Source organism: Parasteatoda tepidariorum, chromosome 8, assembly GCF_982258835.1.
Source record: "Parasteatoda tepidariorum strain Cologne lab strain chromosome 8, Ptep-v5.0, whole genome shotgun sequence".
In the NCBI taxonomy this organism is placed as follows: Eukaryota; Metazoa; Arthropoda; class Arachnida; order Araneae; family Theridiidae; genus Parasteatoda; species Parasteatoda tepidariorum.
In genome coordinates this window covers 98,421,903-98,566,081 of record NC_141762.1, presented here as the reverse complement: position 1 = coordinate 98,566,081, position 144,179 = coordinate 98,421,903, and the positions used below count along the sequence as shown (strand labels likewise).

At 31.2% G+C, this 144,179-nt stretch overlaps 1 protein-coding gene and 1 long non-coding RNA gene across 10 annotated transcripts; one reads left to right on the top strand and one right to left on the bottom strand.

Annotated features, from left to right (window-relative positions):
* The first annotated feature begins 65,069 nt into the window (after positions 1-65,069).
* On the top strand, positions 65,070-102,925 carry LOC107453831 (uncharacterized). 9 transcript variants are annotated; one of them, XR_011636306.2, is made up of 7 exons: positions 65,070-65,233; positions 68,467-68,560; positions 70,883-71,088; positions 76,445-76,577; positions 95,048-95,126; positions 96,697-96,778; positions 101,551-102,925. It is a non-coding gene; the product is annotated as an uncharacterized LOC107453831 (long non-coding RNA). The 9 variants fall into 9 exon arrangements; XR_011636308.2 differs by lacking the exon at positions 96,697-96,778 and having other exon boundaries at positions 65,071-65,233; XR_015435976.1 differs by lacking the exons at positions 95,048-95,126; positions 96,697-96,778 and having other exon boundaries at positions 65,071-65,233.
* An 8,250-nt stretch (positions 102,926-111,175) lies between these two features.
* LOC107442318 (uncharacterized) lies at positions 111,176-143,755 on the bottom strand. Its single transcript, XM_016055853.4, has 4 exons — positions 143,501-143,755; positions 133,870-134,054; positions 126,608-126,996; positions 111,176-113,202 (listed from the first exon to the last, which is right to left on the bottom strand). The coding sequence occupies exons 1-4, from the start codon at positions 143,725-143,727 to the stop codon at positions 112,405-112,407; spliced, it is 1,599 nt and encodes a 532-aa protein (XP_015911339.1). The 5' UTR covers positions 143,728-143,755; the 3' UTR covers positions 111,176-112,404.
* Between the last annotated feature and the right edge of the window lie 424 nt (positions 143,756-144,179).

Sequence of the window (144,179 nt, the reverse complement as noted above, 5' to 3'; positions counted from 1 at the left end):
TGACCACCATACCACTCAAATACGAAAAGCCCGCCACAATTTCGCTTCAAAAGTCCTCTCATTGTCAGTTATGCAATAGATCTTTGAGAGCCCCCCTGCACCCCCTAATTCAGGTATAAAAATTTAATCCAGCCATTATGTTTGGACTATAGACACCTACTTAGGGTCCGAGTTTGAAAATTATAACTTAATATTAAAGGGAGTTAGACGGCGTCGAAAATCGAACCCCAACCCGCCATTTTATTTATTTTTTATTTTTTTATTATTATTCCTTTATGTGTTCCTTAACAAAGAAAGATGCACTATTCTACTCATAGAAAACCTCACACATGATAAACTGTCGAATATATTGTAAAAATAATTTAAAACAGTGGAAATAAATCAATTTTCCTGGAATTTTCCAGTTTTTCCCCATTATTCGCTATTTTCCCAAATTAAGAAAAATTATTACCTATATGTAGGATCCTCTAAAATATAGAAAAACACATTGAAAAAATAATATAATGCAAAATAAGCGTGAGAGAAAAAAAAGAAATTTTTTAGAAAAGTCGCTGAGGCTGGGATTCGAACCTGCCAAACCCTCGCCACAGACGTCAGTTACCTCTCCGGTGTCTTGACCACCATACCACTCAATTACGAAAAGCCCGCCACAATTTCGCTTCAAAAGTCCTCTCATGGTCAGTTATGCAATAGATCTTTGAGAGCCCCCATGCACCCCCTAATTCACCTATAAAAATTTAATCCAGCCATTATGTTTGGACTATAGACACCTACTTAGGGTCCGAGTTTGAAAATTATAACTTAATATTAAAGGGAGTTAGACGGCGTCGAAAATCGAACCCCAACCCGCCATTTTATTTATTTTTTATTTTTTTATTATTATTCCTTTATGCGTTCCTTAACAAAGAAAGATGCTCTATTCTACTCATAGAAAACCTTACACATGATAAATTGTCGAATATATTGTAAAAATAATTTAAAACAGTGGAAATAAATAAATTTTCCTGGATTTTCCAGTATTTCCCCATTATTCGCTATTTTCCCAAATTAAGAAAAATTATTTCCTATATGTAGGATCCTCTAACATATAGAAAAACACATTGAAAATATAATATAATGCGAAATAAGCGGAAGAGAAAATAAAAGAAATTTTTTAGAAAAGTTGCTGAGGCTGGGATTCGAACCTGCGAACATCTCGCGATAGACGTCAGTTACTTGTCCGGTGTCTTGACCACCATACCACTCAACTACGAAAAGCCCGCCACAATTTCGCTTCAAAAGTCCTCTCATGGTCAGTTATGCAATAGATCTTTGAGAGCCCCCCTGCACCCCCTAATTCACCTATAAAAATTTAATCCAGCCATTATGTTTGGACCATAGACACCTACTTAGGGTCCGAGTTTGAAAATTTTAAATTAATATTAAAGGAAGTTAGACGGCGTCGAAAATCGTACCCCAACCCGCAATTTTATTTATTTTTTATTTTTTTATTATTATTCCTTTATGCGTTCTTTAACAAAGAAAGATGCACTATTCTACTCATAGAAAACCTTACACATGATAAACTGTCGAATATATTGTAAAAATAATTTAAAACAGTGGAAATAAACCAATTTTCCTCGATTTTTCCAGTATTTCCCCATTATTCGCAATTTTCCCAAATTAAGAAAAATTATTACCTATATGTAGGATCCTCTAAAATATAGAAAAACACATTGAAAAAATAATATAATGCAAAATAAGCGTGAGAAAAAAGAAGAAATTTTTTAGAAAAGTCGCTGAGGCTGGGATTCGAACCTGCCAAACCCTTGCCACAGACGTCAGTTACCTCTCCGGTGACTTGACCACCATACCACTCAAATACGAAAAGCCCGCCACAATTTCGCTTCAAAAGTCCTCTCATGGTCAGTTATGCAATAGATCTTTGAGAGCCCCCATGCACCCCCTAATTCACCTATAAAAATTTAATCCAGCCATTATGTTTGGACTATAGACACCTACTTAGGGTCCGAGTTTGAAAATTATAACTTAATATTAAAGGGAGTTAGACGGCGTCGAAAATCGAACCCCAACCCGCCATTTTATTTATTTTTTATTTTTTTATTATTATTCCTTTATGCGTTCCTTAACAAAGAAAGATGCACTATTCTACTCATAGAAAACCTTACACATGATAAATTGTCGAATATATTGTAAAAATAATTTAAAACAGTGGAAATAAATCAATTTTCCTGGATTTTCCAGTATTTCCCCATTATTCGCTATTTTCCCAAATTAAGAAAAATTATTTCCTATATGTAGGATCCTCTAACATATAGAAAAACACATTGAAAATATAATATAATGCGAAATAAGCGGAAGAGAAAATAAAAGAAATTTTTTAGAATAGTTGCTGAGGCTGGGATTCGAACCTGCGAACATCTCGCGATAGACATCAGTTACTTGTCCGGTGTCTTGACCACCATACCACTCAAATACGAAAATCCCGCCACAATTTCGCTTCAAAAGTCCTCTCATTGTCAGTTATGCAATAGATCTTTGAGAGCCCCCCTGCACCCCCTAATTCAGCTATAAAAATTTAATCCAGCCATTATGTTTGGACTATAGACACCTACTTAGGGTCCGAGTTTGAAAATTATAACTTAATATTAAAGGGAGTTAGACGGCGTCGAAAATCGAACCCCAACCTGCCATTTTATTTATTTTTTATTTTTTTATTATTATTCCTTTATGCGTTCCTTAACAAAGAAAGATGCACTATTCTACTCATAGAAAACCTCACACATGATAAACTGTCGAATATATTGTGAAAATAATTTAAAACAGTGGAAATAAATCAATTTTCCTGGAATTTTCCAGTTTTTCCCCATTATTCGCTATTTTCCCAAATTAAGAAAAATTATTACCTATATGTAGGATCCTCTAAAATATAGAAAACCCATTGAAAAAATAATATAATGCAAAATAAGCGTGAGAAAAAAAAAGAAATTTTTTAGAAAAGTCGCTGAGGCTGGGATTCGAACCTGCCAAACCCTCGCCACAGACGTCAGTTACCTCTCCGGTGACTTGACCACCATACCACTCAAATACGAAAAGCCCGCCACAATTTCGCTTCAAAAGTCCTCTCATGGTCAGTTATGCAATAGATCTTTGAGAGCCCCCATGCACCCCCTAATTCACCTATAAAAATTTAATCCAGCCATTATGTTTGGACTATAGACACCTACTTAGGGTCCGAGTTTGAAAATTATAACTTAATATTAAAGGGAGTTAGACGGCGTCGAAAATCGAACCCCAACCCGCCATTTTATTTATTTTTTATTTTTTTATTATTATTCCTTTATGCGTTCCTTAACAAAGAAAGATGCTCTATTCTACTCATAGAAAACCTTACACATGATAAATTGTCGAATATATTGTAAAAATAATTTAAAACAGTGGAAATAAATAAATTTTCCTGGATTTTCCAGTATTTCCCCATTATTCGCTATTTTCCCAAATTAAGAAAAATTATTTCCTATATGTAGGATCCTCTAACATATAGAAAAACACATTGAAAATATAATATAATGCGAAATAAGCGGAAGAGAAAATAAAAGAAATTTTTTAGAAAAGTTGCTGAGGCTGGGATTCGAACCTGCGAACATCTCGCGATAGACATCAGTTACTTGTCCGGTGTCTTGACCACCATACCACTCAAATACGAAAAGCCCGCCACAATTTCGCTTCAAAAGTCCTCTCATTGTCAGTTATGCAATAGATCTTTGAGAGCCCCCCTGCACCCCCTAATTCAGCTATAAAAATTTAATCCAGCCATTATGTTTGGACTATAGACACCTACTTAGGGTCCGAGTTTGAAAATTATAACTTAATATTAAAGGGAGTTAGACGGCGTCGAAAATCGAACCCCAACCTGCCATTTTATTTATTTTTTATTTTTTTATTATTATTCCTTTATGCTTTCCTTAACAAAGAAAGATGCACTATTCTACTTATAGAAAACCTCACACATGATAAACTGTCGAATATATTGTGAAAATAATTTAAAACAGTGGAAATAAATCAATTTTCCTGGAATTTTCCAGTTTTTCCCCATTATTCGCTATTTTCCCAAATTAAGAAAAATTATTACCTATATGTAGGATCCTCTAAAATATAGAAAACCCATTGAAAAAATAATATAATGCAAAATAAGCGTGAGAAAAAAAAAGAAACTTTTTAGAAAAGTCGCTGAGGCAGGGATTCGAACCTGCCAAACCCTCGCCACAGACGTCAGTTACCTCTCCGGTGACTTGACCACCATACCACTCAAATACGAAAAGCCCGCCACAATTTCGCTTCAAAAGTCCTCTCATGGTCAGTTATGCAATAGATCTTTGAGAGCCCCCATGCACCCCCTAATTCACCTATAAAAATTTAATCCAGCCATTATGTTTGGACTATAGACACCTACTTAGGGTCCGAGTTTGAAAATTATAACTTAATATTAAAGGGAGTTAGACGGCGTCGAAAATCGAACCCCAACCCGCCATTTTATTTATTTTTTATTTTTTTATTATTATTCCTTTATGCGTTCCTTAACAAAGAAAGATGCTCTATTCTACTCATAGAAAACCTTACACATGATAAATTGTCGAATATATTGTAAAAATAATTTAAAACAGTGGAAATAAATAAATTTTCCTGGATTTTCCAGTATTTCCCCATTATTCGCTATTTTCCCAAATTAAGAAAAATTATTTCCTATATGTAGGATCCTCTAACATATAGAAAAACACATTGAAAATATAATATAATGCGAAATAAGCGGAAGAGAAAATAAAAGAAATTTTTTAGAAAAGTTGCTGAGGCTGGGATTCGAACCTGCGAACATCTCGCGATAGACGTCAGTTACTTGTCCGGTGTCTTGACCACCATACCACTCAACTACGAAAAGCCCGCCACAATTTCGCTTCAAAAGTCCTCTCATGGTCAGTTATGCAATAGATCTTTGAGAGCCCCCCTGCACCCCCTAATTCACCTATAAAAATTTAATCCAGCCATTATGTTTGGACCATAGACACCTACTTAGGGTCCGAGTTTGAAAATTTTAAATTAATATTAAAGGAAGTTAGACGGCGTCGAAAATCGTACCCCAACCCGCAATTTTATTTATTTTTTATTTTTTTATTATTATTCCTTTATGCGTTCTTTAACAAAGAAAGATGCACTATTCTACTCATAGAAAACCTTACACATGATAAACTGTCGAATATATTGTAAAAATAATTTAAAACAGTGGAAATAAACCAATTTTCCTCGATTTTTCCAGTATTCCCCCATTATTCGCAATTTTCCCAAATTAAGAAAAATTATTACCTATATGTAGGATCCTCTAAAATATAAAAAAACACATTGAAAAAATAATATAATGCAAAATAAGCGTGAGAAAAAAGAAGAAATTTTTTAGAAAAGTCGCTGAGGCTGGGATTCGAACCTGCCAAACCCTTGCCACAGACGTCAGTTACCTCTCCGGTGACTTGACCACCATACCACTCAAATACGAAAAGCCCGCCACAATTTCGCTTCAAAAGTCCTCTCATGGTCAGTTATGCAATAGATCTTTGAGAGCCCCCATGCACCCCCTAATTCACCTATAAAAATTTAATCCAGCCATTATGTTTGGACTATAGACACCTACTTAGGGTCCGAGTTTGAAAATTATAACTTAATATTAAAGGGAGTTAGACGGCGTCGAAAATCGAACCCCAACCCGCCATTTTATTTATTTTTTATTTTTTTATTATTATTCCTTTATGCGTTCCTTAACAAAGAAAGATGCACTATTCTACTCATAGAAAACCTTACACATGATAAATTGTCGAACATATTGTAAAAATAATTTAAAACAGTGGAAATAAATAAATTTTCCTGGATTTTCCAGTATTTCCCCATTATTCGCTATTTTCCCAAATTAAGAAAAATTATTTCCTATATGTAGGATCCTCTAACATATAGAAAAACACATTGAAAATATAATATAATGCGAAATAAGCGGAAGAGAAAATAAAAGAAATTTTTTAGAAAAGTTGCTGAGGCTGGGATTCGAACCTGCGAACATCTCGCGATAGACATCAGTTACTTGTCCGGTGTCTTGACCACCATACCACTCAAATACGAAAAGCCCGCCACAATTTCGCTTCAAAAGTCCTCTCATTGTCAGTTATGCAATAGATCTTTGAGAGCCCCCCTGCACCCCCTAATTCAGCTATAAAAATTTAATCCAGCCATTATGTTTGGACTATAGACACCTACTTAGGGTCCGAGTTTGAAAATTATAACTTAATATTAAAGGGAGTTAGACGGCGTCGAAAATCGAACCCCAACCTGCAGTTTTATTTATTTTTTATTTTTTTATTATTATTCCTTTATGCGTTCCTTAACAAAGAAAGATGCACTATTCTACTCATAGAAAACCTCGCACATGATAAACTGTCGAATATATTGTGAAAATAATTTAAAACAGTGGAAATAAATCAATTTTCCTGGAATTTTCCAGTTTTTCCCCATTATTCGCTATTTTCCCAAATTAAGAAAAATTATTACCTATATGTAGGATCCTCTAAAATATAGAAAACCCATTGAAAAAATAATATAATGCAAAATAAGCGTGAGAAAAAAAAAGAAATTTTTTAGAAAAGTCGCTGAGGCTGGGATTCGAACCTGCCAAACCCTCGCCACAGACGTCAGTTACCTCTCCGGTGACTTGACCACCATACCACTCAAATACGAAAAGCCCGCCACAATTTCGCTTCAAAAGTCCTCTCATGGTCAGTTATGCAATAGATCTTTGAGAGCCCCCATGCACCCCCTAATTCACCTATAAAAATTTAATCCAGCCATTATGTTTGGACTATAGACACCTACTTAGGGTCCGAGTTTGAAAATTATAACTTAATATTAAAGGGAGTTAGACGGCGTCGAAAATCGAACCCCAACCCGCCATTTTATTTATTTTTTATTTTTTTATTATTATTCCTTTATGCGTTCCTTAACAAAGAAAGATGCTCTATTCTACTCATAGAAAACCTTACACATGATAAATTGTCGAATATATTGTAAAAATAATTTAAAACAGTGGAAATAAATAAATTTTCCTGGATTTTCCAGTATTTCCCCATTATTCGCTATTTTCCCAAATTAAGAAAAATTATTTCCTATATGTAGGATCCTCTAACATATAGAAAAACACATTGAAAATATAATATAATGCGAAATAAGCGGAAGAGAAAATAAAAGAAATTTTTTAGAAAAGTTGCTGAGGCTGGGATTCGAACCTGCGAACATCTCGCGATAGACGTCAGTTACTTGTCCGGTGTCTTGACCACCATACCACTCAACTACGAAAAGCCCGCCACAATTTCGCTTCAAAAGTCCTCTCATGGTCAGTTATGCAATAGATCTTTGAGTGCCCCCCTGCACCCCCTAATTCACCTATAAAAATTTTATCCTGCCATTATGTTTGGACCATAGACACCAACTTAGGGACCGAGTTTGAAAATTATAACTTAATATTAAAGGGAGTTAGACGGCTTCGAAATTCGAACCCCAACCCGCCATTTTATTTATTTTTTATTTTTTTATTATTATTCCTTTATGCGTTCTTTAACAAAGAAAGATGCACTATTCTACTCAAAGAAAACCTTCCACATGATAAACTGTCGAATATATTGTAAAAATAATTTGAAACAATGGAAATAAACCAATTTTCCTGTATTTTTCCAGTTTTTCCCCATTATTCGCTATTTTCCCAAATTAAGAAAAATTATTTCCTATATGTAGGATCCTCTAAAATAAAGAAAAACATATTGAAAATATAATATAATGCAAAATAAGCGGAAGAGAAAAAAAAAGAAATGTTTTGGAAAAGTTGCTGAGGCTGGGATTCGAACCTGCGAACCTCTCGCCATAGACGTCAGTTACTTGTTCGGTGTCTTGACCACCATACCACTCAAATACGAAAAGCCCGCCACAATTTCGCTTCAAAAGTCCTCTCGTGGTCAGTTATGCAATAGATCTTTGAGAACCCCCCTGCTCCCCCTAATTCGCCTATAAAAATTTAATCCAGCCATTATATTTGGACCATAGACACCTACTTAGGGTCCGAGTTTTAAAATTATAACTTAATATTAAAGGGAGTTAGACGACTTCGAAATTCGAACCCCGACCTGCCATTTTATTTATTTTTATTTTTTTTATTATTATTTCTTTATGCGTTCTTTAACAAAGAAAGATGCACTATTCTACTCAAAGAAAACCTTACTCATGATAAACTGTCGAATATATTGTAAAAATAATTTAAAACAGTGGAAATAAACCAATTTTCCTCGATTTTTCCAGTTTTTCCCCATTATTCGCTATTTTCCCAAATAAAGAAAAATTATTACCTATATGTAGGATCCTCTAAAATATAGAAAAACACATTGAAAAAATAATATAATGCAAAATAAGCGTGAGAAAAAAAAAGAAATTTTTTAGAAAAGTTGCTGATGCTGGGATTCGAACCTGCGAACCCCTCGCCACAGAAGTCAGTTACTAATCCGGTGTCTTGACCACCATACCACTCAAATACGAAAAACCCGCCACAATTTCGCTTCAAAAATCCTCTCATGGTCAGTTATGCAATAGATCTTTGAGTGCCCCCTGCACCCCCTAATTCACCTATAAAAATTTAATCCAGCTATTATGTTTGGACCATAGACACCTACTTAGGGTCCGAGTTTGAAAATTATAACTTAATATTAAAGGGAGTTAGACGGCGTTGAAATTCGAACCCTAACCCGCCATTTTATTTTATTTTTTATTTTCTTATTATTATTCCATTATGCGTTCTTTAACAAAGACAGATGCACTATTCCACTCATAGAAAACCTTAAACATGATAAACTGTCGAATATATTGTAAAAATAATTTAAAACAGTGGAAATAAACCAATTTTCCTGGATTTTTTCAGTTTTTCCCCATTATTCGCTATTTTCGCAAATTAAGAAAAATTATTTCCTATATGTAGGATCCTCTAAAATATAGAAAAACACATTGAAAAAATAATATAATGCAAAATAAGAGTGAGAAAAAAAAAAGAAATTTTTTAGAAAAGTTGCTGATGCTGGGATTCGAACCTGCGAACCCCTCGCCACAGACGTCAGTTACTAGTCCGGTGTCTTGACCACCATACCACTCAAATACGAAAAGCCCGCCACAATTTCGCTTCAAAAGTCCTCTCATGGTCAGTTATGCAATAGACCTTTGAGTGCCCCCCTGCTCCCCCTAATTCACCTATAAAAATTTAATCCAGCCATTATGTTTGGACCATAGACACCTACTTAGGGTCCGAGTTTGAAAATTATAACTTAATATTAAAGGGAGTTAGACGTTTCCGAAATTCGAACCCCAACCCGATATTTTATTTTATTTTTTATTTTTTTATTATTATTCCTTTATGCGTTCTTTAACAAAGAAAGATGCACTATTCTACTCAAAGAAAACCTTCCACATGATAAACTGTCGAATATATTGTAAAATTAATTTAAAACAGTGGAAATAAACCAATTTTCCTGGATTTTTCCAGTTTTTCCCCATTATTCGCTATTTTCCCAAATAAGAAAAATTATTTCCTATATGTAGGATCCTCTAAATTAAAGAAAAACTCATTGAAAATATAATATAATGCAAAATAAGCGGAAGATAAAAAAAAAAGAAATGTTTTGGAAAAGTTGCTGAGGCTAGGATTCGAACCTGCGAACCCCTCGCCACTTACGTCAGTTACTAGTCCGGTGTCTTGACCACCATACCACTCAAATACGAAAATCCCGCCACAATTTCGCTTCAAAAGTCCTCTGATGGTCAGTTATGCAATAGATCTTTGAGAGCCCCCCTGCACCCCCTAATTCACCTATAAAAATTTAATCCAGCCATTATGTTTGGACCATAGACACCTACTTAGGCTCCGAGTTTGAAAATTATAACTTAATATTAAAGGGAGTTAGACGGCGTCGAAAATCGAACCCCAACCCGCCATTTTATTTATTTTTTATTTTTTTATTATTATTCCTTTATGCGTTCCTTAACAAAGAAAGATGCACTATTCTACTCATAGAAAACCTTACACATGATAAACTGTCGAATATATTGTAAAAATAATTTAAAACAGTGGAAATAAACCAATTTTCCTCGATTTTTCCAGTTTTTCCCCATTATTCGCTATTTTCCTAAATTAAGAAAAATTATTACCTATATGTAGGATCCTCTAAAATATAGAAAAACACATTGAAAAAATAATATAATGCAAAATAAGCGTGAGAAAAAAAAAAGAAATTTTTTAGAAAAGTTGCTGATGCTGGGATTCGAACCTGCGAACCCCTCGCCACAGAAGTCAGTTACTAATCCGGTGTCTTGACCACCATACCCCTCAAATACGAAAAACCCGCCACAATTTCGCTTCAAAAATCCTCTCATGGTCAGTTATGCAATAGATCTTTGAGTGCCCCCTGCACCCCCTAATTCACCTATAAAAATTTAATCCAGCTATTATGTTTGGACCATAGACACCTACTTAGGGTCCGAGTTTGAAAATTATAACTTAATATTAAAGGGAGTTAGACGGCGTTGAAATTCGAACCCTAACCCGCCATTTTATTTTATTTTTTATTTTCTTATTATTATTCCATTATGCGTTCTTTAACAAAGACAGATGCACTATTCCACTCATAGAAAACCTTAAACATGATAAACTGTCGAATATATTGTAAAAATAATTTAAAACAGTGGAAATAAACCAATTTTCCTGGATTTTTTCAGTTTTTCCCCATTATTCGCTATTTTCGCAAATTAAGAAAAATTATTTCCTATATGTAGGATCCTCTGAAATATAGAAAAACACATTGAAAATATAATATAATGCGAAATAAGCGGAAGAGAAAAAAAAAAAGAAATTTTTTAGAAAAGTTGCTGAGGCTGGGATTTGAACCTGCGAACATCTCGCCATAGACGTCATTTACTTGTCCGGTGTCTTGACCACCATACCACTCAAATACGAAAAGCCCGCCACAATTTCGCTTCAAAAGCCCTCTCATGGGCAGTTATGCAATAGATCTTTGAGTGCCCCCCTGCACCCCCTAATTCACCTATAAAAATTTAATCCAGCCATTATGTTTGGACCATAGACACCTACTTAGGGTCCGAGTTTGAAAATTATAACTTAATATTAAAGGGAGTTCGACGGCTTCGAAATTCGAACCCCAACCCGCCATTTTATTTTATTTTTTATTTTTTCATTATTATTCCTTTATGCGTTCTTTAACAAAGAAAGATGCACTATTCTACTCATAGAAAACCTTACACAGGATAAACTGTCAAATATATTGTAAAATAATTTTAAACAGTGGAAATAAACCAATTTTCCTGGATTTTTCCAGTATTTCCCCATTATTCCCTATTTTCCCAAATTAAGAAAAATTATTTCCTATATGTAGGATCCTCTAAAATATAGAAAAACACATTGAAAAAATAATATAATGCAAAATAAGAGTGAGAAAAAAAAAAGAAATTTTTTAGAAAAGTTGCTGATGCTGGGATTCGAACCTGCGAACCCCTCGCCACAGACGTCAGTTACTAGTCCGGTGTCTTGACCACCATACCACTCAAATACGAAAAGCCCGCCACAATTTCGCTTCAAAAGTCCTCTGATGGTCAGTTATGCAATAGATCTTTGAGAGCCCCCCTGCACCCCCTAATTCACCTATAAAAATTTAATCCAGCCATTATGTTTGGACCATAGACACCTACTTAGGCTCCGAGTTTGAAAATTATAACTTAATATTAAAGGGAGTTAGACGGCGTCGAAAATCGAACCCCAACCCGCCATTTTATTTATTTTTTATTTTTTTATTATTATTCCTTTATGCGTTCCTTAACAAAGAAAGATGCACTATTCTACTCATAGAAAACCTTACACATGATAAACTGTCGAATATATTGTAAAAATAATTTAAAACAGTGGAAATAAACCAATTTTCCTCGATTTTTCCAGTTTTTCCCCATTATTCGCTATTTTCCCAAATTAAGAAAAATTATTACCTATATGTAGGATCCTCTAAAATATAGAAAAACACATTGAAAAAATAATATAATGCAAAATAAGCATGAGAAAAAAAAAAGCAATTTTTTAAAAAAGTTGCTGATGCTGGGATTCGAACCTGCGAATCCCTCGCCACAGACGTCAGTTACTAGTCCGGTGTCTTGACCACCATACCACTCAAATACGAAAAACCCGCCACAATTTCGCTTCAAAAGTCCTCTCATGATCAGTTATGCAATAGATCTTTGAGTGCCCCCTGCACCCCCTAATTCACCTATAAAAATTTAATCCAGCTATTATGTTTGGACCATAGACACCTACTTAGGGTCCGAGTTTGAAAATCATAACTTAATATTAAAGGGAGTTAGACGGCGTCGAAATTCGAAACCTAACCCGCCATTTTATTTTATTTTTTATTTTCTTATTATTATTCCATTATGCGTTCTTTAACAAGGACAGATGCACTATTCCACTCATAGAAAACCTTAAACATGATAAACTGTCGAATATATTGTAAAAATAATTTAAAACAGTGGAAATAAACCAATTTTCCTCGATTTTTCCAGTTTTTCCCCATTATTCGCTATTTTCCCAAATTAAGAAAAATTATTTCCTATATGTAGGATCCTCTAAAATATAGAAAAACACATTGAAAATATAATTTTATGCGAAATAAGCGGAAGAGAAAAAAAAAGAAATTTTTTAGAAAAGTTGCTGAGGCTGGGATTCGAACCTGCGAACATCTCGCCATAGACGTCACTTACTTGTCCGGTGTCTTGACCACCATACCACTCAAATACGAAAAGCCCGCCACAATTTCGCTTCAAAAGTCCTCTCATGGTCAGTTATGCAATTGATCTTTGAGTGCCCCCCTGCACCTCCTAATTCACCTATAAAAATTTCATCCAGCCATTATGTTTGGACCATAGACACCTACTTAGGGACCGAGTTTGAAAATTATAACTTATTATTAAAGGGAGTTAGACGGCTTTGAAATTCGAACCCCAACCCGCCATTTTATTTTATTTTTTATTTTTTATTATCATTCCTTTATGCGTTCTTTAACATGAAAGATGCACTATTCTACTCATAGAAAACCTTACTCATGATAAACTGTCGAATATATTGTAAAAATATTTTAAAACAGAGGAAATAAACCAATTTTCCTGGATTTTTCCAGTTTTTCCCCATAATTTGCTATTTTCCCAAATAAAGAAAAATTATTTCCTATATGCAGGATCCTCTAAAATATAGAAAAACACATTGAAAAAATAATATAATGCAAAATAAGCGGAAGAAGAAAAAAAAAGAAATTTTTTAAAAAAGTTGCTGAGGCTGTGATTCGAAAATGCGAACCCTTCGCCACAGACGTCAGTTACTAGTCCGGTGTCTTGACCACCATACCACTCAAATACGAAAAGTCCGCCACAATTTCGCTTCAAAAGTCCTCTTATGGTCAGTTATGTAATTGATCTTTGAGTGCCCCCCTGCACCCCCTAATTCACCTATAAAAATTTCATCCAGCCATTATGTTTGGACCATAGACACCTACTTAGGGACCGAATTTGAAAATTATAACTTAATATTAAAGGGAGTTAGACGGCTTCGAAGTTCGAAGTCCATCCCGCCATTTTATTTTATTTTTTATTTTTTTATTATTATTCCTTTATGCGTTCTTTAACAAAGAAAGATGCACTATTCTACTCATAGAAAGCCTTACACATGATAAACTGTCGAATATATTGTAAAAATAATTTAAAACAGTGGAAATAAACCAATTTTCCTCTATTTTTCCAGTTTTTCCCCATTATTCGCTATTTTCCCAAGTAAAGAAAAATTATTTCCTATATGTAGGAACCTCTAAAATATTGAAAAACACATTGAAAAAATAATATAATGCAAAATAAGCGGAAGAAGAAAAAAAGAAATTTTTCAGAAAATCTGCTGAGGCTGGGATTCGAACCTGCGAACCCTTCGCCACAGGCGTCAGTTACTAGTCCGGTGTCTTGACCACCATACCACTCAAATACGAAAAGCCCGCCACAATTTTGCTTCAAAAGTCCTCTCATGGTCAGTTATGCAATAGAGCTTTGAGTGCCCCCCTGCACCCCCTAATTCACCTATAAAAATTTAATCCAGCCATTATGTTTGGACCATAGACACCTACTTAGGGACCGAATTTGAAAATTATAACTTAATATTAAAGGGAGTTAGACGGCTTCGAAGTTCGAAGTCCAACCCGCCATTTTATTTTATTTTTTATTTTTTTATTATTTTTTTATTATTATTCCTTTATGCGTTCTTTAACAAAGAAAGATGCACTATTCTACTCATAGAAAGCCTTACACATGATAAACTGTCGAATATATTGTAAAAATAATTTAAAACAGTGGAAATAAACCAATTTTCCTGGATTTTTCCCGTTTTTCCCCATTATTCGCTATTTTCCCAAATTAAGAAAAATTATTTCCTATATGCAGGATCCTCTCAAATATGGGAAAACACATTGAAAAAATAATATAATGCAAAATAAGCGGAAGAAAAAAAAAATTTTTTTTAAAAAAGTTGCTGAGGCTGGGATTCGAACCTGCGAACCCCTCGCCTCAGACGTCAGTTACTAGTCCGGTGTCTTGATCACCATACCACTCAAATACGAAAAGCCCGCCACAATTTCGCTTCAAAAGTCCTCTTATGGTCAGTTATGCTATAGATCTTTGAGTGCCCCCCTGCACCCCCTAATTCACCTATAAAAATTTTATCCAGCCATTATGTTTGGACCATAGACACCTACTTAGGGACCGAGTTTGAAAATTATAACTTAATATTAAAGGGAGTTAGACGGCTTCGAAATTCGAACCCCAACAAGCCATTTTATTTTATTTTTTATTTTTTTATTATTATTCCTTTATGCGTTCTTTAACAAAGAAAGATGCACTATTCTACTCATAAAAAACCTTACACATGATAAACTGTCGAATATATTGTAAAAATAATTTAAAACAGTGGAAATAAACCAATTTTCCTGGATTTTTAAAGTTTTTCCCCATTATTCGCTATTTTCCCAAGTAAAGAAAAATTATTTCCTATATGTAGGAACCTCTAAAATATAGAAAAACACATTGAAAAAATAATATAATGCAAAATAAGCGAAAGAAGAAAAAATGAAATTTTTTAGAAAAGTTGCTGAGGCTGGGTTTCGAACCTGCGAACCCCTCGCCACAGACTTCAGTTACTAGTCCGGCGTCTTGACCACCATGCCACTCAAATACGAAAAGCCAGCCACAATTTCGCTTCAGAAGTCCTCTCATGGTCAGTTATGCAATAGATCTTTGAGTGTCCCCCTGCACCCCCTATCTCACCTATACAAATTTAATCCTGCCATTATGTTTGGACCATAGACACCTACTTAGGGTCCGAGTTTGAAAATTATAACTTAATATTAAAGGGAGTTAGACGGCTTCGAAATTCGAACCCCAACCCGCCATTTATTTTTATTTTTTATTTTTTATTATTATTCCTTTATGCGTTCTTTAACAAAGAAAGATGCACTATTCTACTCATAGAAAACCTTACACATGATAAACTGTCGAATATATTGTAAAAATAATTTAGAACAGTGGAAATAAACCAATTTTCCTCTATTTTTAAAGTTTTTCCCTATTATTCGCTATTTTCCCAAGTAAATAAAAATTATTTCCTATATGTAGGAACCTCTAAAATATAGAAAAACACATTGAAAAAATAATATAATTGAAAATAAGCGGAAGAAGAAAAAAAAAGAAATTTTTCAGAAAAGTTGCTGAGGCTGGGATTCGAACCTGCGAACCCTTCGCCACAGGCGTCAGTTACTAGTCCGGTGTCTTGACCACCATACCACTCAAATACGAAAAGCCCGCCACAATTTCGCTTCAAAAGTCCTCTTATGGTCAGTTATGCAATAGATCTTTGAGTGCCCCCTGCACCCCCTAATTCACCTATAAAAATTTGATCCAGCCATTATGTTTGGACCATAGACACCTACTTAGGGACCGAGTTCGAAAATTATAACTTAATATTAAAGGGAGTTAGTCGGCTTCGAAATTCGAACCCCAACCCGCCATTTTATTTTATTTTTTATTTTTTTATTATTATTCCTTTATGCGTTCTTTAACAAAGAAAGATGCACTATTCTACTCATAAAAAACCTTTCACATGATAAACTGTCGAATATATTGTAAAAATAATTTAAAACAGTGGAAATAAACCAATTTTCCTGGATTTTTCCAGTTTTTCCCCTTTATTCGCTATTTTCCCAAGTAAAGAAAAATTATTTCCTATATGTAGGAACCTCTAAAATATAGAAAAACACATTGAAAAAATAATATAAAGCAAAATAAGCGGAAGAAAAAAAAAAGAAATTTTTTAGAAAAGTTGCTGAGGCTGGGATTCGAACCTGCGAACCCCTCGCCACAGACGTCAGTTACTAGTCCGGTGTCTTGACCACCATACCACTCAAACACGAAAAGCCCGCCACAATTTCGCTTCAAAAGTCCTCTCATGGTCAGTTATGCAATAGATCTTTGAGTGCCCCCCTGCACCTCCTAATTCACCTATAAAAATTTCATCCAGCCATTATGTTTGGACCATAGACACCTACTTAGGGACCGAGTTTGAAAATTATAACTTATTATTAAAGGGAGTTAGACGGCTTTGAAATTCGAACCCCAATCCGCCATTTTATTTTATTTTTTATTTTTTATTATCATTCCTTTATGCGTTCTTTAACATGAAAGATGCACTATTCTACTCATAGAAAACCTTACTCATGATAAACTGTCGAATATATTGTAAAAATATTTTAAAACAGAGGAAATAAACCAATTTTCCTGGATTTTTCCAGTTTTTCCCCATTATTTGCTATTTTCCCAAATAAAGAAAAATTATTTCCTATATGCAGGATCCTCTAAAATATAGAAAAACACATTGAAAAAATAATATAATGCAAAATAAGCGGAAGAAGAAAAAAAAGAAATTTTTTAAAAAAGTTGCTGAGGCTGGGATTCGAAAATGCGAACCCTTCGCCACAGACGTCAGTTACTAGTCCGGTGTCTTGACCACCATACCACTCATATACGAAAAGTCCGCCACAATTTCGCTTCAAAAGTCCTCTTATGGTCAGTTATGTAATTGATCTTTGAGTGCCCCCCTGCACCCCCTAATTCACCTATAAAAATTTCATCCAGCCATTATGTTTGGACCATAGACACCTACTTAGGGACCGAATTTGAAAATTATAACTTAATATTAAAGGGAGATAGACGGCTTCGAAGTTCGAAGTCCAACCCGCCATTTTATTTTATTTTTTATTTTTTTATTATTATTCCTTTATGCGTTCTTTAACAAAGAAAGATGCACTATTCTACTCATAGAAAGCCTTACACATGATAAACTGTCGAATATATTGTAAAAATAATTTAAAACAGTGGAAATAAACCAATTTTCCTCTATTTTTCCAGTTTTTCCCCATTATTCGCTATTTTCCCAAGTAAAGAAAAATTATTTCCTATATGTAGGAATCTCTAAAATATTGAAAAACACATTGAAAAAATAATATAATGCAAAATAAGCGGAAGAAGAAAAAAAGAAATTTTTCAGAAAATCTGCTGAGGCTGGGATTCGAACCTGCGAACCCTTCGCCACATGCGTCAGTTACTAGTCCGGTGTCTTGACCACCATACCACTCAAATACGAAAAGCCCGCCACAATTTCGCTTCAAAAGTCCTCTCATGGTCAGTTATGCAATAGATCTTTGAGTGCCCCCCTGCACCTCCTAATTCACCTATAAAAATTTCATCCAGCCATTATGTTTGGACCATAGACACCTACTTAGGGACCGAGTTTGAAAATTATAACTTATTATTAAAGGGAGTTAGACGGCTTTGAAATTCGAGCCCCAACCCGCCATTTTATTTTATTTTTTATTTTTTATTATCATTCCTTTATGCGTTCTTTAACATGAAAGATGCACTATTCTACTCATAGAAAACCTTACTCATGATAAACTGTCGAATATATTGTAAAAATATTTTAAAACAGAGGAAATAAACCAATTTTCCTGGATTTTTCCAGTTTTTCCCCATTATTTGCTATTTTCCCAAATAAAGAAAAATTATTTCCTATATGCAGGATCCTCTCAAATATGGGAAAACACATTGAAAAAATAATATAATGCAAAATAAGCGGAAGAAAAAAAAAATTTTTTTTTAAAAAGTTGCTGAGGCTGGGATTCGAACCTGCGAACCCCTCGCCTCAGACGTCAGTTACTAGTCCGGTGTCTTGATCACCATACCACTCAAATACGAAAAGCCCGCCACAATTTCGCTTCAAAAGTCCTCTTATGGTCAGTTATGCAATAGATCTTTGAGTGCCCCCCTGCACCCCCTAATTCACCTATAAAAATTTTATCCAGCCATTATGTTTGGACCATAGACACCTACTTAGGGACCGAGTTTGAAAATTATAACTTAATATTAAAGGGAGTTAGACGGCTTCGACGTTCGAAGTCCAACGCGCCATTTTATTTTATTTTTTATTTTTTTATTATTATTCCTTTATGCGTTCTTTAACAAAGAAAGATGCACTATTCTACTCATAGAAAGCCTTACACATGATAAACTGTCGAATATATTGTAAAAATAATTTAAAACAGTGGAAATAAACCAATTTTCCTCTATTTTTCCAGTTTTTCCCCATTATTCGCTATTTTCCCAAGTAAAGAAAAATTATTTCCTATATGTAGGAACCTCTAAAATATTGAAAAACACATTGAAAAAATAATATAATGCAAAATAAGCGGAAGAAAAAGAAAAAAGAAATTTTTAAGAAAAGTTGCTGAGGCTGGGATTCGAACCTCCGAACCCCTCGCCACAGACGTCAGTTACTAGTCCGGTGTCTTGACCACCATACCACTCAAATACGAAAAGCCCGCCACAATTTCGCTTCAAAAGTCCTCTCATGGTCAGTTATGCAATAGATCTTTGAGTGCCCCCCTGCACCTCCTAATTCACCTATAAAAATTTCATCCAGCCATTATGTTTGGACCATAGACACCTACTTAGGGACCGAGTTTGAAAATTATAACTTATTATTAAAGGGAGTTAGACGGCTTTGAAATTCGAACCCCAACCCGCCATTTTATTTTATTTTTTATTATCATTCCTTTATGCGTTCTTTAACATGAAAGATGCACTATTCTACTCATAGAAAACCTTACTCATGATAAACTGTCGAATATATTGTAAAAATATTTTAAAACAGAAGAAATAAACCAATTTTCCTGGATTTTTCCAGTTTTTCCCCATTATTTGCTATTTTCCCAAATAAAGAAAAATTATTTCCGATATGCAGGATCCTCTAAAATATAGAAAAACACATTGAAAAAATAATATAATGCAAAATAAGCGGAAGAAGAAAAAAAAGAAATTTTTTAAAAAAGTTGCTGAGGCTGGGATTCGAAAATGCGAACCCTTCGCCACAGACGTCAGTTACTAGTCCGGTGTCTTGACCACCATACCACTCAAATACGAAAAGTCCGCCTCAATTTCGCTTCAAAAGTCCTCTTATGGTCAGTTATGTAATTGATCTTTGAGTGCCCCCCTGCACCCCCTAATTCACCTATAAAAATTTCATCCAGCCATTATGTTTGGACCATAGACACCTACTTAGGGACCGAATTTGAAAATTATAACTTAATATTAAAGGGAGTTAGAAGGCTTCGAAGTTCGAAGTCCAACCCGCCATTTTATTTTATTTTTTATTTTTTTATTATTATTCCTTTATGCGTTCTTTAACAAAGAAAGATGCACTATTCTACTCATAGAAAGCCTTACACATGATAAACTGTCGAATATATTGTAAAAATAATTTAAAACAGTGGAAATAAACCAATTTTCCTCTATTTTTCCAGTTTTTCCCCATTATTCGCTATTTTCCCAAGTAAAGAAAAATTATTTCCTATATGTAGGAACCTCTAAAATATTGAAAAACACATTGAAAAAATAATATAATGCAAAATAAGCGGAAGAAGAAAAAAAGAAATTTTTCAGAAAATCTGCTGAGACTGGGATTCGAACCTGCGAACCCTTCGCCACAGGCGTCAGTTACTAGTCCGGTGTCTTGACCACCATACCACTCAAATACGAAAAGCCCGCCACAATTTTGCTTCAAAAGTCCTCTCATGGTCAGTTATGCAATAGAGCTTTGAGTGCCCCCCTGCACCCCCTAATTCACCTATAAAAATTTAATCCAGCCATTATGTTTGGACCATAGACACCTACTTAGGGACCGAATTTGAAAATTATAACTTAATATTAAAGGGAGTTAGACGGCTTCGAAGTTCGAAGTCCAACCCGCCATTTTATTTTATTTTTTATTTTTTTATTATTATTCCTTTATGCGTTCTTTAACAAAGAAAGATGCACTATTCTACTCATAGAAAGCCTTACACATGATAAACTGTCGAATATATTGTAAAAATAATTTAAAACAGTGGAAATAAACCAATTTTCCTGGATTTTTCCCGTTTTTCCCCATTATTCGCTATTTTCCCAAATTAAGAAAAATTATTTCCTATATGCAGGATCCTCTCAAATATGGGAAAACACATTGAAAAAATAATATAATGCAAAATAAGCGGAAGAAAAAAAAAAAAAAATTTTAAAAAAGTTGCTGAGGCTGGGATTCGAACCTGCGAACCCCTCGCCTCAGACGTCAGTTACTAGTCCGGTGTCTTGATCACCATACCACTCAAATACGAAAAGCCCGCCACAATTTCGCTTCAAAAGTCCTCTTATGGTCAATTATGCAATAGATCTTTGAGTGCCCCCCTGCACCCCCTAATTCACCTATAAAAATTTAATCCAGCAATTATGTTTGGACCATAGACACCTACTTAGGGACCGAGTTTGAAAATTATAACTTAATATCAAAGGGAGTTAGACGGCTTCGAAATTCGAACCCCAACCCGCCATTTTATTTTATTTTTTATTTTTTTATTATTTTTCCTTTATGCGTTCTTTAACAAAGAAAGATGCACTATTCTACTCATAGAAAACCTTACACATGATAAACTGTCGAATATATTGTAAAAATAATTTAAAACAGTGGAAATAAACCAATTTTCCTGGATTTTTAAAGTTTTTCCCCATTATTCGCTATTTTCCCAAGTAAAGAAAAATTATTTCCTATATGTAGGAACCTCTAAAATATAGAAAAACACATTGAAAAAATAATATAATGCAAAATAAGCGGAAGAAAAAAAAAATTTTTTTAGAAAAGTTGCTGAAGCTGGGATTCGAACCTGCGAACCCCTTGCCACAGACATCAGCTACTAGTCCGGTGTCTTGACCACAATACCACTCAAATACGAAAAGCCCGCCACAATTTCGCTTCAAAAGTCCTCTTATGGTCAGTTATGCAATAGATCTTTGAGTGCCCCCCTGCACCCCCTAATTCACCTATAAAAATTTTATCCAGCCATTATGTTTGGACCATAGACACCTACTTAGGGTCCGAGTTTGAAAATTATAACTTAATATTAAAGGGAGTTAGACGGCTTCGAACTTCGAACCCCAACCCGCCATTTATTTTTATTTTTTATTTTTCATTATTATTCCTTTATGCGTTCTTTAACAAAGAAAGATGCACTATTCTACTCATAGAAAGCCTTACACATGATAAACTGTCGAATATATTGTAAAAATAATTTAAAACAGAGGAAATAAACCAATTTTCCTCTATTTTTCCAGTTTTTCCCCATTATTCGCTATTTTCCCAAGTAAAGAAAAATTATTTCCTATATGTAGGAACCTCTAGAATATAGAAAAACACATTGAAAAAATAATATAAAGCAAAATAAGCGGAAGAAAAAAAAAAGAAATTTTTTAGAAAAGTTGCTGAGGCTGGGATTCGAACCTGCGAACCCCTCGCCACAGACGTCAGTTACTAGTCCGGTGTCTTGACCACCATACCACTCAAACACGAAAAGCCCGCCACAATTTCGCTTCAAAAGTCCTCTCATGGTCAGTTATGCAATAGATCTTTGAGTGCCCCCCTGCACCTCCTAATTCACCTATAAAAATTTCATCCAGCCATTATGTTTGGACCATAGACACCTACTTAGGGACCGAGTTTGAAAATTATAACTTATTATTAAAGGGAGTTAGACGGCTTTGAAATTCGAACCCCAACCCGCCATTTTATTTTATTTTTTATTTTTTATTATCATTCCTTTATGCGTTCTTTAACATGAAAGATGCACTATTCTACTCATAGAAAACCTTACTCATGATAAACTGTCGAATATATTGTAAAAATATTTTAAAACAGAGGAAATAAACCAATTTTCCTGGATTTTTCCAGTTTTTCCCCATTATTTGCTATTTTCCCAAATAAAGAAAAATTATTTCCTATATGCAGGATCCTCTAAAATATAGAAAAACACATTGAAAAAATAATATAATGCAAAATAAGCGGAAGAAGAAAAAAAAGAAATTTTTTAAAAAAGTTGCTGAGGCTGGGATTCGAAAATGCGAACCCTTCGCCACAGACGTCAGTTACTAGTCCGGTGTCTTGACCACCATACCACTCAAATACGAAAAGTCCGCCACAATTTCGCTTCAAAAGTCCTCTTATAGTCAGTTATGTAATTGATCTTTGAGTGCCCCCCTGCACCCCCTAATTCACCTATAAAAATTTCATCCAGCCATTATGTTTGGACCATAGACACCTACTTAGGGACCGAATTTGAAAATTATAACTTAATATTAAAGGGAGTTAGACGGCTTCGAAGTTCGAAGTCCAACGCGCCATTTTATTTTATTTTTTATTTTTTTATTATTATTCCTTTATGCGTTCCTTAACAAAGAAAGATGCACTATTCTACTCATAGAAAGCCTTACACATGATAAACTGTCGAATATATTGTAAAAATAATTTAAAACAGTGGAAATAAACCAATTTTCCTCTATTTTTCCAGTTTTTCCCCATTATTCGCTATTTTCCCAAGTAAAGAAAAATTATTTCCTATATGTAGGAACCTCTAAAATATTGAAAAACACATTGAAAAAATAATATAATGCAAAATAAGCGGAAGAAAAAGAAAAAAGAAATTTTTAAGAAAAGTTGCTGAGGCTGGGATTCGAACCTCCGAACCCCTCGCCACAGACGTCAGTTACTAGTCCGGTGTCTTGACCACCATACCACTCAAATACGAAAAGCCCGCCACAATTTCGCTTCAAAAGTCCTCTCATGGTCAGTTATGCAATAGATCTTTGAGTGCCCCCCTGCACCTCCTAATTCACCTATAAAAATTTCATCCAGCCATTATGTTTGGACCATAGACACCTACTTAGGGACCGAGTTTGAAAATTATAACTTATTATTAAAGGGAGTTAGACGGCTTTGAAATTCGAACCCCAACCCGCCATTTTATTTTATTTTTTATTATCATTCCTTTATGCGTTCTTTAACATGAAAGATGCACTATTCTACTCATAGAAAACCTTACTCATGATAAACTGTCGAATATATTGTAAAAATATTTTAAAACAGAAGAAATAAACCAATTTTCCTGGATTTTTCCAGTTTTTCCCCATTATTTGCTATTTTCCCAAATAAAGAAAAATTATTTCCGATATGCAGGATCCTCTAAAATATAGAAAAACACATTGAAAAAATAATATAATGCAAAATAAGCGGAAGAAGAAAAAAAAGAAATTTTTTAAAAAAGTTGCTGAGGCTGGGATTCGAAAATGCGAACCCTTCGCCACAGACGTCAGTTACTAGTCCGGTGTCTTGACCACCATACCACTCAAATACGAAAAGTCCGCCTCAATTTCGCTTCAAAAGTCCTCTTATGGTCAGTTATGTAATTGATCTTTGAGTGCCCCCCTGCACCCCCTAATTCACCTATAAAAATTTCATCCAGCCATTATGTTTGGACCATAGACACCTACTTAGGGACCGAATTTGAAAATTATAACTTAATATTAAAGGGAGTTAGAAGGCTTCGAAGTTCGAAGTCCAACCCGCCATTTTATTTTATTTTTTATTTTTTTATTATTATTCCTTTATGCGTTCTTTAACAAAGAAAGATGCACTATTCTACTCATAGAAAGCCTTACACATGATAAACTGTCGAATATATTGTAAAAATAATTTAAAACAGTGGAAATAAACCAATTTTCCTCTATTTTTCCAGTTTTTCCCCATTATTCGCTATTTTCCCAAGTAAAGAAAAATTATTTCCTATATGTAGGAACCTCTAAAATATTGAAAAACACATTGAAAAAATAATATAATGCAAAATAAGCGGAAGAAGAAAAAAAGAAATTTTTCAGAAAATCTGCTGAGACTGGGATTCGAACCTGCGAACCCTTCGCCACAGGCGTCAGTTACTAGTCCGGTGTCTTGACCACCATACCACTCAAATACGAAAAGCCCGCCACAATTTTGCTTCAAAAGTCCTCTCATGGTCAGTTATGCAATAGAGCTTTGAGTGCCCCCCTGCACCCCCTAATTCACCTATAAAAATTTAATCCAGCCATTATGTTTGGACCATAGACACCTACTTAGGGACCGAATTTGAAAATTATAACTTAATATTAAAGGGAGTTAGACGGCTTCGAAGTTCGAAGTCCAACCCGCCATTTTATTTTATTTTTTATTTTTTTATTATTATTCCTTTATGCGTTCTTTAACAAAGAAAGATGCACTATTCTACTCATAGAAAGCCTTACACATGATAAACTGTCGAATATATTGTAAAAATAATTTAAAACAGTGGAAATAAACCAATTTTCCTGGATTTTTCCCGTTTTTCCCCATTATTCGCTATTTTCCCAAATTAAGAAAAATTATTTCCTATATGCAGGATCCTCTCAAATATGGGAAAACACATTGAAAAAATAATATAATGCAAAATAAGCGGAAGAAAAAAAAAAAAAATTTTAAAAAAGTTGCTGAGGCTGGGATTCGAACCTGCGAACCCCTCGCCTCAGACGTCAGTTACTAGTCCGGTGTCTTGATCACCATACCACTCAAATACGAAAAGCCCGCCACAATTTCGCTTCAAAAGTCCTCTTATGGTCAATTATGCAATAGATCTTTGAGTGCCCCCCTGCACCCCCTAATTCACCTATAAAAATTTAATCCAGCAATTATGTTTGGACCATAGACACCTACTTAGGGACCGAGTTTGAAAATTATAACTTAATATCAAAGGGAGTTAGACGGCTTCGAAATTCGAACCCCAACCCGCCATTTTATTTTATTTTTTATTTTTTTATTATTTTTCCTTTATGCGTTCTTTAACAAAGAAAGATGCACTATTCTACTCATAGAAAACCTTACACATGATAAACTGTCGAATATATTGTAAAAATAATTTAAAACAGTGGAAATAAACCAATTTTCCTGGATTTTTAAAGTTTTTCCCCATTATTCGCTATTTTCCCAAGTAAAGAAAAATTATTTCCTATATGTAGGAACCTCTAAAATATAGAAAAACACATTGAAAAAATAATATAATGCAAAATAAGCGGAAGAAAAAAAAAATTTTTTTAGAAAAGTTGCTGAAGCTGGGATTCGAACCTGCGAACCCCTTGCCACAGACATCAGCTACTAGTCCGGTGTCTTGACCACAATACCACTCAAATACGAAAAGCCCGCCACAATTTCGCTTCAAAAGTCCTCTTATGGTCAGTTATGCAATAGATCTTTGAGTGCCCCCCTGCACCCCCTAATTCACCTATAAAAATTTTATCCAGCCATTATGTTTGGACCATAGACACCTACTTAGGGTCCGAGTTTGAAAATTATAACTTAATATTAAAGGGAGTTAGACGGCTTCGAACTTCGAACCCCAACCCGCCATTTATTTTTATTTTTTATTTTTCATTATTATTCCTTTATGCGTTCTTTAACAAAGAAAGATGCACTATTCTACTCATAGAAAGCCTTACACATGATAAACTGTCGAATATATTGTAAAAATAATTTAAAACAGAGGAAATAAACCAATTTTCCTCTATTTTTCCAGTTTTTCCCCATTATTCGCTATTTTCCCAAGTAAAGAAAAATTATTTCCTATATGTAGGAACCTCTAGAATATAGAAAAACACATTGAAAAAATAATATAATGCAAAATAAGCGGAAGAAGCAAAAAAAGAAATTTTTTAGAAAAGTTGCTGAGGCTGGGATTTGAAAATGCGAACCCTTCGCCACAGACGTCAGTTACTAGTCCGGTGTCTTGACCACCATACCACTCAAACACAAAAAGCCCGCCACAATTTCGCTTCAAAAGTCCTCTTATGGTCAGTTATGCAATAGATCTTTGAGTGCCCCCCTGCACCCCCTAATTCACCTATAAAAATTTAATCCATCCATTATGTTTGGACTATAGACACCTACTTAGGGACCGAGTTTGAAAATTATAACTTAATATTAAAGGGAGTTAGACGGCTTCGAAATTCGAACCCCAACCCGCCATTTTATTTTATTTTTTATTTTTTTATTATTTTTCCTTTATGCGTTCTTTAACAAAGAAAGATGCACTATTCTACTCATAGAAAACCTTACACATGATAAACTGTCGAATATATTGTAAAAATAATTTAAAACAGTGGAAATAAACCAATTTTCCTGGATTTTTAAAGTTTTTCCCCATTATTCGCTATTTTCCCAAGTAAAGAAAAATTATTTCCTATATGTAGGAACCTCTAAAATATAGAAAAACACATTGAAAAAATAATATAATGCAAAATAAGCGGAAGAAGAAAAAAAATTTTTTTAGAAAAGTTGCTGAAGCTGGGATTCGAACCTGCGAACCCCTTGCCACAGACATCAGCTACTAGTCCGGTGTCTTGACCACAATACCACTCAAATACGAAAAGCCCGCCACAATTTCGCTTCAAAAGTCCTCTTATGGTCAGTTATGCTATAGATCTTTGAGTGCCCCCCTGCACCCCCTAATTCACCAATAAAAATTTTATCCAGCCATTATATTTTGACCATAGACACCTACTTAGGGACCGAGTTTGAAAATTATAACTTAATATTAAAGGGAGTTAGACGGCTTCGAAATTCGAACCCCAACAAGCCATTTTATTTTATTTTTTATTTTTTTATTATTATTCCTTTATGCGTTCTTTAACAAAGAAAGATGCACTATTCTACTCATAAAAAACCTTACACATGATAAACTGTCGAATATATTGTAAAAATAATTTAAAACAGTGGAAATAAACCAATTTTCCTCTATTTTTCCAGTTTTTCCCCATTATTCGCTATTTTCCCAAGTAAAGAAAAATTATTTCCTATATGTAGGAACCTCTAAAATATTGAAAAACACATTGAAAAAATAATATAATGCAAAATAAGCGGAAGAAGAAAAAAAGAAATTTTTCAGAAAATCTGCTGAGGCTGGGATTCGAACCTGCGAACCCTTCGCCACAGGCGTCAGTTACTAGTCCGGTGTCTTGACCACCATACCACTCAACTACGAAAAGCCCGTCACAATTTTGCTTCAAAAGTCCTCTCATGGTCAGTTATGCAATAGAGCTTTGAGTGCCCCCCTGCACCCCCTAATTCACCTATAAAAATTTAATCCAGCCATTATGTTTGGACCATAGACACCTACTTAGGGACCGAATTTGAAAATTATAACTTAATATTAAAGGGAGTTAGACGGCTTCGAAGTTCGAAGTCCAACCCGCCATTTTATTTTATTTTTTATTTTTTTATTATTATTCCTTTATGCGTTCTTTAACAAAGAAAGATGCACTATTCTACTCATAGAAAGCCTTACACATGATAAACTGTCGAATATATTGTAAAAATAATTTAAAACAGTGGAAATAAACCAATTTTCCTGGATTTTTCCCGTTTTTCCCCATTATTCGCTATTTTCCCAAATTAAGAAAAATTATTTCCTATATGCAGGATCCTCTCAAATATGGGAAAACACATTGAAAAAATAATATAATGCAAAATAAGCGGAAGAAAAAAAAAAATTTTTTTTTAAAAAGTTGCTGAGGCTGGGATTCGAACCTGCGAACCCCTCGCCTCAGACGTCAGTTACTAGTCCGGTGTCTTGATCACCATACCACTCAAATACGAAAAGCCCGCCACAATTTCGCTTCAAAAGTCCTCTTATGGTCAGTTATGCAATAGATCTTTGAGTGCCCCCCTGCACCCCCTAGATCACCTATAAAAATTTTATCCAGCCATTATGTTTGGACCATAGACACCTACTTAGGGACCGAGTTTGAAAATTATAACTTAATATCAAAGGGAGTTAGACGGCTTCGAAATTCGAACCCCAACCCGCCATTTTATTTTATTTTTTATTTTTTTATTATTTTTCCTTTATGCGTTCTTTAACAAAGAAAGATGCACTATTCTACTCATAGAAAACCTTACACATGATAAACTGTCGAATATATTGTAAAAATAATTTAAAACAGTGGAAATAAACCAATTTTCCTGGATTTTTAAAGTTTTTCCCCATTATTCGCTATTTTCCCAAGTAAAGAAAAATTATTTCCTATATGTAGGAACCTCTAAAATATAGAAAAACACATTGAAAAAATAATATAATGCAAAATAAGCGGAAGAAAAAAAAAATTTTTTTTAGAAAAGTTGCTGAAGCTGGGATTCGAACCTGCGAACCCCTTGCCACAGACATCAGCTACTAGTCCGGTGTCTTGACCACAATACCACTCAAATACGAAAAGCCCGCTACAATTTCGCTTCAAAAGTCCTCTTATGGTCAGTTATGCTATAGATCTTTGAGTGCCCCCCTGCACCCCCTAATTCACCTATAAAAATTTTATCCAGCCATTATGTTTGGACCATAGACACCTACTTAGGGACCGAGTTTGAAAATTATAACTTAATATTAAAGGGAGTTAGACGGCTTCGAAATTCGAACCCCAACAAGCCATTTTATTTTATTTTTTATTATTTTATTATTATTCCTTTATGCGTTCTTTAACAAAGAAAGATGCACTATTCTACTCATAAAAAACCTTACACATGATAAACTGTCGAATATATTGTAAAAATAATTTAAAACAGTGGAAATAAACCAATTTTCCTGGATTTTTCTAGTTTTTCCCCTTTATTCGCTATTTTCCCAAGTAAAGAAAAATTATTTCCTATATGTAGGAACCTCTAAAATATAGAAAAACACATAGAAAAAATAATATAATGCAAAATAAGCGGAAGAAAAAAAAAAGAAATTTTTTAGAAAAGTTGCTGAGGCTGGGATTCGAACCTGCGAACCACTCGCCACAGACGTCAGTTACTAGTCCGGTGTCTTGACCACCATACCACTCAACTACGAAAAGCCCGCCACAATTTCGCTTCAAAAGTCCTCTCATTGTCAGTTATGCAATAGATCTTTGAGTGCCCCCCTGCACCTCCTAATTCACCTATAAAAATTTCATCCAGCCATTATATTTGGACCATAGACACCTACTTAGGGACCGAGTTTGAAAATTATAACTTATTATTAAAGGGAGTTAGACGGCTTTGAAATTCGAACCCCAACCCGCCATTTTATTTTATTTTTTATTTTTTATTATCATTCCTTTATGCGTTCTTTAACATGAAAGATGCACTATTCTACTCATAGAAAACCTTACTCATGATAAACTGTCGAATATATTGTAAAAATAATTTAAAACAGAGGAAATAAACCAATTTTCCTGGATTTTTCCAGTTTTTCCCCATTATTTGCTATTTTCCCAAATAAAGAAAAATTATTTCCTATATGCAGGATCCTCTAAAATATAGAAAAACACATTGAAAAAATAATATAATGCAAAATAAGCGGAAGAAAAAAAAAAAGAAATTTTTTAAAAAAGGTGCTGAGGCTGGGATTCGAAAATGCGAACCCTTCGCCACAGACGTCAGTTACTAGTCCGGTGTCTTGACCACCATACCACTCAAATACGAAAAGTCCGCCACAATTTCGCTTCAAAAGTCCTCTTATGGTCAGTTATGTAATTGATCTTTGAGTGCCCCCCTGCACCCCCTAATTCACCTATAAAAATTTCATCCAGCCATTATGTTTGGACCATAGACACCTACTTAGGGACCGAATTTGAAAATTATAACTTAATATTAAAGGGAGTTAGACGGCTTTGAAATTCGAACCCCAACCCGCCATTTTATTTTATTTTTTATTATCATTCCTTTATGCGTTCTTTAACATGAAAGATGCACTATTCTACTCATAGAAAACCTTACTCATGATAAACTGTCGAATATATTGTAAAAATATTTTAAAACAGAAGAAATAAACCAATTTTCCTGGATTTTTCCAGTTTTTCCCCATTATTTGCTATTTTCCCAAATAAAGAAAAATTATTTCCGATATGCAGGATCCTCTAAAATATAGAAAAACACATTGAAAAAATAATATAATGCAAAATAAGCGGAAGAAGAAAAAAAAGAAATTTTTTAAAAAAGTTGCTGAGGCTGGGATTCGAAAATGCGAACCCTTCGCCACAGACGTCAGTTACTAGTCCGGTGTCTTGACCACCATACCACTCAAATACGAAAAGTCCGCCTCAATTTCGCTTCAAAAGTCCTCTTATGGTCAGTTATGTAATTGATCTTTGAGTGCCCCCCTGCACCCCCTAATTCACCTATAAAAATTTCATCCAGCCATTATGTTTGGACCATAGACACCTACTTAGGGACCGAATTTGAAAATTATAACTTAATATTAAAGGGAGTTAGAAGGCTTCGAAGTTCGAAGTCCAACCCGCCATTTTATTTTATTTTTTATTTTTTTATTATTATTCCTTTATGCGTTCTTTAACAAAGAAAGATGCACTATTCTACTCATAGAAAGCCTTACACATGATAAACTGTCGAATATATTGTAAAAATAATTTAAAACAGTGGAAATAAACCAATTTTCCTCTATTTTTCCAGTTTTTCCCCATTATTCGCTATTTTCCCAAGTAAAGAAAAATTATTTCCTATATGTAGGAACCTCTAAAATATTGAAAAACACATTGAAAAAATAATATAATGCAAAATAAGCGGAAGAAGAAAAAAAGAAATTTTTCAGAAAATCTGCTGAGACTGGGATTCGAACCTGCGAACCCTTCGCCACAGGCGTCAGTTACTAGTCCGGTGTCTTGACCACCATACCACTCAAATACGAAAAGCCCGCCACAATTTTGCTTCAAAAGTCCTCTCATGGTCAGTTATGCAATAGAGCTTTGAGTGCCCCCCTGCACCCCCTAATTCACCTATAAAAATTTAATCCAGCCATTATGTTTGGACCATAGACACCTACTTAGGGACCGAATTTGAAAATTATAACTTAATATTAAAGGGAGTTAGACGGCTTCGAAGTTCGAAGTCCAACCCGCCATTTTATTTTATTTTTTATTTTTTTATTATTATTCCTTTATGCGTTCTTTAACAAAGAAAGATGCACTATTCTACTCATAGAAAGCCTTACACATGATAAACTGTCGAATATATTGTAAAAATAATTTAAAACAGTGGAAATAAACCAATTTTCCTGGATTTTTCCCGTTTTTCCCCATTATTCGCTATTTTCCCAAATTAAGAAAAATTATTTCCTATATGCAGGATCCTCTCAAATATGGGAAAACACATTGAAAAAATAATATAATGCAAAATAAGCGGAAGAAAAAAAAAAAAAATTTTAAAAAAGTTGCTGAGGCTGGGATTCGAACCTGCGAACCCCTCGCCTCAGACGTCAGTTACTAGTCCGGTGTCTTGATCACCATACCACTCAAATACGAAAAGCCCGCCACAATTTCGCTTCAAAAGTCCTCTTATGGTCAATTATGCAATAGATCTTTGAGTGCCCCCCTGCACCCCCTAATTCACCTATAAAAATTTAATCCAGCAATTATGTTTGGACCATAGACACCTACTTAGGGACCGAGTTTGAAAATTATAACTTAATATCAAAGGGAGTTAGACGGCTTCGAAATTCGAACCCCAACCCGCCATTTTATTTTATTTTTTATTTTTTTATTATTTTTCCTTTATGCGTTCTTTAACAAAGAAAGATGCACTATTCTACTCATAGAAAACCTTACACATGATAAACTGTCGAATATATTGTAAAAATAATTTAAAACAGTGGAAATAAACCAATTTTCCTGGATTTTTAAAGTTTTTCCCCATTATTCGCTATTTTCCCAAGTAAAGAAAAATTATTTCCTATATGTAGGAACCTCTAAAATATAGAAAAACACATTGAAAAAATAATATAATGCAAAATAAGCGGAAGAAAAAAAAAATTTTTTTAGAAAAGTTGCTGAAGCTGGGATTCGAACCTGCGAACCCCTTGCCACAGACATCAGCTACTAGTCCGGTGTCTTGACCACAATACCACTCAAATACGAAAAGCCCGCCACAATTTCGCTTCAAAAGTCCTCTTATGGTCAGTTATGCAATAGATCTTTGAGTGCCCCCCTGCACCCCCTAATTCACCTATAAAAATTTTATCCAGCCATTATGTTTGGACCATAGACACCTACTTAGGGTCCGAGTTTGAAAATTATAACTTAATATTAAAGGGAGTTAGACGGCTTCGAAGTTCGAAGTCCAACCCGCCATTTTATTTTATTTTTTATTTTTTTATTATTATTCCTTTATGCGTTCTTTAACAAAGAAAGATGCACTATTCTACTCATAGAAAGCCTTACACATGATAAACTGTCGAATATATTGTAAAAATAATTTAAAACAGTGGAAATAAACCAATTTTCCTGGATTTTTCCCGTTTTTCCCCATTATTCGCTATTTTCCCAAATTAAGAAAAATTATTTCCTATATGCAGGATCCTCTCAAATATGGGAAAACACATTGAAAAAATAATATAATGCAAAATAAGCGGAAGAAAAAAAAAAATTTTTTTTTAAAAAGTTGCTGAGGCTGGGATTCGAACCTGCGAACCCCTCGCCTCAGACGTCAGTTACTAGTCCGGTGTCTTGATCACCATACCACTCAAATACGAAAAGCCCGCCACAATTTCGCTTCAAAAGTCCTCTTATGGTCAGTTATGCAATAGATCTTTGAGTGCCCCCCTGCACCCCCTAATTCACCTATAAAAATTTAATCCATCCATTATGTTTGGACTATAGACACCTACTTAGGGACCGAGTTTGAAAATTATAACTTAATATTAAAGGGAGTTAGACGGCTTCGAAATTCGAACCCCAACCCGCCATTTTATTTTATTTTTTATTTTTTTATTATTTTTCCTTTATGCGTTCTTTAACAAAGAAAGATGCACTATTCTACTCATAGAAAACCTTACACATGATAAACTGTCGAATATATTGTAAAAATAATTTAAAACAGTGGAAATAAACCAATTTTCCTGGATTTTTAAAGTTTTTCCCCATTATTCGCTATTTTCCCAAGTAAAGAAAAATTATTTCCTATATGTAGGAACCTCTAAAATATAGAAAAACACATTGAAAAAATAATATAATGCAAAATAAGCGGAAGAAGAAAAAAAATTTTTTTAGAAAAGTTGCTGAAGCTGGGATTCGAACCTGCGAACCCCTTGCCACAGACATCAGCTACTAGTCCGGTGTCTTGACCACAATACCACTCAAATACGAAAAGCCCGCCACAATTTCGCTTCAAAAGTCCTCTTATGGTCAGTTATGCTATAGATCTTTGAGTGCCCCCCTGCACCCCCTAATTCACCAATAAAAATTTTATCCAGCCATTATATTTTGACCATAGACACCTACTTAGGGACCGAGTTTGAAAATTATAACTTAATATTAAAGGGAGTTAGACGGCTTCGAAATTCGAACCCCAACAAGCCATTTTATTTTATTTTTTATTTTTTTATTATTATTCCTTTATGCGTTCTTTAACAAAGAAAGATGCACTATTCTACTCATAAAAAACCTTACACATGATAAACTGTCGAATATATTGTAAAAATAATTTAAAACAGTGGAAATAAACCAATTTTCCTGGATTTTTCTAGTTTTTCCCCTTTATTCGCTATTTTCCCAAGTAAAGAAAAATTATTTCCTATATGTAGGAACCTCTAAAATATAGAAAAACACATAGAAAAAATAATATAATGCAAAATAAGCGGAAGAAAAAAAAAAGAAATTTTTTAGAAAAGTTGCTGAGGCTGGGATTCGAACCTGCGAACCACTCGCCACAGACGTCAGTTACTAGTCCGGTGTCTTGACCACCATACCACTCAACTACGAAAAGCCCGCCACAATTTCGCTTCAAAAGTCCTCTCATTGTCAGTTATGCAATAGATCTTTGAGTGCCCCCCTGCACCTCCTAATTCACCTATAAAAATTTCATCCAGCCATTATATTTGGACCATAGACACCTACTTAGGGACCGAGTTTGAAAATTATAACTTATTATTAAAGGGAGTTAGACGGCTTTGAAATTCGAACCCCAACCCGCCATTTTATTTTATTTTTTATTTTTTATTATCATTCCTTTATGCGTTCTTTAACATGAAAGATGCACTATTCTACTCATAGAAAACCTTACTCATGATAAACTGTCGAATATATTGTAAAAATAATTTAAAACAGAGGAAATAAACCAATTTTCCTGGATTTTTCCAGTTTTTCCCCATTATTTGCTATTTTCCCAAATAAAGAAAAATTATTTCCTATATGCAGGATCCTCTAAAATATAGAAAAACACATTGAAAAAATAATATAATGCAAAATAAGCGGAAGAAAAAAAAAAAGAAATTTTTTAAAAAAATTGCTGAGGCTGGGATTCGAAAATGCGAACCCTTCGCCACAGACGTCAGTTACTAGTCCGGTGTCTTGACCACCATACCACTCAAATACGAAAAGTCCGCCACAATTTCGCTTCAAAAGTCCTCTTATGGTCAGTTATGTAATTGATCTTTGAGTGCCCCCCTGCACCCCCTAATTCACCTATAAAAATTTCATCCAGCCATTATGTTTGGACCATAGACACCTACTTAGGGACCGAATTTGAAAATTATAACTTAATATTAAAGGGAGTTAGACGGCTTCGAAGTTCGAAGTCCAACCCGCCATTTTATTTTATTTTTTATTTTTTTATTATTATTCCTTTATGCGTTCTTTAACAAAGAAAGATGCACTATTCTACTCATAGAAAGCCTTACACATGATAAACTGTCGAATATATTGTAAAAATAATTTAAAACAGTGGAAATAAACCAATTTTCCTCTATTTTTCCAGTTTTTCCCCATTATTCGCTATTTTCCCAAGTAAAGAAAAATTATTTCCTATATGTAGGAACCTCTAAAATATTGAAAAACACATTGAAAAAATAATATAATGCAAAATAAGCGGAAGAAAAAGAAAAAAGAAATTTTTAAGAAAAGTTGCTGAGGCTGGGATTCGAACCTGCGAACCCCTCGCCACAGACGTCAGTTACTAGTCCGGTGTCTTGACCACCATACCACTCAAATACGAAAAGCCCGCCACAATTTCGCTTCAAAAGTCCTCTCATGGTCAGTTATGCAATAGATCTTTGAGTGCCCCCCTGCACCTCCTAATTCACCTATAAAAATTTCATCCAGCCATTATGTTTGGACCATAGACACCTACTTAGGGACCGAGTTTGAAAATTATAACTTATTATTAAAGGGAGTTAGACGGCTTTGAAATTCGAACCCCAACCCGCCATTTTATTTTATTTTTTATTATCATTCCTTTATGCGTTCTTTAACATGAAAGATGCACTATTCTACTCATAGAAAACCTTACTCATGATAAACTGTCGAATATATTGTAAAAATATTTTAAAACAGAAGAAATAAACCAATTTTCCTGGATTTTTCCAGTTTTTCCCCATTATTTGCTATTTTCCCAAATAAAGAAAAATTATTTCCGATATGCAGGATCCTCTAAAATATAGAAAAACACATTGAAAAAATAATATAATGCAAAATAAGCGGAAGAAGAAAAAAAAGAAATTTTTTAAAAAAGTTGCTGAGGCTGGGATTCGAAAATGCGAACCCTTCGCCACAGACGTCAGTTACTAGTCCGGTGTCTTGACCACCATACCACTCAAATACGAAAAGTCCGCCTCAATTTCGCTTCAAAAGTCCTCTTATGGTCAGTTATGTAATTGATCTTTGAGTGCCCCCCTGCACCCCCTAATTCACCTATAAAAATTTCATCCAGCCATTATGTTTGGACCATAGACACCTACTTAGGGACCGAATTTGAAAATTATAACTTAATATTAAAGGGAGTTAGAAGGCTTCGAAGTTCGAAGTCCAACCCGCCATTTTATTTTATTTTTTATTTTTTTATTATTATTCCTTTATGCGTTCTTTAACAAAGAAAGATGCACTATTCTACTCATAGAAAGCCTTACACATGATAAACTGTCGAATATATTGTAAAAATAATTTAAAACAGTGGAAATAAACCAATTTTCCTCTATTTTTCCAGTTTTTCCCCATTATTCGCTATTTTCCCAAGTAAAGAAAAATTATTTCCTATATGTAGGAACCTCTAAAATATTGAAAAACACATTGAAAAAATAATATAATGCAAAATAAGCGGAAGAAGAAAAAAAGAAATTTTTCAGAAAATCTGCTGAGACTGGGATTCGAACCTGCGAACCCTTCGCCACAGGCGTCAGTTACTAGTCCGGTGTCTTGACCACCATACCACTCAAATACGAAAAGCCCGCCACAATTTTGCTTCAAAAGTCCTCTCATGGTCAGTTATGCAATAGAGCTTTGAGTGCCCCCCTGCACCCCCTAATTCACCTATAAAAATTTAATCCAGCCATTATGTTTGGACCATAGACACCTACTTAGGGACCGAATTTGAAAATTATAACTTAATATTAAAGGGAGTTAGACGGCTTCGAAGTTCGAAGTCCAACCCGCCATTTTATTTTATTTTTTATTTTTTTATTATTATTCCTTTATGCGTTCTTTAACAAAGAAAGATGCACTATTCTACTCATAGAAAGCCTTACACATGATAAACTGTCGAATATATTGTAAAAATAATTTAAAACAGTGGAAATAAACCAATTTTCCTGGATTTTTCCCGTTTTTCCCCATTATTCGCTATTTTCCCAAATTAAGAAAAATTATTTCCTATATGCAGGATCCTCTCAAATATGGGAAAACACATTGAAAAAATAATATAATGCAAAATAAGCGGAAGAAAAAAAAAAAAAAATTTTTAAAAAGTTGCTGAGGCTGGGATTCGAACCTGCGAACCCCTCGCCTCAGACGTCAGTTACTAGTCCGGTGTCTTGATCACCATACCACTCAAATACGAAAAGCCCGCCACAATTTCGCTTCAAAAGTCCTCTTATGGTCAGTTATGCAATAGATCTTTGAGTGCCCCCCTGCACCCCCTAATTCACCTATAAACATTTAATCCAGCAATTATGTTTGGACCATAGACACCTACTTAGGGACCGAGTTTGAAAATTATAACTTAATATCAAAGGGAGTTAGACGGCTTCGAAATTCGAACCCCAACCCGCCATTTTATTTTATTTTTTATTTTTTTATTATTTTTCCTTTATGCGTTCTTTAACAAAGAAAGATGCACTATTCTACTCATAGAAAGCCTTACACATGATAAACTGTCGAATATATTGTAAAAATAATTTAAAACAGTGGAAATAAACCAATTTTCCTGGATTTTTAAAGTTTTTCCCCATTATTCGCTATTTTCCCAAGTAAAGAAAAATTATTTCCTATATGTAGGAACCTCTAAAATATAGAAAAACACATTGAAAAAATAATATAATGCAAAATAAGCGGAAGAAAAAAAAAATTTTTTTTAGAAAAGTTGCTGAAGCTGGGATTCGAACCTGCGAACCCCTTGCCACAGACATCAGCTACTAGTCCGGTGTCTTGACCACAATACCACTCAAATACGAAAAGCCCGCCACAATTTCGCTTCAAAAGTCCTCTTATGGTCAGTTATGCAATAGATCTTTGAGTGCCCCCCTGCACCCCCTAATTCACCTATAAAAATTTAATCCATCCATTATGTTTGGACTATAGACACCTACTTAGGGACCGAGTTTGAAAATTATAACTTAATATTAAAGGGAGTTAGACGGCTTCGAAATTCGAACCCCAACCCGCCATTTTATTTTATTTTTTATTTTTTTATTATTATTCCTTTATGCGTTCTTTAACAAAGAAAGATGCACTATTCTACCCATAAAAAACCTTACACATGATAAACTGTCGAATATATTGAAAAAATAATTTAAAACTGTGGAAATAAACCAATTTTCCTGGATTTTTCCAGTTTTTCCACATTATTCGCTATTTTCCCAAATTAAGAAAAATTATTTCCTATATGCAGGATCCTCTAAAATATAGAAAATCCCATTGAAAAAATAATATAATGCAAAATAAGCGAAAGAAGAAAAAATTAAATTTTTTAGAAAAGTTGCTGAGGCTGGGTTTCGAACCTGCGAACCCCTCGCCACAGACCTCAGTTACTAGTCCGGCGTCTTGACCACCATGCCACTCAAATACGAAAAGCCAGCCACAATTTCGCTTCAGAAGTCCTCTCATGGTCAGTTATGCAATAGATCTTTGAGTGTCCCCCTGCACCCCCTAATTCACCTATACAAATTTAATCCAGCCATTATGTTTGGACCATAGACACCTACTTAGGGTCCGAGTTTGAAAATTATAACTTAATATTAAAGGGAGTTAGACGGCTTCGAAATTCGAACCCCAACCCGCCATTTATTTTTATTTTTTATTTTTTATTATTATTCCTTTATGCGTTCTTTAACAAAGAAAGATGCACTATTCTACTCATAGAAAACCTTACACATGATAAACTGTCGAATATATTGTAAAAATAATTTAAAACAGTGGAAATAAACCAATTTTCCTCTATTTTTCCAGTTTTTCCCTATTATTCGCTATTTTCCCAAGTAAAGAAAAATTATTTCCTATATGTAGGAACCTCTAAAATATAGAAAAACACATTGAAAAAATAATATAATTGAAAATAAGCGGAAGAAGAAAAAAAAAGAAATTTTTCAGAAAAGTTGCTGAGGCTGGGATTCGAACCTGCGAACCCTTCGCCACAGGCGTCAGTTACTAGTCCGGTGTCTTGACCACCATACCACTCAAATACGAAAAGCCCGCCACAATTTCGCTTCAAAAGTCCTCTTATGGTCAGTTATGCAATAGATCTTTGAGTGCCCCCTGCACCCCCTAATTCACCTATAAAAATTTGATCCAGCCATTATGTTTGGACCATAGACACCTACTTAGGGACCGAGTTTGAAAATTATAACTTAATATTAAAGGGAGTTAGTCGGCTTCGAAATTCGAACCCCAACCCGCCATTTTATTTTATTTTTTATTTTTTTATTATTATTCCTTTATGCGTTCTTTAACAAAGAAAGATGCACTATTCTACTCATAAAAAACCTTTCACATAATAAACTGTCGAATATATTGTAAAAATAATTTAAAACAGTGGAAATAAACCAATTTTCCTGGATTTTTCCAGTTTTTCCCCATTATTCGCTATTTTCCCAAGTAAAGAAAAATTATTTCCTATATGTAGGAACCTCTAGAATATAGAAAAACACATTGAAAAAATAATATAATGCAAAATAAGCGTAAGAAGCAAAAAAAGAAATTTTTTAGAAAAGTTGCTGAGGCTGGGATTTGAAAATGCGAACCCTTCGCCACAGACGTCAGTTACTAGTCCGGTGTCTTGACCACCATACCACTCAAATACGAAAAGCCCGCAACAATTTCGCTTCAAAAGTCCTCTTATGGTCAGTTATGCAATATATCTTTGAGTGCCCCCCTGCACCCCCTAATTCACCTATAAAAATTTAATCCATCCATTATGTTTGGACTATAGACACCTACTTAGGGACCGAGTTTGAAAATTATAACTTAATATTAAAGGGAGTTAGACGGCTTCGAAATTCGAACCCCAACCTGCCATTTTATTTTATTTTTTATTTTTTTATTATTATTCCTTTATGCGTTCTTTAACAACATTATTCGCTATTTTCCCAAATTAAGAAAAATTATTTCCTATATGTAGGAACCTCTAAAATATAGAAAAACACATTGAAAAAATAATATAATTGAAAATAAGCGGAAGAAGAAAAAAAAAGAAATTTTTCAGAAAAGTTGCTGAGGCTGGGATTTGAACCTGCGAACCCTTCGCCACAGGCGTCCGTTACTAGTCCGGTGTCTTGACCACCATACCAATCAAATACGAAAAGCCCGCCACAATTTCGCTTCAAAAGTCCTCTTATGGTCAGTTATGCAATAGATCTTTGAGTGCCCCCTGCACCCCCTAATTCACCTATAAAAATTTGATCCATCCATTATGTTTGGACCATAGACACCTACTTAGGGACCGAGTTTGAAAATTATAACTTAATATTAAAGGGAGTTAGTCGGCTTCGAAATTCGAACCCCAACCCGCCATTTTATTTTATTTTTTATTTTTTTATTATTATTCCTTTATGCGTTCTTTAACAAAGAAAGATGCACTATTCTACTCATAAAAAACCTTTCACATGATAAACTGTCGAATATATTGTAAAAATAATTTAAAACAGTGGAAATAAACCAATTTTCCTGGATTTTTCCAGTTTTTCCCCATTATTCGCTATTTTCCCAAGTAAAGAAAAATTATTTCCTATATGTAGGAACCTCTAGAATATAGAAAAACACATTGAAAAAATAATATAATGCAAAATAAGCGGAAGAAAAAAAAAAGAAATTTTTTAGAAAAGTTGCTGAGGCTGGGATTCGAACCTGCGTACCCCTCGCCACAGACGTCAGTTACTAGTCCGGTGTCTTGACCACCATACCACTCAAATACGAAAAGCCCGCCACAATTTCGCTTCAAAAGTCCTCATGGTCAGTTATGCAATAGATCTTTGAGTGCTCCCCTGCACCTCCTAATTCACCTATAAAAATTTCATCCAGCCATTATGTTTGGATCATAGACACCTACTTAGGGACCGAGTTTGAAAATTATAACTTAATATCAAAGGGAGTTAGACGGCTTCGAAATTCGAACCCCAACCCGCCATTTTATTTTATTTTTTATTTTTTTATTATTTTTCCTTTATGCGTTCTTTAACAAAGAAAGATGCACTATTCTACTCATAGAAAACCTTACACATGATAAACTGTCGAATATATTGTAAAAATAATTTAAAACAGTGGAAATAAACCAATTTTCCTGGATTTTTAAAGTTTTTCCCCATTATTCGCTATTTTCCCAAGTAAAGAAAAATTATTTCCTATATGTAGGAACCTCTAAAATATAGAAAAACACATTGAAAAAATAATATAATGCAAAATAAGCGGAAGAAAAAAAAAAATTTTTTTAGAAAAGTTGCTGAAGCTGGGATTCGAACCTGCGAACCCCTTGCCACAGACATCAGCTACTAGTCCGGTGTCTTGACCACAATACCACTCAAATACGAAAAGCCCGCCACAATTTCGCTTCAAAAGTCCTCTTATGGTCAGTTATGCAATAGATCTTTGAGTGCCCCCCTGCACCCCCTAATTCACCTATAAAAATTTTATCCAGCCATTATGTTTGGACCATAGACACCTACTTAGGGACCGAGTTTGAAAATTATAACTTAATATTAAAGGGAGTTAGACGTTTTCGAAATTCGAACCCCAACAAGCCATTTTATTTTATTTTTTATTTTTTTATTATTATTCCTTTATGCGTTCTTTAACAAAGAAAGATGCACTATTCTACTCATAAAAAACCTTACACATGATAAACTGTCGAATATATTGTAAAAATAATTTAAAACTGTGGAAATAAACCAATTTTCCTGGATTTTTCCAGTTTTTCCACATTATTCGCTATTTTCCCAAATTAAGAAAAATTATTTCCTATATGCAGGATCCTCTAAAATATAGAAAATCCCATTGAAAAAATAATATAATGCAAAATAAGCGAAAGAAGAAAAAATTAAATTTTTTAGAAAAGTTGCTGAGGCTGGGTTTCGAACCTGCGAACCCCTCGCCACAGACCTCAGTTACTAGTCCGGCGTCTTGACCACCATGCCACTCAAATACGAAAAGCCAGCCACAATTTCGCTTCAGAAGTCCTCTCATGGTCAGTTATGCAATAGATCTTTGAGTGTCCCCCTGCACCCCCTAATTCACCTATACAAATTTAATCCAGCCATTATGTTTGGACCATAGACACCTACTTAGGGTCCGAGTTTGAAAATTATAACTTAATATTAAAGGGAGTTAGACGGCTTCGAACTTCGAACCCCAACCCGCCATTTATTTTTATTTTTTATTTTTCATTATTATTCCTTTATGCGTTCTTTAACAAAGAAAGATGCACTATTCTACTCATAGAAAGCCTTACACATGATAAACTGTCGAATATATTGTAAAAATAATTTAAAACAGTGGAAATAAACCAATTTTCCTCTATTTTTCCAGTTTTTCCCCATTATTCGCTATTTTCCCAAGTAAAGAAAAATTATTTCCTATATGTAGGAACCTCTAGAATATAGAAAAACACATTGAAAAAATAATATAATGCAAAATAAGCGGAAGAAGCAAAAAAAGAAATTTTTTAGAAAAGTTGCTGAGGCTGGGATTTGAAAATGCGAACCCTTCGCCACAGACGTCAGTTACTAGTCCGGTGTCTTGACCACCATACCACTCAAACACGAAAAGCCCGCCACAATTTCGCTTCAAAAGTCCTCTTATGGTCAGTTATGCAATAGATCTTTGAGTGCCCCCCTGCACCCCCTAATTCACCTATAAAAATTTAATCCATCCATTATGTTTGGACTATAGACACCTACTTAGGGACCGAGTTTGAAAATTATAACTTAATATTAAAGGGAGTTAGACGGCTTCGAAATTCGAACCCCAACCCGCCATTTTATTTTATTTTTTATTTTTTTATTATTATTCCTTTATGCGTTCTTTAACAAAGAAAGATGCACTATTCTACCCATAAAAAACCTTACACATGATAAACTGTCGAATATATTGAAAAAATAATTTAAAACTGTGGAAATAAACCAATTTTCCTGGATTTTTCCAGTTTTTCCACATTATTCGCTATTTTCCCAAATTAAGAAAAATTATTTCCTATATGCAGGATCCTCTAAAATATAGAAAATCCCATTGAAAAAATAATATAATGCAAAATAAGCGAAAGAAGAAAAAATGAAATTTTTTAGAAAAGTTGCTGAGGCTGGGTTTCGAACCTGCGAACCCCTCGCCACAGACCTCAGTTACTAGTCCGGCGTCTTGACCACCATGCCACTCAAATACGAAAAGCCAGCCACAATTTCGCTTCAGAAGTCCTCTCATGGTCAGTTATGCAATAGATCTTTGAGTGTCCCCCTGCACCCCCTAATTCACCTATACAAATTTAATCCAGCCATTATGTTTGGACCATAGACACCTACTTAGGGTCCGAGTTTGAAAATTATAACTTAATATTAAAGGGAGTTAGACGGCTTCGAAATTCGAACCCCAACCCGCCATTTATTTTTATTTTTTATTTTTTATTATTATTCCTTTATGCGTTCTTTAACAAAGAAAGATGCACTATTCTACTCATAGAAAACCTTACACATGATAAACTGTCGAATATATTGTAAAAATAATTTAAAACAGTGGAAATAAACCAATTTTCCTCTATTTTTCCAGTTTTTCCCTATTATTCGCTATTTTCTCAAGTAAATAAAAATTATTTCCTATATGTAGGAACCTCTAAAATATAGAAAAACACATTGAAAAAATAATATAATTGAAAATAAGCGGAAGAAGAAAAAAAAAGAAATTTTTCAGAAAAGTTGCTGAGGCTGGGATTCGAACCTGCGAACCCTTCGCCACAGGCGTCAGTTACTAGTCCGGTGTCTTGACCACCATACCACTCAAACACGAAAAGCCCGCCACAATTTCGCTTCAAAAGTCCTCTTATGGTCAGTTATGCAATAGATCTTTGAGTGCCCCCTGCACCCCCTAATTCACCTATAAAAATTTGATCCAGCCATTATGTTTGGACCATAGACACCTACTTAGGGACCGAGTTTGAAAATTATAACTTAATATTAAAGGGAGTTAGTCGGCTTCGAAATTCGAACCCCAACCCGCCATTTTATTTTATTTTTTATTTTTTTATTATTATTCCTTTATGCGTTCTTTAACAAAGAAAGATGCACTATTCTACTCATAAAAAACCTTTCACATGATAAACTGTCGAATATATTGTAAAAATAATTTAAAACAGTGGAAATAAACCAATTTTCCTGGATTTTTCCAGTTTTTCCCCATTATTCGCTATTTTCCCAAGTAAAGAAAAATTATTTCCTATATGTAGGAACCTCTAGAATATAGAAAAACACATTGAAAAAATAATATAATGCAAAATAAGCGTAAGAAGCAAAAAAAGAAATTTTTTAGAAAAGTTGCTGAGGCTGGGATTTGAAAATGCGAACCCTTCGCCACAGACGTCAGTTACTAGTCCGGTGTCTTGACCACCATACCACTCAAATACGAAAAGCCCGCCACAATTTCGCTTCAAAAGTCCTCATGGTCAGTTATGCAATAGATCTTTGAGTGCTCCCCTGCACCTCCTAATTCACCTATAAAAATTTCATCCAGCCATTATGTTTGGATCATAGACACCTACTTAGGGACCGAGTTTGAAAATTATAACTTAATATTAAAGGGAGTTAGACGGCTTTGAAATTCGAACCCCTACCCGCCATTTTATTTTATTTTTTATTTTTTATTATCATTCCTTTATGCGTTCTTTAACATGAAAGATGCACTCTTCTACTCATAGAAAACCTTACTCATGATAAACTGTCGAATATATTGTAAAAATAATTTAAAACAGAGGAAATAAACCAATTTTCCTGGATTTTTCCAGTTTTTCCCCATTATTTGCTATTTTTCCAAATAAAGAAAAATTATTTCCTATATGCAGGATCCTCTAAAATATAGAAAAACACATTGAAAAAATAATATAATGCAAAATAAGCGGAAGAAGCAAAAAAAGAAATTTTTTAGAAAAGTTGCTGAGGCTGGGATTTTAAAATGCGAACCCTTCGCCACAGACGTCAGTTACTAGTCCGGTGTCTTAACCACCATACCACTCAAATACGAAAAGCCCGCCACAATTTCGCTTCAAAAGTCCTCTCATGGTCAGTTATGCAATAGATCTTTGAGTGTCCCCCTGCACCCCCTAATTCACCTATACAAATTTAATCCAGCCATTATGTTTGGACCATAGACACCTACTTAGGGTCCGAGTTTGAAAATTATAACTTAATATTAAAGTGAGTTAGACGGCTTTGAAATTCGAACCCCAACCCGCCATTTTATTTTATTTTTTATTATTATTCCTTTATGCGTTCTTTAACAAAGAAAGATGCACTATTCTACTCATAGAAAACCTTACACATGATAAACTGTCGAATATATTGTAAATATAATTTAAAACAGTGGAAATAAACCAATTTTCCTCTATTTTTCCAGTTTTTCCCCATTATTCGCTATTTTCCCAAGTAAAGAAAAATTATTTCCTATTTGTAGGAACCTCTAAAATATAGAAAAACACATTGAAAAAATAATATAATGCAAAATAAGCGGAAGAAGAAAAAAAAGAAATTTTTCAGAAAAGTTGCTGAGGCTGGGATTCGAACCTGCCAAACCCTCGCCACAGACGTCAGTTACCTCTCCGGTGACTTGACCACCATACCACTCAAATACGAAAAGCCCGCCACAATTTCGCTTCAAAAGTCCTCTCATGGTCAGTTATGCAATAGATCTTTGAGAGCCCCCATGCACCCCCTAATTCACCTATAAAAATTTAATCCAGCCATTATGTTTGGACTATAGACACCTACTTAGGGTCCGAGTTTGAAAATTATAACTTAATATTAAAGGGAGTTAGACGGCGTCGAAAATCGAACCCCAACCCGCCATTTTATTTATTTTTTATTTTTTTATTATTATTCCTTTATGCGTTCCTTAACAAAGAAAGATGCTCTATTCTACTCATAGAAAACCTTACACATGATAAATTGTCGAATATATTGTAAAAATAATTTAAAACAGTGGAAATAAATCAATTTTCCTGGATTTTCCAGTATTTCCCCATTATTCGCTATTTTCCCAAATTAAGAAAAATTATTTCCTATATGTAGGATCCTCTAACATATAGAAAAACACATTGAAAATATAATATAATGCGAAATAAGCGGAAGAGAAAATAAAAGAAATTTTTTAGAAAAGTTGCTGAGGCTGGGATTCGAACCTGCGAACATCTCGCGATAGACGTCAGTTACTTGTCCGGTGTCTTGACCACCATACCACTCAACTACGAAAAGCCCGCCACAATTTCGCTTCAAAAGTCCTCTCATGGTCAGTTATGCAATAGATCTTTGAGTGCCCCCCTGCACCCCCTAATTCACCTATAAAAATTTTATCCTGCCATTATGTTTGGACCATAGACACCAACTTAGGGACCGAGTTTGAAAATTATAACTTAATATTAAAGGGAGTTAGACGGCTTCGAAATTCTAACCCCAACCCGCCATTTTATTTATTTTTTATTTTTTTATTATTATTCCTTTATGCGTTCCTTAACAAAGAAAGATGCACTATTCTACTCATAGAAAACCTTACACATGATAAACTTTCGAATATATTGTAAAAATAATTTAAAACAGTGGAAATAAACCAATTTTCCTCGATTTTTCCAGTATTTCCCCATTATTCGCAATTTTCCCAAATTAAGAAAAATTATTACCTATATGTAGGATCCTCTAAAATATAGAAAAACACATTGAAAAAATAATATAATGCAAAATAAGCGTGAGGAAGAAAAAGAAATTTTTTAGAAAAGTCGCTGAGGCTGGGATTCGAACCTGCCAAACCCTCGCCACAGACGTCAGTTACCTCTCCGGTGTCTTGACCACCATACCACTCAAATACGAAAAGCCCGCCACAATTTCGCTTCAAAAGTCCTCTCATTGTCAGTTATGCAATAGATCTTTGAGAGCCCCCCTGCACCCCCTAATTCAGCTATAAAAATTTAATCCAGCCATTATGTTTGGACTATAGACACCTACTTAGGGTCCGAGTTTGAAAATTATAACTTAATATTAAAGGGAGTTAGACGGCGTCGAAAATCGAACCCCAACCCGCCATTTTATTTATTTTTTATTTTTTTATTATTATTCCTTTATGCGTTCCTTAACAAAGAAAGATGCACTATTCTACTCATAGAAAACCTTACACATGATAAATTGTCGAATATATTGTAAAAATAATTTAAAACAGTGGAAATAAATCAATTTTCCTGGATTTTCCAGTATTTCCCCATTATTCGCTATTTTCCCAAATTAAGAAAAATTATTTCCTATATGTAGGATCCTCTAACATATAGAAAAACACATTGAAAATATAATATAATGCGAAATAAGCGGAAGAGAAAATAAAAGAAATTTTTTAGAATAGTTGCTGAGGCTGGGATTCGAACCTGCGAACATCTCGCGATAGACATCAATTACTTGTCCGGTGTCTTGACCACCATACCACTCAAATACGAAAAGCCCGCCACAATTTCGCTTCAAAAGTCCTCTCATTGTCAGTTATGCAATAGATCTTTGAGAGCCCCCCTGCACCCCCTAATTCAGCTATAAAAATTTAATCCAGCCATTATGTTTGGACTATAGACACCTACTTAGGGTCCGAGTTTGAAAATTATAACTTAATATTAAAGGGAGTTAGACGGAGTCGAAAATCGAACCCCAACCTGCCATTTTATTTATTTTTTATTTTTTTATTATTATTCCTTTATGCGTTCCTTAACAAAGAAAGATGCACTATTCTACTCATAGAAAACCTCACACATGATAAACTGTCGAATATATTGTGAAAATAATTTAAAACAGTGGAAATAAATCAATTTTCCTGGAATTTTCCAGTTTTTCCCCATTATTCGCTATTTTCCCAAATTAAGAAAAATTATTACCTATATGTAGGATCCTCTAAAATATAGAAAACCCATTGAAAAAATAATATAATGCAAAATAAGCGTGAGAAAAAAAAAGAAATTTTTTAGAAAAGTCGCTGAGGCTGGGATTCGAACCTGCCAAACCCTCGCCACAGACGTCAGTTACCTCTCCGGTGACTTGACCACCATACCACTCAAATACGAAAAGCCCGCCACAATTTCGCTTCAAAAGTCCTCTCATGGTCAGTTATGCAATAGATCTTTGAGAGCCCCCATGCACCCCCTAATTCACCTATAAAAATTTAATCCAGCCATTATGTTTGGACTATAGACACCTACTTAGGGTCCGAGTTTGAAAATTATAACTTAATATTAAAGGGAGTTAGACGGCGTCGAAAATCGAACCCCAACCCGCCATTTTATTTATTTTTTATTTTTTTATTATTATTCCTTTATGCGTTCCTTAACAAAGAAAGATGCTCTATTGTACTCATAGAAAACCTTACACATGATAAATTGTCGAATATATTGTAAAAATAATTTAAAACAGTGGAAATAAATAAATTTTCCTGGATTTTCCAGTATTTCCCCATTATTCGCTATTTTCCCAAATTAAGAAAAATTATTTCCTATATGTAGGATCCTCTAACATATAGAAAAACACATTGAAAATATAATATAATGCGAAATAAGCGGAAGAGAAAATAAAAGAAGTTTTTTAGAAAAGTTGCTGAGGCTGGGATTCGAACCTGCGAACATCTCGCGATAGACATCAGTTACTTGTCCGGTGTCTTGACCACCATACCACTCAAATACGAAAAGCCCGCCACAATTTCGCTTCAAAAGTCCTCTCATTGTCAGTTATGCAATAGATCTTTGAGAGCCCCCCTGCACCCCCTAATTCAGCTATAAAAATTTAATCCAGCCATTATGTTTGGACTATAGACACCTACTTAGGGTCCGAGTTTGAAAATTATAACTTAATATTAAAGGGAGTTAGACGGCGTCGAAAATCGAACCCCAACCTGCCATTTTATTTATTTTTTATTTTTTTATTATTATTCCTTTATGCTTTCCTTAACAAAGAAAGATGCACTATTCTACTTATAGAAAACCTCACACATGATAAACTGTCGAATATATTGTGAAAATAATTTAAAACAGTGGAAATAAATCAATTTTCCTGGAATTTTCCAGTTTTTCCCCATTATTCGCTATTTTCCCAAATTAAGAAAAATTATTACCTATATGTAGGATCCTCTAAAATATAGAAAACCCATTGAAAAAATAATATAATGCAAAATAAGCGTGAGAAAAAAAAAGAAATTTTTTAGAAAAGTCGCTGAGGCAGGGATTCGAACCTGCCAAACCCTCGCCACAGACGTCAGTTACCTCTCCGGTGACTTGACCACCATACCACTCAAATACGAAAAGCCCGCCACAATTTCGCTTCAAAAGTCCTCTCATGGTCAGTTATGCAATAGATCTTTGAGAGCCCCCATGCACCCCCTAATTCACCTATAAAAATTTAATCCAGCCATTATGTTTGGACTATAGACACCTACTTAGGGTCCGAGTTTGAAAATTATAACTTAATATTAAAGGGAGTTAGACGGCGTCGAAAATCGAACCCCAACCCGCCATTTTATTTATTTTTTATTTTTTTATTATTATTCCTTTATGCGTTCCTTAACAAAGAAAGATGCTCTATTCTACTCATAGAAAACCTTACACATGATAAATTGTCGAATATATTGTAAAAATAATTTAAAACAGTGGAAATAAATAAATTTTCCTGGATTTTCCAGTATTTCCCCATTATTCGCTATTTTCCCAAATTAAGAAAAATTATTTCCTATATGTAGGATCCTCTAACATATAGAAAAACACATTGAAAATATAATATAATGCGAAATAAGCGGAAGAGAAAATAAAAGAAATTTTTTAGAAAAGTTGCTGAGGCTGGGATTCGAACCTGCGAACATCTCGCGATAGACGTCAGTTACTTGTCCGGTGTCTTGACCACCATACCACTCAACTACGAAAAGCCCGCCACAATTTCGCTTCAAAAGTCCTCTCATGGTCAGTTATGCAATAGATCTTTGAGAGCCCCCCTGCACCCCCTAATTCACCTATAAAAATTTAATCCAGCCATTATGTTTGGACCATAGACACCTACTTAGGGTCCGAGTTTGAAAATTTTAAATTAATATTAAAGGAAGTTAGACGGCGTCGAAAATCGTACCCCATCCCGCAATTTTATTTATTTTTTATTTTTTTATTATTATTCCTTTATGCGTTCTTTAACAAAGAAAGATGCACTATTCTACTCATAGAAAACCTTACACATGATAAACTGTCGAATATATTGTAAAAATAATTTAAAACAGTGGAAATAAACCAATTTTCCTCGATTTTTCCAGTATTCCCCCATTATTCGCAATTTTCCCAAATTAAGAAAAATTATTACCTATATGTAGGATCCTCTAAAATATAAAAAAACACATTGAAAAAATAATATAATGCAAAATAAGCGTGAGAAAAAAGAAGAAATTTTTTAGAAAAGTCGCTGAGGCTGGGATTCGAACCTGCCAAACCCTTGCCACAGACGTCAGTTACCTCTCCGGTGACTTGACCACCATACCACTCAAATACGAAAAGCCCGCCACAATTTCGCTTCAAAAGTCCTCTCATGGTCAGTTATGCAATAGATCTTTGAGAGCCCCCATGCACCCCCTAATTCACCTATAAAAATTTAATCCAGCCATTATGTTTGGACTATAGACACCTACTTAGGGTCCGAGTTTGAAAATTATAACTTAATATTAAAGGGAGTTAGACGGCGTCGAAAATCGAACCCCAACCCGCCATTTTATTTATTTTTTATTTTTTTATTATTATTCCTTTATGCGTTCCTTAACAAAGAAAGATGCTCTATTCTACTCATAGAAAACCTTACACATGATAAATTGTCGAATATATTGTAAAAATAATTTAAAACAGTGGAAATAAATAAATTTTCCTGGATTTTCCAGTATTTCCCCATTATTCGCTATTTTCCCAAATTAAGAAAAATTATTTCCTATATGTAGGATCCTCTAACATATAGAAAAACACATTGAAAATATAATATAATGCGAAATAAGCGGAAGAGAAAATAAAAGAAATTTTTTAGAAAAGTTGCTGAGGCTGGGATTCGAACCTGCGAACATCTCGCGATAGACGTCAGTTACTTGTCCGGTGTCTTGACCACCATACCACTCAACTACGAAAAGCCCGCCACAATTTCGCTTCAAAAGTCCTCTCATGGTCAGTTATGCAATAGATCTTTGAGAGCCCCCCTGCACCCCCTAATTCACCTATAAAAATTTAATCCAGCCATTATGTTTGGACCATAGACACCTACTTAGGGTCCGAGTTTGAAAATTTTAAATTAATATTAAAGGAAGTTAGACGGCGTCGAAAATCGTACCCCATCCCGCAATTTTATTTATTTTTTATTTTTTTATTATTATTCCTTTATGCGTTCTTTAACAAAGAAAGATGCACTATTCTACTCATAGAAAACCTTACACATGATAAACTGTCGAATATATTGTAAAAATAATTTAAAACAGTGGAAATAAACCAATTTTCCTCGATTTTTCCAGTATTCCCCCATTATTCGCAATTTTCCCAAATTAAGAAAAATTATTACCTATATGTAGGATCCTCTAAAATATAAAAAAACACATTGAAAAAATAATATAATGCAAAATAAGCGTGAGAAAAAAGAAGAAATTTTTTAGAAAAGTCGCTGAGGCTGGGATTCGAACCTGCCAAACCCTTGCCACAGACGTCAGTTACCTCTCCGGTGACTTGACCACCATACCACTCAAATACGAAAAGCCCGCCACAATTTCGCTTCAAAAGTCCTCTCATGGTCAGTTATGCAATAGATCTTTGAGAGCCCCCATGCACCCCCTAATTCACCTATAAAAATTTAATCCAGCCATTATGTTTGGACTATAGACACCTACTTAGGGTCCGAGTTTGAAAATTATAACTTAATATTAAAGGGAGTTAGACGGCGTCGAAAATCGAACCCCAACCCGCCATTTTATTTATTTTTTATTTTTTTATTATTATTCCTTTATGCGTTCCTTAACAAAGAAAGATGCACTATTCTACTCATAGAAAACCTTACACATGATAAATTGTCGAACATATTGTAAAAATAATTTAAAACAGTGGAAATAAATAAATTTTCCTGGATTTTCCAGTATTTCCCCATTATTCGCTATTTTCCCAAATTAAGAAAAATTATTTCCTATATGTAGGATCCTCTAACATATAGAAAAACACATTGAAAATATAATATAATGCGAAATAAGCGGAAGAGAAAATAAAAGAAATTTTTTAGAAAAGTTGCTGAGGCTGGGATTCGAACCTGCGAACATCTCGCGATAGACATCAGTTACTTGTCCGGTGTCTTGACCACCATACCACTCAAATACGAAAAGCCCGCCACAATTTCGCTTCAAAAGTCCTCTCATTGTCAGTTATGCAATAGATCTTTGAGAGCCCCCCTGCACCCCCTAATTCAGCTATAAAAATTTAATCCAGCCATTATGTTTGGACTATAGACACCTACTTAGGGTCCGAGTTTGAAAATTATAACTTAATATTAAAGGGAGTTAGACGGCGTCGAAAATCGAACCCCAACCTGCAGTTTTATTTATTTTTTATTTTTTTATTATTATTCCTTTATGCGTTCCTTAACAAAGAAAGATGCACTATTCTACTCATAGAAAACCTCGCACATGATAAACTGTCGAATATATTGTGAAAATAATTTAAAACAGTGGAAATAAATCAATTTTCCTGGAATTTTCCAGTTTTTCCCCATTATTCGCTATTTTCCCAAATTAAGAAAAATTATTACCTATATGTAGGATCCTCTAAAATATAGAAAACCCATTGAAAAAATAATATAATGCAAAATAAGCGTGAGAAAAAAAAAGAAATTTTTTAGAAAAGTCGCTGAGGCTGGGATTCGAACCTGCCAAACCCTCGCCACAGACGTCAGTTACCTCTCCGGTGACTTGACCACCATACCACTCAAATACGAAAAGCCCGCCACAATTTCGCTTCAAAAGTCCTCTCATGGTCAGTTATGCAATAGATCTTTGAGAGCCCCCATGCACCCCCTAATTCACCTATAAAAATTTAATCCAGCCATTATGTTTGGACTATAGACACCTACTTAGGGTCCGAGTTTGAAAATTATAACTTAATATTAAAGGGAGTTAGACGGCGTCGAAAATCGAACCCCAACCCGCCATTTTATTTATTTTTTATTTTTTTATTATTATTCCTTTATGCGTTCCTTAACAAAGAAAGATGCTCTATTCTACTCATAGAAAACCTTACACATGATAAATTGTCGAATATATTGTAAAAATAATTTAAAACAGTGGAAATAAATAAATTTTCCTGGATTTTCCAGTATTTCCCCATTATTCGCTATTTTCCCAAATTAAGAAAAATTATTTCCTATATGTAGGATCCTCTAACATATAGAAAAACACATTGAAAATATAATATAATGCGAAATAAGCGGAAGAGAAAATAAAAGAAATTTTTTAGAAAAGTTGCTGAGGCTGGGATTCGAACCTGCGAACATCTCGCGATAGACGTCAGTTACTTGTCCGGTGTCTTGACCACCATACCACTCAACTACGAAAAGCCCGCCACAATTTCGCTTCAAAAGTCCTCTCATGGTCAGTTATGCAATAGATCTTTGAGTGCCCCCCTGCACCCCCTAATTCACCTATAAAAATTTTATCCTGCCATTATGTTTGGACCATAGACACCAACTTAGGGACCGAGTTTGAAAATTATAACTTAATATTAAAGGGAGTTAAACGGCTTCGAAATTCGAACCCCAACCCGCCATTTTATTTATTTTTTATTTTTTTATTATTATTCCTTTATGCGTTCTTTAACAAAGAAAGATGCACTATTCTACTCAAAGAAAACCTTCCACATGATAAACTGTCGAATATATTGTAAAAATAATTTGAAACAATGGAAATAAACCAATTTTCCTGTATTTTTCCAGTTTTTCCCCATTATTCGCTATTTTCCCAAATTAAGAAAAATTATTTCCTATATGTAGGATCCTCTAAAATAAAGAAAAACATATTGAAAATATAATATAATGCAAAATAAGCGGAAGAGAAAAAAAAAGAAATGTTTTGGAAAAGTTGCTGAGGCTGGGATTCGAACCTGCGAACCTCTCGCCATAGACGTCAGTTACTTGTTCGGTGTCTTGACCACCATACCACTCAAATACGAAAAGCCCGCCACAATTTCGCTTCAAAAGTCCTCTCGTGGTCAGTTATGCAATAGATCTTTGAGAACCCCCCTGCTCCCCCTAATTCGCCTATAAAAATTTAATCCAGCCATTATATTTGGACCATAGACACCTACTTAGGGTCCGAGTTTTAAAATTATAACTTAATATTAAAGGGAGTTAGACGACTTCGAAATTCGAACCCCGACCTGCCATTTTATTTATTTTTATTTTTTTTATTATTATTTCTTTATGCGTTCTTTAACAAAGAAAGATGCACTATTCTACTCAAAGAAAACCTTACTCATGATAAACTGTCGAATATATTGTAAAAATAATTTAAAACAGTGGAAATAAACCAATTTTCCTCGATTTTTCCAGTTTTTCCCCATTATTCGCTATTTTCCCAAATAAAGAAAAATTATTACCTATATGTAGGATCCTCTAAAATATAGAAAAACACATTGAAAAAATAATATAATGCAAAATAAGCGTGAGAAAAAAAAAAGAAATTTTTTAGAAAAGTTGCTGATGCTGGGATTCGAACCTGCGAACCCCTCGCCACAGAAGTCAGTTACTAATCCGGTGTCTTGACCACCATACCACTCAAATACGAAAAACCCGCCACAATTTCGCTTCAAAAATCCTCTCATGGTCAGTTATGCAATAGATCTTTGAGTGCCCCCTGCACCCCCTAATTCACCTATAAAAATTTAATCCAGCTATTATGTTTGGACCATAGACACCTACTTAGGGTCCGAGTTTGAAAATTATAACTTAATATTAAAGGGAGTTAGACGGCGTTGAAATTCGAACCCTAACCCGCCATTTTATTTTATTTTTTATTTTCTTATTATTATTCCATTATGCGTTCTTTAACAAAGACAGATGCACTATTCCACTCATAGAAAACCTTAAACATGATAAACTGTCGAATATATTGTAAAAATAATTTAAAACAGTGGAAATAAACCAATTTTCCTGGATTTTTTCAGTTTTTCCCCATTATTCGCTATTTTCGCAAATTAAGAAAAATTATTTCCTATATGTAGGATCCTCTAAAATATAGAAAAACACATTGAAAAAATAATATAATGCAAAATAAGAGTGAGAAAAAAAAAAGAAATTTTTTAGAAAAGTTGCTGATGCTGGGATTCGAACCTGCGAACCCCTCGCCACAGACGTCAGTTACTAGTCCGGTGTCTTGACCACCATACCACTCAAATACGAAAAGCCCGCCACAATTTCGCTTCAAAAGTCCTCTCATGGTCAGTTATGCAATAGACCTTTGAGTGCCCCCCTGCTCCCCCTAATTCACCTATAAAAATTTAATCCAGCCATTATGTTTGGACCATAGACACCTACTTAGGGTCCGAGTTTGAAAATTATAACTTAATATTAAAGGGAGTTAGACGTTTCCGAAATTCGAACCCCAACCCGATATTTTATTTTATTTTTTATTTTTTTATTATTATTCCTTTATGCGTTCTTTAACAAAGAAAGATGCACTATTCTACTCAAAGAAAACCTTCCACATGATAAACTGTCGAATATATTGTAAAATTAATTTAAAACAGTGGAAATAAACCAATTTTCCTGGATTTTTCCAGTTTTTCCCCATTATTCGCTATTTTCCCAAATAAGAAAAATTATTTCCTATATGTAGGATCCTCTAAATTAAAGAAAAACTCATTGAAAATATAATATAATGCAAAATAAGCGGAAGATAAAAAAAAAAAGAAATGTTTTGGAAAAGTTGCTGAGGCTAGGACTCGAACCTGCGAACCCCTCGCCACTTACGTCAGTTACTAGTCCGGTGTCTTGACCACCATACCACTCAAATACGAAAAGCCCGCCACAATTTCGCTTCAAAAGTCCTCTGATGGTCAGTTATGCAATAGATCTTTGAGAGCCCCCCTGCACCCCCTAATTCACCTATAAAAATTTAATCCAGCCATTATGTTTGGACCATAGACACCTACTTAGGCTCCGAGTTTGAAAATTATAACTTAATATTAAAGGGAGTTAGACGGCGTCGAAAATCGAACCCCAACCCGCCATTTTATTTATTTTTTATTTTTTTATTATTATTCCTTTATGCGTTCCTTAACAAAGAAAGATGCACTATTCTACTCATAGAAAACCTTACACATGATAAACTGTCGAATATATTGTAAAAATAATTTAAAACAGTGGAAATAAACCAATTTTCCTCGATTTTTCCAGTTTTTCCCCATTATTCGCTATTTTCCCAAATTAAGAAAAATTATTACCTATATGTAGGATCCTCTAAAATATAGAAAAACACATTGAAAAAATAATATAATGCAAAATAAGCGTGAGAAAAAAAAAAGAAATTTTTTAAAAAAGTTGCTGATGCTGGGATTCGAACCTGCGAACCCCTCGCCACAGACGTCAGTTACTAGTCCGGTGTCTTGACCACCATACCACTCAAATACGAAAAACCCGCCACAATTTCGCTTCAAAAGTCCTCTCATGATCAGTTATGCAATAGATCTTTGAGTGCCCCCTGCACCCCCTAATTCACCTATAAAAATTTAATCCAGCTATTATGTTTGGACCATAGACACCTACTTAGGGTCCGAGTTTGAAAATCATAACTTAATATTAAAGGGAGTTAGACGGCGTCGAAATTCGAAACCTAACCCGCCTTTTTATTTTATTTTTTATTTTCTTATTATTATTCCATTATGCGTTCTTTAACAAGGACAGATGCACTATTCCACTCATAGAAAACCTTAAACATGATAAACTGTCGAATATATTGTAAAAATAATTTAAAACAGTGGAAATAAACCAATTTTCCTCGATTTTTCCAGTTTTTCCCCATTATTCGCTATTTTCCCAAATTAAGAAAAATTATTTCCTATATGTAGGATCCTCTAAAATATAGAAAAACACATTGAAAATATAATTTTATGCGAAATAAGCGGAAGAGAAAAAAAAAGAAATTTTTTAGAAAAGTTGCTGAGGCTGGGATTCGAACCTGCGAACATCTCGCCATAGACATCACTTACTTGTCCGGTGTCTTGACCACCATACCACTCAAATACGAAAAGGCCGCCACAATTTCGCTTCAAAAGTCCTCTCATGGTCAGTTATGCAATAGAACTTTGAGTGCCCCCCTGCACCCCCTAATTCACCTATAAAAATTTAATCCTGTCATTATGTTTGGACCATAGACACCTACTTAGGGTCCGAGTTTGAAAATTATAACTTAATATTAAAGGGAGTTAGACGGCTTCGAAATTCGAACCCCAACCCGCCATTTTATTTATTGTTTATTTTTTTATTATTATTCCTTTATGCGTTCCTTAACAAAGAAAGATGCACTATTGTACTCATAGAAAACCTTACACATGATAAACTGTCGAATATATTGTAAAAATAATTTAAAACAGTGGAAATAAACCAATTTTCCTCGATTTTTTCAGTTTTTCCCCATTATTCGCTATTTTCCTAAATTAAGAAAAATTATTACCTATATGTAGGATCCTCTAAAATATAGAAAAACACATTGAAAAAATAATATAATGCAAAATAAGCGTGAGAAAAAAAAAAGAAATTTTTTAGAAAAGTTGCTGATGCTGGGATTCGAACCTGCGAACCCCTCGCCACAGAAGTCAGTTACTAATCCGGTGTCTTGACCACCATACCCCTCAAATACGAAAAACCCGCCACAATTTCGCTTCAAAAATCCTCTCATGGTCAGTTATGCAATAGATCTTTGAGTGCCCCCTGCACCCCCTAATTCACCTATAAAAATTTAATCCAGCTATTATGTTTGGACCATAGACACCTACTTAGGGTCCGAGTTTGAAAATTATAACTTAATATTAAAGGGAGTTAGACGGCGTTGAAATTCGAACCCTAACCCGCCATTTTATTTTATTTTTTATTTTCTTATTATTATTCCATTATGCGTTCTTTAACAAAGACAGATGCACTATTCCACTCATAGAAAACCTTAAACATGATAAACTGTCGAATATATTGTAAAAATAATTTAAAACAGTGGAAATAAACCAATTTTCCTGGATTTTTTCAGTTTTTCCCCATTATTCGCTATTTTCGCAAATTAAGAAAAATTATTTCCTATATGTAGGATCCTCTGAAATATAGAAAAACACATTGAAAATATAATATAATGCGAAATAAGCGGAAGAGAAAAAAAAAAAGAAATTTTTTAGAAAAGTTGCTGAGGCTGGGATTTGAACCTGCGAACATCTCGCCATAGACGTCATTTACTTGTCCGGTGTCTTGACCACCATACCACTCAAATACGAAAAGCCCGCCACAATTTCGCTTCAAAAGCCCTCTCATGGGCAGTTATGCAATAGATCTTTGAGTGCCCCCCTGCACCCCCTAATTCACCTATAAAAATTTAATCCAGCCATTATGTTTGGACCATAGACAGCTACTTAGGGTCCGAGTTTGAAAATTATAACTTAATATTAAAGGGAGTTCGACGGCTTCGAAATTCGAACCCCAACCCGCCATTTTATTTTATTTTTTATTTTTTCATTATTATTCCTTTATGCGTTCTTTAACAAAGAAAGATGCACTATTCTACTCATAGAAAACCTTACACAGGATAAACTGTCAAATATATTGTAAAATAATTTTAAACAGTGGAAATAAACCAATTTTCCTGGATTTTTCCAGTATTTCCCCATTATTCCCTATTTTCCCAAATTAAGAAAAATTATTTCCTATATGTAGGATCCTCTAAAATATAGAAAAACACATTGAAAAAATAATATAATGCAAAATAAGAGTGAGAAAAAAAAAAGAAATTTTTTAGAAAAGTTGCTGATGCTGGGATTCGAACCTGCGAACCCCTCGCCACAGACGTCAGTTACTAGTCCGGTGTCTTGACCACCATACCACTCAAATACGAAAAGCCCGCCACAATTTCGCTTCAAAAGTCCTCTGATGGTCAGTTATGCAATAGATCTTTGAGAGCCCCCCTGCACCCCCTAATTCACCTATAAAAATTTAATCCAGCCATTATGTTTGGACCATAGACACCTACTTAGGCTCCGAGTTTGAAAATTATAACTTAATATTAAAGGGAGTTATACGGCGTCGAAAATCGAACCCCAACCCGCCATTTTATTTATTTTTTATTTTTTTATTATTATTCCTTTATGCGTTCCTTAACAAAGAAAGATGCACTATTCTACTCATAGAAAACCTTACACATGATAAACTGTCGAATATATTGTAAAAATAATTTAAAACAGTGGAAATAAACCAATTTTCCTCGATTTTTCCAGTTTTTCCCCATTATTCGCTATTTTCCCAAATTAAGAAAAATTATTACCTATATGTAGGATCCTCTAAAATATAGAAAAACACATTGAAAAAATAATATAATGCAAAATAAGCGTGAGAAAAAAAAAAGCAATTTTTTAAAAAAGTTGCTGATGCTGGGATTCGAACCTGCGAATCCCTCGCCACAGACGTCAGTTACTAGTCCGGTGTCTTGACCACCATACCACTCAAATACGAAAAACCCGCCACAATTTCGCTTCAAAAGTCCTCTCATGATCAGTTATGCAATAGATCTTTGAGTGCCCCCTGCACCCCCTAATTCACCTATAAAAATTTAATCCAGCTATTATGTTTGGACCATAGACACCTACTTAGGGTCCGAGTTTGAAAATCATAACTTAATATTAAAGGGAGTTAGACGGCGTCGAAATTCGAAACCTAACCCGCCATTTTATTTTATTTTTTATTTTCTTATTATTATTCCATTATGCGTTCTTTAACAAGGACAGATGCACTATTCCACTCATAGAAAACCTTAAACATGATAAACTGTCGAATATATTGTAAAAATAATTTAAAACAGTGGAAATAAACCAATTTTCCTCGATTTTTCCAGTTTTTCCCCATTATTCGCTATTTTCCCAAATTAAGAAAAATTATTACCTATATGTAGGATCCTCTAAAATATAGAAAAACACATTGAAAAAATAATATAATGCAAAATAAGCGTGAGAAAAAAAAAAGAAATTTTTTAAAAAAGTTGCTGATGCTGGGATTCGAACCTGCGAACCCCTCGCCACAGACGTCAGTTACTAGTCCGGTGTCTTGACCACCATACCACTCAAATACGAAAAACCCGCCACAATTTCGCTTCAAAAGTCCTCTCATGATCAGTTATGCAATAGATCTTTGAGTGCCCCCTGCACCCCCTAATTCACCTATAAAAATTTAATCCAGCTATTATGTTTGGACCATAGACACCTACTTAGGGTCCGAGTTTGAAAATCATAACTTAATATTAAAGGGAGTTAGACGGCGTCGAAATTCGAAACCTAACCCGCCATTTTATTTTATTTTTTATTTTCTTATTATTATTCCATTATGCGTTCTTTAACAAGGACAGATGCACTATTCCACTCATAGAAAACCTTAAACATGATAAACTGTCGAATATATTGTAAAAATAATTTAAAACAGTGGAAATAAACCAATTTTCCTCGATTTTTCCAGTTTTTCCCCATTATTCGCTATTTTCCCAAATTAAGAAAAATTATTTCCTATATGTAGGATCCTCTAAAATATAGAAAAACACATTGAAAATATAATTTTATGCGAAATAAGCGGAAGAGAAAAAAAAAGAAATTTTTTAGAAAAGTTGCTGAGGCTGGGATTCGAACCTGCGAACATCTCGCCATAGACGTCACTTACTTGTCCGGTGTCTTGACCACCATACCACTCAAATACGAAAAGGCCGCCACAATTTCGCTTCAAAAGTCCTCTCATGGTCAGTTATGCAATAGAACTTTGAGTGCCCCCCTGCACCCCCTAATTCACCTATAAAAATTTAATCCTGTCATTATGTTTGGACCATAGACACCTACTTAGGGTCCGAGTTTGAAAATTATAACTTAATATTAAAGGGAGTTAGACGGCTTCGAAATTCGAACCCCAACCCGCCATTTTATTTATTGTTTATTTTTTTATTATTATTCCTTTATGCGATCCTTAACAAAGAAAGATGCACTATTGTACTCATAGAAAACCTTACACATGATAAACTGTCGAATATATTGTAAAAATAATTTAAAACAGTGGAAATAAACCAATTTTCCTCGATTTTTCCAGTTTTTCCCCATTATTCGCTATTTTCCTAAATTAAGAAAAATTATTACCTATATGTAGGATCCTCTAAAATATAGAAAAACACATTGAAAAAATAATATAATGCAAAATAAGCGTGAGAAAAAAAAAAGAAATTTTTTAGAAAAGTTGCTGATGCTGGGATTCGAACCTGCGAACCCCTCGCCACAGACGTCAGTTACTAGTCCGGTGTCTTGACCACCATACCACTCAAATACGAAAAACCCGCCACAATTTCGCTTCAAAAGTCCTCTCATGGTCAGTTATGCAATAGATCTTTGAGTGCCCCCTGCACCCCCTAATTCACCTATAAAAATTTAATCCAGCCATTATGTTTGGACCATAGACACCTACTTAGGGTCCGAGTTTGAAAATTATAACTTAATATTAAAGGGAGTTAGACGGCGTCGAAATTCGAACTCTAACCCGCCATTTTATTTTATTTTTTATTTTCTTATTATTATTCCATTATGCGTTCTTTAACAAAGACAGATGCACTATTCCACTCATAGAAAACCTTAAACATGATAAACTGTCGAATATATTGTAAAAATAATTTAAAACAGTGGAAATAAACCAATTTTCCTGGATTTTTTCAGTTTTTCCCCATTATTCGCTATTTTCGCAAATTAAGAAAACTTATTTCCTATATGTAGGATCCTCTGAAATATAGAAAAACACATTGAAAATATAATATAATGCAAAATAAGCGGAAGAGAAAAAAAAAGAATTTTTTTAGAAAAGTAGCTGAGGCTGGGATTCGAACCTGCGAACCCCTCGCCACAGACGTCAGTTACTTGTCCGGTGTCTTGACCACCATAACACTCAAATACGAAAGGCCAGCCACAATTTCGCTTCAAAAGTCCTCTCATGGTCAGTTATGCAATAGAACTTTGAGTGCCCCCCTGCACCCCCTAATTCACCTATAAAAATTTAATCCTGAAATTATGTTTGAACAATAGACACCTACTTAGGGTCCGAGTTTGAAAATTATAACTTAATATTAAAGGGAGTTAGACGGCTTTAAAATAGAACCCCAACAAGCCATTTTATTATTTTTTATTTTTTTATTATTATTCCTTTATGCGTTAGTTAACAAAGAAAGATGCACTATTCTACTCATAGAAAACCTTACACATGATAAACTGTCGAATATATTGTAAAAATAATTTAAAACAGTGGAAATAAACCAATTTTCCTGGATTTTTTCAGTTTTTCCCCATTATTCGCTATTTTAGCAAATTACGAAAAATTATTTCCTATATGTAGGATCCTCTAAAATATAGAAAAACACATTGAAAAAATAATATAAAGCAAAATAAGCGGAAGAAGAAAAAAATTTTTTAGAAAAGTTGCTGAGGCTGGGATTCGAACCTGCGAACCCCTCGCCACAGACGTCAGTTACTTGTCCGGTGTCTTGACCACCATAACACTCAAATACGAAAAGCCCGCCACAATTTCGCTTCAAAAGTCCTCTCATGGTCAGTTATGCAATAGATCTTTGAGTGCCCCCCTGCACCCCCTAATTCACCTGTAAAAATTTAATCCAGCCATTATGTTTGGACCATAGACACCTACTTAGGGTCCGAGTTTGAAAATTATAACTTAATATTAAAGGGAGTTAGACGGCGTCGAAAATCGAACCCCAACCCGCCATTTTATTTATTTTTTATTTTTTTATTATTATTCCTTTATGCGTTCTTTAACAAAGAAAGATGCACTATTCTACTCAAAGAAAGCCTTCCACATGATAAACTGTCGAATATATTGTAAAAATAATTTAAAACAGTGGAAATAAACCAATTTTCCTGGATTTTTCCAGTTTTTCCCCATTATTCGCTATTTTCCCAAATTAAGAAAAATTATTTCCTATATGTAGGATCCTCTAAAATATAGAAAAACACATTGAAAAAATAATATAAAGCAAAATAAGCGGAAGAAAAAAAAAAGAAATTTTTTAGAAAAGTTGATGAGGCTGGGATTTGAACACGCGAACCCCTCTCCACAGAGGTCAGTTACTAGTCCGGTATCTTGACCACCATTCCACTCAAATACGAAAAGCCCGCCACAATGTTCTCAAAACAAATCATACCTATGTGGGTACTGATCCAAGAGTTTCCTTGTCTTCTGTATAGTACATTATAATATAATATCAAGTCGAGTTTGGAAATTATAGTTTAATATTTAGGGGAGATAGGAGTCCTACTCCCCTATTTTAACTAAATTCCTACAAATGAAACTTTTTGTCTAACTTTTATTAGTAACATTTTAAATTATGATTATAAAGTTTTACCAAGATAACAAAAATTTGGTTTTTTATTTCAAGCACAAAAAAAAAAATTTTTTTTTGCACCATTAAATGTATGTTAAATTTTAACGTTTCAAAAGGTATTTATTATTCAATAAAAATCCAATTTATTTTAAATTGTATGCGTATGTTTATTATAATATTAAATATTAAAATATCTTTTGGTATAAGAGTTATAATCAATTTCATGGGAAAAAATACAGCTTTTTGAATTGCGAAACATGCTTAAAAATCAAATAATTAGGATTACATGTAAAGAGAAGGGTAATAACAGAAAATTAAAAAAATAGCAGTGCTCTTTCCATTTTAAGGTAAGAAGTAGCTGATTAAGTAAGCAAAATTAAAGTTTCTAATAATATGTACACTTTGGCTACGAATAATTGAATCAAAGAATTGATGTAAACAACTTTATTTGTAAGTATCAAAAAAGGAAAGAAAAAAAATCTATATTTTTATACATTAAATAGTTACTACTGTAACTGTCGATACAATTTCTTACAGTTCAACTCGAATGTATTATATTATTAAAAAAAAATTTGCACCTGCATATTAGAAAAAAGATATATATTTTTTCAAATCTGTGTTATTTAAATAATTTTTTTTTTTTTTTAATTAATAACATGATTTAAACATAAGCGACAGAAAGATTGCTAAAATTCAGACAATTTAACAGGCATGAAAAAATTTATTATTTATTACATTAAAGGTTTAAAAAATTATGCTTAATTATGTTATTACACTTGACATCTTCGCGGAGCAAGCGTGAGGTCGTAACGATAGGAGCAGTTTTTCTGCTGATTCTGTCTCGAGAAGCTAGTCTAAATACTGCTTTCTATGTGACTAAAGCCATAAAAAAAAAACTTCGTCGTAGTTTAAAAAAAGAAATTAAATGATTGAATGCAATAATGTAAAATTAGCTTTTCGTAGACAAGTATTTGTTTACTCCCATTTCTGCCTTTCTTGAAATTGTTACTAAGCACTCTTTTCCATGTTTTCATCTAACTCTCTGTAAAATTTGAATTTCAAAAAACTGAAATAGCCTTTGCAGACAAGTAAGCTACAAGCTTAAAAAAATTCTTCCACGCAAGTGTAATAAACAAAAGGGCACGTTCCAAAATTCACACCGGTTACTCTGGTTTGCCTAAATAAAACATACTTCAGCTCAATATTTGTAAAAAAAAAATTAAATTTAAATTGATTTGGAATTTTTGCGATTGTAGTTAACCTGTATCTATAGGTATATTATATTTTTATTTTACTATGCATGTTTGGTAAAGCAGAGTTGTGCCAAAGAATAAAAAAGAGCAGGGTACTCCCTTGCAGAAGAGAGAACATACTACCGTTAAAGTTTATCAAAATGTACTATATTATATATTAACTAATTTTGATCCTCAATATTTTAATTACCCTCATATTATTGTATGAGTATATTTCCTAAAGTAATTTTCACTCATTATTAAAATAACAGAAAAATTTGAAGCTTTTGAAAAGGCAAGCTAAATCACAATCGCTATGTAAGTTTTCTTAAAAGAAAGTGAATTAAAATTAAAAAAAGATAAATTGATAAACAATTTGATGGTGCACATTGATTTGCTTTTACCTATAAACTTTTTATTTTAACTTGAAAAAAATTTTTTTGTTGAATAACGAAGAAAAATGTTTATAATTTCATGTTTATGCAACAAAAAAAAAAAGTTGATGAAATTCAATAGTTTTGTGGAATTGTGAATTTAAAATATGGTTCCTCTTGTTACCTAAAAAAGACATGAGGTATTTGAATTAATGATTATATTATCTAAATTATTTAATTAAATCTTCTTCTTTAAATAATTTCAAGAAAAGGATATTAGATTAAGAAACAAAAGCCATTAAGAGTAATTTAAAATAATTTTAAATACAATCTCATTATTCAAAAAGTGTCGAGATATGGGCGATAAACGTAAGGTAAAGTAAAATTAACATTGAAAGCTCCCAATCTTCCACAACTCTATTGGTCTCCCCGTCTAACTATTGAGGCCATGTTCCTAGAGTGAGGCTCTCCCGCATTTTGAGATTCTAAGTAGGTAACATATTGTTAGTCAGATGTAGTACATTTTTATGTCTGATTTTGTGTGTTAAATAATCCCCAGCACCTAGTACTTAACATATTTCGTGTCCCCCCTTTAAACTCATAAGATTGAGTTTTATTGCTTGAAGGAATTATCGCTAAGTAAAATATAATTTATGGTGTATTATGTTTGTACTTACCAAATTTTAATAAGTTCATGCTTTTAAATCTGTTATTAGCATGCAGTATTTCTCTAAAATTATAATCTGCAACAAGCATGTGTCGTTCTGATCTATAATTTTTGTTAACTTGGTGAAAATCAGATATGTTGAATTTTAGTTTATTTTCTATTTTATTAAAACTTTAATCCTCTTGTAGCTATTGCAGTTAGTTAAAATAGCAAAAATTATTCAGAAAACAAAAAAGTTTGTTTACTCTTACAAAATTACATGTAGAATTACTTCAAATAAATTTTATAGATTGATTTTAAAACATTGGCCATTGTATAAATGCAAGTAGTAAGCAATACATCTGCATGAATATTTTTGAGTTTGGTAATTTATTTTCTATTTTTGGGATAAACTTTTATAATGTATTGGTTACTCAATACTTTTTTAAAATTCAGTTAATTTGACCCTTTTTATTGTAAAAGTGCATATTTTTTATTATTAAGAAATTTATTTAAATATATTAGAAAAAGTATTTTAACATAGCAACCAAAGTTACTATAGGAATTGGCATTGAAATTCATAAATTTTTGGTATGGTTGAAGTACTTATTTTTTTTTTTTTTTTTTTTTTTTTTTTTTTTGTTAAACCATTTACCAAAAGAAATTTTAGAGAAATATGAAAAATTCTTTCAGTTAAAATTTCATTCTCTAAAAAAGTTATTTGATCTAAAAAAAAAATATGTAAAATACATGAATTTAATTCAAAGAGAAAATTAACTATGTTTTATTATTCATGGAATTACACAATTAGTAATCGATATTATTTAATATAGGTAATATTTCTGTAACAAAGAAAAGTTCAGTTTAAATAACTTCTTTTCTGCAAGAAATCTTATTAGCAATTCTAATTATTCTACTTTTTATGGAAAGTTAATAATTTATAATAGTAATTTCACTTTGCGCAACACACAAATATTGTGATAATAAAGGTTTTTTAGTGATTAATTTTTTTCAATATTTAAAATATTATTTAGACAGTAATTTTTTCTTTTATTTAATATTAAGTTTTAATTTGTATGTATCTTTATTTGTACATTGTTTAAAGGATATTTTAATAAATTTATTATTTCTGTTTGTTATTTGTAAAATAGTTTTCTTACTTGATATTTTTATGCAAAATCAAGCTAGAAATAAGTTATTATTTTTGCTTTTATAGGAATTTTATATTAAGATAATCTTCTGCAAGAGATTCTAAATAGAAATGAACTACCATATGCATATTCTAGGGAAATTTTCCAATAATTGTTTAAACTAGTTGAAATTCTATCTCTATTTAGGGTTTGAAGTTCATGTCCTTTCAGAAAAAATCTATTACAGTGAAGGACTTCAGGAGTGACCATTCTCTGTTCCACAGTAAAATGGTCCCTGTGGCAGAACTTTTTTAAGCTATTTGCAACAAAACTCTCAAGCACTAATATCTTTTTGCAAGATACTTTTAATAATAACAAACATTTTAAATTAGTAAAATATGTGTTTGTAATTATTAAAAGTATCTTGCAAAGAGATATTAGTATATAACACAGTGCTTTTGTTATTTCAAATTAGTAACATATGTAACAAAAGCGCTGTGTTTACAAAGAAAGAAAAAATATATACATAATTTTTTTTTATTGAACATGTAATAATTTTTATTCTAATATTATGGGTCATACTCTCGCATTTTGTTGGATGCACTAATTAAAGTAATAATCAAAATAAAAAATATAATTAAAAAAATCTGTAGCAGTAATCGCCAAAATAAAAATCGACAACAAAATCACACGCATAGGCTTCCTGAAAAAGGGGTTACTCAAATCCGTGTTTTGTTTCAAGATTAGGTTGTTGTAAATAATAACGTTAAAAAAATATCGGATTTAAAAACTATAGAAAAATCAATAGCAATAACTGCCAACAAATCAATAGAATCATTACCTAAAAAGTAAATATGCAAAGGCATGATTCGATTTGTTTGAAATCTAGGCGAAGAACAAAAGTTCAGTGCCTGCCGTTAAAAAAAAATTGTTTGAAATATATCAGGATATTTAAAACCATGTGAAAATCAATATCAATAACTGCCCAATCAACACATTACATAGATTTACGTTACAATTGGCATAAATTGATTACTTAAATTGATTTGAAATGATTATCTAAATGCATGATTCAAAATTTTAAGTATACATTTTTGTAGAAAATAAAACTTTTTATTTTTCAGAAGAAAAATCTTTCTGCAAGAATTCTGTAATGTTCTGCAACAAGATCGACATGTCTCTGCAATTCTGCCACTGGGAAATTGGTCGTTGTTAGAGGTTACCTCCATTGACTTCAAAATGTTAAAATATTCATGATTTTCCGCCAGCGTTTTTAATTTTAGCCATTTTCATTTTCTTGGTGCGGAAATGCCACTGGTGTTGGCTTCATGAAATCAGAACCGATGAATAAAATTTAGTGTTTATAAAAATAAACCCTACTGATATAAATTGGGAGTAAAAACAAATTTACCAATTATGAATGATAGAACTATTTGAATAAAAGAGCAGTTATGTTTTTTATTTAAGTTTGCCATTAATTTTATCAGATACAAATTAGTTAACCTTAAGATAGGAAGAGGTTTGTTTGTTTGTTTGTTTCATCATTTGCTATGAAATTATTTTATGTGTCAAGCATTACCTTACTGGAAGTTTGAGTAATATTTGACACTTTTAGTCAATAAATACTAATACAATTATTTCACTTTACTATCATAGTTAATTTTAACAGTCGCAAATATAAAGTGTAGAACCTATGCCATTATCTTCAATAAGTTGAAAAAGGTTTTTATTATGTTCTTCAGAAAATCAGTGATGTTACTTTTCTAGTTATAACTTTTATGTTCATTTTAAGTATAATTTCAATATGATCACAGAGAAATACAAAATAATCTCAGTTGCAAATTAATTTCCTTTTTTAGATAAGCTTTTTTGCATTGTGGGTTTAATGATTTCTTTTGACACTTTTCTATGGTATTTGTATGATAACAATAAATATTTTTATTTGATACTGTAAATATATGTATAAATATAATTTATTTGATACTATAAATATACTAAAAATTTGTATGATACTATAAATATTTAAAATAAAGTTATTTAAATATAGTTTATGAATGCAATACAAAGAAGAAAGTTTACCAAATTTCGTTGTATGTTTTTTTTTTTTATGTTTGTCATAAATATTTTAGTAACAATGAATTATCTTAATTGAAAAGTATATTATTTCTTAACTATTCACATCATTTATTACAAAGAGTAATATCTTCATAATGATAAAATTTTTGTCTCCTGGTTTTACATTTTTGAGATTAACTGAGAAGAAATAAATTACTATTTATACTTTTACTGTTCATTGGTTTTATCCCCTTTGTAGCTTGGTGAAATTTTTTTGTTTCAAGGCCATCACCAAGGATCTTTTCTAGTAAATGCTCCTCTGACTCTCAAGTTTTTACATATATTAGTGCCAGAAAAAGAAAGCAGTTATAAGTGCAAATTAATCTTCTTTAAAAAATATACTTTTTCTCTAGTAAATGAACTCAGTTCTTGACAACTTTTTCTTTGTACATTGCATGATTTCGCTTCTAAAATTCTTCCTCAATACCATAATTTGTTTCTTTTTATTTTTATTGTCATTTATGCTTTTTCTTGTTTCATTATTTTGCGTTGTTTCTCTTAAGTTTTCATCATTCACATGTTGTTATCTTGATGAAGAGGGTCTAATTTTAGGTATTCAAAACATGAACCTATCTACCAATCTTTCTATATAGCAAAAAGAAGTTTTTTATTTTCTAATACCAAACAATTATTGATTTTTCTCTTCATAACCTAGTTTTATCGTTTTCATAGTAAGATAAATTATTATTTTAATTTACTGTTTTGGGTAAGAACAAAAATTCCTTTGAAATTTTGAAAATTAATTTTAAAAGATACATTTTTTGTGTTAATAAGATGAATATTCATACTAAATAGTTTAATGTATATTGTCACACGATAAATTTTTCTGCCATGTATAAAAAATTATGAATTTTAACTGTTATGTAATTTTAAGCAACTCTATCTTTAATTTAAGATTAAAATATCTTTCATTTAACAAATTCCTTAGTTATTCGATATGTGTAAAAGTTGTGTACAAATTAAATTGATGCAGATGGTAGTGAATTAAAACAAACAAGATTCTTAAAATTTGTTACTCTCAACTCTGTTAAATAGTCCTCTGATTTTTTAGTGATGGAAAATTTTCTTAATCTTTTTTTTTCCCTTGAAAATATTAATTGCTTTTCCACTGGAACAAACTTTTGCAAAAATATATTTCAATTTCTTATAGATTTTGCTTACAATATGACAAATTAATAATCTATCAGTATAGTTTAAATTTTAGCAAACATTTCTTTAGATATATTTATTATTTTTTTTAAACTTTTTTCTATATTTAAGAAATTAACAAACTATCTTTTAGGAAAAAAAAATAGTTTAGTTTATGATTGTATTAAATATTTTTAAGATTTGATTTTTTATAAATATTGATGTATTTATTCAAAAAATGCAGTCTTTTATAGTTTGACTTTTTTTTAAAAATATTTCCCGTTTTTTCATATGTAGGTACCACCATAGTTCTTCTGTACCTGCTTTTAGGTAAACTTGTTTACCTTCACTAGCTGCTGCTCCTGTTTCAAATCCAAGCCTGTTGAGTGGAATGTTGCAAATTTCTGATTTATCACAATCATTTGTTATCAGAGTATTCCCCCCGAACTCCGTGTGTGTTAGGTGCACTATCAATGAAGAGACAATGATCTATTTAAATCAAGGTTCATTTTATATGAGATATTCATTTTCACTTATATTTTATTTCATTACAGCTATAACATTTTTGAAATTTTTTGTACCATATATTCATTATTTTTTTAACTTTGCTTCTTTCAAAGTTTAATTTTTTTTTAAAACTGACCAAAGGAATAAATTGCAATATGTTTCAACTAGCTTAGCATTTTTATTTATAAAAAAAAAAAACTTGAAGTTAATTCTACTGTTCAAATTTTTTCCCCTCTAAATTATAAATGCATACCTGCCAACATTAGAGAAATAAAATTACGAAGATTTTACTAGCAACATTTCTTAGACTACTGTAAAGTTTGATACATTATGCATTATCACTTAAGTCAAAAAAAGAAATTCAAAATTGGAAATAATCTAAGCACTTACATCTATCAAAGTAAAAAATATGTATATAAATCTTAACCTAAAGATTTTTTTAAACCATCATTTATATTTACTTAAAACTATTAACACTCAACAAGCTGCAGTATTGGCAATAGATTAGATTGATCTGTTGAGGAATAAGAGAAGTATTTTCTCCATCAACAGATATTTCATCATAACTTTTTTTTTTTTTTAAGTTTCTTCAGCAAATACTGAGAAATTTGAGAATATACAGGTAAACAGGAGGGAGTTGTAAAATATAGGAGACTAAATTTTACAACTCCCTCCTTCATTAAAAAATAGGAGACTTGGCAAGCATGTAAATGTTTAATAGGGATGTAACCTTTAAGATATTATGAGTTGCTGTATTCTTGTTTGTTATAGAAAATATATGTCTATTGATTTAATTTTAGTTTTCAGGAATTTTTCTAATGTGTGTAAATATTTTGAAATTCAGATTACAAATTTTGATGTGCAAGAAAATATGTTTTCTTCTCTAATGGTGACCCAAATTTTTTATTCTTTTTTTTTTTTGTTAAATTGTGTTTTGTGCAAAATAAGATAAAATTTTTGATAAAGTTTATTTTTAAAATTTAATCATTATCCTGACTGTTCAGAGGGGGGGGATTCAGTTGTTGAGAGCGGAGGTTTAAGAATATTGAGTGTTAAATACAAAGTTTAAACAAGTTTTGTCTATAATCTGACTTTAATTTAAATTTGAAAAAAAGTCAACAGAAAACTAAAGGACAAAAAAAATTCAAATACTTTTGAATCCGCATGATGGACTTTTTAGTACCGAAAACTGTTTTTTTTAACCAAACAATGAGTAATAAAAGGTTAACTTTGTATCACATATCTATACATATGTTCTATATATACTTTTTATTGTTTTTTCTAAACTTTATTATATTCTATATAGCAAGAAACAAATGTTTTTAAAATTATAAATTGCATTTCCTGAAATATACTAATTGCTATCTAATGATGTTTAAAATTACACAACCATGTTACCCAATTATTGCAAGCAATCTAAGGAATTGCACAGAAGGAATTATATATTTTATTAATCATAATATAATTTATAAAGTGCTACACTAATTTACTCTGCTAATAATAATAGTATGCTCTAAAAATGAGAAATCTGTAAAAAGCAAAAATTTATCTGTTTAAGTGGGACAAATAAATTAAGGTTTTACATCAATTGATTATAATTTGAATAGCACTGGAAAACAATTGTTTTGTTTTGCTTTCCAATGAATAAGATTTTTTAACAAAATTTTTACTACGCTGATTTAAATTCTGCAATTAATTTCTAACTCGAAGCTACGGTTTTTTCAAATAATATTTTTAAGTGTATTTTTTGTCAAAATGTAGAAGTTTAAAAACGTTACCTCTAACAGATGATGGCATAAATGTTACGACAATTTTCTAGGGGAATAAAGGCACATCATCTATATTAAACTTGCTTGGCGACTTATGCCGGATTTTTTTACATACTCTGCGGTTCACTATTATGAACTGCTTCTTACTGTGCTTCTGAACAGGTCATAATAGCCACATATGATGATATTTCCATTAATGTTTGCAAGTTTGATTCAGATGATAAGCCCAACTCCCCTAGGAATTTATCACAACATTTATGTGAAACCCTGTTATACATGACATTTATAAAAACTTGTACATTTCGACGAAAATATAATAAAAATATTATTTCAAAAAGAATCTAGATTTATGAACACAACTAATTTCTGATTTAAAAATTTCCACCCCTGAGTTAGGCAAGATCAAGTTTTTGTATAAGCGTAACAAAAAATTTGCTCCCCAATGTAATCTTTATTTAATATTGTAAGATCAATATTAATTCACCTTAATATTTATAAATAAATCTATCTTAAACTATGTTTATATTTCTATGGTGTTTCTAGATCATTAAATGCACAATATTTTTGAATTAAAAACATTTGAACTTTGAATTACTTTGCCTTGTGCAAAAAATATAGATTGTAGCAGGTTCATAAAAAAAGTTTTTATGAAGATTCATGAAAATTTAAAATATTAGATGAAAATAAAAGTTATTTTTAATGAAAATTTTTATTCACTCTTTACACAACCATTAAAAGCAAAATTATTGTAATCATTTCATATATTTGCTATCCTTTAATGATTCAAATAGATGTTTTTTAATTGAAGTAATTTAACTTACAGTTTAAATTGAAAATTTTAATAATTTTATTCTAATCATCTGCTCTGTTTGCAATGTTTAATTATTTTATGCCGTGGGCCAAACTGGATGAAAACCTTCAGGTAGTAAGTCTTTATGTATAGATTCTTCAAGAAACAAAGTTGTGAAAACTGAGTGAAACTATCAAAATCTTAGGGTGGAACCGGAGATTTAAGAGATAAAAGAACTTAAACATAAAATGTTTTTAGCAAGCTTTGGATTTTTACTGTACTATATATTTTTTAAAGTGTTAATAATTATTTTTTTGCATTATTTCCATTTTTTTTTATTTACGACTTATTACACATATATTTTTATGGGTAGTAATTCTTAAATATGTCAGTATATTGTTAATAACGCAATACAATAAAAAATAACTACATAAAAGAAATAAACCTTTTATAACAGAGTTTACAGGATGTGGATAAATGCAGATTTGCTTTTTGTCCTGCTTTTTATTATTATCTCTGTTGTTTATACATTCTCTCTTGTTACGTAATCTATGTATTATGTACTATGTCTCTTATTATGTCATCTTTTTGAACAAATAAATTACACACCCATTCTTTTTTTAGGGATTCTTTGTTTTTGGTTCTACAATTGACCGAAACTGATTTAAATTTTAATCTGACAGACAAAATTGCAATTTATAAGTTAAATTTACAATTTCAAATTAATGTTAACTTCTAATTGTGACAGGACAGAAAAACATTCCTTTTCCTTAAAGCATTCATCTTCATTCTAAAAATAACATTTTGAACAAATCTACATAAAACTGTGCTTTAAAAAATTGTACCTTATATGCAATCATATAAATCAAAAAAGGAGAAAACTTGATGATGTTCCTTAACAATTTACTGGATTTCTAATTTAGCATTTTTTACAGTTTTTAAAATTAGTATTTTGTGATTTAAATTTCATTACCATTAGGTGTATCCTATAAGATTCTTCTATTATTCTTACATGTTTCTGGAGTGTTGTCAGTTAAATTCTGTAGTGTTGTTAAGGAACTGCCTATTTCTCCCCTTAGAGTATCTATGTGTTAAGTTTTTCTTTTCATCCATTTTTGTTTCTCAATTTGTGTTCTCTTTGATATTTTATGACAAATTGCTTTATAATTTCATGTTAGACTTTAAGAACAAAACGTTTTTTGTCAGCTGCTATGTTTATTTGATATTTTTTAAAGAAACAATATTTTTTAGCTAAATGAATTTCGATTCCTGAGAGGGGCAGTATCATTTGCAAGTTTTGCCTGATGTGGAATCACCTCTGGTTTCGTTAAAAATCATTTAATTTTATAAAGAAATAAAAGTAAAAGATTGTTTATATATTATAAGTGTACAATTAATTATTACTAAAAGCAGACAATTGTTTTATAAAGCAGATTGCAGTGTTTTCTTTTTACAAGTGATACATTTCAGATTCCACTACAGTTTTGGTTTTTTTCTTTATTCATCATGAAATTCATTCTTAGTAAATTAATACTTATTCATGAATTTTAAGGTGAAGTTTTTTTTGAAAATTCAGTTGATTTTATTATATCCTACCTTGTACAGGATTGTAATATTTATGTTATATTTAGACTTTTAACTATCATTTCCATTTGATAAATTTTAAGTGTTGTTTTTATTTAATTTGATTAATAAATTTTCCTTGTATTTTATCATTTTATTTTTTGCTTTTAATTAGGTATGAAATATATTGCATTTCTTAATTATTAATTTTGTTTTATATTAGTTAATTTGGTGATTTTAGTCTTCTATAACAAATCTTTAGTTTATTATCATAAATCTTTAGTTTATTATCATAAATCTTTAGTTTATTATAATAAATCTTTAGTTTATTATAATTTGGTTTTATTTAGTTTAATATAATTTAGCTTAACTTCAATTAAATGAAGATCTTTAATTGACTTACATTTGTGTTGTAAGTTTTATCATATTAAATACGTTTTTTTATTTTTTATTATTAATTTCACAATTTTGCCATCATAATTTATATTTTTCTATCTATTTATCAATCTTATTAATGATATTTTTTTAATAGAAAATCTTAACATGTTGCATTTTTACACTTATTTTTCCCTTATACTTATTTTTCAGGATAATACAATATTTAGAGTTAAAAATGTTTTTTTTTTTTTATTTAAGTAATGCTCAATTAAGTTTCCCAATCTTATTGGTGCTTATCTTTCCCATAATTAATATTTTAATCGATGCTGATGTATTGGAGTTTATTTGCTTATTCTGTTTTTTGGAAATGTTCTTACATTGATTAAATAAGATTTAACATTGATAATATACAGATTATGTACATTCTTTTGCAAAAACTTTGTACTTATAATTTTTTTTTAACTGTTGCATAGTAAATTCCTTCAGTCTTGTGTTTTCTTTCAGTCATATTTATATTTCTGATACTTTATTATTCTTAATCATAATTAATGTAATTTAAATCTTCTGCTTTTTTTAAAATAAAAATAACATTTGCTTACTTGGATTTGCAATTTTAAATATAATTTTAAATTGCAGTTTCAAATAAAAATGTTGTTGAATTTTTTCAAAAATAAATAAATAAATCCTGGATTTGTTGGCAAATTTGCTTGGAAAAGTCAGTGAAAAAACTCTGTTTGCTACTTCTAAATAGAAATGCTTAAATGTTTTTTTAAATGCATTTTAATGGATATTTTAATTTTTAATAAATTATTTGCGAATTTTCTTATTTAAATGTAATTTTGTATCTAACAGGATGTAACAAGTACTACTATACTGAATGGGGCTACTGTAATGAATTATTGGAAATTTAGTATCCCGCTGCCAAAGTTCTATTGAACTAGCTGAGCTACAAGATCTAGAAGTTACTAGTGGAACTATGTCTGTTGTAAGTAAAAATTATTTTTTCTAGATATTTGCATGCTAGGGAAGCTACTTGCACTTTCTCTAGCTACTTGCATTCTTGTTCCTTATACTTCATGTTTAGTTGTATTTTTTTTTTCTTTGTAAGTTCATGCATGATATTGTATACAATTTGTTAATAACAACTTTATAAAAAAACATCAATCTAGTGAAATTTGTTTTAAAAAATAATAGTTGGATTATGAAACCAGTTGAAAGTTAGTTGGGACTTTTTTTTTATTCGTGATTAAGTTTTAAAATGCATGCTATAAATTTTATTATTATCTTAACTTTCTTTTAATCGAAATCATTGGAACAGATTTTCAAATCTTGAAATTTTTTTTTTTTTTTTTTGAAAATTTCTTTACATTATTACTTTATTACAAACAGTGAATAGCACTGATAGAATAGCTGGATTATGTAATTGGCTAATTTTTAATAGCTTATTACACGGAATAAAATCATCACCATTTTATTAAATCAAGCTGTAAGGTAAAGATGGAAAAAAAAATTCCTGTCAAGATATTTAGATTTTTTCCTCTTAAATTTAGAAAGATGCATAGCAAATTCAAATTTGGCAAGTGACACAAAGTCAAAATGCTCTCTTATAAAAATTAGAGAACATCTTGCTAAAAAATCCTGATAAACTCTGAAGTCACATGCAAAAAAAGAAATTATTTTTTCTTGTAGCTTGATCAGAAATAGAACATGTTTTTTTTATTTTAAACAATCTGTTCAACAATGTCTTAAGCCCATAATTGAAATTACGGGAACCAGTCCAATTTATTTCATAGCATTTAGCTATTCCATTAAATATTAATTAATGTTTTCAGTGAACAATTCAAAAATATCTACCTTAAATATGCTGAATAATTAAAAGACGAGCTGAATAATTTAAGTATGCTTTTAAAAATGTTATTTTACAACTTCATTTCGCAGGCAGATAAACGCAACATTTAAATTTTATTGTAGTAATATAAGTTAAAGAATGATTTCCCCCCCCTTTTACTTTCCTATAATGTTTTTTTTTTTTTTAAATTACGGCAGGCACTGAACTTTCATTCTTCGCCTTAGAAGATGCCGGAAGTGTTGCTCATTTATCGTTACCCAGTGGGCACCTGTGAACCAAAGTCACGGAGGCAAGCAACATTACCCATGCCACACTGCCACAACATATAATAAATTGTTTTAATGATATTTAACATTATTTAAAACACTATTATAGCTAAAATAGTTAATATTTCTGGTGTTGGGTAAAACAATGGGTTTCAAAGATGGGTAAAACTATTATTTAAGTATTACAAAACAAATCATTGAAAAAATAAAATCATAGTTATACTTTTCAAGCTCAATTTGATAATGAATGTTAATGATTAGGATACTATTTGTCAGTTAGAAAGATTAAATTAAAAGTCTTAAAAAGATTAAATTAGTTAATATTAGAATACATTGTTGAAAAAAAAAACTATTTTAAGTTACTTTTGGATTGAACAAGTCTTTATATATCTATGCTATTTATACAAATTGCATTTAAATAAGCTTTAAACTAAACATGTATAATTGAAATGTGTTTTTTTTGGTTGCAAGCTATTTTGTTGAATTCCTAGCATAACAGAGGGAAATCACACAAGTATTTTATTCTGAAAAATATGCTTAATATTTCTGAAAACAAAACATTTTACAAGAGTATGCTACTTTAGGGTGCAATATTTAATTAATTGGCATAAAATAATAAAAGAGACTCATAATTAAATTGCAAGTTAATTAAAAGTACTTGTAACAGAGGGGACAAATCCCACTTTTTAGACATGCACTGTTATTTACACTAAATTCTGTGATTTCGACCATCCTAAACATTATCTGTAATTTTTTTTAAAATTATAACATTTCAACGTAAAATAAATTATTATGAAACTTTTAAAATTGCAAGCACATTTTTATGAAGTCCTAATAATATGTCGTAAGTGGACATGAAATGTAATAAATTTGACAAATAGTTAAAGAGAAATAGCACTGTCAAGAGTGACTCTTCTGTTATTTAAAGTTGGAGTTGGCAGCACTGTTGTAATAACTGACAAGTGAACTCATGCTACATTCTTGTAGTTTTATTTAAAAGTTTTTGTTTTAAAAGACCTTCTTAAAAAAAACATGCATATTGTTTGTTTCTTTTTCAATTTCAGTTATTTGGGCAACAAAATTATCTACCCTATTTTTCCCTTTAACTGTTCACACTTGCAAAACTATCTATTACAACATCAAAAGAATCTCAATGTTTTAAATGGGGGCTGATGCACGTAAAATCTGTTGGGTCACAAAGTTCTCCAAGTTCTCATAACAAATCAATACCAGTTCCCTTGTATTTTGGATTGGGTTCAAAATTGCAAGGCCACGGAGATGAACATTGGTAGCCGTAAACTTACATTTGGGTCGGCTGTTCAACCATAGTTAGAAAATCAGTTGAGCGATTGTTACAAGTCGCTATATTTAGTCATTCTATGTAATTATTCGGTACACAACTGCGATTTTAATAGTAAATTTACATTTTCATGAATAGCCCATATACACATTATATGGTGTTTTACCTACGCATAAAATATGGATAGATCGTAGTACAGCAAACTTAGATTTGCCGAGTTTTATGTTTGGATGCATCTGCTTTAAAACTTGATATGCTTCCATGAAGGTGCACAGCTCATACTTTTTTTTTTTGCTTTGTAACTTTCTGTACATTTTCTCTGACAATCACGCACTCATCTCTACCAGAAGCCTGGTAAGAAAATTTATCAGATGAGTAAAAATTTATTACAAGTTTTTTGTTCCGTCAGAAACTTTGTTACTATAGAGTGTTTCTTTTGCTTTGGTAGTAAGGTTACAGAATATGCGTACAACAGTACAATGTTTTCTGGGAGATACAGGTAATGCAGGTTGGCTTTTTTAATAGCTTTCTCCAATACCTAAGGAATATTATAAAGAGAATATCCTTCCTGAATTTCCACTGCTTGTATCAGTGCCTTTTTATTTATTTTTTTTATTTATTTATTTTTCAAAATACTTCTGTTATCATAAATTTTCGTTTAATATTCTTTATCTTTCTTTTTACAAATATCCTTTTTTTTCTTGGAACATTCTAGTTCTATATTAATTACTCCCTCAATAAACTTTTAACTATAAACTAAACAGGCTATGAAATTAAAATAACACAGCTTTATAAAAAAATTGTGCTCTAACAGTGGAGGAGCTGGTTTAAACTAGTTGAATTTGGATGCATTAGTACTTGTTTACTTTCCTAGATTTCCTTTTTAATGGTCAACCAATCAGCTTTGATTACATTTTGCGTAACTCAGGGGATATTTAGTTTTTCCTCTCTGTTATATGAAAAACTTCACCATTTTTAATTTTTTTTTTCAAGAATCTAACATAATAAGATTGTACTAATATACTTAATTGTAAAAACTAGTTATTAATTTTAAAAAAATGTTGTGTAATGAATAAAATGAACTTAAAAGAGTAATTGTAACAGGGGGGACAAATACTTCTGTATATTTGAAATAATTTTTTACTTAAAAAATAAGAAAAAAAATTTTTTTGATGGAAATCAATACATAATTAGACTAACGAACAATTTATTTTACAATAGAAACCAGGCAGTATGTAAAATTGGAACATTTTTAATTACTTATTCTTCTTTAAAAGTGACATTTTTTTTGGCAAAACAAGTCCAAATCATGAATGCTCTATATTTATGATAAATTTTACTATAATCATGTATAACTCCTAAAAATAACTTTTGAATTCATAAATTACAACAAATTTTCTTTAAAATACTACCAAATACGAGGATATTGCTTAAACTTTCAAAATTCAATGCTGGTTTCAGATGGCATGGAATTCAACTTTTACATAAAGTTAATGGAAGATGATAATGTAAAAGTTTAATCCCACTCTTATCCTCATTTAGTCTATTTTGTTTTTTAGGTTATTATTTATTTTTAATCTATTTTAGAAAAAAATATAATAGTATATTTGCCTTTAATTATTTCTTAGTAAATAGCGTTATTAATAATAATTAAAAGAAAACACTTCAAAAAATCATACCCTAAATAATATTTTTATTAATTATACAGTAAAAAAATCAGTTTATTTAAATCTAATTTTTTTTAAAAATTACTTGTTTTAAGTCTTTTTTTTTTTTATTTATTTAGACTTAAAACATATATACAAGGTGCATGGCGTTTTTAAAAAGTGCTTAAAGGTGCTTATTTTCGATTTTCGTATTTTAAAAGCCATTAAAAGTGCTTTTTTCATTGGGTGTTTTTTAAAAAGTGCATAATTTTTCCTTTTTCAAAATGAGATTTATCCTTTACCGTGTTGATTTTCACTACAAATTATGCAAAAAGACACAGTTCACATTTTTCTATTCAACATCTATTTTGGCGTATTGTCAGTCCATAGCATATGAAAACACCATTCGTTTTACAGCATTCAAAATTTCATGACTTTTGACAATTGCCGAAAACAATGCCAAAAGGTTTTTTTTTTTTTGACATGACAGTTAAAATAAGATAAAACCGTCAATTGTCAAAAACTTTCCTACCCTGCCTAATTATGATATTTTTTTAAAGTGCTTACAAATATTTTTTGAGTGCTTAAAATGTGCTTATTTTTTGTTGCACCCTGTTATATATTTTTTTGAGTTGTAATTCTTATTTATGTCAGTTATTATGTTACTTATGTATGTATTCTTATTATGTTACTTATGTATGTATTGTACCATGAGTTGATAACAAAAAATACAATTAACCACATAAAAGAAATTAGCTTTTTATAACAGAGTTGACAGGATGTGGGATAAATGTAGATTGTTTGCCAAGGAACCAAAACTATCTAAAATCTTCTTCTTTCAAATCCCCATTTCTAGCCTAGCTAGACAAAGTCCATGAGTTTGTTCACCTTCAAAAAGTCTAAAACAAGTAAGGGTCTTTCAATAAGGTCTTGTTTTAAAAGACCGAGGCAGTCCAGTAGATGTTCAGGGGACGCCTGGGCCAAAGAGCACTTGGTACAGAGGGCAAAGCACTTTTCTCCTCCACAGTACCTTAGTGATTTCAGGTGTCCACAGCGGAGACGTGTGATTGCGGTTTGAAAATGACGGTCTTTGTCAGCTGTCAAACAGCTAACCGGTCTGGTACCAATTGTGACTGGGTGGAGTGAGGCATGCTGATTTATTTTTGTCTTTAGCAATGGAGAAGAGCTCTGAGGAGATAAGAGACACTAGAGGCGCAGTGGCCTCAGCTGCACCTGCCTTGGCAAGACTATCTACCATTTCATTGCCTGGTATATCTACGTGTGATTACCTATGTGTGATGACCTACATATCCATTGTACGTGAATTCCATTGTATCCATTGTACGTGAAGTGCTGAACAGCGCTTCTACTGTCGGTAAGGATCCAAATCTCTTTTGGAATTGAAAGAGACAGTATTGAGGCAAGTCCATCATCAATGGCGATAAGCTCGCTCCTAAAAACAGAAGAGTGGTCGGAATTCCTTTTCTGTCGTATTGTCATCTAAAATCTTAGATAATAATAATAAAAAAACAAAGCTCTTAGTAAATTTTAATTCTGTCACATATTCATGTATCTTAAATGTTTTAAAATTTATGTTTATATGTATTGTTAATTAAATTCTAAAACTTCTTTCATTGTTGTTCTTTCATTTTGCTTTATAAATATGGATTGCCTTCGTATATTTATAAACAGTTTTATAATGAATACACAGGGTTTGTCCAAAAAGTAATGTCAGTATATCAATAAAAAATCATTTCTTGTTTTGGTTAGCTCAAAATGTTGAAGGTTTGAGTATAGGCTTCTTCTAATTTTCAATAAGATTTCCAAGCACGAAAACTGCCATGTTCAGTTTTTTTTTAGAAATATGCTTTTGAACCTTGGTGCAAACCTTTTTACTTTATTGGCTTTATAAGAGATAGAAACCCCTATGGCAGAATCGTTGTTACACGGCGACATTGTCACAGAAAGTTGCATAGTTCTTGCAGAAAGAATTTTCTTTTGAAAGTAAAAAATTTTACTTTCCTTTACTGCAGAAATGTATTTGTAATATTTGAAGATTTAAATAATAACTTTCTGACATGCTCAATTTACGCCGATAGTATCGTAAACCAATGTAATGTTTAGATTGTATTTTGGGCAGTTACTGATATTGATTTTTACGTGTTTTTTAAATATTCCTATATATTTCAAACAATATGGAAAATTCAAATTGTGCATTTGAGTATTAACTTTATAATTCTATTGAATTTTTGGCAGTTATTGCTGTGGATTTCTCCACAGTTTTTAAATCCAATATTTTTAATACAATGATTTACAACAACCCTTCCTCCACAATCTTTGCCCATTATAAACTGTTCAGTTTCATAGTCTCCAAAGAGGTCAAAGGTTTATTCATTCATTTAGCAACCCTGGGAGTATCATGTGGTATTCTAGTTTAACAGGGTCATAATGGAGCAAATTTTGATGCAAGCAAAGTATTGCTAAGTTGACGATATTTCAACTATATGGTGATAAATTTCTGTCTAAAAAAGTGGGTTTGTAATGGATGATAAAATAATTTAAATAAGTAAAATTAAAACAAAAATAAAAGAGAATATCCCAGCTTTTCTTTAAAATTCCCTGATAATTTCAGGTTTTCCAGATGGGTAGCCACACTGACTAAGTTTTTAGTTGGTTTTGGGATTGCTGACTATATTTTACTTAGTGTTGTTCTGTCTTGAAATCTAGTATCACAATTTAGACATGATATTTTGATTAAACTTACGCCACACTTTTTAATTTTTCAGAATATCTTAAAATATTAGCGTATTGTAGTTTCATGAGCAAAATATGAAAATAAAGATTCAACAACGTTTGAGAGTTAATAAAAGTTTGCAAAACTATCAATGTTCATACTCAGAAAAATTTTCCCCTGACTTTAAGCAGATTTGCATACAAATCCAGGATTTTTTTTTTCTGTTGTTGAAAAAAATCAATAAAATTTAAATTTGATAAAACTATAAATTACAATTATATATAAAATCGCAATTCTAAGTAAGAAATTATAAATTACTTTTATTTAAAAATATAAGTGATTTAAAATATGTCAACTTTGATTAAGAATAATAAAGTGTCAGAAACGTAAATATGATTGAAAAAGGAAACACAAGACTACGGCAAAACTTGCAAATGGTACTGCACCACTGAGGAATCAAAATTTACTCAGTTAAAAATAATTCAGTTAAATTGTTTTCTTTAAAAGATATCAAATAAGCATAGCAGCGGACAAAAAATGCTTTGTTCTTAACAATTAAAGTCTTTATATGAAATTTAAAGCAATTTGTCATTAAATATCAAGAAGAATAAAAAATGATAAACAAAAGTGGTTAAAAAGAAAAACCTAATTTGTAAATACTCTTACGACAGAATTTTAATACTTTTAAGGCAGAAGTTCCTCAACAACATCCCAGAATTTAACTAACAGCACTCCAGATATGCTTATGAATAACAAAAGAATCTTATAAGATACACCTAATCAAAATGAGATCAAAATCACAAATTAACATTTTTAAAAGCTGTAAAAAATGCTAAATAGGAAATCCAGTAGCATTTGAAACTCAAAATTATTAAATTCTTTCCTTTTTTTGATTTACATGATTTCAAATAAGGAACAATTATTTCTAGCACAATTACATGTAGATTTATTCAAAATGTTATTTTTAGAATGAAGACAGAATGCGCTTAGAAAAAATAAACTTTTTTCTGTTCTGTCACAATAAGAAGTTAAGATTGATTTGAAATTGTAAATTTGACTTACAATGCATGATATTTGACGTAAGAAATAATAATAAGTTAGTCAGTTTTGTTTTTTTTTTTTTAAAAAACAAGACTGAATTAAATATGATGTCTCATTAAACTTTTATATTAAAATTCGCTTTTCTCTTGGTGATATTAAAAATCTGTTATTTGTTTAAACAAAAGTTTTTAAAATTTTGTCAGTCAGTTTAAAATTTGCACAAGTTTAGGTCAATTGCTGAAACAAAAAATCCCTAAAAAAAGAATGGATGTGTTATTAATTTGGACAAAAAGATTACATAATAAAAGAGAATACACAAATAACAGAAATAATATTAAAAAGCAAGACAAGATTTTAAAAAGTAAAAATTAAACACTCCAATAATGTCCAGAAGCGTTTCACTCAACATAATGGACCCAAAGAACTGTTTACAATGTTGCAATTTCAAATTACCTGCCACTGTAAAAAAATATATACAAAAGTTAGTAAGAATATAAAGAAACTTTAAATCAATTAAAAAAACATTCAATAATGATTTTTAAAAGAAAAATTGCATTCTTGAAAACCCACGTCTAAGCTGTGAACAGACAAGATATCTTTTTCAATATATATATATATATATACATTAAACTTTAGATCCAACTAGCTTAGGTTTCATTACAAATAATTTTTTTTAAAAAAAGAATGGTGTTCTAGTGATGTAATAAAACTGATTATTTAATCCATTGTTACTTATGAGAAATTAAGCAATATCAATATTACTTTTTTACAATGTTTAAAAAATGCTAATTTGCAAATAGTATCTATTCTCTATTGTTCAATTATTTAAAAAGTTGTTTCAAACAGCCTACTACATTGAAAGATTAATTTTATTAAGTATTATCTGTATTATTTACAAACTTTGTAAAATTAATATAAATTATTGGGTTCTGAAATTTTCAATTTTTTCCCCTTTAAAAGATATAAATTTATTACAATAGCAGTTTTGTACTTTTGTAATTAAGTCTGTCATAACATATTCACATTAAATTCTTTCTATTTTTATTTTAATATCTATTAGACCTGCTGCTGAGTGGAAAAAAAACTATTTATTAGTAATACCTTTGTCTTACTTTCAAATGGGACTTAAAAACAAGCTTGACTCAGAATCACAGCTTCAGGTCAACATAAACATGATATTTTTAAGTTTTTATGGCAGGTTATTTAAAAATTATTATGTACTCCTACTTTAAATTTTATATCTGGCAGTTTGATCAAAAGTAACTGGCAAGAAGTAAAATTTTATTTATTGATAAGATATTCGTTTACTTTCAGATAAGTAACTCTGTCATTACTCGCTAGGCTATTTGGTTAGATAAATTTTTTTTTAATTGCAGGGCTCCCAACATATTTTAGACAAGAAAAAAGGGAAAAGAGGACCATTTGTAGCTAAAAAGAGGATCTAGGAGAACCACTTCAAGACTGAAAAAAAAAAAGAATTTAGTTCTTAGTAGCATTTACAATTAAAACAATTGTTATTCCGGGACCCCTGAATACAGTTTGGTTCAATATCTTTACCAATATTAAAAATGTCATAAAAATTTAAAAACAGAATCCTACTAAAAAGATAAAAATTTCACAAGTTTTCTTAACCTTAATAATTTACTGTAAAAGCAATAAAATTTTTTTCAACATCTCTTACTTAATCTCCAAAGCAAGTCTTGATATTTACAAACATAAAATAATAATATAAAAAAATCACAAAACACCACTGGGAAAAAAATTATATACATTCTCAATACTTATTTTACACAGAATAGAGAAATCAATTGAAAAAGAAAAAACTTAATAATACATATTAAGATATAATACATATGCACTAAATTACTTCGTAGTTTTTGGCTTCTTGTTAAAAAATGTTGTGATTAAAGAATTTTTTTGTTCCTCAAGTTCCTTTTCGAGGGCCTTTTGTTTCAAAAACTTGTGTAGAAGTATTTTATTAGCTTGTAGCTCACTTGTCTGTTAAAGGCATTTTTAGTTTTTTGAAATTCATATTTTATAGAGAGTTAGATGAAAACATCCAAAAGAGTGTTTACTAAATAATTTGAAATGAGGCAGAAATAGGAGTAAACAAATACTTATGATTGTAAATAATAAACCAATTTAACATTTTTTCATTCAATTATTTAATTTTGTTAAGCCACCACAATTCTTTATCAGCTTACTTTTTTATTAAATCTACAACCTTCTTTGAAACTAGTTTCACGAAACTGAGTTCCTAAGAAATCAGGTCCTATTGCTATGAGCTCGTGCGTATTCCCTCAAAACATTTTGGTGGCATGTGTATTATAAATTTGATTTGTAATAATTTTGTGAGCTTTAAAGTAATTTAAGCCTGTGCTTATGTCTAAGCGCCATGTTTTTTTCTTTTTCTTAAATTACTTTAATTTAATTCATACAGATTTGAAAAAAATATATCGCTTTCTTTTCTGATATGCATGTGCACATTTTTTTAAAAGTATATTTCTATAGAGTGTTACCTATAGAAATTATATTTACAGTTACAATATAAAACTCTATTTTATGTATAAAAATATAGTTTTTTATTTTATTTTTGATATTTACAAATAAGTAAATAAAGTTGTTTATATCTTTGATTCAATTATTCGTAGCCAAAATGAGCATATTAGTGGCAATTCTTATTTTATATTATTATATATTCTTATTTATACTGAAACAAATACTATTTACCATAAATTAAAAAAAGAGCATTACTATTTTTTTTAATTTTCAGTTATTACCCTTCTCTTTACATGTAATCCTGATAATTTTATTTCTAAATATGTTTCTTAATTCATTAAATAGTATTTTTTGCCGTGAAATTGATTATAACCTCTATACCAAAAGATATTTTAATAATAATAAAAAACACAAATAATCATATTTTTAAATAATTTGTTTAAAAAATTAACACCTACATCTTGGAAAATAAATTTGATTTTTGTTGAATAATATTACCCTTTTTCAAAGGTTAAAATTTAAAATATATTTAATGGAGTAAAAAAAAGATCATATTTAGTGGTTAAATTTCATTCGTAAGAATTCAGTTAAACAAATTTGCTGCAGCAATTTGAATTAATTCATAGAGTAAGTATTTTAAGCTATTTACTCTTTTAATTATGTATCTTTATTGACCTTTATTTATTTTTCATTAAAATAAATGCATGCAGTTATAAGCAGTTTTAAGTTTTAAACATTTTGTTAAGTAAACAATTCAATCTCATTAGAATGTTATGAAATGTAATGTTTATTCAATTGGCAAGTTTTGTGAGTACAGTATTTATCACATAATTTTTGAAAAGAAAAATTTAAAACTTATCGTAATATCAATGACATGATTACCATCATTTTTATTAATTTTTTGTAGCCGATCGCAATCCAACCAAAAAAAAGTAACTGAAACAAAAAAAAATCAAATTAAAATATCCTTAGAATGACGAAAAACAACATAAGCATCCTAGTGCTTTGTGAAAGATGCCGGAAGTGTTGCTCATTTAAAGTTACCCAATGGGCACCTGTAAAACTAAGTCACGGAGGAGAGCAACATTACCCATGCTACACTGTCACAGATACCTGTTTATAGATTGGGCCACATTCACACAACAGAGAATAGCCCACTCAGAGAAACATCCATGCACTAAGTTGGATTCGAACCCGCAACCATTGGTTTCGCAGTCAGGCACAACAAGTTTTGTAATTACAGTATTTATTGGAGAGAAAAATCAAACATTAATAATAATATCTATCAATAAGATCCAATGCAATCCAATAATGCAATCTATTTCCTTTTTTTTTTTTAACATTTTGCAGTCAATAGAGACCCTAACAAAAAAAGAGTACACAAAGAACAATAAAATAAAAATGTCAGAAAGCTGATCAAAACAACTTAATAATTCATAGCTAATAGATATTTGTTTTATAATCAATTCAGGTATTCTTGATGAAAAGTGTCATTGCAAGTAGAAATTCATCAAAAAAATAGAAAAAAAATATTAAAATTTTGAAACATAATAAAAATACCCTTGAGAAGGCAAAAATTTAATGAATGGTGGCTAATGGTAGTTTTTAAATAATTTATTTAAGTTTTAATATTGTTAGTAACATGGTAACAATGAAGGCCAAAATCAATTGGACTGTTCAGATCTGCATAACAATGGGAGACGAGAATAAGGAGAATTTGTTTCCTCGATAGCCATTTCAATTTCAAACGCTTCTTCGAAGCACATACATTAGCTCATAATAATAGGAGTCGTTTTTGACGGGACTCTATCTTTAAAAACTAGTAGTATTCAGCCTTTTGCCCCAGATGTCCTACAAAAGAGCTCATGCTTGACAAACTCTCATAGATGTTTAAGTTGAGCGTGTATTGTGTAATTTTCTCTCCTAGCTATTTGCTTCTCCTGTTTTGAATTTTTTGCTTCTTTCTTAACTTCATGGAGTCTTGGAATATGTTTTTCATGTTATTGGTTTTTAGATTTCAATTAGTTGTTAACAGTTTTTAAATAAATTTAGGTATATTTCCATTCTGCCAGGGTAGGCGATAAAGTCAACTATGCAAACTTACTTATTGCAAATAAATTCAACAGTTTTTTTTAATTATTACTATTTATAAGTACTGTTTTTAAAAAGGAAAAAAATAGATAAGTTAGTTGCTGAAATTACTTGTGCAATCGAAATGAAAAAGTAGTTAGTTTCAATCTGTTTCCATCTTTTGCTTGATATTATTCTGAAGTCTGTATCTGCAAATCTTGGTTATCAGAGCCTGGTTTGCATATGTATTATAATAAAAAGATTAAACTGGTCATGTTAAAACATGGTATTGAACCTATAACCTAGCATATACCATTACATGAAATACGACTCAATAGGTCAACTTTTATCTGTATTTTTGTCGTATCTGCAAGCTGGATATGTCAGTAGATAAATGTCGGAAAATTGAATTGATTATTACAATGAATTGAAAAATTAATGATTAAACTGCTTGAAACAATTATCAAAGTTCATCATTCTGATATTAAAATTATTAACACTTAAATTTATTATAATATGAAAGTAAGCAGCTACATTTATCATGATTTCGGCAGATTTTAGTTTCAACTATTAGGTGGAGAAAAAAAAAATTTAAAAAAAAAAAGCTTAATAGTTGAAACTTATTTATTAGAAAATTATATCTTTAATATAATTTCTAAACTTTAATTTCTTGATATTTTTTAATGACCCCTAATTTTAATAGTTCTTTTTGAACTTGGTGACTGATATTTTTTTAATGAACTATCTTGATTATTTATAAATTAAATTTATATCTATGTTTCCAAAATTTTTTGTAAAACTTTAAAAGTTGGCTATGAATTTTTTTTACATGAATAACGAGTATATAATAAATTGTTTTGTATGAAATTTATTTAATTTTTACTTTAGTACTTCACTTGTTGCCTCACACAGTCCTCTTGTTGATGGCGGTATTCAAGGGGTGATGGAGAAGGACATAGTTCTGGGGTTGGGTCTGCTTAGGGCTCTATCGAAAAAAAAAAAATTTTAAATTTAGTTTTTATTATAGTTTTTTCAAAGAAAGTTTTTTATATCTAAGTAAAAACTGCAATTTTGTATTAAGAGTTTTGTATAAAGTATTCTGCAAATATTCTATGTATTTTACAAATATTCTATAAATTTTACAAAACATTCTACAAATATGAAAATAGGATTTTTGTATTTTGAGGAATGGGTCTGTAGTAGATCTTGACCAGAGGCACATAAAACCTCTGTTCAGTCTTGCGTATCATTCATTCAATTTAGAAATTGCTTAAAGGGCAATTCCACGAAAGTGTCAACTTTTAAGCGAAAAATTTTTTTTATGAATTGCATATTTTAATTTTAAAAATATGTTCAGAAATAGCCAAAGTCTACATATTACTGTTTAATTTTTGATAATTTTAAGTTTTTTGAATCTGGCAGCATTCTAAAGTAATCACATGGCTGACAAGTGAATTCTTCACATTTGTGCTCAAATTGTTTTCTTGAAAAATACTTATAAAATAAAAGAAATGTATCTTTCTTTTGCAATATTTTGATAAAAATATGCATATAGTACAAAATTTAAACATTTAAAACATAGCCTTTAAGTCATTTTAAGTTTAATATATTAAATAAAAGTAACTTTTTTTTGTGTCATTCCGTCACATGTTTTAGTATATTTTTTTAAATAGCAACTGCGTTTTTGAATGAAAATGTGTATATTTTGGAATATAAAGCAGATGTGGCATAAGAATCAATGAGAAATTGTAAAATTCTATGCATTTGATTATTAACTTCCAATAATTAGCGTGACGGAATGACACATCTTCGGCGATGGAATGACAAAACGAGTCCTTGAGAAGCTTAGTCAAAAACTTGGGAATTATTTTTTTTTCAATTAACCTAATGGCTAAAACAGCTGTTGAAAAACAGAAAATGTTGAAAAAGACCAAGATCCCCATGATATGATGAAGAAAAAAAACAGAGAAAGAAAGGCAGAGAAGAAAGCTTCCGCGACAAAAGTTGGACTTAAAAAACTCAGAAGTGCAAACGCATGTTGTGCAGAGATTGTGTAAACAAAGAAAAAATCAAATTCTACCAATCTCTTCACATACAAATAATTTAAATTCCCTATACAAATTCCTGCACAGTCTTGGTAAATCCATAAAAAAAAATTGTACACTCACCATAAAAAAAATTGTACACTCACTTCCAAAATCACCAATAGAGGTAAAAAAAATAATTCAGTCTTTATGTGAGAAGTATTTAACATCAAACTCAAAAGAAACTAAGTGAGAAAAGTAATGTTGATGAGCTGTTTAATTTGGTTAAAAATGATGTTAGTTACAAGCCCCCAAGTATGAAGGATTCAGTCATAATACAAACTCTGACAGAGTAACGAAGAGTGCAGATGCAATATATACTTATGGCCTTGAAAGAGGCTTTTCATAAAGAAGCATATATTGATGTAAAGTGTGTCTTATCTCATTTTTGTTCGTATTCTCATTTTTGTTAAGTGTATTTCATTAATACCTCACAGCACATGCACCTATAAATACCATGTAATTGTGATGTTGTTCTAAAAGGCCAAACAAGATGTTGGCTGCTGTGAAACGGCACATAATATGTAAAAGAATTTTATGATTTCATAAAGTCGAAGCAACAAATTGTTGAAGTTTTGTTTTTGTCCAGCTATTCTTTTTAAGAGAGGGCAAAAGAGAATGACTTCAGCTAGACACTTGCTACATTAGCATTGCCAGGAGCAAGAGACCTGCAGTAGATGCTCATGTAGTTGAGAAGCGAATCATCAAATTGGAATGCTTTCTAATTTTAACCAAAACCAAGTGTATGATTTGAAAAGCCACTGTTTTGAAGAGGAAATGGAAAATATGATTGAGGAGTATGCGGTCAGCTCTTTAATCATTGTCCCATACTGCGAAAAAAAAAGAAGGCACATTTATATGCAGCACAAATTACTTTGATAAACAAAGACGATTTAGATGTTAAAGTATTTAAAGAACATGGGACAAAAATTGATTTATGCATAAATTTCCTGAGAACGAAGATAAGATGTGACATTGGCAAGTTAGATATAAAACCTCTTCTGAGACAACCTAATTTTCAAATTGTTGAAATTTTAACTGATTCTTACGTAAATATTAATTCTGTTTATCTGTTACATTCTGTTTATCATTTACATATTAATAAAACATTTTTTAAATGAAGATTTTCTTCCACTAAACTTTTTGTCATTCCGTCACGGTCATTCCGTCACAGCAAATAGATGTTAATAACTGCTAGCCAACCTGAGGTTAATTTTCCAAATTCACAATTTACATTGCTTACACATTATACTAAAAGTAAAAAATAGTTCAGGAAAATAATAGTTGCAAAATTCACAGAAACTACCAGTTCTAAGCGGCATGCCGAAAGCTTGGTTGCCAAAATGTCATTCCGTCACACAAGTAAAAAGTTCATAAAATTAAAAATAAAAAAAATACAAAATTCTCTTTTTTTTGTTTATGAATCACATTATACCAATAATAATGATATGCATGAGAAAAAATCATGTTTATTTGAAATTAGATGCATAGAAACTTCAATTAATTGTCATCATGCAAGTAAAAATGTCATTCCGTCACATATGGAATTGCCCTAAAGCAAAAGTTTTGAACAAATTTTTCTCATTAGTTGGTCAGATAAAAAGTTACATTGATTGAGAATGTTAGAGGTAAAAAGTAAATCATATGTAATCAATTTTTACTTGCCAACTAATTTTGTAAAAATTTTAAATATTTGCAGTAATAAAAAATGCAGCATGTTATTAAAAATAAAATAAAAAATAACATTGCTTTAATTTGTCAATTATAACTTGTATGAAACTATGTGATTCTCATTTTGGTATTCATCGTTCATTATTTTTGGATCATTTTATTTTATACAGGACTTTAATTAGTAAAAATGATAGATTAGATGTTACATATTTGATAAAAATTTTGCAATATTTTATTTTCGGCTTGCAATCCTTATTTTTATGTACACTAGTATTTTTTTGAACATGGAAAAAGCTGTCATTTTAAATTTTTATTGCTTACATGGTTTTTAATTTTTGTGATAATTTTGAATTGCTAATTATTTCCATACTTTAAATTTTTCTTTTTATAGTCCAATGAAATAACTATTGATGATACTTTCTGACAAGTAAAACTTTCAAGATATGCAAAAATGTATAGTAACAATTTGAGACACATAGGTGTACTTATTTATTCCACATAATGAATGGAAAGTGTATTTAAAGTTATTATATTTTAAAACGGCAACTTAGATTTTTACTATTTTTCTGTGATCATAAACTGCAAGCAAATTTGTAGACTTTCATTCATACATTACAATACAGAATCTATGCAAAGAATTATGTTTTAACTGTTAAATGTTTAAAAGCATATTGGCAATATTAAATCTGTGTAAAGAAGAAAGTTTTGATTCTTGTCTAATTTTTTGTAACATTAAAATTAAATTTGAATTAAGAAAAATTTACTTAAAATTTAATTTGTAACATTTAAATAAAGGCTAACACAAATCATTATCTTGAAGAAGTAATAATGAGTAGATTTGTTGAGTTATGTACGCTTACTCAATAATAATCTAAGTCAGTGTCAAGACCTCTTAAAATAAGGTATTTTTATTTTTTGAAATAATATGGCTTGCAATTCTCTTAATTTCTGTTTATTTTTACTTTAAGATGATATTCAGTAAAGATGATATTTCACTAAAAAGAATTTACTCTGATCAAGATATATTTATGCTCCTTACTTTTTTCCTTGTTAAGAATTTTTACCAACATTTGATAAAAATATTGAAATTAATTTGTTTTGAGAAGCCGAACAATATATTCTGAATCCTAATGCTAATAGTGAAAAAAAGTGTGGATTTATTACAATTTGGGTAAAACACCTGAAGCAACAGATTTGATGTTTATGCATCAATTGATAAAAAACATTGTGATGTAGTCGGTTAAAGAAGTAGTTGTAAAAGTGGAATAAGTGCAATATAATTCCAATGAAGACTGAACTTAATGCAACCAATTAAAGCAAACATTTACAGCGGTCTCAAAACCTTAAAAACAATAAGGAGCTTTCTGTATTCACTGGAACTTTCAGAAAATCAACTACAATCTGTAACAGCTGTTAAAAATTTATTGTTTGTCCTAAGAAAAAAGAAAACTAAAATTTCCAAATATTTTAAGGAAGTTAATACATTTATTTATCCCTTTTTTGCACTGTAAATATTTTGAATAACTTTTTAGTTAAATGTTTTATACTTATTACAATTGTATTAATTTTCATACATTTCCAAATTATTAAAAATTAACCCTGAGTCGTCGTTTTCCTGCATCTGTGGTTTGTGAAGAATAGTTCCTCGAGAAAGGATCGATTGAGGTTCTTATATATTTGAATTTTAGCTTATAAAAACAAATCATAATAAACAAAATTCAAATTTTTCTTATAAACTACAATTCAGTAATCGAGATTTCTGAAAACATTTATCTGCTATCTCACTTTATATTTTAAGAAAAACTTAATTCTTTTTAGCTATGCTGTCTAATTAAAACTATTTTCTTAACTGATATTTTTTATTATGTAATTAATGTTTAAGGTGAAAAAATCTGAAATCAAATCAACTTTAAGGTTCCTGATTATAGGTTTTTATTGTTTTTACACTTTTACTTGAATCATGAAAGTTTTAAAAGTTTTCCTACTTATTACTATATAATATTAAAAATATAAAACAGAAATTTTTGTAAAAGAGGTTTAAATTTCATGGTTTTACTATTAATGAACTAGTTCATTTTTCTACAGATAGTTGAACAATGTGTCAACAGGTTATTTAAAAATCTTTTAACATAACTGCTTTTGATAAAAAAAAAAATTTCTTTCCAAGTAACCATTTTTTGTTATTAAGAAATTTTCTCCATGCATAATTTTATGTAGTTGTTTTCTCAATAACCAGAAATAGAATAGTAATTTTGTGTATTTGTCATTCTCCTCAATTGTTTTCTTTTCATTTAGCAACGGAAACAAGGAGTCAAACCCACAGCTGCTGCTCCATCATCATTTTTGCTTACCTGCTGTTTCAGCTATGTTAAAAGTAATTTTTTTTTCTTCTGCGAAATATGCTGTCTGTAATGAAAAAGAAGCTTACATTTGGAGTTTCTTTGTACAGGGTTATTCATAATTCCCTCTGGGCAGGAACTGGACTATCGCATTGATGTATGCCATGTGACCAAGGGTTCACGCATAGAACACCTGTAATGTATGTAAATAAAACTTTAATAGTTTCGGAATAATTTCATATGTTTCTTTTTTTCATATTCGTCTTCTTTTTTTTACTAAAACGCTTCAAAACCCCGGAGGGAATTATGAATAACCCTGTATTTCTTTTAATCTGATAATACTATAAAAACTGTTACATGTAATCTTTTGTTTCTCAAACTGAAAGTATGACTGATTCATGAGAAAGTGTCACATTTATTAGCAATAAATATTATTTATGATTTTTTTTCCAAATTGAAAATATTGTGTTAAAATTAATTTTGATTTTCATGAAATACACTTCGACACACTCTTTAAATATCTTTGATGAAATGACTAGTTTTTCTCTTAATTCAGACCAGAAAAAAAATTTCATTGTTCCCTTCAGTATTTTTTATTATTTGTTAGATAAATTATTTCAAAATAAATTTGGACCATACTGAAATGTTTATTAGTTGACCCTTTTAAACATTGATATCTGTATAATTTTAAATGAGATTCTTTTTGATTAACATATTACTTATTAACTAAATTTTATTTTACCTGTTGAAAAAATGTGCATATTTCACTTTAATTATTTTTTCTAAGGACAATTCTTAACCTTACTTAATAATCTTATTCATTTATTATTTTTAACCTTTTTTAACATTTTAAAAATAGGAATTTTAAAAAAATTAATAGTTCTTTCTTTTTCTGCATTTTTACAGCCTGTTACAGGCCAAGACTCTCTCCTTAAGTTTCTTTCATTGGGAATGATCCACTGTTATAGTTTTCCAATGGTTGATCCCAATTTTATGTGACATTTTCTCAAGTGTATCAAGCCACTTGATGTTTCGTTTACCTGTTTGCCATTTTTTTCTTTGGGTTTAAATCATTGTATCTGTGTATCCAAGTCATCTTAATTGATATACCTTTTTAGTTTTCACAATATTTGGTTATTATACTCCAGACATTATTTTTTTGAAAGTGCCAAATATTTTCTTTTCTCTTAGAACATGTTTTCCTTTGTTTTGTTCATGGTCCAGAATGCGCTTCCACACAAAATTAAATCTTTAATTTATGCTTAAGTGTTTTAATTTCAAGTGATTTCTTAATCCATATTAACATTTGTTTGCTATATTTAATAAATTAATCTAACATTTAAACTGTTATACTGAGTCTTTAATAACTTTTTCAATGACATGGAATCTCACTCTTAGAAATATTCGTATAGGTTTTACTTTGCCTAGTTTTGCTTTACATTTAACTCTATTAAGTGTCATTTTAGTAAGATTTATCTAGTTTCATGGGTATTTCTAAATCGAGTATTGCCTAATATAATTTTGTTCTATCTATGCCATCATATGCTGTCTTAAAGTCAAAAAATATATGGTATGTATAAATATTAATTTTGCTTTTTTCCCCAGATTTATGTGATTGTGTGGATCTGGTCTTGATCTTTCTCTTTCTAATCCACATTGATAATTTCGATGACTTTTGCACTGTATGGTAATAGTCTTTTGCATTAAAATGTTTGTTAGGATTTAAAATGCTTTGTTTAAAGAGGTGGTTACTCTGTAGTTGTTACACTCTTAAATTTATCTCTTTTTTATGTCTTGGACGCATGGCCCCATACTCTCATTCAATGGGCATTTGTTTCAGTGTCTTGACACAGACTTTAATTATTTGTGTTCTATAAACAAACATAATTTTTAGTTTTTTACTCTCCAATGATAATGGAAGAGCAGTAACTGTTATGGTACCAGAATGACATATGAAAGTAAAAGCAGCTTAAATATTAGATTTATCTTTCACTATAAAACAATTTATTTTTAAAGACAATTTAAATTTTTTTAATAAAACATTTGCATCACATTCATTATTTCAAATGTATCATATATCATGTCCTAGATATAATTTGAAATGTTCACCACGTTCATGCAGCAAATTTTGCATAAAATTTTATTTTTAAGAAATTCTTGTTTGTCTAACTCTTAATGAGGGTAAAACATTCCTACCAGATCTAGTATTAAAACTAGTTTATTGTTTCTCATTATTATTTCCTGGATAATAAATCCTATCTACCAGAGATTATCATATACCATTGCATGTCATGTTGTAACCTTCATCACATTGGTATTAAATTGGTATTAGAATTTTATGGGTTTCCTTTGGCGTAAATTGAATTGTTTGCTCATGAAAATGCACTGTTCTGTTATTGCATATGGAAAACAATTCAAATACCTGAGCACATTCATATGTAATCTGCATAGATCTTTCTCTTTTGTTTCATTAAATTCCTTCTTTCTCTATCCAAGTTGATAGCAACTATTGTAATCAATAACAAAGCTACATAGTCAGTTTCTAATGGTTTACATTTTGTAATTAATAGAGAATAACTATTTTCATATCAAGACAATTAACTTATTTTATGACCGTTACATCCAAGAATAAAGTTACATCAAAGAATTTTTTAAACCATATATAAAAACTAGTGCTTTAAAGTGGCTTTTAAATTACATTTACAGTTTTCTAATGAAGCAAAATCAATATTATTTATTCTGTTAGTCTTTACATTATATAATCAATTGTTCTTTTACTCAAAAGAAAAAAAATAATTGAGAATAACATAAAAATTTACTTAAAAAAATTTACTTTACAATAACTAAACAACAAAAAATACATATATTTATTTCTTTTAAAAATAATTTTAATTTTAAATCGTAAAATCTAATTTCATTGTTAGTGCTATACAAGGAATTATATTTAGCTGTTTTTATTAATTTGCTCATTGTTATTGTGTTCAACTTAAAATTTGATTATAAATATCTTTACTTTGATTTGTTATCTACTTGAAAGATGTTACGATTTATATACTTTTTGCTGTAATTGTTTAAAAAATCAAGTAATCAATTTTTTTTAAAAATTGGATTTTGAAAGCTGCAAACATCTTCTTTGCTATATTCTATGAATTCAAGCTCTGTTATGTGCGCTTTGGGTACAGTAAAAAATTTGATGCACATAAAGACCACTAGCGTCTATTTGAAATTTTTGTTTATAAATTACTGACTAATTGAAATAAAATGATATAACTGAAATTTGTGTATGCCTTGGACATAATGTTCTGACCGGGCACACAATCCATAAAGGCCAGTAAAGGTTTATTTGAAGTTTTGTTCTATAAATTATTGAATTATATTTGAAATATTAATATAATATAATATATTAATTAATATAATATATTAATATAATTAATATAACAGAAAAATGACAAGTTCCTTATCAGAACCAAACTGGTCACAAATGCTAATTACAGATATTTCTGATACATTGATTTTAATGTTTTGATTAAAAATGTGTATAAATAATTTACTCAATTTTTTAAATATTGCTTCTCAAAGTTTATTTTTCTTTAAAATTATTTTCATTTTGAGAAAAATTCAGTAAAAATCATTAATTTATGATAATAAATTTGTAATTCTCTAATAACACAGTTTTATCCCTATCGTTAAAAGAAAGAATTAGTCGCAAAGTAGTGCCAAATATCTAAGTTATTAGACATGGAAAAATAATATTTTGAGTTTACATAGTTATGTTTTAGAACCATATAATGTTTTGTTTTTTTTTCCTTCAAGAAATACCATTAAAAGGTTTATCAATGATAAAATATAAAAAAAATTATGTAAAAATTATAAAATAAAGGCAAGATGGGAACAGTAGTGATGTGCAATACTAGTATTCTTACTTTTAAGCTGATTTGGGTTCAAAATTCTTGAATCTATAGTCAAAAATTTGCAATGTTTCACTTGTACAGAAAGAATAAGGAATCATACAACCATTCATTCCTATGTGGTTTAATAAGTGCGTTTTTAATGTTCAATCTGATAATATTAATTGTAACAGACGATAGCAAAAAATAAACAAGGACAGCACTTTTCTAATGACTTATACAAATGTGAAAAATTCATTAAAAACTGCAATAAACATTTCTAGCAAACTTAACATTTAGCAACCAAAGTTTTCACAAAAAATAATTAACATGTTTAGTGCTTAGTTGGAAATTTACTTTAAATATCTGACTTTAAGTTTGGAGGTAGGAAACGGAAGTGAAACTTTACTGAAGGAAATGTTATACCTTTTAAATATGCAATTGAAAGAAGAAAAAAATTAAAACTTTTTTATCAAGAATAGAGACTAAATAAAAGCAAAAGACACCAATTGAAACGCTTTAAAAGGGTGTGAATGAGAAAATCCATTTTTTCATATCATTAAAATATAATTAAGAAATTCATGTGCTTTTACATTCTTACAATAAATTAATTCTTTGTTATATGGTCTATAAGTTAAAAAACATTAATATATGACCCTTCCTACATACAAATTACATAATTATAAAAACAAAATTTTTCATTTAATAAAATTTCAAACCTCAAATCTCTTTTTCCTTCATATTACTTAAATTCCTTGTGTTAACTTATCAGAACTGGATCTTTAATTAAATATTGAGTACATATAAAATTATTGAATCTAAGTTTAAACAATGTGCAACTCTTCTAACTGAATTTTGTATAATGTCTTGATTTCAGTTAGCCTTAAAAAATTGAAAAATAGCTTTAAAAAGTCTCTCAAAAGGCCTCTATAATGTAGCCTAAAAATATAAATTCTGTAATTCAAAAAATGTTACAAATATAGAGAAAATGTAATACTTATAATTTTAGTTTTATTTATTAAGTATTATTATTTTATTTCGTTAAAATCTTTTTTTTTTAACTAAAAGGGGCATTTAAGTAACTCCTCTCACAAAATTGTATTTGCTTATTTGTCAGCAAATACACTAAGCTTTTAAAATTATGTCATTATATCTAAGTTTTAATTTCAATAAAATATTGTGTGAATGAATAAGCTCTTTTTTTAAAAAATTATTTTATTTACTGACTATATTGAAATAGAGTTATGACCTTAATCATGTCTAACATTCTTTACAGTCGCTATTTGTAGTATTTACTTATTGTTATATATATATATATGTGTGTGTGTGTGCCTTTATGATCAGCAATGTTAAAAATTTTCATTATTGTATTGTATTTTTTTAAAATCTAGTTTAAGTTGAATGAAAATATATCACAACTTAAATTGATTTCTATGATAATAAATTAAATTGTTTTAAATTTTATTAACTGTAAATATGATTTTTATCTACTTTTTTGCATTATTTTATCATAATGCATTTTCTAACTAACAGTTACAAATTTGTTACTATTGTATAACATTATCATTTAATCACAAAGTGATGCAGAACAAAATTTTATCTATAATATTATGTTAAAAATATTTATACTAGCCTTATATCTTCTTACAAACCTTCTTTACTAATTAATGAAACTAAATCATTTTAAAATAATTTAGGTACCTAAAATTAAAGTTCTGTTAGAAGTATTTGGGATTAATCTGCATTATTTTTAGAATCATTCAAATATCTATTAAATGTTAGTTAAGAAACAATTAGATATTTTTATTTTGAAATCAACTCTATCAAGGGTTTTATTATGTTAAGATAAATACAGTTTTTTAAATGTCCAAGTTCTTTTCCCCTATGTTTTTGTCAGACATAGTTTCTAGAACTGTTTAACTTTGTTATTTAATGTATGCAATAATGTAAGATTTTAACTTGAGTTTGATGCTCAATCAAAAGCAATAATTAGATGCTGAATCAATTCAAAAACTACATTCTGCCTTTGTGTGAATTACGCCTCTAAATCGTATGACTTTTAAAGTTTGAAAAGTGAGACCTTTAAACTTTATTTTTATTTAAATATTTCATTAAAAAACTTATTTTACATCAACAAATAAGTTTAATTGAATTTTAGTCAAGTTATTTGATATAACATTGTGATTTTTCCCTATTTTTGAGTATGTAATAGTGATTAAGTTTGACTCAGTATGGCCAATTCAGATTATTATGCATTAAATTTCATCACAAACCAAGTGTGTTATAAATGCTGTCAAGTGGTTTTGGGGACTATCTTGTTTAAGACAGCATAGTTAATTGTTTTTAATTCTCTATTTCAATTTATCATAATTTTTGTGATCAGCTTTACAGTTTTAAAAGTTAACATGTAAAATGAATATATATTTTATCTAATCTTTCACAGAATATTTTTACAATTAGTTTCAATTTGTACAAATTCATTAAGATAATGTTTTTGATGAAAGATAATAATTTTTTTTAAGCTTCATGATAAAATCCATTAGTCTTAATTTTTATTATCTGAAATTTACAGCAATGGCCGAGTTATCCAACAAACTGAGGTATAATTATGAAGGACGGTGACAGGCCCACACACAGTTGCTGATTGATGGTTAAAAGCTTGCCTCCACCACCCATTGGTTGCTGCAGAATTGCTTTGATTTAACAATTAAGTGTAGGGCATCTATTGTAGAATTTTGAAGTATAACTTTGATTTTTGATTTCTTCATTAATTTGACATATATGTGCCTCTTAATTTCAAGCATTGATTTTTGAAAAGGAAAAAAAAGTTATTATTTTTCAAAAATATTTTAAGGCTCATATAAAAAAAAAAATTTCGTTTCCAGTTCATTGGGATAGAACTGTAAAGAAATTGTTACATAAAATTGAAAAAAATTTCATAAGGAATGCTGAAATTTGAATTTTCAACGAACAGTTTTAAAAATAAAGTTTACTTTTATAGTATGATATGCTTTTTATATGTTTACTTTTTAAATAAACTGGGAAATTAATTACTTTTCAAGTTTATTTCTTTATAATGTTTGAAAACATATAAATTTTTTTATTTCCCCTTTGCATGTGGATATTTAATATGATATTCTATATTTATAATACTTTATTATTCTATAATGTTATATTAACTTTTATGTTAACCTTTGTATATTGGGATAAACTCTGTATGTTAAATTATAATTTATAAGATATACGTGTTTATGTCTGGAATTGCTTGTGTATGTGATTTATAAACAAAACATTTTCTTGGAAACTTTTTACAGAGATTTATACCTACTGCTTTTTCTTTTCTTTTAAGAATTACTTTTATAATATTTTCTTTTTCAGTACATGCTTTTATTAATGTTTGAAATTTTTCATCATTGATTTTATTATATATAAATATAATAATAATTTAATGTTGCGTGTGATTTATGCATGAGGCTGAAGCTGGGAAAGTTATAGGTTTAAATACAGTTTTGTTATTTATTTATTTTTAAGAATTTTATAATATTTTCTTTCTCAATGCATGCTTTTATTAGCGTCTGTAACTTTGATATTATTAATTGTTCTTATTATTATTGTTTGCCATAATTTCTAGAGTGTGGTGAAAATTACTTTCCTGTATGATGTTTTACTTTGGTATGTATTTAACAATATTCATAGTGTAGCGGATAGTTAATTCGTAGCACCAGATGGCACTACCCCTCTATCTGCAAAAGCAATAACAATAGTCTTCACTCTGACTTAATTGGAGATGACGCAAGACGAGCTCTGCGAACCATCATGGTTCCCTTTTTCCTACTCATTTGAGTAAAACTTTCAAGTTCTTTTTTTATGTTAGTTAATGTTTTATTATTACCCTTTATTGTTAAATGTTTAATGTGAATGTATAATAAAAAATACAGAGCTCTTTATGATGGTGTTTTTCTTCCATCGTCTTGCGTTCTTACAATAGTTTATTTTTAAAATGAATTCTTTGATAATAGAATAAATTGCAAGATTTTTAGTAATTTTTTTTCAAAACTACTAGTTTTTTTAAAATTTATTTTGTCCTACATATTATTATATTTTCACATGGTATTATATTTTTACATAGTCCTATATTTTATTATATTTTTGCATAGTATATTTTTTTATGTAAAATTACACTTGTTTATTTATTTTTTAGTTTCTGCTTGAAAATTATTTTATAAAATCCCAGTAGATTTGTTTAAGCTATATTTTCATATTTTTAACATATCCAAACGTGAACTAAATGGTGAACTATATTAGGGTTTCAGTGAAATTGCTAAAGATCCAATATAGTTTAAACATTTAGTTGGATTACTTCTTGGCCAAATGGTGGACAGTGAAGCAAGAGCTATTGCCTGATTTAATTGTAATCTGAGTATGTACTATATCCTAGCTCAATGAGTTTGATTAGTAGAGTTTTATGGAAAAGGTTGGTATAGAAGGTTAGAAACTATTATCCTTCCTGATTTTAAATCTAGGTATGTGTACAATAATCATACGATATTTAACAAAATTATTAAGTTTTAGTTAGTTTTTAGTAGATATTTTATATTATTAATTTTTGATTTTTAACCTTGAATGCAGGGCCATGTAACCTTTTGCTATTTTTCAAAATCATATGATTAAGTTAATTAAACAGATAGAGAGAACGGCATAATTTGTATGACCTTAAAAATGTGTCCTGAAAGTTCTTAAAAAGGCCTTAAATGTAACAAATGACTAAAAGCTTAGAAAATTTATATTATATGAAAAGTTTTTATGATGTGAGGAAAAATATTATCCTTCCTAAGAATGAGTCATGGTATGCATACATTATTATTATTATTATTTATAGTATGTGTAGAGTTTGAAATTGTGTTAGTTACACTAATACTCTATGGCAAGGTAATATTATGCTGGATAATTTAAAGAAGTTGACAATTAATAATTTTAGAAAATTAATATTTATTTAAGAAAAAAAATAGAAAAGAGAAAGAAACATGAATTGCCTTTTTCGCACATAATTTTAGCCACGGATTTGCCCGAAATGGATTTGCACATGGAAAAATTATATAAATTAACAAAGAAATTTTTTAGTAAATAATTTTAGCCACGGATTTGCCTGAAATGGATTTTCACGTGGAAAAATTATATAAACTAAATAAACTAAATTTTTAGTAAATATATCTACAATAATATACGATTAACTCAATGATTTTACATAGAATTTTATTACTTTAGTTGGGAATCCATTGTTTTTTTATCAAATTTCAAAAGATTTTATCTATTTGTTTTTTGGATAAATAAAGTTTCATATTAAATACTTATTTAAAATAGCCATAACTGTTGAAAGCGATGAACTAGATCATAAATTAAAAGTGATGAACTAGATCATTTCTTTGAAAACGATAATAAATTAAACAGTGATCTAGTTTCGATATAGTCCTGGAAAGTCATGATTTTCGGTATTGAACAAAATTTGTAATGAAATGTTAATGATACTTAATTATTAGTGATTAATGAGCAAATGAAAATTTAACTATTTCTTAAAAAAAATCATAGAAAGTCATGATCGCCGAAAAATTTTATTTTTAAAATGGAATTCCTCCCCAATTTCATAGTGTTCCGAATGTTTGAATTTGAAACAAAATCCCAACTCTTAGTCATATTTTATTAAAATATGAAATGTTTTTATCATTTTCTTTAAAAATTATGCTGTTTGTTCAAAAAATGAAAGAAAAAACATAATTTCTGGAGCGAAGTATCTTTTAAATTTATGTAATTTCAGAATTATTATTATTCATCTTTTTTTTATTTTATCAATTTAAAATTCTAGCTGAAGCAAGTCAGTCATTGGCAAATTTTTTTAATTCTGAATTTTTTTTTTTAATGGTGGGCACTTGGAACTATTGTCCATCGGCTACAGAAAGTGACAGAACTGCTAACTCTCTTTTCGTTACCCAGTGGGCACCTGTGGCGCAGCCATGGCGGTGGACCACCGTCGCCCACGTCACATTACCACAACTCGTTTATAGGGCGGGTCAGATTCACACACAAAGGAGAAGGGACATAGAACACTGATAGAAGGAAAGAAACATCCATGCCTTGCCCGGGATTCGAACCCAGAACCTTTCTGATGCAAAGACAGTTCCCTGCCCCCTACACAGGCCGGTCGGCTTAATTCTGAAATAAGAACTGACAAATCAGGAGTATTTCTTTCCTTTCTGATGAGCAAGAAAAGTATCTTTAGAATATAATTCTGTTGATATGTTCAATGAAGTGTTTTCTCTTGCAACGGCAGTGACGTCATACTTTGTTTTTCATATTTTTCTCGTTAAGTATGGATCGTACAGAAACGCTTCTTTGGGCAGTTTTTATGTATGTACTCCCAACGAGGAATCTAGCTGTGCAGAGTTTATGCGGTCGTTTTGGGACACCCTGTGTATCAAATTTAATTAAAATCGGTCCAGTAGTCTTAGAGATAATCGGCCAAGTCTGCACATTCTCTTAATTTCTTACACCAGTGCATATGAATAAAGGAGTAAAGAGAAAATTTACTTTTGCACCTTAAGAACCTTCTTTAGCAAATTTCTTCTGAAGTATTCGTAGTATACTTATGCATGGAAGTGTATATCAGTGTTGCCAATTTACGATTTATGACGAAGAAAAATTTAAAGAATAAATGAAAATTTTATTGAAGATTTCCCTTTTATCCAACTGATCCCCCTCTCACCTACCTACTTTAGGTACGTATTAAATTGTTCCATTTTATTTTGTAACAGTCGTTGAACAGTCGACCCAATTTTGGGTTTACGACTGCTATAATGTTCAACTCCGTAGCCTTGTAATATTGGCCCAATCCAGAAGACAAGGAAACTCTTGGATCTGTACAACCAGAGGTATGATTTGTTGTGAGGACATGGAGGAGTTTATGACTCGACAGATTAGTAGTAATAGCCGCGGTTGGAGGGACGGAAGTGACGTCATCATGGAAAGTCAACCGGAGCTTATTTCTACCCTAACCGGAAGTTGCCTATTTCTGCCCGCCTACAGTCGGAAGTTGCAAGGGGTGGGCAGAAATAAGCAACTTCCGTTTGGGGCAGAAATAAGCTCCGGTTGACTTTCCATGATGACGTCACTTCCGTCCCTCCAACCGCGGCTATTACTACTCAGATTTAATGTGCACCAGGCACCATTTACTATACGGGGAATCCTTGTCCGACGAGGATCAGAGCCCTACCAACCAGGCTATCCAGATCATCACGTATGAAATTTTATTAAATATCGGTTACCACCGCATCTATTACCACAGGACAACCACTATATATTACTACATTTAATTAAACATCAGTAATAGTTTGGCCTAATTATTTTCACCCTTGATTAAACACATGAAAATTTTTCGATTTATCGAGATAATTTTCAAAAAATAATATTCGCGTTTTCTTGCTACAGTGCGAGAACTTTGACTCTGTCGTAAATAAAATTTATCAAAATACTAATTTATTTGTAGTAAGATAAAAAAAGACATACGTTTCTATAAAATTGAATCAAAAACTTTAATATGCTTAAATCACATTGTTAAATAATTTGTGATGACTCTATTTCACAAACTAACTCAAAATGAATTCTTTTTTTTTTCTATACACATCTTTTCAATAAATATGAATGAATAGAAATATTATGACACAATTCAAAATGAGTTATGAACATGTTATATGAAGTTCGTGCGCTGTTCGTATTCAGAAACATGATTTTCCTCACTCGTTGGAATTTATTTTATTCCCCGCCAAATTATTAGACGCACTGTAAGATTCCATATAAAATCTTAATTATCAGGGTGATTCATTACTGCTTTATTTTTTTTACACAATTTGCACTTGTTTACGTTCGTGTATCAATGGGTTAAATTAGACGATATATAATATAAATTCGACGTTTGGATAAATTAGACAACATATTATATAAATATAGAATACTTATTACATCAGCATACCTGCCAACTCTTCCAGTTTTCCCGGAAGATTTTTTTTCATATTTAAAGTGCTAGCAAAATTCATGTTATTTCACTAAACTTTTTGAATTATATTAATATATTATAAATGAGTTGGACCACCACTACATATAAATAATTACAACAAATACATAAAAAGCATATTTGTCCTCACGATAGCGAATTTCAACCTGGTTAAAATATAAATATCTTTTTGAGTAAAACTGTTTTTCGGTAATTGTTTTACTACCACTTGGAAAATCCATTCTCGAAAAGAATGAATGTTGGCAGGTATACATCAGGTATTATATCAGTATACTATAATAATCAGATCAAATTATTAGACGCACTGTATTATTTTTAATAATCACATGATTTGCACGAGTTTATAGGCAATACTTTTACATTTAAGCATACATGTAATGCAAGAAATTTTTTATATACTTCCTATTTGTATTTATTTTTTACGTATTGCATTATACAATGTTAATCCATTGATACAGGAGCGCAAACAAATGCAAACCAATCTCATCGGACTGAAAACAGTAAAGCAGCATAGTATCACCTAATAATTATTATTTTACATAGAATCTTACTGTGCGTCGAATAATACGACCAGGTACTGTACAGTAAAGCATTCCAGTAAAAGTCCACTACAAGCTAGGGGTTAAGGCTCCACAATTTTGAGAGCAGCGACATGATTATGGTAATGTGGTGGCGCACAAGCCACCTTCACTTCCCTGACAAGCTGTTACAAACAATCGTATAGTAGAGATCGACATATCTTTATATAAAAGCGGCGATTATCTGCGGAAGTGGATGGCCGCACATAACGAAAATCGTGTTTAATCTGAGAGAGAGAGAGAGAAATCTTTTGTTTACATTTTTTTATATTTTATTAATTATTGCTCGGTGAGTCTATAAAATCTTTTTTTTTTCTGAATATAACTGAAATAATAGAAGAGACATTTACTATTTTTTGACTATAATTTTTTATTATATTTTGCTTACTTTTTTTCTATCATTTAATTATTATAATCTGTATTGCTAGGTGAATTTTTAATGTCTGTTTTCTGTTTCGCATTCACTATTTCGCTGAACATTACTCTGAAATAATAGAAGTGGCATTTACTGTCTTTTGACTATAATTTTTTATTATATTTTACTTACTTTTTTTCTATCTTTTAATTATTATAATCTGTATTGCTAGGTGAATTTTTAATGTCTGTTTTTTGTTTCGCATTCACTATTTCGCTATATATGTTACCGGCAACGTATGAAATCCGGCATTATATATAATGTCTAGGCATTATATATAATGTCTAGGCATTATATATAATGCCTAAAACTAGCCGGCAAAGTATGAAATGATTTATATTTCACACATTTACCCGGTATACCCTACACTGATGTTTTTTTAAGGTCAAGGTCCATTGCCCGGTATACCCTACACTGATGTTTTTTTAAGATTCAGTGCCACTGCCCGGTATACCCTACACTGATATTTTTTTAATGGTTAAGTGAACGCTGATGTTTCTTCTAATCTATCGTCAGTAAGTATTAAAATATCGAATAAATGTAATTATATCCACGAATAAATTAATATCTAATCGGATTTAATAAATATTTCGGACATTCACCAAAGCGACTAATTTGATTGTCAACATTCACCTGTGAAAGTCAACAACCACCGATTTCGGTCATTCACAGTAACGTGTACATTATTTACATAATAACCTCATCTGGACGTTTATTTCATACTTTACCTAAATAGCATCCGGCATTATATATAATGCCTAGGCAAGTATGTAATACTTCTCATATTTCATACTTTGCCTAAAAATGTCAGGCATTATATATAATGCCGGTATTTCATACTTTGCCGGTCACATATACATTACTCTGAAATAATAGAAGTGGCATTTACTAATTTTTGACTATAATTTTTCTTATATCTTTTATTCACTTTTTTTTTATATCTTTTATTAATTTTAACCTGTATTTCTCGGTGAGTCTTTAATGTCTATTTTTTTTTTCACTTTCACTTTATACACTACTCTGAAATAATGGAAGAGGCATTTACTGTTTCCTTGACAATATTTTTTTATTATATTTTAATTAATTTTTTTTTATCTTTTAATTATTATAATCTGTATTGCTGGTTGAATTTTTAATGTCTGTTTTTTGTTTCGCATTCACTATTTCGCTGAACATTACTCTGAAATAATAGAAGTGGCATTTACTATTTTTTTAGTGGATTTTTTTCTAATCTTTTATTCAATTTTTTTTATACTTTATTAATTATAATTTGTATTGCTCGATGAATCTTTAATATCTATTTTTTTCAATTTCACAACATACACTACTCTGCAATAATGGAAGAGGCATTTTCAGATTTTTTTTTTTTTTTCATTTTTTCTTTATTTCTGAAGAAATATTCATTGAATAATTTTATAACTCTAGAGGTGTTTACGTCATGCAGTTTGTCATATGTATCAATAAAGTTTAAAGTCTTCAGAGCTTTGAGGAACCAATAATAAATTACGAACAAAAAAAGGTATTTTCAAACACTCCATGCCAAAAAATATAGAAATAAGCTTATAACTTCTAACAATTATTTTGATTGTCATATTCATAAACCTAGATAAAATATGCATGGAAATATGAGCATTTTTATATTAATATTAAAAAAATTGTTTCCCTTCCTTCCGTTTTCTTATTAGAACTGCTAAATATTGAATGCAATGAAATTTTCAAAGTAATTTTTAATTAAATTAAAAAGCATTTTAAAATTTGAAATTTTAAAAGAAAAAAAATACGCAACCGTCTAAAATAGTCCTTTTTGCATGTGCGTCAAGCAAAAAAAATTTACATCTTTCCCGCACATGCGCATCATGAAAGAACTACTTCACATGCTCATATCTTGCGCAATTTTTAATGAATTATTTTTCAAATTTTGAAATTATAACTTCGTCAATAATTAAAAATTTGTTTTTTATAAACATGGCCATATCTCCTTGAATATTTAATGAGCAAATAGTAATATAATAATATTGTATTAATAATAATATTATAATAATAATAATATAACAATTATATTGCATAAGATAACCACAGTAATTGATGCAAGTTACTATATTTTATTTCTATTCAGAGTCACTATTACTATATTTTGCTATAGAGTGTTCAAAAACATATATTTTCGCGTGTAATTTATTCTTGGTCTCGCTGAAAGTTTTAAACATTTATCTTAAGCTTGAGAAATCGCATGGCCTAAACACTTCTAAGGCTGTAAAATATTTCTCTATAAGTACTTTTTATTTTAAAAAAAGTGACAAAAATTTGAAAGTGTTCTTTTCATTATCAAAGAGTAGTACATGTTTGTAGTGTCCCAGAAAATTCTTAATAATTATTATGTAACCGATTTAATTAGCGTTCATTGCCGTAAGAAGTTGCTATTGGACGGAAAATAATAGATCATATACATACACTGATAATTGGGTGAGACCTGTCCTCAATGCATTATTTTAAACAAAAAATTAATATTTAAGCATGAAAGAAACAAAAGCGTTATCTTTTTTTTTTTATCCATTTGAAAGTAAATTTCATCACATCTTTGTTTCAAAGCAAAATTTATTTTATTTTTGAAAAAATCCTACCTAACAGTCTATAGTTAACAAACTCCAATATTTATCTCTTTCGTTTGCTTTTTAATGTTTTAAAATAGCTTAGTAAAAGTAGCACTCTTGTGAACTAGGACGCCGTGTGTAAAATATTTAAACTCTTTTTTGCTTTTTTATTGCTATTGAAGCATGGATTAAAGAATGACGGCCCCCCTCCAATAATTTGCGTCCTTTTTCACCCACTAAATAAACACCCTGAGATTAGTCCTGTTTTCAACATATAAAATGCAAAATAGCGCACACCTTCATTAACATGTTCATACACTCACCTTTTCATGAAGGGTGCTCCGTTATGACCACCCTTAATATATGCTTTTAGAATCTTTGTAAAAAATGAAGTAAAAGTAAACAATGCATAATATCAGCTTCAAATTTGTGTTTAAGACAGGAAATAAAGTTTTCAAGCTCTAGGCAATCATTACCGAATCCAATGTGGGCAATGCAGATTATTGTTCTGGTGGCACTAAAATGCGTTTTGTTAAAATCCGTCTTTCAGCTTTTTTTTTTTTTTTTAATGATTTTTATCCAATCATCACTCTTAATTTTCTCATCCGTGATTTTGTTTTTCATCTTTTTTTTTATAACCGTTGATGAACAGCCGACCCAACTTTGGGTTTAAGACTACTAATGCTCAACTCCTTGGCCTTCTCATTTTGAACCCAACAAGGGAACTCTTGGATCAAGTATTGAGAGAAGTTTTCTTTTGTGGAGGACTTTTTGGTGGAACTAACCCGCATTTGCGTTACATGGAGAGGAAGATTACGCAGGGAGATGCAAACTGCTCCGCTTTCTGGAATAGTTTTAATAAAGTGGTACCAAATTATGTAGTAAAATTCGGTAAAGAAGGATAGTTGCGCCTACTTTTAATAGAGTAACCAGTATATTGATGCTTTAACGTTGCATTTTATATGATACTTATAATTTTTGATATTTAGTGGTGAAACAATTACTTAAAATGAAAAATACTAAACTAAAAGTAACTTAAATTTCGCTACCACTGGAAAATACTATTTTACAAAGCGGAGCAAGTTGGCATCTCTGGATTATGAGAACGTCCCGCTGTCAGTCTGAACGGAAAGAGGAATCTAGCCCATAATCCGTCTACCACTGAGGATATTTTACTTCAGCACTGCGGTCGGTGCGAGCCGGGTGCGGAGTTCGTATCGACCAGCCATAGCTGGAATTCGAACCCAGTTCACCTCATTGAAAGGCGAATGCTCTATCCCCTGAGCCATCGTGGCTCTCTTATCCGTGATTTTATTTTATTTTATATCCGTCATTGAAAAGTCGACCCAGTTTTGGGCTTTACAACTACTAATGTTCAACTCAGTAGCCTTGTAATTTTGAACCAATCCAGAAGGTAAGGAAACTCCTTAATCAGTACTCCCAGAGGTATGATTTGTTATGGGAACATGGAGGGGACACTCGACAGATTTAAAGTGCTTCAGTCACCATTTACTACATGTGTAGTCTTCGGCAGGCTGGAGTCGAACCCACGACCTCTTGGGCAATGGGCCCTAACAACCAGGCTATCCCAGCCTCTCATCCGTGATTGCCCAGAGCTTGAAAACAATTAGGTCTTTTTAGTTCTAAATATTAATTCACGTTGCCTTATTTACATTATTTTTCTGCTTATTTCGCTTTTTACAAACATTCTTAAAAGAATATCACGATCGGTCCATTTTGAACACCCTGTATATGACTTGTTTAATGACTAGTTATAGTATCACACAGATCCTGCATGCACCCTCATGTGCCTGTTCAGATTCCCACTCTGTGAAAACCTAAGCAGGCATAGTTTGCACTGATAAGGTTTTTCGCCGCTGTGTATCCTCAAGTGTTTGGTGAGTGTCGAGCTGTCAGAGAAGGACTTCTTGCACATGTAACACCTGTACGGTCTCTCACCCGAGTGAGTCCTCATGTGGGTGGTCACAGACGAACTCTGTGAGAACCTCCTGTCGCACACATGGCAACGGAACGGTTTCTCACCACTGTGCGTCCTAATGTGCGCCGTCAAATTGGCAGCCTGAGAGAAAGACTTGTGGCAGGTGCCGCACCTGTAGGGACGCTCACCGGAATGCGTCCTCATGTGCGTCTTCAGCGTACTCGGCCTGGCATACGTCTTGCCGCAGATCTGGCACAGGTTCATCTTTCCTGACGAGTTGGAGTCGTTGTCCGTGATGATGGCCACTGGACTGTCTGTGACGTCATCGATGGAGTGGGCGGAGGGGATGGGGCTGTCAGGTTGGACTAGATTGGAGGCTGGGAAACAGGCCGCCCTGCCCGTAGGGATGGTCCGGAGCTTGTTTTTAAGGATGAGTGGTGACTGCGTGGTGCTCTCGGCTGGTACGGCGACTGCCGCGTGCTTGCAGGGATAGAATGATGTCTTGAAAGTGGAGGGGCAGTTGGTGAAGTCCCTTTCAATGGACGGCAGTGGCAGGGTTGTTGTGTCGGCCGGACGAAATTCGGCGGTGAAAGTGTAAGTACCAGATGACTGGGTTGGAGACTGGGCATTATACTGCATCTGTTTTTGTAAAAGAAAGAGAGAAATCGGTCAAATTATTTTTTATCCAATTTCAAACTACTTTCAAACAGCAATTTTTTAACAAGTAGTTTTTTTTTTAAATTTTATAACCGTCGTTGAACAGTTGTTGTTTTTTATTTCATTTTACATCCTGTCGTTTAAAAGCACACACAATATTTGACTCCGTAGCCTTGTAATTTTGAACCAAATCCAGAAGACAAGGAAACTCCCGGATCAGTACCCCCAGAAGTATTGATTTGTTATGGGCACACGGAGAAATTTTGCGACTCGACAGGTTTAACGTATAACAGTCACCATTTACTACACGGGGAGTCTTCGGACGTCGGGGATCGAACCCACGACATCTTGGACATGGGCCCAGTGCCCTACTAACCAGGCTATCCCGGCCTTTAACAGTTGTTGTTGTAGTTCATTTACGTCGTAGCACTAGAGCTACACAATGGGCTATTGGCGACGGTCTGGGATACATCCTGAGGATGATCCGAAGACATGCCATCACAATTTTGATCCTCTGCAGAGGGGATGGCACCCTCGCTTCGGTAGCCCGACGACCTGCACGTGAAGTCGAGCACTTTGCGGTAGAACAGTTTAACGAGGACCAATACCTCACACCCCCGGTATCTACGCAGACTGATCCAAGTGGTCACCCACCCGCACACTGACAGCAGCTAGTGATGCTTTACTTAGGTGATCTGCTGGGAACCGTGTCTTAGCGATCAGTTCACTGCGGCACATCGTTGAACAGCCGACCCAATTTTGGGTTTACGACTACTGATGGTCAACTCCGCAGCCTTGTCATTTTGAACCCAATCAATAAGACAAAGGCGCGCAATTGAAAGAAGAAGAAAAATAGCATAAGAAGGTATTTTTGTTTTTTCTAAGTCTTGTTTGGGGGAGAACTTTTGGAAATTTTGAATTGACTTATTGGAAATTATTTTTAGTTGCTTATTATTTAATTTCATCGCCAACGTTGAGCACCTGATTCACATCGAATTTTTGGTTAATAATTTATTATTTATAATCGTGGATGAACAGCCGACTCAAATTTGGGTTCACGACTACTGATGGTCAACTTCGTAGCCTTGTAATTTTGAACCCAATCTAGACGACAAGGGAACAAGTATAGAGAGAAATTTGCTTTCGTGGAAAATTTTCTGATGGATCTAACCCGCATTTGCATTACATGGTGAGGTAAACCACGAAAACCAACACGGTTAGGCTAACGGCAAGAGGACTCTAACCCATGATCCGTCTACCACTGAGGATATTTTACGTCAGCGCTGTGGTTGGTGCAAACCGGATGCGGAATTCGTATCGACTAGCCATCGCTGGGATTCGAATCCGGCTCACCTCATTGGAAGGCAAACAATCACGGCTCTAACAAGTTGGATTGAAGTTTTACAATACTACTTAAAATAACTATTGTTTTCTGATTTTAACTCTTTTTAGTTTAGGTAGCCTTGGCTTCATTCTTATTGCTATGAATCATTTTAGTTACAGACTCATATCAATCAAAACAATTAAAAAAAAATTTACGACTTTGAAGGTAAATGACCACAATACAAAGCTTCGAAAATTTACGTACAATTCAAAGAAATAATACAACGAAAATAAATACCAAATTTTTTGCTCACGTATTTATGAATAATGCTGACTTTCGTTGTTTTCATTTTAATCTTGTTGTCATATTTTAATTTAATACAACAGCTATGACCAAACCCAACAGAAACTCTTTTGTCTGATTTGTCTTAACAATGTAGGAGAGATTGTTATTAATAATAATTTAAAAAATCGTGAACCATAATAATTTCACTAAAATTGCATTGTTTTAAGGTTTTTGTGAGCAAATATTATAATAGTTTTTATTGATTACTTCAACCTAAAGAATTAAAAAAAAAATTAAGATGGATTAAGGAGTTCTTTTTTTATTCAATTCTTTATACAGGGTGTTTATAAAGTTCCCATTTTGATGTTTCATAACTCATAAAATAATAAAGATAGATTAAAATTAATAACATAAATGGTTAGATAGACTCAAAAAGTTTCATGACCCTTGTCAATGAACTTCTACGTGTGCCCCCTTCGTCGCACGGAGAGCACAAGTGATTTTGACGTTGAGCGTGTCAGACAGACTTTTTTAGACAATCCTAGAAGATCTGTGAGATCAGTGGCAAGAGAATTGGATATGGCAATTTCGACGGTGTACAAGGTTAGTAAGAAACAATTAAGACTGCATGCATACAAAGTTCAAATTGTTCAAGGTTTGGAACCGGACGATAGGCCTAAGAGGATGGCGTTTGGAACAGATATGGTAGGAAGGATGGAAGATGCTGCTGATTTTCTGAAGCGCATAATGTTCTCCGACGAAGCATTCTTTCATGTTTCTGGCAGTGTTAATCGCCATAATGTGCGCATATTGGGATCTGAAAACCCCCGTGAATACCGTGAAACACAAAGGGATTCCCCAAAGGTTAATATGTGGTGTGGGTGTGAACTAATGCACGACCGAGTCATTGGGCCTTTCTTTTTTACAGAAAAGACGGTCTCATCAGTCGTATACTTAGACATGTTGGAAAGCTTCGCATTTCCACAACTAGAAGAGCTTCATGCACACGTCTTTTTGCAACAAAATGGTGCACCACCTCATTGGGGTATCATCGTTCGTAGTTCTTTGAATGACTATTTTACAGGAAGATGGATTGGACGAGGAGGTCCAATTCCTTGGCCACCCAAATCACCTGATATAACGCCGCTGGACTTTTTTCTTTGGGGATTTATAAAGGAAAATGTTTACAGGAGGATCGGGTCGAACATTGATGACCAAAAAGCCAGAATTACAACCGCAATAGCCTCTATGGATGCCGACATGCTTGCCGCTACCTGGCGTGAAATTGACTATCTACTTGATATTTTCCGTGCGACGAAGGAGGCACACGTGGAAGTTCATTGACAAGGGTCATGAAACTTTTTGAGTCTATCTAACCATTTATGTTATTAATTTTAATCTATCTTTATTATTTTATGAGTTATGAAACATCAAAATGGGAACTTTATAAACACCTCGTATTAGTTCACACTCTCCCTATTATCTTGTTCAAATTTTCAATCGTTAATAAAATAGTTTTTATTCCTCCACTCAAGTACAAATAGATTTTTTTTGAACTTGTAGTGGATGACACTTGATGTGAATACAGGTTTTTTCAAATATTAATTCATTCATTAAATGAGGATGAGCCAAAAACGAAATGGAATTTTCTGATGGGTTAAGCGTTGGTCGCTGTTTTAAATTTTACTGTAAGCTATTCAGTTTTCAGATATTTTAAAAATAACCTCAATGATAATTTCTAACTTATAGCTTTGAACAAAATATAGTTTATTGCACCATTTTAGTATTTACTTATTTTACATTCGCTGAGTCAGATAAATTCAATAAAGAACATTACGTGGTAGCACGTGTGGTCCTCGTCACCATATTTTAGTTTTATGTGGGTGAAAAAATTTTAATTATTTAATAAAAAGTTACTAAAATAATTTTTTTCTTTGTTGAGCTAAGTAGAAATTGTCTTTCAAAAAAAATTATATCATTTGTTATTGAGAAAAATTTAATGAATGGGAAATGGAATAGTAGCAATAGTGTCAGTCATAGTTTTTTTCGATTGCTCTGAACACCGGGAATTTTTCTTAGAAACAACGCATCATCTTTATTAAATAGCAGACGTGCAAACTGTTCTATTTTGGTAGGAGTGATTGCGCTGCCTTTTATTTAAATACAATTGCATTTATAATCAACCATTTGCTAACACATCGTTTGCCAAGATTCATATCTTTATGAGAAGTCATTTAATTTAAAAACATTTTACACAATTGTCCTGCAGTAGAAATTCTGCGAAAGAGCTATAAAAATTTATGCTTTGCTTTAGGCAAATTTAGGAAATGAATTCATTGCTTTGAAAAAATTAAGGTAACATTGTTATAGACTTGACGCTAGTTAATTCAAGTAGTCATTCCAATACAGATACCTGGAATCTTAGCGATCGTAGTGCCTTCCCTAACTATACTTATATAGTCTAACTGCAATTTTCGATCTCATTAAATGTTGTAAGAATAGTTTATGTCCAATAGAAAATTTTTAAGGAATCAGTAGAAGTTAAGCATTAAAGCCAATTATTTTTTGAATACTTTTTTGTTATGAAATAAAGTAATATTTCTTTAATGTTTCAGAAAATAATTCTTTAATATTAAGCCTTTAATATTAAATATTAATTTCAGAAGGTTCTTAACATCGAAGGTTCTTAACTTTAGAAGATTCTTAAGGTATAGAGAAATGCAGTTTAGTTTTTAGCGATCACTTTGTATTATCAATGATAAATACATGTAAGATTGCAGAAATGATTCGAAAAATATAGCTGTATTCAGAAACTGAATTAGTTTTGCCAAGTTAAATTTTTTATATTATTTTGATTTCATAATGACATAGTACACTTTAAACATGTGCACCATTTATCAACAAAAAAAAATTAATAAATAAATAAATAATTGCATTATATTAACTTGAATTTCTAGTCCCATAATACACTATAAACATGTCAAATATTTGTAAAAAATAAATTTCATACTATTTTTAATTCATACTCCTATAATCCACTATAAACATATAAAACATTCATCAGAAAATTAATAAATTGTATTATTGTCTTTATTTGTTTTTGTATTATTGTCTTTATTTGTTTTTGTATTATTGCCTTTATTTGTATAATTGTATTTATTTTATATTATTGTCTTTGTCTATTATTGTATTAATGTGTTCATAATATAATTTCGAATTCATAATGCCATAGTACACTATAAACATGTAAACTATATTTCAAAAAAATAAAAAAATCTGCATAATATTATTTTGAATTTATAACGCCATAATACACTATAAACACATAAAATATTTATCAAAAAATGAATATAATTTTAAATTTATGATGTCATATTATTTTTAATTCATACTCCTATGATCCACTATAAACATAAAAAACATTTATCAAAAAATAAATAAACAAAGATTCATAATTTTGCATTTATAATGCCATAATACACTCTCAACATGTGAACTATTTTTCAGAAGAAAAAAAAAACTGCATTATGTTATTTTGAATTGATAACCCTATAAGACACTGTAAACATATAAAATATTTATCAAAAGAATTAATATAATTTTAAACCTATCACTTTGATCAGACACTAAATAAATCAAGGGCTATTTTTACTGTTCCCAAAAAAACAACACGGATTTTCTTTTTTAAAAGAACTCTCCATGCTAACATTAAATTTGATTAAAATGTAAATAGGATAGTACACAAAAATTTTATTTATTCCATTTTGTTCTTTTAGCTAAATTATCGTTTGAGAAATATTTGATGTTTTATTAGAACATTACTTTTAGCTCATTTTTATATTGATAAATACAAATTTGCCATAAGATTTTCCACTTACACATTTAATGAATCCATTTAAATCTAGTGTTTTTTTATAAATTACATTCCATGAATTAATTCAATAAATTTAGAATAATTTTACCCCTTTTAATGTATCAATTGTTAACAGTAGATGTCGCTACTAAACTAAAGAGCAAACAGCATACGAAGGTTGTAAACAAATTTCATTTCATCAGAAGTATTAATGTAAAATAATAAAGAAATACCTGAATAATATGGAAATCGGAATGAATTTTATCTTATTTTAATGCATGAATAGCAAGAGATTTGATTGTTGATTTAGGAAAAAATGAAAATAAAGTATAAAAACTTTGTTATTTGAATTATGATATGACTTATTTTACTTCAGAAATATTTCTCTAGATGTCACTACCAAATTGAAGATAACATAAAGCCAAATATAATGATGAAGGATAAAGGTGATTTTATTTTATCCAACAGCATTTATGCAAGATTTTTCGTGGGTGTTTTCAAGCCCATATTGAAGATTTTGATGTTTCATAAGAAAATGGAAATAGTTTCTTACGTTTTTTTTTCCTTGCTGGTTTCAAAAGACAAAAACTTCGCATATTTTGTTTGAACTGTCTACATGACTATTGGACGCGTAATACATCAAATTAATTTATTTTAGATTGTGAAAAAAAAATGTGAATGAATTTCAGTTCATTCTTGTGATATTGATAAATTTGATGTTATTTTTATCAAATCAATGTCCATTTTAATAAACTATTACACACTGTATTCAGTTTTAAAAAATAAAACTTTTGGAGAACTTACTGAAGTTAGCTTTTTTTCATTTTTCAATGTATAATTTCATGTTAATGTTCATTCTTTTTGAAGTGTGCTCTTCTTAAAATTAATTTTTTGCATTATTTAAGTAAGCAATGTTTAAAAGCAGGATGTCTCGCATTGACCACCTTTAATATGTATTTTTGGAATCGTTACTAAAAATGCAGACAAAAAAAATAGTATACTTATTGGGGTTTAGCAAACTAATATTTAAAATAAGAAAAAACAATAAGGCTATCGAACTATGACCAATTACAGTTGAAGAAGACAGACTATAGAGTTAAAATTTGACTTCAAGGCTTTTTTCATTTATAAAAACTTGATTTTTCTTTACTTTTCTGCTTTAAGTAATATCTATTTATCTGTTTGCTTAAAAAAAATGCCTTCATCTCTCTTCAGATCTTCATTTCATAAGTTCGCGCTTGACTTGATGTCAAACATGACGAAAAATGATTGAATAAAAAATTTTAAAAAAAATTGAATTTATCAAAATGATTAAAAATATAAAAGATTTAAAACAGATAAAAACCGTTTTCAATTTGAATTATACAATATGACCTCATAGATTGTTCACAATTAAAATTACTTCGTATTGTGTCCCACATTCTGTATTCCTATGTTTGATTTTTTTATAGTTTGTCTTCTGTAGGAACTCCCTCCGCCGCAAAGTCTGGAAACAAGAATACAGGGAGAGTAACTTCTCTTCCCCCATCGAAGAAAAAGATTATCTTTCTCTCGTACTCCTAGCAGCAAAATAACCTGGGTCCTCATTGGGTCCAATATTCATGAATCTTGGCTCAATAAGGGTTCAAAATCACCGTTATTTTACCTATATTGGTTCTAGATAAAATTTTCCAATTCACCCGACATTTTACAGCCACTTTACAACCGATATCGGTCTTACGTAATATTGTCAGATTCACCCGATATTTTATATCCATTTTTTGGCCAATATAGGTTCTATATAGGACCAATATTAAAAAAATCTTGACATCCCAATATTAGTACCTCGATGCATGTTCTTATAGGATATATATTGAGCCAGTTTTGAGCCCAACTGGAGTCGAGGTAAAATTGCAGCTTGGACTGTCCTAAACAGTGACCCCACACCCCATAGTCACCGCCACGGGTCAAGACTGATGACTAGGAAAGCTCTTACTTTAGACAAACTATTGTTTGTTTTTCCGAGTAATTGTTCATTCCGTTACAACTATTATGTTTCTGTTACAACTATTATTGTTGTTACAACTGTTATGTTATTATGTTATAAGTGTTCTTAAATTAAATTATGATGATTATTGTGATGCCATTCCATATTTCCTAACTTTTAAAATTTCATAAATTTTATTTTTTAATAATTCTTAAATCAATTATAGATAAATTAAATCTTTTGTTTGATTTTTATTACATTTTAGAAAAAGCGAATATAAATATTTTCTTCTTCTTTTTTTTTTTTAACAATAAACATAACTGCAAATTTTTAATTCGATAAAAGTTAATAACTCATTAATTCACAAAAGTATTTCAGTTACAGGGTTATATTAAATTCTCGCAGTCTTTTTGGGTGATTGAGCAGTCGCCAAATATAATATTAATAACGAGTGGCTGGCTTTGTTTGGCTATATTACCTACGGATATCTCGCCAGCGGTGGATATCTTTCCATACTCCTATGTGTCCGGTAGTAACTATTCATTCACTGGTAATTTAAAATTCTTACCGTTAGGACTAAGGTTTATTTATTTTATTTTATTTTTTATTTATTTATTTTTTGGCCTCTCTGTTTGACCGCTAATAGTCACAAAATAAAATGAAAAAATATAAAAATGAATATCTTCTTAATTATTATTTTATTTTGTTGATCTGACCATATTTGTTTATTTTTAAAAAAATCCAGTTTCTATTTCCTAATCTCAGATGCAATTCCTCTTTCACTAAAAACGTTAACGAACTAGGAATCACCACTGTATCAACAATGCCTTCATGATTCTTTAAACTGTGAACAGGGTGGCCACCCACCTGGAAAACCTATAATTATCAGGGAATTTTTTTATACTGGAGAAAACCTAGAAAAATCAGGGAAATTTGGATAAAAATCTGGAAAAATCAGGGAACTTTAAAGAAAAGCTGGAAATTTTTTCTTTGATAATTTTTTTAATTTCACTAATTCAAATTATTTACTAATTTCCTTAATTTAAATTATTTCATCCATTATACCCACTTTTTTTAGACGGAAATGTATCTCCAAACAGTTGAAATATCATCAACTTAGCGATACTTTGCTTGCATCAAAATTTGCTCCATTACAGTTCTGTTAAACTTGAATGCCACATAAAATTCTCCCTCGGTTGCTGAACGAATGTAGAAACCTTTGACCGCTATGGGACTGTGCAATTTAGGAAAAATTGTGGTGGAGGTGGAAGAAGGGATCAGGATATTAGCTTCTGTTTTTAAATTCTGCCCTTGGGTTGAATCCATTTAAGGCTCAAGTTTGTTCCGATGCTTTCGTGGTAATTTTTTTCTATTTTGACAAAATGTTTTTGCATTTTTAATTTTATAAAATTCTCCAAAAATTAGTTGGTTATAATTTAATAACATTAGATTTTATATTGCACTCTTTTTCTGAAAACTTTTGTATTCAAAGAAATCTGTTTTTCTCAGCAAACCAATCAATCACACATTTTTTTAAAATCGCTAACAGCAATGTTTGCGAACAAATTGTTACAATTGTTGCATTAAAGCTATTTTTTTCTATTTCATTTCAACCTTTTATATCAAATTTTAATTTTTAAAAGAAAGGTTTTCTTAAGAACTAACTATATATTAATATTTAATTTTACTCTTTTGTTCGTCAATATATGATTTTTTATTCAAAATTTTGTACCAAAACATTAAAAAATGACTAAAAAATCTTGCCAAATTGTCAAAATAAATTATTTTTTTCAAGATGATATGTTAAAAAAATAACATTTTGAATAAAATATTTCATAATATTGACACTTTTCTGGTACACATCCTACACTTTTTAAGAAAAAAGAAACAAAAACCTGGAAATTTTAAGATTTTTGTCTGGAAAACCTGAAAAAATCAGAGAAATTTGAAATCTGATTTGAGTGGCCACCCTGATGAAATTTATATTTTAAAAAAAATAAATTTTTACTGTTTTTATAAAAGAGGGGAAAAAAACTAAGTTGTATTCTAAGATACCCGTTAACGTTTTTTTTTTTTTTTAAAAAAGACATATTAATAATATTGCTAATCTATATTACAGTTTAGTGAGTGTATTATGGTTCAACAATGATCCTATTTTTTTCTGAGAATTTAGGAATATTTCACACGTTTATAAAAAATTTATAGTCAATTTAATTTGTTTACTATTCGTAGACATATTTTCTAAAAATTATAATTTTCTTTCTCTTCTAAGTTAATTTGTTCAATGACATATTGATTATTAGACTAATAATAACTGTTTTACACAGTTTTTGTTTGCCTATAGCAAATTTCCGTATTATTGACAATACGAGAATTTTGAAGAGACTGTAAAGTCACTGGCAAAAAGAACAATTTATATACATATTTTTTTTATATATATGTATACATAATGTATACAGTCCCTGACTAAATTATTAGACGCACTATAAGATTCTATGTAAAATATTAATTATCGGGTGATACTATATAGCTTTATTTATTTATTTATTTTTTTCTCAACAGAGCCTGGTTTGCAATTGTTTACGTTCGTGTATCAATTGTTTAAATTAAACGATATATAATATGAATTTCACGATTATATAAATCAGACAATATATTATATAAATATAGAATATTTATTATATCAGGGATTATATTAGTATATTATAATAATGAGATCAAATTATTAGACGCACTGCAGTGATTTAATAATGACGTGATTTGCACGAGTTTATGTGCAATACTTTTATATTTAAACATACATGCAATGGTTTCTTTTTTCATTTTTTTTTTTATATACTTCCTATTTGTATTTATTTTTAACGTATTGCATTACAATGTTAGCCAACTGATGCTTGAACCTAAACAATTGTAAACCGGTTTCAGTCATCTATACATAATAATAAACGCGGCTGTGTGTGTGTCTGTCTGTCTGTAATCACAATATATCGCCCCAGAAGCCTCGCCCGGGCACGAAACTCGGCCCATAATTGTGTTTTGACATAATGAAGAAGTATTTTTTTTCTTTTTCAAAAATTTTGATTAGTTATTTAGTTATCAGTCATTTTGTAAGTCTATGCTTTTCGTCTGCTTTTTCGTCTTCAAAGAGCCATATTCAAAAAACTATTAAAAAATGCATATACTTTTCCCCACTCTTATAAATGTATGCTAATGCGAACCTCACAATTGAAATATTAATTTTCGACAACTTAAACCAATAATATACGAAGGAATTAATAATTTAATTGTAAAGTTCGCATTAGTTTACATTTAAAGTGGAGAAAAGTTTAACTTCTGTATTAAAAATGTGGCAACATATTCGATACGTAAATAGAACGCTTCGCTTTGATATATTTGTCGCTGTTCATAATTGTTATAATAAGTTTTTCTTCTTCTTTCCACGCTCTATTTTTTTTTCTTAAGCGAAGACGATAATTTTTATAGCGATATTGTAGTACTTTGTACAACTAAAAATTCTTTTCACAACACTTTAAAAATATTTACTTTATTTTCTTTATATATACAGAGAACAGTCGGCAAAGAATTCGATTAGGTTGAAAAACATTTCGCTATAAAGGAACAAATTCCAAAAGAAAAAATAAACAACTTAAAGAATAAAAATGCTGATGCCAGCCAATTTTTTGAAAGTTAACTTAGAAAAAACAAACCAAACGATGTTAAATAACAAACCAAACGATGTTAACAAAATGACGTAGAAAGCGCAACTAGATCAAAATTATACAAGCACAACTAGATCAAATTATAATACCTGAGTGCTTGACGTAACAGATATAGAAATAGAATTTGATACCATAAAAAATTATATAGAAATAGAAATTGATACCATAAAAAATTTATTCGTTTTCGTGTTCTTTTCATGTATTTAGCATTTTAGTTTTTTTTTTCTGAAGCGTTGTAGCTATATAATTTCAAACATCCTCAAGAGCTATAACACATCTGCAGCAGAACTGGATATGAAGACAAAATTGCTGGACAGGAACACTTTAATTGTCCACTAATCTTCAGATTTCCGGCTATGTTTTAAAAAACTTTATTTGTGAAAACCTTTAGCTTGGCGGACAGCTGGGCGCCTTTGGCGGCTTGTAAAATAAATAACGCTGAACAGTATCCCCTGATAATTAGGATTTTACAGAAAATCTTATAGTGCGTATAATAATTTGACCAGAGACCGTATATGTAATGTATATATATATATATATATATATATATATATATATATATATATATATATATATATATATATACTATACTGTTCGAATTAATTGGGACAAATGGAAAAAAAGTGATTTATTGAAACTTTAGCTTTTAATCATTACATACCTTAAGTTGCATTGATACACGTCTGTATTAATATGAAGTATGTCCTCCTTTAGCAGATATGACTTCAAGAACACGTTTTGGCATTGATTCCACTAGTGTACCGTACATGTTCTTGACTTCATCGTCGTGGAATCATACTTGAATAACACTTTTTATCATTTGTTCTGCTGCCGTGCAATTCATCTTGGCTAAGCGATTTTTTAGAATATGCCACATATTCAGAATGGGATTTAGGTCTGGTGAATTACCAGGCCAATCAAGCACTTTTATTTTGCTTTCTCGCATAAAATTCTGGACCAGTTTGGAATTGTGACAAGGGGCCAAATCATGTTGAAATGTTCCGTCGAATGTTTCCATGAATGGAACAATCCTACTATGTAATATATCGATGTATTTGGCTGAATTCATCATGCCTTTTAGAGGCACTAAGCTTCCAGTGCTATTTGTTGTGAAGAAACCCCAAAACATTTCTTTAGAAAGGTGTTTTACAGTCTGTTAGATATGATCTGGTCTAAGACTTTCACCTTCACTTCGTCTAACTGCACTTGATTTTTGTCCCTGCACAAATAAATGTGTTTCATCACTGAAAACCACTTTCTTCCAGGCATTTTCAGTCCATTTTTGGTATTTTCTGGCCCATGCTAAGCGTTTTTTCATCATTTTCTGAGTTAGAAATTGTTTTTTCCTTGGTCTTCTTGCCTTATGTCCAACTTTCTCGAAGCCTTTTTCGTACAGTTGAAGTATTCACATCAACACCACAATCCAATAAATCCCTTCGGAGGTCTGTGCTCGTCTTTCTTGGATTAATTTTACTATTTCTTATTAGACTTTTATCAGTTCTTGGAGTAGTTTTCCGTTTGCGTCCACATTTTCCTTTTCTTTTTGGAGAGGATGAGCCGGAATCTTAAAATGTTCTAAGAATTCTGGAAACACTGGATTTCCCTACACCAACTGCTGTAGCTATGTCTCTTACAGTCATAGAAGTGTGCTCATTAAGAGCTGTAATTTTAAAGCGCATCCTCTGACTAATATCAATCTTTTATAAGCACATAACTTGTGTTAGACTAAACTCAAAATTATAACCACCAGTTTCCACACTGAAATGCTCACAACTGAACTACAAATACACTAAAACCAGTCAGACGAGTAAATTATATTGAAGGTCTATCCGTCACCGCAGCTCAAGGCAGATATAACTGGTTTGAAGTGGTTCGGGACATCACTGGCAATCTCATACCAACTCGAATGAGAAAATCTTGCTTGTCCCAATTAATTCGAACACTATAGTATATATATATATATATATATATATATATATATATATATATATATATATATATATATATATATATATATATATATATATATATATATATATATATATATATATATATATATATATATATATATATATATATATATATATATATATATATATATATGTATGTATGTATGTATGTAATAACTGTAAGCAATACACCGCAATCTGCAAAGAATGTTCGTAGGTACTCTTTCTACAACTAATCACTTTCATTGTATATTCTAAACACTACTTAAACTAAAAAGGAAGAAAAATTACTTGCACCGGCTGACCATAACCAGACACCATCGTTGCCGGACCATTTGTGGAGTACTGCGCGGGTGGCACCGTCCACTGAACGTGATTGGCCGGAACGGACGATGTTGCCGTGCCAACAAAGTGATCGGCAAAGTTGGGCACACCCATCGTCATGTTCATAGAAAGGTTGACGCTCATCGATGTGGGGAACACGGCACTCTGCGTCGCTGTTGGAGAAGTGCTGAAGTCCCCAGCATAGAACACTCCTCCACCCCCGGCATTCCCAGTGCTGGACACCTGAATTTGAGGATAGGAGTTGTAAGCGACGGTGGAAGCTGGTACTGTCTGACCACCGAGAGACAAACCTTGGGTGCCGTTTGGAGAACACAGACTAGATTCTAAGGAGATATCTAAAGGGAAAAAAACGAAATCAAGAAAATGTCATCTCTAATAAAACTCATTTTGAATTATATCAAATTAGTAGAATTTTTATAATACTTAATTAGATAGCAAAATGAAAAGGAATGTACTGTAGGCCAAAAAAAGGATATCACCCTATATGATTTTCGATATAATTAGATCTTCACCTAATAAGATACTATTCAGTATTTTGAAAGACAGGTCAAGCTATGAGGAGTTGTTTCGATCTGTAAATAATTATTTCAAAAATTTGGTCAAAAAGTTTTGTGATGCCACAATAGGCATTACATATATTTCCTAGCCTTTAAAATTTATTTATTTATTAAGCTTATATTTTTTTTAAGTCATTCTTAATCGAATTTTAATTAAATTAAATCAATTATTTAATTTTTATTACAATTTATGAAAAACGAATATAAAATATTTTATTCTTTTCCTGTCGATCAATGTAACTGTTAACTTTTTTTTCAATACTAATGTAGACTCATTAATTCACTAAATCTAAAACAAAAATCTATTTATAACTCTTTATTCTTAATTTCTTTCCACTATTATGTTTCACTTACATGGTTATACTAATTCTCACAGTCTTGTTGGCGATTCGCGATTGCCAAAGTATTTTCAAATCTAATATTTATTATGGGAACTGGCTTTACTTTTTGGCTATGTTATCTTTCGATAATTTGCCAACCTCATATCTCTTCCCATGCTCCTAACTGTCCGTTGGGTACACTTCATTTACTTTCAGTTTCCAATTTTTGGCGACTGGGGGTGCACTTTTGGGCCAAACAGTCCTAACCCTTGAATATAAAAGTCTTAACAATAATTCTCGATGTAGGAGAATGTTTATCTTGATCCCTTTAAGGGATTCTTTATTTTCGTTATTAATTGTTATGTTTTTGAATTTGGCCATATTCTTCTTAATATTTACTTAATAAATCATTTTTTTTCCAAAATGATTTTATTCATTTCTAATTTAGATAATTATCATTATATTACGTCCAAATTAAGATGTATATGTAACTGCCAAAACTCATATATATATATATATATATATATATATATATATATATATATATATATATATATATATATATATATATATATATATATATATATATATATATATATATATATATATATATATATATATATATATATATATATATATATATATATATATATATATATATACGAGGCTTGTCTGAAAAGTATCCGACCTTTGGCCAGAAAAAATATTTCGAATACCTGACGGAGTTGAGACCTTTATCCCCTTCAAAGTAGGCCCCTTGTGCTTGTACACACTTAGCCCACCGGTCGTTCCACTGCTGGAAACACCTCTGGAAGTCTTCGTTTGGAATGGTGTTCAGCTCCGTTATCGCGTTCCACATTATCTCTTCTCTACTCTCAAAACGGGATCCTTTCAACGGCGTCTTCAATTTTGGAAACAACCAGAAGTCGCAAGGAGCCAGGTATGGAGAGTAGGGAGGTTGGCGAACGGTTGTAATTCCATGTTTGGTTAAGAAAGTGTGGATCAATTGGAATGAATGTGCAGCGCTGTCGTGATGCAAGTGCCAGTTGTTCGCCGTCCACATGTCTGGTCTTATGCGCCGAACTGCGTCACGGACTGCTTTTTTGTTTCTAGGTCGTACCGGTACACCCATGACCAGTGCCGTAACTTCACCTCTCGGGGCCCTGGGGCAAAAATTTTTGGCGGAGGCCCTTTCAAAAACTTTCAGTACTCCATCTCTAATCGTCATTTTCGCTATTTATGTATTATGTTAGCGAATATGTTTATGAAAACAAGTTATTTGTTCGCATATAAATTGGATAACAAAACATTGTAAGTTTTCCACATGGCAAAATACAAAATTTCAGCGAAATCGATTAATCCTGAGAAATTAAATTTTAAAAAAGTCGTACTTATAAAACTCAATTTCTCAAGAACTAATCAACCAATTTCGCTCAAATTTTGTATTTTCCATGTGGAATTAGATACTTTAAAATGATAAAAAAAAAAAGCCTTACGATTCAAAAGTTTTCAGACTATTATTGTCCCGTAGTGGACTGATCGTTAAGACTCGGCTCCCAGCAGATCACCGAAGTCAAGCATCACTGGCTGCTGTCAGTGTGCGGGTGTGTGACCACTTGGATCAGTCTGCGTAGGGACCGAGGGTGTGCGGTATTGGTCCTCGTTAAACTGTTCTACCATAAAGTGCTCGACTTCGCGTGCAGGTCGCCGGGCTACCGAATCGGGGGTGCCATCCTCTCTGCAGAGGATCAAACCTCAAGGGATGTTTCCCAGACCGTCGCCAATAGCCTATTGTGTAGCACTAGTGCGACGTAAATGATCAACAACATCAGACTATTATTAAATAAGAAATAATAAATATTTACTAAAAGCTATTTTTTGCATGGAATTATCTTTAGATAAAAGAATCTATAATAGTGTGCAAAAATTTTTCGATTCCCTTAACATTTGGGGGTCCAAACTTTGGATAGCCCACCCGACCCAACTATTGGGACCATATTTCCCAGATTACAGCTACCTCCTATATTACGGGGGTTAGAAAATCGAATCTGTTGAACAAAAGTTATATTTATTCAGGGAAAGTATGTTTTTGTGTCTGATTGCGTAACTTAAAATAAAATATCGTGCACTAATTAATTTGCATATTTGAAGTCACACCCTCGAATTATTAAGATGGAGGCCTAGAACGTGAAGATCCGATCATTAAATCAAAAGTTATTCAGGGTGGTACGTTTTTTGTTCACTGCACATAAATGTTACCAATTTACGGCATCTCACCGAGGAAATATGACTAGAGGGGGGAAGCTATTCATGTTGTCTCCTCTTGTCTCGCATGTCCACAGTAGCTTCCTTTTCCTCTAAATATAATGTTAATCATAAAATACCAATTTTATAAACCTGTTGAATCCGGTTACTATACCGTTAGAAAGGTCTTTTCAAGACAAAACCATTATAATAATAAAAATTATTTTTTAGTTTCAAATCTAAAAGTTTTTGATCGCGTTATGGAAATCGAAGGAATTATAGACTTTTTTTTCTATCGGCATATATATCCACATTTTAAAAAGTCCTAATTGAAAAAATATACAGAAATTCTTTCTCTATATACATCGATTAACAAAAAACAAAGTTGCTTTACTCCAATATGGACAGGTCCCTAGAAAATATAGCTATATTTTGAAAAGAATTCGTTCTTGAATATTTGGCCTATGTATTCATGACGCCTTGTAATCATATCGATGGTTCAAAACTAAAACGACACTTCTGCACTCACTTCTCATTCAAATAACATGAGAAGATAGTGCAGAAGTGTCGTTTTAGTTTTGAACCAACGATATGTGGCAAAATTGTGACGAAGGGCAATATATATATATTTTTTTAATGAAAGAAAAATGAGAAAAAGTCAAAGCATATTTGCTAATTAAAAAAAAAATTCTTTTTAATGGTTTCTCATGGCAATGAATTTCAATTGCTACGGATTTCTAAGCTGATGTTCATAGCTTTTTTATTAAATTAAATGCGTTTTTTTTATTAAATTAAATATGATTTTTCTTAGATAAAATAAAGATTGCATTTCATTTTTTAATGAAAACAAAGTTGTTGAAAACCCTAAAAATTCGAAGTTCTAATTTAAAAAATTTAAAGGTCTTAATAATTTAAAAAATTTAAAATAAGAACAAAATTCATGCACACAAAAAACAGTAAAATTATCAATTAAAGTACTATGCAAATTAAATTTTATATACGAACATAAAGAAAAGCAATTTTTATGTTACCATTCTTATAAAAGAATTCTAACAGTATATAAATATAAAATTTAAATGTATTAAATGAGTTAATGCAAACATTTCCTTACCTCCTTATAAATGAATTTACATTTGGTTTTCTTGTTTTCCAAAGAAAAATTTTATTAAGAATGGGAATTATTGATATCACGATTTATGTTTGAAAAAATGAAGTTGCAAATAATTTTAAAAACTCTTAATTAAAGTTAAATTTCAAAAATTGAACAAAACAAAAGGTAACAGAATTTATATCTGAATTAAAAATGGTTAATTTGAATGACGCAATTAAATGAGTTAAAAACTGGAATTTAACTGCAACGTTTACGTTTGTCTCAGAAAAAATCTCTTGACAAAATGACCTAAGTAAATGTTAACAAGAGTCATCCCCTTGGATCCCTTAAAAGCTTACATCCGTTTTCCTAGAATATCTAGATAATTGCTAGTTTCAGACAACTTAAGGGACATATAGATGGTACTGTAAATATATGACATTTTATAAAAGCACAAAAGAGCCCAGGGTCATAAAAATGATTTAGGCAATTTAAAGAAGGAAAAGGTCATTTTCCCATGGTGTAAAAGGAGATGGCTATTTTTTGAGGAGTCAGATAACTGTGGGTCAACTCTGTGGGGGATATGAAGGTTCTAACACCTTCATACCACCCACAGTCAAAAGATGCTTTCAAATATATCTATTAGTCTCAGTGTAGAATGCATTTTTCAGGATGCAAAACAGTGGTGCTTATTTTAGTTTTCTAAACACTTGTTATGTTTTTTTATGATGTGCTCTTCTTCTCTTTTCGTGTTTTTGTTTTAAATTTTTTTAATAAATTAAAAGTTGTAATCTGTAGTAAAAAATTGAAACAAAACCGAAGCATTTTTCTTGGGGGGGGGGGGGGGGGGATTTCTATTTCAATTTGAAAAATAGCTATTAAATTGGGACAAAGTGGTTTCTTTTTCTGAAATTCTCAATTCTGCTTTACTTTATTGTAGCGAATTTCAAATTTTCAGAAGGGGAGGCTAAAGTGTTCGATTTGGAAAATAGCTTTAAAGTCGAAAATAAGAGTTAAATATAAATTTTACTCGACTTTATTCTTGCGAATGTGTGATATTCAGAAGGGGTGAAGTATATTCTTCACCCCCTCACTTTAAGAAGAAAATAAAATTTTCTTTTTTAAAAATAGCTTCAAAGTTTTTTTTTTTTTTTTTTTTTTTAAATTTTACTGGACTTTATTATTTCAAATGTCTAAATTTCTAAAGATACTAAAAACATTTTAGCCCCCCTTACTTTATATCAGAAGAAATTAAAGTTTTCTATCCCCTTACTATAATTTAAGAGAAAAATGAAGTTTTCTATTTGGAAAATATCGTCGAAATTATGAAACAAAACAATTTTTTTCCACTAAAATTTTCAACTTTACTTGATTTTATTCTATTAATGTCTAAATTTCAGAAGATGAGAAGCAAATTTTTCACCCCCTCACTTTTATTTCAGAAGAAAATAAAGCTTTCTATTTGGAAAATAGATTCAAAGGTGAAATTTTTTTTTTAGTTACCAATTTTTATTATTTTTGAGCACTTTGAAATTTCAGAAGGGGCGAAACACTATGTTCGCCCCCTCATTACTATTTCGGAAGTAAATAGAGTAAAAATTGGAAATAAAATACTTTTTCTACTTTTACTTTACTTTTCCAAAAGTAAAAAAACATATTAATCGCCCATAACAGAATAACTTGATGTATATCTTCAAAGCTGAAAAAGAATAGCTTTTTTTTTTCCTCTAAAATTACCTACTTTACTAGACTTCGTCTTGGCGAATAACTAAATATTAAAAGAGGCAAGGCACATAAATGTTAGAGGAATATAAAGTTTTCTATTTCAAAAATAGCTTCAAAATTGAAATTTTTTTTTCTTTTTAAATTACTGATTTTACTTGACTTTATTTTTGTGAGTGTCTAAATTTCAGGAGGAGCGAAACGCATCGTTTGCCCCGTCATCTAAATTTTAAAGGGGCCCTCTGCCTCCCCCTGGTTGGCACGCCACTGGGTCTGACGCAATCAACTACATGCAGCTGTGACCTTTCCCCTTCTCTGCAAAGCCTGTTTGTTCTTTTAAGAAAGGGAAATATTTTGTGAAAAGGTGTTTTACCATTTTTTACCCTTCCCTTTATGTTATAGTGGGTACGCAATTACAAAAAAGACAATTTTCATCAACTCTATCTTAACACAATTTCTTTCCTACATATATATAATTAGAGTGCTTTATTTTGAAAAAAAAAAGTATCTTCATATGGGGCCCCCTTGACCGTCGGGGCCCCGGGGCGGTGCCCCGGTGCCCCGGCGTAGTTACGGCCCTGCCCATGACTCATCTCCAGTTATCACGGTGTTCAGAAACCCAGGATCAGTGTTGGCGGTGTCCAAAAGATCCTGTGCAACGTCAAAACGGAGGTCTTTTTGTTCCGACGACAACAACTTTGGTACGAATTTCGCGGCCACTCGGTTCATTTTCAAATCTTCACACAAAGTTGCATGTGCAGAATCTTTACTCACTCCAACTTCTTCTGCAATCAGCCGCACTGTCAAAAGACGATCTGCCAATACCAGATTTCGCAACCTCTCAACATTAGCTGCACTCCGAGCAGTTTGGGACCTGCCACAACGCTGCTCACTCTCTGCTGATGTGCGGTCATCCTTGAATCTGTTGAACCACTCTTTAATTTGTGTTACACCCATCGCTTCTTCTCCAAACACCTGTTGAATCTTACGAATTGTTTGGCCAAGCTTTTGATGCAGTATCTTTGCTCAATTCGTTCAGTCATCTTGCGAGAAAACTAAATCCGACGAACACTACGAACAGCATCTTACTTGGCGACCACCAGCCAGCGACTTGCACTAGCGAACGCAGTGAAAAAATTCAAACATGTCCATTAAGGTTCCTCCTTTCACCGTGCACTATGTTATGCCTTAGAATCACTACTTTGCGTGGGAAAATTAAGGTCGGATACTTTTTAGACAGGCCTCGTATAAAGAGAGAGAGAGAGTTGAACCTACTTCGAGGAAAACTTTGGTTATAAAGGTTATGAGCCATCGTTCCAATAGGCGAGAACTGCCCACCGGATAAAATCGTTTGACCAGTCGAGGTGGGGCTGCCAATAGTAGTGCCGTTGCTGTGCACCAAGGCATGTTTCATGACGTAAACATCATTCGAATCAGGATTTTTAAAAGATGATTGCTCTCTGAAAAAAAAATTAATTAAGGTTATTATTAATGAAAATTGTAACCTTGTCGCTGAAATTTTAAAAATAAAACAAATTTGTTAAGTTTAAATCATTAATACAGAATGATAACACCAGTCAAATTTACCACCCTTCTAAATGTATCTCTATTAACTAAACTTATCCTAAATTATAAAACATTTTTCACCTGACATTCAGTCTACCTAGTCTGTTGACCTCTGAAATTCGTCAAATTTGTTTAAGACTATTTTTGAATGCTATTCTAACCCCTTAATAAGTTGACCGGAGAAAAAAACTGTTTACAAAATTTCCTAACTTATAAATGTATTCAAATTTTACTAAATTTGTAAAATGGCCTTAACAGCTTACCTAAACCTCCTTATAAGTTTTACCATGTGGCAAAACTATCAAAGACTTTAGCAAAAAATAGGTTTTAAGTACGTACGTCAAAATAAATTTTAAAATAACGATGGGATATAAAAGAAAGTGTTTAATTGCATATACAGGGTGTTACGTAAAGAACACCTTAATGTGAATTTCTGATCTTTATCAAAATGAAAACAAAGAGAATCGGGAGTCGCAATCGATATAAATTATTTCGCAATTAGAGTCGCAAGCTAATATTTGAACTAGGAAAAAACAACCACGCTATGGCAATCCCGCAAATCACTGCACAGGACAGCAGACTTAATAATCATCAAGACTGGTTGGATTGCTAGAGAGGAAACAAATAGAAATTAACAGACAATCAATTTAAACACCCTAAGCTTCAACCTTTGAATTAAACCAGTGTTTTGATGTTAATTATATTCACTTCTTCTGTCATTTATCAGATTTCGTTATCGTTATTTGAAAAGGATTCCTAAGTTCCATATTAAGGGCAGTCTTTCGAAACATCTTGTGTGTTCTTGTTTACTGAAACTAAAGAAATTATTTATAATGAATACCTGACATACTAGATCACAAACAAAATATCTAAAAAAAAATTTTTTATCGAATTCAAAATGAAATTTTTTGATAAATCGCAATTTATTCTGTTAATTAATTTCAACAGCAATAACACAATTAATTTCATTTCTTAAGATTTAAGACAAGATCTCTTAAGTATTTGGTAAGTAAAATTTTGAAGAAAAAAAATGCAATTACATCATTCATTTTTATTTTTACCATTTGAGAAACAAAGGAATAATTTATGAGATTTGATAGTGGGGAGAAATATTTAGGGGCATTTTAGGTGAGAAGGGGGTGGGAAACCACAAACGAAAACGAATCACTAGAGAAGAGGTCAAAAACAACAAAATTTGTTTGATTGCAGGCAGTACCGGCGGAAGACGTTTTCGCACGTCGGTGGATATTTTATTTTATAACCGTCGTTGAATTGCCGACCCGATTTTTCGGGTTTACGACTACTAATGTTTAATTCCGATATGTCGCAATATGCCGCGATTTTGTTAATTATTATTTTTAAAAAAAAAAATTTTGTCGCCGACTGTCATAACACTATCTCTAGGTTTATAAACATATCTTTAAATTTATTAACTCATTCCCTCTCACATGATTGAATTCACTGCTGTTAATATACTCATTCACTGATCTTAAAGCAATATTAATCTTAAACGTGAAACCTATAGCAATTTCCATCTCCCCCCTTGTTTGCAATGGACTGATCGTTAAGACACGGTTCCCGGTAGATCACCTAAGTCAAGTATCACTGGCTGCGGTCAGTGTGCTAGGGGTGAGTGACCACTTGGATCTGTCTGCGTAGGGACCGAGGGTGTGTGGTATTGGTCCTTATTAAACTGTTCTACCGTGAAGTGCTCGACTGGGACTGCAGGTCGTCGGGCTACCGGGTGCCATCTCCTCTGCAGAGGATAAAAATTGTGATGGCTTGTCTTCGGATCATCCTCAGGGGTGTCCGTCGCCAATATCCCATTGTGCAGCTCTAGTGTGACGTAAATGAACTACAACTATAACAACGTCTACAACCCTTGTTTGTTGAATGATTTAGAAAAGGCAGTTACCCAAATGTCAAAAAAGTTGCTTTTTCTGCCGCACACTCTCTTTTCCATCTGGATTAAAACTTTTATGGAATGTACAAAATTTAAAAAAAAAAGACATATAAATATATTTTTGAAACAAACAATTTTTTTAAAAAGGAAAAAAATTAATAATTTTGAGGTCTCGTTCGGTCCATCGGCAGCCTTGCCTGCCCCTTCTGCCGGCCCTAATAGCAGAATGGAAGAAGGAAGAGTTAAAAAGCGATGCCTCAATCAATCAAACTGGTTTTAATGGCTATTAAGGGTTCATCATATGTATACTTTGAGCCATGATGGCTTAGGGGATAGAGAGTTCTCCTTCCAATGAGGAGAGCCAGGTTCGATTCCCGGTGATGGCTGGTCGATACGAATTCCTCATCCGGCTTGCACCAACCACAGTGCTGATGTAAAATATTCTCAGATGTAGACGGATCATGGGTTAGAGTCCCTTTGCAGTCAGGCCAACCGTGGGAGGTTTTCGCGGTTTTCCTCACCATGTAACGTAAATGCGGATTAGTTCCCTCAAAAAAGTTCTCCAGTCAATTTTCTCCTAATACTTGAAAAAAAGAAACTCAAATTTCTCCTAATACTTAATCCTAATACTTGAGGGGTCCCCTTGTCTTCTGGATTGGGTTCAAAATTACAAGGCTACAGAGTTGAACAATAGTAAACGTAACCCAAAAAAATTGGGTCGACTGTTTAACAGCAGTTATAAAATAAAATAAAAATATGTATGCTTTGTTTTTGTAAGAGAAATGTGCACTGCCCTACAATAATGGAAGAGACACTTTCAGTTTTTGATTTCTTTTTATTTTTAATTTCCCGGGAAATATTCAAAGGATTATTTTGTAACTATAGAGGTGTTAGTTCATGCAATCTTTCGTACCTAGTAATGAGATTTAAAGCTTTCAGAGAGATTAGAAAAATCTGCAATAAATTACGACAGAAAACAAGTCTTTTTAAACACCCTATGGCTGAAAATCAAGCAAAGAACTTGTAACTTGTATCGATTACTTTAGTTGTAATTTTGAATAACTTACGTGCATAAATGTTTATGAAAATACTGACATTTTTATAAAATAATTAATTTTCTCGTCATACGTTATAACTTCGAAAATATTCAATAGAACTAGACAAAATTTTTGAAAAAATCTAAAATAATTACTAAATTGTTGATTTACAATTTTAAAATATTCGTTAAAAACTGCGCAAGTTATGAGTATTTAAGCTAGTTCTTTTATACCCGGCCAAATTATTAGACGCGCTAAAGATTCTATGTAAAATCTTAATTATCAGGTGATACTTAACAGCTTTATTGTTTTTACGAGACTGAAACCGGTTTGCACTTGTTTACATTCGTGCATCAGTGGGTTAACATTGTAATGCAATACGTTAAAAATAAATACAAGTAGGAAGTATATAAAAAATCTCCTGAATAAAAACCCATTACATGTATGTTTAAACATAAAAGTATTGCATGTAACCTCTTGCGAAATATGTAAATATTAAAACACTACAGTGCGTCTAATTATAATAATATACTAATGATCTAATTATTATAATATACTAATATAACGCTTGATATAATAAATATTTTTTATTTATATAATATTTCGTCTAATTTATCTAATCGTCGAATTTATATTATATATCGTCTAATTTACATGAAACATGAAAATAAACGAATGCAAACCGGTTTCTTTCGCGTCAATACAATAAAGCTGTATAGTATCACCTGTTAATTAAGATTTTACTTAGAATCTTATAGTGCGTCTAATAATTTGAAAAAGGGACTGTATGTACCCAAATTACCCCTATGATACCCTTTAATTTCAAACTGGGACTGTATAACGGAAAAACGTAATATAATAATTAAATTATTTTTTATGAAAATGCCCATATCTCCACAAGTATTTACTCTTGGTTTACGAAACTTTGTGCAGTTATTCAAAATAACAACTAAATGTCATCGAAACAAGTGACAAGCTTATTGCTTGATTTTCTGGTATAGGGTGTCCAAAAGTACTTGTTTTTTTTTTTTTTTTCGTTATTTATTGTCGGTCTCCCAAGCCTCTGAAAGCTTTAGACTTTATTGGTGAGTATGAAAAATCGCATGAATTAAATATTTCGAAAGCTAAAAAATAATCCTTTAAGTATTTCTTGAGAAATTAAAAAAATAAAATGTCAAAAACTGAAAGTGTCTCTTCCATTATTGTAGGGTTGCGTATATGTTACCAGCAAAGTTTTTAAATCCGGCATTCTATAGAATGCCTAGTCATTGTATATAATGCCTAAAACTAGTCGGTAATGTATGGAACGATTTATATTTCACACATTTCCTAGGCATTCTATAGAATGACAAATGAGAAACCGGCAAAGCATAAAATCCTCTGTAGCCATACTAGGAAAGGTGATGAAATGGATTTTTTGTACAATATTTGTTTCTAAACTGAAAATAATTGTGACTTAAATATGTATTTTTTATGTGATATTTTTTTTTCCTTTAATAAGAAAGGCATAAATCATAATAAATTGTAGTAAAATACTTTCATTTTTCTTTACGCATTTTAAATCAATTTTTTTAATAGCGATCTCATTATTTTTTCAGAATAACATTTCTATTTTTGGAAAATGCTCATCATTTACATAACCTATTTAATACTTTGCCTAAATAGCATTTGTCATTTTATAGAATGCCTAATATTATATACAATCCCTAGGGAAAGTATGTAATACTTCTCATATCTCATACCTTGCCTGAAAACATTCGGCATTATATACAATGCCTAAGGCATTCTATAGAATGCCGGTGTTTTATACTTTGCCAATAACATATATAATAAGGATTATCACTATTAAATATGTGACAGAATAAATAATTTGAGTGTACAATATGGAATTTGCAATCACAGTTTTGAAAAATCACCTTTCTTATATCATCAATTCTGATAGATTATATTTGTTTTGCATTTAAAATTTTAATGCAGGAAACAAGTGAAACAAACTTATGTTTTTTCATGACTCCCCGAAAACTTCTTTAAAAACGAAAATAAAAACATTTACATCATCAAAGAAATGCATTGCTTCTGTTAATATAATTAAAACAAAATGAATGTTTGAAAGCAATTAGGGACAAATCATTTTGGAAAAAATACCTCCTAGGAGCTCTATGATCGATAATAATAATAATAATATATAATATGCAATATTCATAATATATAATAATATAGTGTAATAATATATAATAGTATAATATAATAATATACCGTCCCTGGTCAAATTATTGGACTCGCTATAATTTTCTATGCAAAATCAGGTGATAATATGCACCTTTATTATTTTTAAGAGGTTGAAACCAGTTTGTACTTGTTTACGTTCGTGTATCAATTGTTTAATATTGTAATGCAATACGTTAAAAATAAATACAATTAGGAAGTATATAACAAATCTCTCGAGTAAAAAATTACTTGTTTACATGTGTGTTTAAATATAAAAGTACAAGGAGGCTCCGCCCCCTGCTCGCTAACGCTCGCCAACCCCCGAGAATTGCTACGCAATCCTATGTGGTTCACGCCGTGAACCATGGCTCGCTGCGCTCGCTCGCCAATGAACACAATGTTCTAGCACAAAGACATAATATATTATCATCAAAGACATAGTATTTTATCATCAAAGACATAGTATTTTATCATCAAAGACATAGTATTGTACTTATGTAGAAGAATTCTACCAATGTTCTTATTGGCTTTTAAAAAAGTATATTAGCTATTTAGATTGTACATGGTGAAAAAATCAAAACATTAGCTAAATAAGAAACATATTAGCAAAATAAATTATCAAATATTGCTTCACTAATATTCTGCATTTTAAAGCGTGAAAATTCAATGCATAAATAAACGCTAAATATAAAAAAAATTCAATGCATTCAATACAAACACTTAAACGTTTTTTAGACGTTTAGGTAGCTCCCAGTAGAAAAATATCAATTCAACAGCGGCCTTTTAAAGCATTCTCACTTCAATTAATTAATTAATTCCTAATTGAGTTTAAATTAAGTATTGTCATGTTTTTAGTGCATGAATCTGAATTGAACAACCTGATAATGCTCACTCTGGTTATTGTTATCTGGTTGCTCACTACGTGCTCTTGCGCGCCGAATCCAATCAATTAAAAATGAAAACTGTTGCCAGAGCGAGAAAAGAAATATCATCGGTTTTATTGATACATACATACATACGTACGTATTAGCGTTTTATATAAAATAGATAGATTGCCTATAAACTCGTGTTAAACATTATTTAAAAACTACAGTGCATTTAATAATTTGCTCTAATTATTATAATATACTAATATAATGCTTGATTTAATAAATATTCCATATTTATGTAATATATCGTCCAATTAATCTAATCGTCGTATTTATAATATATATCGCCTAATTTAACCAATTGATAAACTAGCGTAAACATGTGCAAACCGCGTAAAAACAATTAAGCTGTATAGTATCACCTGATAATTAAGATTGTACATAGAATCTTATAGTGCGTCTAATAATTTGACCAGGGACTGTATAATAATGTGTAATAATATATAATAGCATAATATAATAACATACAATAATATATAATATATAATAATATAATATAATAATAATAATATAGTATAATAATATATAATAATGTGATCTAAATATGAATAAAGGGAATGATGATTATAATGATTGGTCTTGTTTTAACTTAAAGCAACATTAGGAAACTTATAATTATAATCATCACTTTGTCAAAAAATTGTTATAAAATAATATCCTGTTAATGGTGTTTATTTCAAATTATCATTCTTTGGGTCTCATTGTTTTCAAATAAAGTAGACATGCAGAAATAATTCAATTAAAAGTAGTAAAGAAATCAATACTAGCTTTACAAAAAAAAAGAAGAAGAAAAGAAGACGCTCATGAACCCCGATGATTGCAATAATTGCCGTTTCTTGGCATAAAACAGATTCAATGTACTAAAAAGAACACTTATCCCACCACTTCCCATGTCCAAATATTTCCCTTATGATACTCTTAAGATCTATTAGGGAACATAAACCATTTTTTTTTGAGTAATCAATTTTTGAAGTAACATTTAAAGGTATATTGTTATAATAAATTTGATGAGTTCGCAACTATAATTTAATATTTCTATTTGTCAAATGAACGGATGTATAATTTCATTACAATTTTTACCTTCATCACTTAGCGCATGAAGCTTAAAGTTAAGTTCTAAATCATTTAACGAATTTCTTTAACAGTAATTCATATGAGTATATTAATGGAATTTGCAGCCGACAAGCCTATGTAGGGGTTAGGGAACTGCCCTTGCATCAGAAAGGTTCTGGGTGCGAATCCCGGGCAAGGCATGGATGTTCTTTCCTTATCTGTACTATCTGTCCTTACTGAGGGAGCAACGTTGGCCCACCTAATATGGTTCCCCTAAAAGAGAGGCAAACAAAATTGCACTGTAAATGCCTGAATTGACGGAATGTTAACACAGGTGCGCATTGGGGGAAAAAACCTGATTTTCAAAAAAAAAAAATAAATAAATAAATAAAAATAATTGTAAAATGGTTTATGAGATAAAAAGCTGATTCACATAACTTTATCTTAAAATGTGACGTAGAATTATGTTATTCTCATAATAATAATAAAATTAACAATCCTTTTCAACTCTTTCAATTTAGAAAACAAACACGTTATTGATTTTAATAACGTAGTAATAACAGTACCTTTAAATTGGGTATGCAAAATTATTTATCGAAAAAAATTACCTTTATGACTTATATCAATTTTATGGTGATGACAGCCAAACCATTAGGAAAATTAATGTGGTAAAACTAGATCCTACCATGTGATATTCGGCCAGTAAAAATGTACCCACAACAATGAAAAACTGAGACATCGTCATTAGATTCTTATATGTAGGTAGTTAGGAAAAAAAATAAAAATAAAAATAATATTTTTAAAAACCACGTTTTTGTAGTGGAGAATAACAATTAAAAAACAAAGATTTGAAAAACGAAAAACGTGGGGCGCATGAAATACATAACAGTAACAGTATGAGTGCTCATGAGAATATGTGTACGTATATCTGTAATTGTATCTGAATATGGATGTATATGTGGAATATGTTTGTGTATATGCATGTGTATCTGGATGTGCATGTGGTTGTGCATGTGGTTGTGCATGTGTATGGGTAAGAAAATGTGTATATGTACTGTTATGTATTTCATGCCCCCCACGTTTTTCGTTTTTCAAATCTTTGTTTTTTAATTATTATTCTCCACTACAAAAACGTGGTTTTTAAAAATATTATTTTTATTTTTTTTTTGTACTCACTTCCGAAATCTCAATTTTTTAACTCACTGTACACAAAACTTTTCAACTGACATGTGACGCTAATTTGAAATAATCGAATCGACAACAAAAGGCAATCGCGAAAATATTAATTTTTCTTTAATTTTATTTTACTTTGTATGTCTTTTTTCTCTTCTTTTTCATGCATTGTCATCCAATTCTAAACTATGTGCCAAATTTGAAGTCTGTAGCTAGTCGGGAAGTTAGTTTGAAATCGATTTCAAAATTCCACCCGAACAGACATACACGAAAGCAAGTTGATATAAACGTGGTAAAATACTTGTAACGATTATACTTGGAGAGAATTTTAAAGTACACACTCGTTAATGAAATATATGCTGTATGTATAGTATTTTTGTTAATTTAACACATTTAGAAAAATATTTTCATATTAGGCATAAAAAAAATTATGTAAAGAAAATTGATTTTATAAACGTTTCACGGTGTTGAACTTTTTTTTTATAAAAAAAAGAAATTGTTTAAAGTAAAACTTGATTCAGTCACAATAATACTTAAGATGATGATGCCTAAGTCATAAAAGCTGTACTTAACACTTTGTATAGACTAACTATATAAATTCCAGAAAACTAGACCAAAAATTTATGAGAAGGACATTGCCTAAAAACTCTATACATTTATTTTAGAAAAGTCGAATAAATATTACGCATTTTTAAAGTATGTTTAAAAAAATAATAAAGATCTAAAACTGTTTGAGAATCCAGGAAAAGGATTCTTAAAATAATATCTACAAAAAATTAGTTACAAAAAGAAAAATTAAATTTTATTTAATACGAAATTTACTTAGACTTTATACTTTTATGTCTTAACTATCTTTATTTCATTTTGAGCTATAGAAACTTCAACTTTCAGCATCACGAAAAACATTTTTTGAAAAAAAATTCTATTATCAACAGACGATTAATACGTACTATTATGAGTTCATTATTAATTTTCTAGAACCATTCTGTAAAAAATAGGTGATGGCATTAATGGGTTAAACCAATTCAGGTACTTACTTGTAAGGGGATGAGCAGGTACTGAAGGAGAAGAGGCTGGTTAAGGGTTCCATGTCTGCGGCAGAGAATCCGAAAGTGTTGATGTTGAGATCAACAGGTGTGCCGCCTTCATCCAGCTGATCTTGGGCTTCTTCTTCCTCGCATCCGAGAGGGCTGAAGGCAACCCTCCAAGGATCCTGTTGCAGAAAGGCAGGATTGTTGGGCAAGTAGCTGCCCCCTCCATCCATTTCTACTTTCTTTTATATCGGACAAACGTCACCTGAAAACATAAGAATGCAAGGGATGGAGTGAAGCTCAAGAGCATCTTTTGTCGTCAGGAAAGGAGCAAAATATCGTTTGATTGGTCCCGGAATTTGAAAGGTTTCCTCCTTTTTGATGGTGAAGGAATGTGTGTTTCAATTACATTCGTTTTCGGTGCCTTTTACAGAATCATTTAATTGTTTTTTGAAATAGTTTTCAGTTTCTATAAAAAAGTTTTTTTTTTTTAAAAAGTTAAGATCAAGTCCTCCATTTATTATTATTATTATTTTATTTTTTTTATTTTATGAAAACGTCTAATATTTTGCTTTTGATCTACACTGTTGTAAGAAATTAAGAGAATTTTCAGACTTGGTCGATTATCTCTAGAACTACTGGACCGATTTTAATGAAATTTAATACGTACATACATTGATACAAT

Excerpts from the sequence above, each read along its gene's own strand:
- LOC107442318 (XM_016055853.4), bottom strand. The coding sequence starts at position 143,727 with ATGGATGGAGGGGGCAGCTACTTGCCCAACAATCCTGCCTTTCTGCAA. Across the intron at positions 134,055-143,500 it reads ACCTGCTCATCCCCTTACAA|AGAGCAATCATCTTTTAAAA; the intron begins GTAAGTACCTGA and ends TTTTTTTTTCAG. Across the intron at positions 126,997-133,869 it reads TAACCAAAGTTTTCCTCGAA|ATATCTCCTTAGAATCTAGT; the intron begins GTAGGTTCAACT and ends TTTTCCCTTTAG.